This window comes from Solanum stenotomum, chromosome 11 (assembly GCF_019186545.1).
Source record: "Solanum stenotomum isolate F172 chromosome 11, ASM1918654v1, whole genome shotgun sequence".
Lineage (NCBI taxonomy): Eukaryota > Viridiplantae > Streptophyta > Magnoliopsida > Solanales > Solanaceae > Solanum > Solanum stenotomum.
Genome location: NC_064292.1, coordinates 52061471 through 52205649, shown reverse-complemented (window position 1 = coordinate 52205649; position 144179 = coordinate 52061471). Strand labels below are relative to the sequence as shown.

Here is a 144179-nt window from a genome sequence, read left to right as displayed (position 1 = left end):
GACAAGCCAAGAAGATTATGTTGGACCCGTGAATTATTTTTATTGCAATAGACTTGAATCACCTTAAAGAGAGCGAGATATTCACGTCTCAACCTGAAGAGATTTTATTTTCTTCCTTTTAGTTTGCAATTGTAATTTGTAATTTCACCAAGATAATAATTAAACAATTACACCAACACCGAATTAAAATTAATAAAGACTAGAAACCATTTTTTACCCCTTTTGCATTATTTCTTGCTCAGATACGTAGAATTTTGTCCTAATATGTTTTCTTCATCTCCTTCTAATTTTCAATTATCTTTTCTTTGCATTATTAGGACTATAATTTTATTTTGGATTTGACCAGTCACTTACTTAGTTATTAGTTTACTTATGATGATTTTCAATGTTTTATGTTGTTTTTCTATGTGAAAAACAGATTTTTATTGAAAAGTAATATAATGGAGCTAAGAAGGTAATGCTTTGTTAGTTGTGTATATTTTTTTCTTAGGATCAAGATTTACATTTTATTTTTTAAAAAAATTATCACACACGTTAAATTAAATGTTAACTTACTTATGACGATTATCAATGATTTATGTTGTTGATATTACATCTATTATTAGGAAGCGAATGTTTATTGAGAAGTGACATGGAGCTATGGAAGTAATGTTTGTTGATTTAATATGTTTTCGTCCATTAGTAGTTACAACTCTACACATAAATATGCATAATGCATTTGGGTGAGAATTCAAAGGTTTAAATTTTTAAATGTAAATTGAGTTATATTTTTTGAAATCAAGAGAATGTGAGCCCCAATTTTTTTTTAAAAATGCTAGACAATATTCCTCCACTATATATATTGAAGAGAATAAGATATATTTTGTTGCATGTGATGAAAGAAAATTGTCACTTAAGTGTGAAAGTTCAAGTTGGAAACAATATCTAAAATTTCTGATAATTTCTTTGTAGTGACTTTTACAAGTTTTTATTTTTATTTTTATAATAGTCTTTATTAGCATTTAAAACATTAAGTATGCTTAAATAAAGACATAGAATCATGATTTTTATTTTATCAAACATAGAATCATGATTTTTAATTTATCAAACGTTTTTTTATATTTAGGTATTAAAAAAAATTATGTATCTAATAAGATATTCGCGCGGTCTATTTCACTAATATTAAATAATGATGAGGTTATTTAATGGATAGATTTTTACGATTCATTAAACTAAAAATGAATGTATAAGTAATAAGAACTACACATTTGAATTAAACATAACAAAATTAGAATAAACTCTTATTTTTGAATGCTAGTAATATTATTCCCTAAAAACTTTAGGTAAAGAGAAAAAATATTTTTCTTATTCTTATCTCATACTTACTAATCTCTATATTATTATCCCACATGTAATACAATATAATATGTATTTTTTAGATATAGATTAATTTCAAATTAAAAATCTTAAGCTAAGTTTGCTGAAATGCAAATACAATAAATTCTTATTGTCCTTTCTCAAATTCAATCCATAATAAGAACTTAGTGCATCAAACCGTTATTCAATAAATTTTTATAGTTTGATTTTTTTTTCAAATTCAATCCATAACAATAACTTAGTATTGAATTGTGCATTAGAGACGGTATTTTGTAAATACGTAATTATCAAGTTTTTGTTGTTTTTTCAACAATTTCTGATCTTCTCTTAACTTAAGAATTAAGTAAAAACAATGAAATTGAACTACATATGGTAGAAAACCGTGTGAATCATCAATACAATATTTGATTCACACGGACTGCATGGGTTGTCACACAATAAATCTTTGCAGTTCGATTCTTTTTCAAATCCGCTCTATAACAAAACTTAGTCCATCGAGCTGTCATACAATAAACCTTTACAATTTGATTGTTTTTCAAATCCACCGCATATAACAAAAACCTAATACATCGAGCTGTCAGAGAACAAATCCTTGGCGTCCGATCCCTTTACAAACAAGAAATTAGTATATCGGACTGTCATTTTTTTTATCGCCAAATACAAAATAAAAATAATTCATAATTTATCAAAAAATTAACCCCTAATATAAAAGTGTTTTGGGAAATATTGGACGTGTCATTTCAGTGATTTCATCGTTTCACTTCTTTCTCACACTCTCTCTGTGATGCTGTAGAAGCAAAAATGGGGAGAAAATCGGTCTTACAAAAGGGTAAGGAAAAAGTCACCGACGGCAAAGCCTCGTCGTCGGCCGGAAAACGAAAGCGTAACTCCAGCGACGATTTCGATGACGATAAAACCGGTGGCCGGAAAAGAAAAGATCGCAGTGTTCTTCAGTTCGTCGACGACGTTGCTTACGAGGTCGACGACGACGACGACGATGACTCTGATTTTGATTTCAGTGACTCTGATTTCTTCGACGAAGGTATACGTTACAGCTGACACTCAACTCCTTTTCAGATTTTGAATGTTTAGCGGAAATGACTGAGAAATTAGGGATTTTCAGTAAATCGGTTGGTTTAAAGCTATACTGGTCTGCATTGCTGTAGATTTTTTTGACTATTTGTTTGCATGTTTGTGGTTAGATAAAGGTTTTAAGAGTCGAGGATTTTGAAGGATTAGCTGTAAAATATTGTTTGAAGGTATATGAGACGGCATAGCAGTGACCTAGTTCCTTTTTGCTTTGTTCTGTATATTCGCGTATTGGATAATTCAGACAACTGTCTGAGAAATTAGGGATTTTTGGTAAATCTGTTTGTGTAACCGGTCTGCATTGTCATAGATTTTTTTGACTGCTCATTTGCATGTTTGAGGTTTAAATAAAGGTTTTAAGACTTTAAGCTTTTGAAGGATTACCTGTAAAAAGTTGTTTGTAAGTATACGAGATAGCATAGCAGTGACCTTGTTCCTCTTTGATTTGTTCTATGTAATCGCGTTTTGGATAACTCAAAAATCTGATGAGAAATTAGGGATTTTGGTGAATCTATTTATGTAGTAGGCTTCGTATGCATGTTTACACACTTGTGGTTTTCTTATGCATGTTTGAGGTAAGACAAAGGTTTTAGGATTTGAGCATTTTGAAGGATTAGCTGTAAAAAGTTGTTTGAAGGTATACGAGACAGCATATCAGTAACCTAATTCCTTTTTTGCTTTGTTCTGTATGTTCGTGTTTTGGATAATTCAGAAAAATGACTGAGAAATTAGGGATTTTGGTGAATCTGTTTGTATAATAGGCTATGCTAGTATGTGTTTTCACGTACTTGTGTTTTTTTTGCATGTTTGAGGTTCTTATGAACTTTTTGAGAACTTAGGCTTTTAAAGCTAAAATTTGCTGTTGAAAAATTATTCTGAAATTGCACCCATTGGTGTAATATTTTTGTTCATTCTTTGTTTGGTTTCACCAATTAACTTAGCATGGAGGTCTTGTTTAAAATTTACTGATTTTGTTGCCTAGCAAATGAACAAAGAGAAAAGGAATACATGTAGGTTTCATTATGCTATCTTGGAAGTTATTTGTTTGAACGGGATTCACTTTTCTGTAGTAAACTTGGGTTCTAAAAGCCGATGTTAAGCAAAACCACAGTCTTGTACTGATTCTGGTTTTTTTCCTTTTTAATTTGTATTTTTGATTGTAAATCATTTTACGTTTCTCAGTGACTGTTGTTTAGACAGTACCCTACATAGTACGTACAAGGAAAAAAATTATATTTGACAAATCTATTTATATTTTACATTCCTTGAAGATGCACGGTCCAAGGCGTGGTTGATTATCTGTTTTCTTTTGATTGACATCTTTTGTGTGTATTATTTATATAAAAGGGAAACAGGAGCGTATTTTAAGCAACAGCTCCCCAATACCATAATTCTCTTGGCCTAGAACAATTAATATATTATTCTTTCTTATATTAAGCTTCATACTTATAAGCAGCTCATATTCATTGCTGCTAGCTTGATTTATCCCAATCTTCTCTGTACAGGTGCTTGTTGTGTATTACCTCTCTGATTATCCATTTTCAAATTGTACGCTGGTCAATGCTGCCTCTCGATTTTTACTTTTTTATTTTTTTATTATCTCTATAGATTCAACTCTTACTGATCAACAACAACAACAACGTGCCCGATGTAATCCCACAAGTAGGGTCTGGGAGAGTAGGATGTATGCAGACCTTACCCCTACCTTTGTGGATGTGGGGGTAGAGAGTCTTGTTTCCAATAGACCCTCTGCTCAAAAGAAGTGTAATCAAAACATGATAGAATCATGTGCTTCTTGTTCTAACAATAACAGCATTGCCTAAGTTGCAAAAAAGAAGAATAAGAGAGCTTATAAGCCAACGTACCTTCCTTCTAGATTAAACTATAAGCAGTTTAGGCCTAATAAATGCGGCAAGATAAGCACGGCACCTGAGCTTAACATTTTTTAATTTGCACAGGGTGATCAGGGAAGGGGGGAGTGAGTTACTATTATTTTTGGTAGGTACACTGTGCCAGAACTATTTTGAGTTTGTTTATCTTATCAATGTGGTTCTCCCTTTGGTGTAAAAAACAGATTTGCTTGAAGAAGAATTTGGAAGTAACGTTGAAATCAAGAATGAACCTGTGAGAACACCCCAACCCCCAGTGATCAAAGAGGAGGAGATGGATGGAGAAGAGCTAGAGCGGATGTTAAGGGAGCGTTATAAACCAGGTTCTAGTTTTGTTACCTATGCAGAAGATACTGGTGAGAGGAAGAGACAGTCTGAGCAGGAGACACTTGTGCCTTCTCTCAAGGATCCAACTATATGGAAAGTTAAATGCACGGTATAGTAATTGACATCGAAGTGAAAAGCCATTCATACATATTTGTCAGATTGTTGTCATTTAGTTCTTTCCTACTGTCATTCTAGTTTTACAGCTTATGTTGCTTTATTTTTTGTATTTGCGTTGTTCAATAGGTTGGAAGAGAGAGGCACTCAGCTTTCTGTCTTATGCAGAAGTATATAGACTTGCTTGCTTTAGGAACAAAGCTGCAGATAATATCCGCTTTTGCACTTGATCATGTGAAGGGATATATTTATATCGAGTCTGACAAACAATGTGACGTTTACGAGGTCCTACTTTTTTTTTCTTTATCATGACATTCTTAGGTCTTGAACTGGCCTTGATGCTTCTGTGGAAGTCTGATCATTCGTTACTGATTTTTTGTTCTTTTTGATAAAGTATTCTTTAATGACATTCTAAACTGACTAAACCGAGCTGCTTGTATAGGCATGTAAAGGCCTTTGTAGTATATATTCAACTAGAGTGGCACCTGTTCCACTGAATGAAGTTTCTCATTTGATTGCTGTCCGGAAGAAGTCTAGCGGGATTTCTGAGGGCATGTGGGCACGTGTCAAAAGTGGAATATACAAGGGTGATCTAGCACAGGTACTATTAATTTCATCAGCTGGCTGCTATTTAATCTCTCTTATTGTACATGTAAATGCAATATGACTTATGCTGCTTATTGGCCTCAGTTTACTTGTCTAAGAAGTTATGCAAGTGCAACAATAATGAATCACCTTCTTTTATGTGCTTGCTAACTGTTTCATCGTGGTCTGTAGGTTGTGACAGTGAATGATTCGCGGAAGAAAGTGACAGTGAAGCTGATTCCAAGAGTAGACTTACAAGCCATTGCTGACAAATTTGTAATAATTTATATTCGATTTTCAGAATTATTTTATGTTTTTGTTAATGTTAATAACTCTTTTCAATATGATGAATAACATGCTACTCCCTTCTTCTCTTCACTTCCCCATCCCAAAAAGAAACAGAAGTAAAAGGAAGAGAAAAAACCTGGGGAGGGAGGGACGGTGCTGCCCGTGTTTTCTGGGTAATTGTGCTTTGGTTATTTGACCTCAACTTTCTAAGAAATGCACATCTTCTTGGAGCTGTTAGTCTTGTGCATTTGTACTTAATTGGTGGTTCTGATTTGAGTATTTCCTGCACTGCACGATGTAGATACTTCTAATTTTTGTATTATATTACGATTTCAGATCAAAGTAATGTACTTCCTCTTCTCTTTGTTTTAATGTTTGCTCCTATGCTCTATCAGTATATATGCTTGATTTTGACTAAGCACTTATAAGTTTTTAGCTAATTATGCACTTAGCAATCCAGATTTACATCTTATTAATCTACTTTCATTTAGCTTAGGCTTATATATATCGTCTGCAGTCCGCTACATAAAAGCTGGTTATCATCCTCGCTGATAAAAAAATGCTGGTTATCATCAATACACCTATAAATTATAATTTGACTAGTCTTCTTAGAATACATTTTTAAGGGCTTTGGATTTCCTCTTTGCAAGAGCTGAACATCTTTTTGATGGAAGTAAGGTATTTCATTAGTCGCATCAAGGAGATGCAAAATTACAGAAGAAGCAGATGTTAGCTTCTGTACAGTGCGTTTCTAAGGACAGGGAGCTAAAGAAAAAAACCTAAAACATATGGGGTTGAGCTAAAGTTAGTAAACTGATAAAAATCTTAAGGTAGGAGCCAAGATTATGTACAGGGGTGAGATTTCTCCAACTAAAGAGGTATAGTATGCTTTTGACTTCAAAAAGTGGGTAAGGGTTGAAATGTCATCAAAACATTGTGATTCCTCTCTTGCCAAAGACACCGAAAGATGCATGCAGGCATATCATGCCCGCAACTACTGGGTAGTGAAGGACTGGTGATTGAATGGTTTTGAGCTGTGCTGGCACATGTAACATCTATACTAGCTGGAATTTCCTTGTAGAAAGGTTGTCTTGAGTTAGACAGGCTCTTCTGAGAGCTGTCCATGTGAAGGTCTCAAATGAGAGTGCAAAAATGCAGGGAATTATTGGTTGTTATCACTGTTGTTTTCTCTAACTGGGAATTCTTATAAGTACATTTTCACCTGGGTTTATGGTTTTTATTTGACTGGTGGAGATTTTAATTCCTAATTTTAAGTCACGGTTTAAGTTGATCGTAAAACATCTCTATACTTTAGTATTCATAGACTTCTAATATTGTACATTTGTTTCGTTTGAGACTGTTCAAAGTATGTAGCATATTTATGTTTCCATACCTTTTCATTTTTTACTTTCAGCTTACTCAGATAGCTGAGTTTTTAAAATTTATAGGGTGGAGGAGTTGCTGCCAAGAAGGGAGTTATTCCAGCACCAAGACTAATTAGCTCTACAGAGCTCGAGTAATACCATACTCCATTTGTTACTATTCCAATATAATAGGTTGCAAGTATGTGATGTTTTGCCGTAATTTAACTGCAGAGACTTTCGGCCTCTAATCCAGTACCGTAAAGATCGGGATACAAACCTAATGTTTGAAATTCTTGATGGAAAGATGCTGAAGGATGGTTATTTATACAAAAAAGTGGGGACTGATTCATTGAGCTATTGGGGTGTAATGCCTACTGAAGCTGAACTCCTGAAGTTTGAACCTTCTAGTAATGATGAACCCCAGGATGTAGACTGGCTTACCCAGCTTTATGGTGATCGGAAGAAAAAGAGAAATACAAATGATTTTAAGGTTGGTCAGAAAGGAGGTGAGAAAGGGGAGAGTTCTTCAAGCTCTAGTATGGAAAACAATTTTGAAGTAGATGATCTTGTATTTTTTGGGTAGGTTTCGTCTCTTACTGTTCACCAATTTGGAATCCCCCCCCTGTATTTGCCCTTTTTGCTTAAAAGTTCTTATGTGCTTTTACAGTAGGAATGATTTTGGCATTATTATTGGCAAGGAGAAAGATGATAGCTTTAAGGTATATTCGTATCTATCGGCTTTATTTTGCTTTGGGTGAATGATATCTTATTTTAAAGTGATTATTTCTCAGATCATGAAATATGGATCAGAGAGACCTGTGGTAGTGAGCATTCAACTGCGTGAATTGAAGCGTGCATCTTTTGATAAGAAGCTATTCACTGTGAAAGACCAGCTAACTAATGTCATTTCAATCGGTGATGTGGTTAGAGTTTTGGATGGTTCCTTGAAGGTTCGACCTTTTTTTTTTTTGGGGTGATTATGGATGTGTAGTCAACTTGTGCGCACACAACTTATCTAATCCACCAGTGACTTGCTATCTCCCACCACTGCCCACCAAAGGTTAGGTAGATGAGAATAATTCACTAATGCTTCTCCTGGCTTTGGAAACCTTGATTCCCAAGGTTGTTTCCCCACTAGGTTATCCCCTGGGAAGGTGGACTGTTATTCAGGGATGGAGTAACATCATTTTATTTTTCATTAGTCTTCTGAAATGATGTAATGGGGGATTAATAAATGCAGGATAAACAAGGAACTGTGAAGCAGATTTACAGAGGTGTCATCTTCCTATATGACCAAAGTGAACAGGATAATAATGGTTATCTCTGTGTCAAAGGTCAGATGTGTGAAAGAATTGCAAGCAGTGGTGGTGTATCGAACGGGAAGGTCTGTACTTTTGTTTTTTTTTAAACTAATCATATTTGTATGTTATCCATATTTGTTGCGCTAATATTTTTGTGCATATTTTATTTAACCAGGGAAGTGAACCTGGTCCCTCAGGTTTAGCAGATTTCTCATCATCACCTAAATCCCCTCTTTCGCCTGAGAAATCTTGGAGAGTGAAGGATGATAATAGCAGCTGTATGTTTTTTAGGAGTCTGCTCTTTTTCTAATTGATGCCTCGGATCAAGACACTGCGTACAATTAAAATATTGATTCCTTAAACTTCTGTTTTTATTCTCTCCACAGTCAAGCGCGGGGATGACAATGAAATGTTTTCAGTTGGGCAGTCACTGAGAATCCGTGTGGGGCCTTTGAAGGGATATCTTTGTCGTGTAATAGCCATACGACGTTCTGATGTTACAGTAAAGCTTGATTCCCAGCAAAAAATTCTTACAGGTTCATACATTTCCTTGCTTTGACTTCTAATGTTATATGGGAAATTGTCACTAAAAAGAGTCTGTCTTTGTAGTCAAATCTGAACATCTTGCGGAAGTTCATGCAAAGAGTTCCGTCGTATCTCTTGGGTACAATTTCTTTACCTGAACAAATTCGAGGAGAAACTTTCAATTACTTTTTGACATTTTGATTTCTTTTAACACTCGTTACTTGTTACTATAGGGTTGATGGTGATTCATCAAAACCTTTTGACCTGCTTGGAACACAGGATGGTTCTGACGGTAAGAAGAGCATTTTGCTCCATTTCTTGAATGAGTAGTACTCCCTCCATCCCAATTTATGTGGCGCCGTTTGACCGGGCATGAAGTTTAAACAATAAGGGAAGACTTTGTTATATTTACCAGATTTCCCTTCGTAAAGTCACTTTAGTGCTTACTTTTAATTTTGACTTTTCTTCACAATTAAGTGTTAAGTGGGACCCAGTAAGGGCAAGGATGGTGCCATTAAATAATTGCCAAATAAAGAAAGGTGACATTTTTCCTGGGATGGACTAAAAAGGAAAGTGTGCCACATAAGTTGGGGCATAGAGAGTAGTACTTTTTATTTCAGAGTAAAAGCACCAAATAGGTGCAGTTACATACAAAAACAAAAGCCTAGTGAGCAGACGATTTCAAGTAAAGAGTTGGAACATCATACATCTGTCATCCTATACCAAAAGCCAAAAGATATAAGCATGACTAAGTTTGTGTGTTGAGTTAACTAAGCCTTCAAAGCATCTTCTGTTCCTTTTCCACCCAACTAGTCCAAAAAAATGCATGCAGGGATGGTCATCCATGTCTTCCTATTCTGTTATGCATTCTCTTCCTTCCTGCAACATAGCAGTTCGTCACATATCGATTGCATTGTCCATTTTAGGTTGTATAAGCTGAAAATTATGCACCACAGTTTTCTGGCAGTTTGCCTTTTCCTCACACATGGAACCTCTGCTGCACAACACCATTCCCACCCTTTGTAGTTCTGTTTGTGTCAAACACGCTTCATTTGCAGATATCCAACAAGAACTACTCACCTTAACTAGTGCTTTGGCTTCCAGAGTATCTTCCAAGGTCACTGTGTAACAGTACTCTGCATGTTGCACAAAGTTTTGTACCCATACTTGACAGTGTACTTCCTATCTTTTTTATGTTCTGTTCCCTCATGATTTTCCAGCAGCTTAGCGACTCCCCTAATTTCCCAGCCTTCACAGTTTCTCCTAAAAGATAATCCCTGTCATCTTTGTGACGTTGTGCCTTGCTTTAGTATTTACTTCCAAATTATATTGGGATGGGTATCTCCTGCCCAAATTTATCTGTGCATGCCACTACCCATTAAGAAGTGTATATTTTGAAGTAATCGTCTCCGAGTTTTCAGATGCTCTTCAACAAGTCCACTCCATGAGGTCCTGTGACAGGTTTACAGGACAAACTGTTCTACCCATGTCTGGCAATTATAACCTTCTTCTGCATGCAAAATTTATTTCTGCTTTTGAACATACCCTTCTACATGGATGTATCCGACTGCAGAGGCTTCTTTTGCCTTATATATTTTGTTTAGCTTTCAGTTTTCTTCTCTATTGTTAGTTAATGTCAAATTTTCTGTAGATCCGTACTTTTCCTTTGACAAGTATAGAGTCTGTACTTTTATCCTTTTCTTCACTTTGTTGCACTTACTCTGTATTTAGAAGACAGAGTACCTATCTACTGCACTATTGAATGGTTAGCGTCGAGTAGTGCAGTTGATGAGATTCAGCCTAGTTAACAAATTTATTGAGGTTTCTAACTTACTTGTGTATGAACTTACCAGCTATTTCTTTTATCTTTCTGGCAGATTGGATGGTTCAAGGGGCTACAGCCACCGAGGGTAACACTGGGAATGCATCATGGGGTGCATCTGGAGGTAGTGATAGAACTGTTGCTGACGCTGGCCAAGATGATGGTTGGGCGAAAGCTACTTCTGCTGTTGGTGCCACTAGTGGTGCGTCTGATGGCTGGGGCAAAAAGGTTGAATCACATCAAGAGAGCACTGAGAAGATTACAGATAATTCCTGGGGAAGTTCTGTGCAAAAACAAGGGAATAATGATGATTCTGGCAAAACCTCATGGGGGAAGCAGGACGGTGGATCTTCTTGGGGTAAGCAATCTGATGCAAATGCAGAGACTGACTGGAAAAAACAAGATGGTGGATTGGACAAGACAGATAGCAAAACCTCGTGGAGTCAGCAGGGTGCCGGATCTTCTTGGAATAAAAGTGATGGTGGATCGTCTTCAAGTAAGCAAGCGGGTGGATCTTCTTGGGGTCAGCAATCGGATGCAAATGCTGAAACTGGATGGAAAAAGCAAGATGGTGGATCAAATAAGCCAGATAGCAAAACCTCGTGGAGCCAGCAGGATGCTGGATCTTCTTGGAAGAAGAGTGAAGGTGAAGGTGGATCCTCTTGGGGAGGTAAGCAATCTGATGCAAAGGCAGATAATGACTGGAAAAAGCAAGATGGTGGATCTAGCTGGAGTAAGCCAGACAGCAAAACCTCTTTTAACCAGCAGGGTTCTGGATCTTCTTGGAATAAAAGCAACGGTGGATCTTCTTGGGGTAAGCAATCTGATGCAAATGCAGAGACTGTCGGGGAAAAACAAGATGGTGGATCTAGTTGGAGCAAGGCTGATGACAGCAAAACCTCTTGGAGGAAGCAGGATGATGGTTCTTCTTGGAACAAAAAGGACGATGGATCTTTCTCCAAGCCAGCTGGAGGTACTTCTTGGGACAAAGGAAGTGGTGGATCTACTTGGAATAAGAAGGAAGCTGGATCTGGTGGGGGAGAAGATACCAGATCTACTTGGGGCAAACAGGATGGTGGATCTTCTTGGGGTAAAGAAGCTGCAGGGGGTTGGAAAGAAGGTGAGAGTGGGAATAGTGGTGGTACGGACCAAGAAGGAGGGAGCTGGGGAAGGCCAAGAGAATTTGATGGAGGTCGTGGATCAGGTGGTAGGAGAGGACGAGGTGGTTGGCGAGGAGGTCGAGATCAAAGTGGTAGAGGAAGATCCTTTAATCAAGGACGGTCTAGTAGCTGGACTACTGATGGTGAAGATAATAATAATAATTCTAATACTGTAGCATTTAAGGATAATCAGTCTAGTTGGAGTAATTCACAGGAACATGGTAAAAATCTTAAAGAAGACACCAGTGGTCCTAATAATCAATCGTCTGATTTCCAGAGCACTGGTGGTTGGACTGCTTCCAAACCATCAAATGATGGATGGTCTTCTAGTTGGAATAAAAATTCAGCCACAACAGAGGTAGGAGGTTCTGGTGGAAACCAGTCTGATTGGGACAAAAAATCTGGTGAAGTGGGTGGAGCCGCTGGTTGGGACAACAAGATTACCCAGAAAGCATCAGAAGGTAACAACTCTGCATGGAATAGCAAATCTGCAGTCGAACAAGATGGAAATGGAAAAAATCAAAATGATCCATGGAAGAAGACTTCTGATGGAGGTTCATCTACCGGATGGGGTCAAAGTAATTCGTGGAAGAGTGGAACTAATGATGCGGGTGGAACTCAAGATTCTTGGAGCAGCAAAAGTAACTGGAATTCTGGAAGTGGCTTCGGTGGCAACAACCAGCAATCTGATTCTTACAGTGACAGGGGAAGAGGTGGTAGTTGGAGGGGAGGCCGTGGTAGATCAGATAGGGGTGGATATGGAGGTAAGGGTGGTTCAGATGGTGGTGGCTTTGGAGGTAGGGGTGATTCAGATGGTGGCGGCTTTGGAGGTCGGGGAGGTTTTCGAGGTAGAGGGGACAGAGGAGGTTTTAGAGGTAGAGGATCAGATGGGGGAGGATTTCGTGGTAGAGGGCGTGGAAGGAGGGATGATAGTGGTGAATGGCAGAATAGAAATGATTCACAGGAAGATAAACCCTACAGTTGGAGCAAAGGCTCTGGCAGTGATGCTGAGGGATGGAAATCTAATAAGGGCAGTTGGAGCCAAGATAACAATAACAAAGGCAGCTGGAAGAGTGCTGATAGTACAGGTAATGCTGATGATGGTGGATGGAAGAAAGGATTCGACTCTGAAAAGAATGCGAGTGGAAGTGGTGCTAGTACTACCAATTGGAATAGTCAAGGAAATAGTTGGAAAGCATCAACTACTACTACAGGAGGTAATGCTGATGATGGTGGATGGAAGAAAGGATTCGACTCCGAAAAGAATGCGAGTGGAAGTGGTGGCAGTTGGAAGACCGAAGGAAATAGTTGGAAAACATCTACTGCTACTACGGGAGGTACTTCGTCAGGGTGGGGTCAGCAGACAACTGTTGGCGAAAAGGAGGTTCAGAATGACAAGGGAACAAGTTGGAACCAGGGAACTGGTTCAGGAAACGCGAGCACAGCTTGGACTGCAAACAAATCCAACACCGACGATGTGAACAAACCAAAAGAAACAAGCGACGGACCAAGTGATGCATGGGGTAAATCAACCAGCTCTTGGGGCAAAGGAAACAGCTCTGGCGGTCAGGGAGGCTGGTGACAACTTTGGACGGTAATTATATGTACATAAACTTGGTTTATATTCTTCTTATTTAGGTTTTTATAATCTAAATCTTTGTCCTATATGATGCACAGATTCTACTTGCAGATATTTGGGATGACAATCTCAACGTTTCTTTTTACATTAAAAGATGAACTTATTTGAAACTTCATTAGCTGTCGCTATACAATGCTTAATATACTTGCTCGGTTGAGATTGTTATGTTAGATATTTTGATGCTCTTCCAAATTGATCTGTTTAATTTGGAACTGGCTAAAATGTTTGATGTACAGGTCATTTTGTATTTGCCAGTTTCCTTGTTGAACATTGTAGTAATAATTTTGTCCTTAATTTATGCAGGTTATTTTGCTATGGAGGGTCGATTGGGCCGTCCATGTAATTATGGTTTGTAAAAAGCACAAATGACGGACTAGGTCTTGGGGGCAGCATGGATTGGGACTTTAGATGCTTTAGATGTATCGTAAGTTATTACTCTTGAATTGCCGGACATAAAACTTTTGGAATGTTGGATGTTTGATAAGACTCTTCATTTTCAATTTCGAGACTGATAATTGTCGCGGTGCTTGCTTTCGCGATGACTTTAACATGTAGCCTTTGGCATGGATTCTGTTTGGCCAAATTACTTTCTCCTCCAGTTGTGGTATTTACTTCTATTTGATACTTATTCTTCGGGTGTCTTCATGCATGGGAGTTCCTTGGATGTGATATGTCTACGTAAATTTGGAGTCTTTAGATGAGACGTCGTGTTGATGTTTTGAGGTGGTTTACTTATTGGTAAGGGAAGTATTACCTCTTGTAGTTATGTCACTGTGTTCTTATAAATGAAGAATAACTGTGTCTTGGAATCTAAAGTTCACGAAGAAAACTCGCAAGATAATAATAATGGTCAGTGAATTGTAGTTTGATGGTAGTATTAGTTGGTTCTAGTACTGCTATGCTACTTACTATCTGCTGCTTTGTTTACTATCTATCGTCTCTTGTACTTTCATTACTTCTTTTTTAATCTGTTTGTGTCTTGAGTTGAGGATTTTTCGGAAATAGTCTCGTTACCTCACCTCTGACAGGTAAGGTTTGTGTACATTCTATCTTTTCCAGTTGCATTATATGGGAATACATTGAGTATGTTGTTGATCGTGAAGCCACTAGTAAAATGCTATTTTGCATTATTAAACTTGAAATGTTGAATTATTATTATTAAGTGAAAAGGATGTTTAGAATTCCTCAAATCACTCGCACATGGAGATTATTATGCGTAGAAAACAAAAGAACACATTGTATCAAAGTGTTTGGTTTAATTGAAAAAGGCTAAAAAGTCATAATAGGCTCTGAAATTGATGTATGATCCGAAAAAGGAACCTTGGCCAACCATACTCTTATCTTTCTAAAATTTAATTAATTATACAGTTTTCAACACTTTAATTCATCATCATTTAACACAAAAAGTCAAAAAATTCCATTAGCCACCAATTCTAAGTCATACTCAAGCACCCCACAAGAAGAAAATGTTTCTTAAAAAAATAAGTGAAAACAAAGTGGTGACGTCCAATAGTTAACAACCCATAAATACCTCTTTGACATTCTTATCAATCAATTATGCATTTCTCAAACAATTTTAGATGTTTATGTAATTCTTGTGAAATAGATTTTGTATTCAATCAAGTCTTTGATAAAAAAAAGAGAGGAGAATTTCCATGAATGTAAGCACGGTGACAACAGACTTCTCAAAAAGCCAGCGTTTTTTGGTGGATATTTCTCGTTCTTATTTAGACTACTTCATTTCGTAAGCAGATTCTATTTCTACTTTACTTTCTTTACTATCCACCATGTCTCTATTTTTAAAGCTTCTTTTAAGTTTTTAAGTAAGAATAGGTGACAATAATATGTCTATATCATATTGTTGAGTGATGGATTGAGATTTAAATTTTAAACTATTTTTAAAAATAGAACAGCATTATTCTTTTTAAATAAATTGGAACAAGACATAAAAAAAAAGTGAAACCTAAGAGTGTGACACAATATCTAACAACCCATAAATTCCTCTCTTTGACATTCCTATCAATCAATTATTATATACAAAGAAAAATTGGGACCCTTGAGATTATCAAGTTGCAATATATTTTCTTATATCTTTTGATTCTTTCTTGAATAAATATAACAATATAAGTAAATGCTATAGTAAGATTAAAAATAATTGGTTGGTGTACAAAAATAAAATAATTAAAAGAGATAATAAGATAGTATAATAAGTGGTTGATGATAATTTTTGTGGTGCGCCGCTCCCAAACATCATTCCAAAAAAATCACCATCATCTCCGGCGCCGGTGGACCCGCCACCACCGCTCCCGCTAGCTCCGGTGGTGGTCCCTCCTCCATATGATATACTAATACTTTTATCCCTGTTTTTTTTTTTAATAATAAAATATATTATTAGAGATTGAATCCTAATATTTTCGATATGAAATATATATAGATGTGAAAGAATGAGTTACTAATGATATAAAATATATACATATAAATGAATTGAAGATTGGAGCATTTTGTATCTATTAATAAAAATTATTATAACAAATACATCGTTTGAAAACTTTGTATATGTGCGTGTGTTATTGCTAAAATTTGTCTGGCCAATCCTAAGGATCAAATGCACCCTTCAAAATCCACAGATAATAACTTTGTCTCTTCATTTTTCATGAGTTTCTCGTATATGTATTTCTAGTCCTTTTTTACAATTATTTAGATTTTTTAATCAAATTTTCCAATCTCTTCTGAGGTCGAATCATTATTTCTTCTCCACCTAAATACCGTGCTTAATTTGCATGATGCAAGATTCAAATATGTGACCTAAATCACGAGTCTCTCGATCATTGCCACTTGAACTAAGCTCCACCAATTTAAGAATAAATTCATAATTTCAAAAGCACAGTATCTTTCGTATTAAATATTGAATAAATTTAAATTTTCAATTTCCCAACCCCTTTACTTTTTCACCGTTCAATAATTTTGTTATACAAAGAGACTAAGAGAGACATATACCTAAAATGATGGCTTTTTTTTTTAAAAAAAAATTGCAATAAAAACTATAATAGTTTGTTGGAGAAAAACATGTGGGCAAATAGTAGATGTCCCATTATGGGTCTAATTTTTCTTGATAATGACAGATTTAAAATTTATTTCAAGAAATATGAGAGGGTGAGTAATTTTTTGTTTTTTTTTTTAAAATTTTTTTTTTTGGTTTTTGTTTATTCAAATATATTAATTAAACGATTCTAATAGGTTAGAGAATGGAAAAGGTCTTTTTGACATGCCATTTTCTAAGAGTCTAATACATCCAAAAAAAGAAGGGGAAATTGTTTATTTACAAAAGAACATATTTATTTATATTGGTGCAAGTTCAACAGCAACATTCCTAACTTAATTTCATAAGTGAGGTCCGGAAAAAAAAACGTACACAGATTTTATTAGCATTTGACTATAGATTTTGAATCAAATTTTAAAAAATTGTCTTCAAAAATATGTTTTCGCATAGATTTTGCATGATACTATAAAAAGTTGTCTTTAAAAAAAGTTCAAGTTTCAAAAACTGGTCCAAATCAACTTTTGGGACTTCCACAAATAAAATTTCACAATCAACACAACTTTAAATTTTAAAAATTATAACTTCAAAAATTAATGTTTATAGTTTTAAACATTAAAATCTATCACTAAACGAGAATTTTATCCCTTTCTTTATGAGGTAAAGAGACTGTTTTCGACGTACACAACGCAAGAGGTGTGAGTCTAACATGTACTAGTACTTGCATTTTTCCCACTAAATCTTTAATACCAAATTGAGCAACTAGGCCATATGGGCCCTACCTTTATCTTTAGTCCAATAGGCCCAATTAATATCAAGTGTGGGGTCCAAATCCTTTAATAAAAAAGTGCATTTTGGGCCCACTTTTTTGCATGGGCTGGAATGCATGAACCCAAAGAATCTAACTTCACATCTCTCACACACTCTTATTAAATAACCTCACCTGACCTAATCTTCCCTTTTTGCCCTTCACTAAATTTAATTATAATTATTAGTACTATACTATATAGATAGATACATATATAAATTATAAAGATTCTAGACTTGACCTCTTTATGTTGTTAGAAATTTGTTAGTATAATAGTGATTAATGACGTGATTGAGAACTATGAGATTTTAAGTTGAAGTAAAAATACTAAATAATTTTCATATCATCTGTCTAAGTCAAGATAGACAAAGTTACCAATGGGACATACTAAACACCTATAAATTTAATTGAGTTGAATGAAAATTGATTCGAAAACCACAATTAAAACGAACAAAAGAAAAATACTAGATTCATAACACTTTATTTATGTAAGGTTTGGTGACGTTAAAAGTGACTAGGTCCACGAGTTGATCAAATACAAGAAAAAATGGACCCCTTTCTTGAGCAGTGACATCTCCATCACCTTTTAAATTCTCAAATATTATGCATAATATAATATTACTAAAGGTAACTTTACTTATCAATAAATTATAATAGAGAGATAAATATTATAATTCTTAATAAAAGGTTTTCATAAGTTCAAGTCTTTTGAATGGAGTTTTCTTTTTTTTAACTAGAGATCTCATTTAAATCTACTAAATAAAGATACTTAATATAAACTTCTTTATGTGATTTCAGATTTAATCAATTTCAATACGAGATAACTGAATACTAAATAGAAAAAACAAAGTAACATTACTTAAATCTATGTGGACTCGACTATAGAAAAAGACAATTCAAAGAGTACATAAGGCTCTATTAAGATTCTCAATGTACGTATTCTCACGTGGATCCACGTATCATATATATCTTTCTACTTATTCTAACCTTTCTACTAAACTAAAATAAATAAAATATACTTTCTCCGTTTCGATTTGTTTTTCAAAATTAATTTAACATGAATTTTTTTTTAAAAAAGAACTTTCAAAACTTTGTAAGTTAAACTAACATACGTAAAATGTATCAAAATATTTTAATCCTATGATCTAACATTGCATGTAAAAAGTTAAACCTAAAAATTTGTCAAAAGAAGAAACGCTTATTTTTTAAAAGGATGAAAGAAAAAAGTAAAGCAAAAAAATTGAAACGGAGAGAGTATATTCTTTAGCCTTTAACGAATCCACACTATCTTCTATTCGATCAACACCCTCACTGCGAAATAAGAAAGAAACAAGAAAATGTATTTTTCGAGATTTATAAAATATAGTAAACAAAAAATTAAAACAAGAAATAGTGGGTTCCTTAATTTTATTCTACTATCGTCACACAATCATATAATCTAGTGATATTATTCCCTTTGGTCTTAGGTTTGCACAACAATAAAATACGTTAAGTGTCTAAATTTTATTTTCTTAATACAAAATTTAAACACTTAAAAAATTTGTCGATGTTAGATTTGTTCAGAGAATCACGATAAGATATCAGACAACTTTATCCTCTTAACTTAAACAAATAAGAAAAAATCATCTAACGTATTTTTTAGTGTTTACTTATATTATTAAGTCATAATCTCCTCTAATTTTTTCATCTATTTCATTAACTGTTAGACCATTTAGTCTATTTTTTTCATGTAATTTCTAATTATCAAGTTTTTAAGTATCTTAAAATTAAGAAATTATTTAGACACTAGGGGTAAAAATGTCAATATATAAGAAATGTTGGGTTGTGTGTACCTTGGGGCACCAAAAACACCGGCATTAAGTGTAAGTTGATCAATAATAGCAGCGGATTTGGGCTCCACGCTCGAGGCTTTCGCGTATTGGTTGCCAAGTCCTTCTTCACCTGATGGCACAAAAAATGCTCCATTTACCATTACGTCTCCATCTGTTCTCCAGTTCCACCCACTCCACTCCCCCTCGTCTGTCTCCACGCGCTTTGTCACCTATTAAACAGACAAAACATTCTTGTTAACAATATTTAAATCAAGTACTTACAGCTAATTATGGTTAATTTTGCAATTTGCAAAACATTCTTGTTAAAATTAACTAAAAAGGAACTATATTATGTCTTGTGGTAACGATTCCTCTGACATTATGATTTTTATTGAAATAATGTTGTTCATGGATTGAATTTTGTTTGACTATTTACGATTTTATTGTATGTGCTCGAGGTAGAAATAGACAACCAAACATTAAGGGAGTGTTCGATAATGAATTTTTTATTTTTTTTACGTTTTTCAAAGTTGAACTTCAGAAAACACGTTTGTTGCCATGAAAGAAGATTTTATCACTCCTTTAGAGTCTAAATTACTCGCAAAAAGTCAAAAGCAATTTCAACTTGTATTCGTTGTCAACCACAACAACAATTTTCAAATATCATTATAAATTTGTTTAAAAAAATTTCATAATAAAACATGACCGAACGTCTCGGAATTTTTGAATGATGAGAGTATGAGGGTGTTTTTCTTATATAGGAATTTGAGAAATTGAAACTATGGTCCCTACAAACAATGTCAATATTTTCCCCAATAAACCATGCAGTAAAACAAAAAAGCATATGTTCTAGGGGAGGTCTTTTCTCAAGGTTGAAAAAAAAGATATGAATGTGACATTTAAGACTTATATAATTTTAAAAAAATAAAAAGATAAGCCATATATAATTTGCATGCATTTTAAATAATTTTATGAAATATTTATTATTTTTTATGAATATATATATCGAATAACCTTATCCAGTAAAAATTGAACAAACGAAAAAAAAAGGGAGTAAAAAATACCTCTTTTGCATTTGCATCGAGTGGGGCAGTATATCGATTGCCTTGACTATTAATAGTAGGATTAGCACTTCCTCCAATTGCATACATTTGCCATTCAGTAAAATCATTGTTGACAACATGTATATATCCTCTTCTACACCTTGGCATTCTTTGTACTAGCCCTACTCCAAAATGATTGAATGCTATTGTCACCTATTTTATCCACAAAATTAATTATACATCAAAAACAAAAAATTTAATATGAGGGAGAAAAAAAAAACTATATTATACAAAATATCTTAATTATATCTTTTTTGTTATATTTTAGCTCATTCATATCCTTGATGCTAGCAAAATGTCTTTGTAGTTATTCTAAGCTTTAGAGCTTCAACATGAACCCCGATCAAAGTATAACAAATGATAATTTAAACTATAGTCAAAAGCAGATGGATAAATAAATTCAAAATGTCATTTAATATTGTGATTTTAAAGATGTCATGTGAAAATTGAAATTAAAGTGTTGTACAAAAAAAATATCATCTTTTGTGAAAATGACAGAAAAAAGGAAGGTCGAACATTCTTTTTGAAAGTTTAGAACCAAAATAACTCAAAATTACTATAATTCAGCATGGTTACACTTCAAATTCTTAATTTGTCTTTAGATAAATCATAACCTTGTTTCAGAAGTGATTTTGACACGTGAAGTTCACTCATTTCATATTGAAATTTCATCAAGGTGAAAAACAATAACGAGACGACAAGGATATGAATAATTTCAAAGCATAATAAACAACTACTTCAACGTATCAAACCATTGATAAGTAGTGATTTTTAGAATAATGTAATAATATCTTTGAAAAGTTCGAACAACTTGAGCAAAGTAATAATGAAAATTCATACTAACCTGCATTCCAGCATCAGGCAAGTACTTATCATCATGTCCCAGCAGCATAACTTCATCATGGTGACTGAAATAGCTATTAGAGATCGTTATACCAGTGGACCCCATAATAGCATCAATTAAGCCATCAGTACAATGCGATAAAGCACAATGATCAATCCATATATTCCGTGACGCAAATATCGAGATCCCGTCGCCGTCCGATCTACCCCGGTGACCGACGTGCGTCGGCGTCGACCGGATATCAGTATTCCCCGACGGTAAACAATTGTAAATATGAATATTGTGTATAATCACATTGCTAATATACTGTAACGTTATACATCCGTTACCGGTGATGTGAACTTTCGCTCCACGGCCGTCGATTGTTTTGTAACTGTTAACGATGAGTTCGTGTTTCAATTTTATGAACATATCGCCGGAGAAGATGATCCAGAGTGGTTCTTCCTGGATTACGGCGTACCGGAGTGTTCCCGGAGTTGGATTTACAGTGTCGAGATCGGAGGAATCGGAAACGACGTAGTATTTGCCGTTCTTACCTCCTATTGCGTTCTGGCCGAAGCCGATGGCGCAATCGGCTAAGCGCTGCCGGTTTTTCGACCAATTTGGATCGCAGCGCCAGCAATCGTCTATTGGATTTCCGGTTTCACATTGGGTAGTTATGGCATTCATGGTGGTGTTCCATAGTTGCCTTCTCGAAATCGATTCGTTCACCTTCCTGTAAACAAAGAAAAAATATATATTTAGCATATAATTGTACTAGCACTAACGCATCGGATTTCATCAGAACAATCAAATTTAGTACTAGAATCGATATGAATATGTGACAATTTTGAGCTCAACCAACATATGCCGTGTGGGGAGCAAGATGAGTGATACATTTGGCAAGCGCTGGTGAAGAATGCAAGCAAAATTGGAGCTCGGGTATAGAGAAGCTGATATTTGTGGTGAAATTTAACTACTTGAAGACATTGTAGCAGGGAAGAATCAAAACTCAAGATGGAGTTATCGTCAATGTGGTAAGTACTCTTTCATTCTTAATCAGAAATTTCGAATTCAAGTTCTGATTGTTGAGCTAACTTTGGTACACTATGTTTTACCTTCAATGTGAGACTTCCTGATACAAAGTCGGATTAGTTTGTCCTAAAACGGACATCGAACACCTCAAGAGAAACCAAAAGAAAAGCTCAAATTGGATTTTGTGGATTTTCTTGTAGAAAAACAGAGATAGTCAAACAACAATAATATATTCAGTGTAATTCAACCGTGAGGTCAATAAGATGTACTTAGACCTTATTTCTACCTATGTGGAGTAGAAAAGTTATTTCTGATAGACTCTCGATTCAAGTAAAGACACAGAGATGCTTATATGAGCAAAAAATACTAAGAATATGAAGTAATGTTAAGCATAAAGTTAGAATCACCTTTGTACTTCTTGAACCACAGCTTCAGGGTAAGGATGTTGATGAGGAAGTGTGAGATTAAAGGAAACTATAATTTGTGGGAAAAAAGAGATTAACAAACAAAACAAGAGAATGCATATAACAGAAAACATCTTTGTAAGTATCACAAAAATTGATTGAATGAGTTTATATATTCTTTGTATTTGTTGTTCTGTTTCTTGTGTAAAAGGAACTCTCTCAATGGAGGGAAGAGATTTCTTGCTCTTGAAATATTTTGGAAAACATAAATGTTTTATATATAACAATATAGTTGAGCACTAGTAACAAAAAAAATTATAATAATAGTGTTTTTGGACTTTGTAGTAGTATATTTTTGTGTGTATATGCAAAGCCAAAACCCAATACCCACACAAGGAAAGTTTAGTTTTTTTGTGTGTGAGAAAAGAGAGGAAGAAGCCTCTTGTTGTTTTTCTCTCTTTTTGCCGCCTTCTTTTGCCACTTCCATAAATATGTCCTTTTTAATCGGCTCAGTGTATGAGTAAACATTTAAATTTGTATGAAATTGAACAAGTAGGCATATATGTTTTGCGTGACATAATACATAGGATGTCGCGTAGGTCACAAAATTATCATATAGGATGTTACGTAGGATGAATGAATCTATTTGTTTAGTTTTATACAAGTTTAAGTGTCTACTTGTGGACATTCAATATTAGATGGTATAAATGTAAGTCGAGGTCAAGTTAAATGAAATGTTTATGTACTATGTCTAATTATTTTATATTATATAATATTCATATACTCTGTTCTTCTGTCTTAATTTAAGTGTCTTATTTTATATTTTAATCAATTTTAAAAAGATAGTGTTTTTTATATTTAGTAAAGTATTTTAATTTCTATATTTTAAGTAACTAGTTTATATGAGAACTATACATATTTTTTATTTAAGAAATTTAAGACCATTAGATTAAATGTTTTTATTTTTTACTTAAATTTTATGTTTAGTTAAATTAAGATGAAAATAATTCATACTTGCACTGTCCTAATTCATATTGACATGATTCTTTGATAGTTGTAATTTGACTCTTGATATTTAAACTATGTCATATAAATTGAGACCGAAAATTTTCAGAAAGTGGCTTATCCAAAAATGTATCAGCAGCTTCCTGTGGGGACAGAAGAGTTGGGATTTTTCTACTTAAGGGGCTGGAGATTCTTTTATTGAAAGGGAGAAAGATATTTATTTTTTTCTCTTTTATTTTTTCATAATATTATATGTTAATTTATGGTATTATTATTATATTCTGCAAAAATCTTTTTACTTTCCAGATCTGGACAAGTGGTAAAACCTTTTTTAAAACACGTAATTATGGTTAAAAAGGTTGTGATTTGTGAATGTTAAGATTTGTCCTAAACTAAATTAACTATATAACCTTTTTAAGATCATAATGCCCTACCAAAAATAAAAACAAACCATAATTGCAATAATAAGATAGTAGGTCTCTTCCATTATTTTTTTTAAAGAAAATTATTTTCTATTAATTATATTACCAAAAATGAAAACAAGCCTTAATGTTTGTGCATATATTTCTCAACCTTACACATAAATCGTTAGACGGTATTTAATATTTGTAATTACTTTAAAATATTTAGATCATAATCTAATATTTTCTCATAATTTCTCAGTTAGTCAAAAAAATTCAATCAGTATGATCAAAATTTAATCGGTAAAATTTACACCAATAAAAATTCAATCGGTAAAAATTAAACCTGATAAAATCCATCTTAGCAACATGCTTGTTAGAAAAAATCATTAAAATTAACATCTGAAAAACATGAATAATGATTTTAAAATTGTGCACTATTTATTTCCAACAAACACTACAATTATCAATGTTTCCATTATGAATAAGCAAAACATGTCAAGTTCCCAAACAAAGCAAACATCATGAAATTAAAAACCTTTGAATTCTTACAAATACTTTAATTGCAAATATACTATATGATGTTATTGAATTAGATAAGTTTTATATAAATATTTTTTGTTTGGCTAAATCAATCTAAAAAATACTCTTAACATGATGTGATATTAATTATTTTAGGCTATACTCATACCATTTTTTCAAATGACCTATATTAGTCCCTACTGACGAGTGACAACTTTCCGAATATGTTTTGAAAAATAACCTCTTCCAAATTTCACAATTAAAGCTCCATAATAATGTTATGAAATTTCAGATGTAGAATTTTTAATTGCAAATATATGATGTTATTGAATTAGAAAAATATAATTAATTAAAAAAACTAGTTCCCAAAAATATTTATATCCTCAAAATATCCAAATATGTTTGTTTTTTTCATGTATAAACATAATGATTTTTAGATAGGATTTCCTATGACATTTTTCACAAGATTAGTTGACTGAATGTGGTAGGTGCAATGTCATAATTTTTTGGGTATCAAATTTTTAAAATCAATCATGTTAATTATAATATAATATAAAAATCATCCCACCAATCTAATTATTGAGCAAAATATAATAGATCGAAGTAGTTATTATGTTAATTATATAATTATCATATAGTGAATTCCATGTCATTTATTTATCCCTTCCAAAATGGTTCATGTCATATTAGTACTTAGATTCTGGATGCCACATTAAAAATAAAAAAGTATTAAGTTGCATAAGCTCCAAATATTACTAGGTTAATAGCTGAGGAAAGCACACCAAACTAAAAAATATATTTTATAGAAATTAAGTTAAGTTAAATAATTTGACAAAGATATAAGATTTTAGTGTGTGAGAGAGAGAGCATATTTCTTTTTTTAAAAAAAAATATTCCTCCCGGTGTTCGGAGACTGTACTGGAGTCTTGGCTAAATTCAGATTGCACACTGCAGGATCCATTTGAGATGGCGCTTGCAACAAGATTTTCTTCATACTCAGGATCCGAACCTAAGATTTCTGGTTAAGAATAAAGCAGTTCTATCGCTGCACCACGGTATATGTTAGTAGAGGTAGCATATTTCTATATATAGCATGACTTTAAACATTGCATCATCAAAATGGCATGTCTGCTCATTTACTATTACAAGAGATTTAATATATATATATATATATAATTTATGTTGATCACTATGGATATTGATGAAAGAAGAAGGATTGATGTGGTAATCGACATGTCATTTTGATTAAAATGAAGAGGGAAAATTCGCGATACTTTTATAACATCAAGGGGTTGTCACGTATGATTAATAGTTGGTTAGGAGGTACATTAAAAATAAATATAGCATCTAATTTATAATTTGAAATTTGCATAACTAATATGTGTATAAGTTAAATTATATATTATTTTATGGAATAAAAGGTGGAATAATTGACATATAAATTCTCACACAACTAAAAAGGAGAAGAACAATTAGGAAAAAAAAGATTAAAAAATTGTAAATAAAGTTCAAATAATACAAACAAAATATTATAATAGTTAGATTTAGGAATCAGGAGTGGGGTAATAGGAAAATGAGTACACTAATTGTCCATGGACTTTAATTAGGTAAGTGGATCTATATCATTGCATTTTGAAACATCAAAAACTAGTTTTAGGCTTAATTATTGGAATGCAAAATCTATTAATATGTTTCTTTTTAAAGATTACCCACAACCAATTTAATTTGTTGGTCCAATAGTATACTATAAAAAAAACGAACAAATCTTGTAGGATTTTCGAAAAAAATATATTCTTTCAAAAAATAAATCGATAATTAATCATTTACTTCTCACTTCGTGAATAGCCAGGACATTGTGAAATATCTAAAAGAAGGGATCTTGTAATTGAAATATTTTCTCAAAGTTATTATATTCCATTAATTAAGTAATTAACTTCTCATGGAGTAGTGTAATGATGCTTTCTTCAAAAATAAGTTAAAGAAAATACTATAAAAAAATAATTATAGTGAAGGGAAATATTGCAAATAAAATAAAATAAACTTTAATTGAGTCAAAAACACATCAATGTCATGAAGTTGAAACAAAGAATATAAACATTCATGATGAGTCAGTATTGTGTAATTCTCCACCGCCCTATTTTTGTCTCTATCGGAGTTATTACTTTTTCTAAAAGAAAATATATTTAAATATGAATTCTAAATTTTATATATTTATATAAATTTTGAGTAATTTTCATACACATTTCATATGAAAATATTGAATTCAGTTAAATTTATTAAATATAAGATACAATAGCCTATTTGGCTAAATGTATAAATTAATTAAACTAATTAGCTTATAATCATTTTTTGGTTTTATTCGTCAAATGCTTGTAAATCAAAATCAGTCATAAGTTGATTACTCCAACTCATGATTTTATAGTTACAATTTTAATCCTATTATCTTTTGTAATCTTCAAAATACTCTTCATATAATATACTAACATTTAATATCTCTTTATTTTATTTCCATCCTTTGTTTTTCTTAATGTAAAATTATATGATTAAATTTATATGTTTAGTAAATATCTTTAAAGATATTATTACAATAGAATAAGTATTTATTAAAATACTTTTACGTCACGATCCAAAAATGAACGTGATGACACTCGTCTTATCCCACCAAGACAAATCAGCCTAAAACTCAGCCATTACAATAAAATGCGGAAATTTTTATAATCAACTCAAAAATACCCCCAAAATCTGGTTGTCACGTGTACAAACCTCTAATGTGTTATAACAAAATTGAAAGAAAATATAAGTTTCAAATGATATTGTTTCTAGAATAGAATAAGATCATAATTAAGAAAAAAGAAGGTCCACTGAAATGAAAAGCAGCTACCTCACAAACCTCCACAAGAAGCCTCAGACAAGGAGAAGAGAAAATATCACAAAGGTCCGGGGTAAAAACCTACAAAAAAATGTAGTAGCAAGGAGTGAGTACCAAACCACACGGTACTCAACAAGTAAACCTCTAGACACAATCTAAGGGGATAGAATACGGGTACTCCTTACACCCCAACTGAACCTCCACAACTACAACCTGCATAAAACCAACCCAACCTAACAATTCACAATTTACAAGCGCATATCTCAACAACAACATTCTAACAATCACATATTCTTAACAACAAGCTCAATATTCATCAATTACAACTTTCACAAAAAAGGCACTCACAAATATCAGCAACACACAAGATCAAGTTCATCAAATAGAGGTAATCAAATATCCAGTACTTTCCAACCAGCAATAAAACACATAATCATCAAGAATGAAGAATGTCATGGGATGCAATGCAATATGACACCATGAAATGATATGCCTCAGAATACCAAGTACTCTCTTAACCGTATATACATGATACTCCTCGAAAATACATCGAGAGTTCATGACCCATGGGGGACTTGCGAGGTCCATATACCGACACGGGCGATCTCCACGTATCTGTGCGGACGATCTCAACGCACTATCATAAATCAAACAAATTTCGCACGGACGATCTCCACGTGCTCAAAATATAATTTTAACATCTCACCATCTCCAGCACAGACGATCTCCATGTGCCCAACTTATACTCAATCTCATGTCAATGCATGTGCACAATATGATTTCAATAAAAGGGATGATGTATCTTAATCAAATATCAATATGATATGTAATTACCTCAACTATCACCAGTATACGGGTTAATAAAGAACACAATCACACATAATAAATCAAGTCAATAATATATCAGCTAATGCCCATATGCTTTGACATTCTCGGATTACAATCTGCATTCTATAGTAATAAACTTTCCCTTTATAACACCGGTACTCATACCAATGCCTGTCACAAACAATTCTCAACACATCACACACAAACAACTAATCACATTGCCTTTTATTACCTCTTTTTCATCATTAGAATTAATCAATGTGGACAAGTTAACCCATCACCCGTCTCATTACCCCCAAATACATATTACAAGGAAATACACGAATCCCATACACTTAACAAGGGTTTAGAAATCCACTTGCCTCAATTAATCAACAATTCACTCCGGGACTTGAGCCTTCCCTTTTCGTTGAGCTTCCAAACGAATGCAATCTATCCAAATACATAATCATGATAAGATTTCGAAACTAACAACATCCATATTACTATATATAGGTTTAGTCTAGACCCAAAAACTCACCCAATTCTATAATCAAGTTCTTAGTCTTGATCCCAACAAATATGTCAAGTTCATATTCTCAAATTCCAAGCCTAGGGTTAAGTTTTGATTTCCTCAAATGGCATAATTTAATGATATCCATATACTACAATACACCTAATATTTAATTAAGTATCTCAATATATTAAAACCCGGATCACAATATGCTAACCAAAAATAAAAATAGAAATCAACTTGTTACGGATGATACTAAGCAGAACCTAAGCTATCTAAAAAATTTCTTTCCACTCATTACTATCGCATCATTAATTTCCTCATCATGAAACATCACTCCACTGCCATAAATAAATACACCCAAAATCAAAGATAGTTTACATGACTATATCTCCAACATTCTGTAAATATTCGACTCTTCCAACCTATCAATTTAATAATTAATTAAACTCTTACTCCTAAAACTAGTACATACGAATTAGAGATGAAGATTAGGCGAATTCTTGTTTTACCTGGAGCGACCCCTTGTTCAATTAAATTAAAAGAATTATTTAATAAATATCTGTCAATTAAATAATCGAAGTTATCGAGTAATTCAAAATTCCCACACCAACTTCATCGACTAATAAAAATTACTCGGAGCATCTATCAAGATAGGTAACACGGTAATTTTATAAAATTATCTAAAAATAACTTTCCGGATCATTACATTTTATCAAACACACGAGTCATGACTAACTTATTATAAAGTTTAACAATTTCATGTAATTATATAATTATTTATTTATAAAATTATTTTAACCTCTTAAATATTTATCAATTATTTTTAATCAGCTAACTTGAACGGTCATTTAACAAGTCGTAGTCAAAAGACATTTTAGTTAATTGTAGCTATCAAGAAAATGAAAAACATGTGTAATGTTGGATTGTGAAAAATTATTAAAAGAGACTTTGACCATGACGTGGTGATTAATGCTATCCCAATATTTTGGCATTAAAATTAATTTATTCAGGGGGGGGGAGGGGGGAATGAAATAAACATCTTTATGCATGTATGAAAGAAAAAAAAAAATAATCAAAGATTAAGTGCTTTACGTGATTTGCATTAAGTGGATTATTAGGACTTTTCGTGAAAGGAAAAGTATAATTTTGCTTCTAAAATCAAACAAGATGATTAATCTTTCATTATCTTCTTATTAATAATATATAAGTTCAATGGTGGCTTGACTTGTTTTTGCTTGTTTTTCTTTTTTCCTTTCTTTTATGTTTCACGCACATAATTAATATTTTCTTTGTCTCAAATTATTTGTTGTGATCTCTAAAAATAGTTATCTTAAATTATTTTATCGTATTATAAGTTACAAAACTAAGTAATTGTTTTCTTTCCATATTACCCTTAGTAATAATTGTTCCTGATCAAGACTGGTAATAATTGTTCCTGGAGACTACAAACACCTTAATTATGAAGAGAGGAGACATAGGTCGTGTAAATATTTAACGAAAAGAGAAAGGGTAAAATAGTTTAAAATCAATCCCAATTATAAAGATAGTTTAAAAGAGAAATATGATAAATAATTTAAGACAAAGGGTAGTAGCTTACTTAAGTTTTATTTTTGGTTTCGGAATGCTTTTTTCGCTAAGTTGCAAAAGACATGCACTTTGTTATGTATACAAGTGTATCTTTTGGCACAGATATAAATTATTTTAGAATATATATAGAGAGATAAAATATATATAATGTGTAGTATATGTATTATATAAAATAGATAGATACTGTTTGAAAATAATGCAAACAAATACAAATAGACACACCAAAGAAGAAAATACTCATAATTTCTATAGCTTCCATATCCAAATTCACTTACAATAAAAATATGGATCATATCCAAATTCATATACAATAAAAATATGGATATGTAATATGAAAGGTGGATTTAATTAAGATCTCAAAAGATAGATGCGATAAGTGAAATTAACAGTCAAATTTGACGGATTCAATCTTTATATTAATTCTTATTATTAAATCCTCCTCCACCCTACCAGTGGCGTAGGCACATCACATGTATACCCTTCGTCGGAAAAAAATATCGCATATACAAGTAAAATGACACACGAAGTGATTAAAGAACATATTTTGGACACCCTTGACATAATAGGTTGTTATAGCCTAATGGTTTAAGATGTCTTGAATGTGTGTTTAGACATCTTTAATGAGTCAATGCTTGTGTGTTCAAATCTCACTTGGAACAATTTTTTTTCCTTTTTAAAAAGAACTTTTGTTATTTAATTTTTGGACCCTCTTCGTGAAATTTCTGGCTCCGCCACAGCACCCTACCCCATCCCAACACATAAATCAGTATATTTTAAAAGGTGTTTGTTTATAGGGCGAGTCATGAAACGCGTAGTATGTTGAATTACTTTGTAAAACAAACTTTTTGTTGTTATATAGCCAATTAAGGGTATGGGATCCATGTCAGCTATGGATTTTTTTTGTTTATAGAAAAAACATATATACATGTTACCACATGACTAAAGGAAAAAGTAAAATGTTTATTTTTGCAGCTTTTGTTATAAAGGAAGTACTATTGAAGAAAAATGCATAGTAAATCTTTAAAAAGTTTATATTCGATTCAATATTTATCCTCAAAACAACTCATGTTATGTCGAATTAAAGTTTAAATGTCTTTGCTATAATATGCTAAGGTGAAATTGCATGTGATGAATAAAGTTGTGCCTCTCTAATCTTAATTAGGGTCGGGGTTGTTTGATCATCAGGAATAATAAAATTATTTTAAGTATTTAATTGATCGTAAATACTAATTAGGAAAATTATGTGTTTTATTTGTGCAAAGTGAATCTACAGTATCTGGTTACCGAGAGTCTTTACGAAGTGAATGAATTATCTTTGCCTTTATAATAAAGTGCAACTCTAATCGACTAACCGTCTAGCTGCCATATTATATGATTTAAAATATAATATTTATGTTTTTCAACACTCATAATGATGTATTTAAACGTTATACGTAGAATTAGAGAGCAGGACAATTAATTAGCACCCTTATACTCCATCCAATAGCTATTTTCAAAATTATAGCTTATACCATATTGAGTTTTATCATGTAACAGGGATTTGTGTCATGTCTATACAATTTTGTTTTTCTATTTCTCTGTGATGATATTCGTCGAAGCTGTGATATGCACGATCATCCTTAGAAACCTGTCAACCTAGAATTCGATTGATTCCAGATCAAGAAAAACCCAAAATTTTAAAATGATAACTTAAAATATTTAGATTCTTAGCATTAGAGCCATTATATATATATTTTTTTAAAAATTGGTTCATGTATACTACTATTTGTTGTAATTTTCATAAAAAAAAATTACGTATAAATTAAATTTATGATTCACTATTGAGAAAAAAATGATTCACTACTGAAAGTATTAAATTCAAATAAATCTGATAACACAAAAAATTATCCACTTCTAACTAGTTCAGCTTAATTTGTCCTCATCAATCCGCCCTTCGGGAAGACACCACAATATATTCCATTCCGTGTTAACGAAAATTATCAGTAAATAAAAGAATCTGGACATGCAGTGCATGAAAATAAAGTATATTATAGTATTATAGTATGTAGTATATTAAAATTTCATCTTTTAACATAATATATAATAGAGATTCTTTTTGTCATTGTGTTGCTTATAGGTCTAAGTTTGCAAATGATCCACGGTCATCCTTTTTGTCTGGCCAACTAGTTTTTTTTCATTATTTCATTATTAATAATTTAATTCTTTTTTTAAAAGAAAAAATTAAGTAAAGGGCGCTCTTTAAAAAAAAAACAATTTGTTCACTCGTTTTTGTCTTTTGGGTGACGGTGGGGGTTGGGGTGAGTAGTGAATAATATTAGTCTGTAAAATTCCTATTTTTTGTGGGTAATATGTTCGATATATTTTACATTGTACGTATTAATGACTTAACTAATTTGAATTTCTAAATAAGGTTAATGCGCTTCTTATAATGAATTTCTTTGTTTATAAAATTCAAATATAAAAACTTTGATTAAGAATCGTGCGATCACAATTTATCACTATCCCATTACCTTCATTAATGGTGATTAGTCCATAATCTCTAAATATGAGATGTTTAATATATCTAGACCTCAATAGAATATGATATGAGATCAGATTTATTTGAAATTAAATTTTATTTGTATATTTAATTTATATTTCTTATATTGTATTTTTTTTTTCTTCTTCTCATAAACATGAAAATTCCAAAAGTTGTAAAAATTATTAAAATTTCTTCAATTCTTATACGATCTTATCAAATGAGCATATCATATATAATTTATAAACAAGATATTAAAATATTCAAATACACCGTATGTCCATATTGATCAAAACGCAAGAGTGGTTGAATGAAATGGTAGGTACAATGATTCATATTTTTTGGAATGTGATAATTAAATATTAGCAATATATAATCGAGAACTATCGTCATATAGAATAAAGAAGGAAATATGATATTTCATTGTAACCAATTTAATTATTTATATGGTATTAGGCAATTTCCATTATTAACTTAAAGTTTATACAATTTGTTTAGTCGTACCTAATTGATTTGCCATTTTAAAATAATTAGAGGTTGGTTTATAATCGAGCCCCTGACCTAAATTTTGATTAATTAAAACTAAATAAACCAACAAGCTAGAGCTACTTCCATGATAACTAAAGTGAATTAATCGAAAACGATTTATTTCAGAATAATATATTACTACTCATGTTATTTGCCAAGACTCGAAATATATCGGAATTGAGAATATTAACATGAGTAATTTTTTTTATATGAAATACACAATTATCTATCCGTGAAAGGTTTTCTACATTCAGTCAATCTACGCAGAGTGAATTGGTATCTAAGGAATGCCCGGAAAGATTAACGTCTAATGGGTGCACAAGTGTTAGTTGAAGGGAATCTCAATGGTCCAATGACATGTAATCAAATCTAGTGGAATGTCGTAAAGCACAAATAGTACTTCTTCTCTCCAAACCTCAGTTATAGAATTTTCTTGCTAATTAGAGCTAGGTATGGGTCTTTCACACAAAGATGTAACGCCTAATTAGTCTATTTCAAATTGACTGAAAAATCTGAAGTAAAAGGCTTGATGGCAAGTGATAAGGTGAAGAAAAGTGAAGTCAAGCCAATTTATAGGCATGGTAGTGTTGCTCTTTCATCTTTTCATACACGACACTAATGATGGGCAATAATTAATTTAACTATTTATTCACTTCTTAAATGTCAACATTGCTAGTCAAAATATAATGAATAATGGGCTCGTTCCTTTATGATTCTCCGCTTAAATCGAATTTGAGATCTCTGATTAAGAATGAAAGATTACTTACCACTCAACTACGACTGGTTGGTTGTATTGCAGTCATACCATTAAATCAAAATGACTAGGCAACATATAATCAACAAATTGTAGCTCCACGTTGATAAAACTGGCTAAAAGTTAAATACTTCCCCTAAAACTTGCCAGCCCATGCCATTTCTACATATTCCAAATATATGGGCCTGAAATTGAGCAAAATGCACAAATAATCATTTAAGAAGTTTTTAATCTGGGGAAACAATACAAAAAGAGCAACTTTCACATATAACCAAATATAAAAATTATATTTGTATGTTATAGTCATAGATTGTATAATTACGATTCATAGTAAATTTTATGTTTGCTATGGAGTTTTTGATTTGTATAATTCGCTAGATACATCCAATTTATATACAAATTATTTAGTTTTGTATAAATTCATTTATACAATTGGATAATTTGTATATAAAACGTTTCAGTTTTTTCTATATGTATATACAGTCATGTTCATCTTTAATTATGATAATTGTGTTTGTATATTAGATGTTATTTGTATATGTATACGTGTTTTTTGTTAGACTTGTCCCTTGTATATGTACATATAGCTATAATTTGTATATGTATGTGTTCTTTGTATAAGTATATATGTGAAATCCATATGCAAATCTCTCTATCTCTCGCTTCATACAACACAAATTATACATTGTAATTTGTATAATATGTGTTTGTATAAAGCGATAAAGAGAGAAAGACAAAAGAGAACTGGGTATGGAAAGATCCGTATTTGTATGATTATAAGTGTATAGGATGAAAATATATGTATTTGTATTTGTATATACATTTTTCTCTCGATTTATACAAACACAAACACATTTTATACATTTGTATATCGAATGAGTAATTGTATACCGCTAATGACTAATTGTATACCGAACCAGATGACAAAAAAAAGGGATGTTTGCTACGAATTACAAATAAAATAAACTATGGTTATAACCTTTAATTTGAATTCATAATTTGTTGTTTCATACAATTTTCCCATAAAAAAACACATTATTATTGGTGTTTATTACCCGTTGAAAAAAATATTTTTCCTGATCACATTTTCTGCTAGAAAAACATTATTTCGGATATATGTATCTGACAGACCAAATATATGTATCTCAAATACATGTGAGTCAAATTAGGTGTAATTTGTTTCAAATATATTTTATTCACAGCGTGATTCACATGGAATACACCGACAGTCTAACTCGCCTCTCTTCCTTACTCATCGACCACTCTATCTCTCGCTTTTCTCCGTATATATCTATATTTTATAATGTATATGTGTTTCACAAATTTTATATATATGTGTATCCAATATCAATTGCATGTATTTGTGTATCTGATATTAATTTTATCTCGTGTATTGGATATTAATTTTATTAGTGTATTTGGTGTCAAATATTTAGTGTATTCATACATAAATACATGTATCTAGTATTAAAAAAATATGTGTATCAAGTATCAAAATTTACACTGATATATTCATCAATGTATATAGTGAAAAAAGACAAATATACCCCCAAACTAGCGTAAATGGTATGCAGATACCCTCCATCATACTTTTGGGATATTGGTGCCCCTGCCGTCCAAAAACTAGAGCATATATGCCCTTCACTCTAACGAAAGACTAAATAGGGATACTTGGCGCAATCTTATCCGTCGATATGATATTTAATAAATGTCGGGTCGGTGGATAAGATTATGACACGTGTATGTCCGTTAGTATATATGGTATATATGCTCTAGTTTTTTGGATGACAGGCGTACCAATGTCCCAAAAGTATGACGGAAGGTATATGCATACTATTTACGATAGTTCAGAGATATATTTATCATTTTTCCCATGTATATATATGTCTAGTGTCAAAATATAAACTATACATTTATCAATTGCGTCTAAGTATCATCGAGAGAAAAAAAAAAAAGAAAAAAAGGGAGAGAGGGAGCGGGGAGCAAAAAGAGGGGGTTGGGGGGTTATTTTTAAAAATCAAATATGTAGCCAGCCAAATGGATCGTGAATAAGGACTCAAAGTTCGACTGACATTCGGCCCCAAATTTCAAATTGCATTTCGGCGGCGAAGTTTACAGCCAATCGACGGTGACGTTTACAGCCCTCGGCGGCGAGGTTCCGGCGAAAGCGAGTTGTAAGTTCCTTCATTCTCTTCTCAATTTGACGAAAGCCCTAATTTGCATTCCTATTTTGTGCATTTTTTGTTTGAATTTTTATTGCTGATTATCTGAAACCTCTTAGGGTATGACGGAAAGATTGAGTAGAGAATATTAAGATTATAAGCAATGAAGTGACTATCATATGTTGTGAATTTCAGTACAGATTCCGTTTTTAGTTATAATTATTGATTTAATCTTAGTTGTTATATTGTCTGTTGCTAAAGAGTTGAATTTTACCGTCTACTGCATTCTCACCTCTTGGCTAGGTATTGGGTGGTCTCTATTGCTCGTATTTATTCGTTAGCTGATGGTTTAGCCAATTTGGCCTTTAGTCAGGAGTCCCGCATTGAATGACATTTTCACGTGCCTTTTAGCATTTCTTCGCGTGTTGCAGGAGATGTTGTTGGTGTCTCATTCCCTAGCTTAGTTTAGGACTAGTTACTTGATGTTTTAGTTCTCTTTTACGAAAAAAATAGTTGAATTTTATTTGTTAAACTAAAGGAAAATTTGTTTCGTGCCAAGAAATCTAGGTCTAGAGAAGGGGAAAATCTGGTGAATGAAACAAAAGTAGGGAAAGCAATGGAGGCTAATACCAGGAATAGTCCAAGGAAAAAGCTTGCTGATATCAGTAACTTACCGTTGCGAAAGAGATTGTCTAGACAAGATAAGATTCCAGAACATATCCCAGCTGCTTCGAAAGAGTATCTAGAAAGGATCCAGAAGGTACACTTTGTGTTTGTTTAGTGGTTTATTGTGTTAAATATATGAACTTAGCTTTAGTTTAGCTTAATTTGCTTTATTGGAAATTTTGATCCAGGAAAATATGGCGTTGATGAAGATGTTAGCAGAAAGGAAGTATCCTTTAATTGCAGATGAATGACACTTACTTTCCAGTTGTCAAATAGTTTTGGGTCACTTTTGTACTTTATAATGGTACTGGTGCCTCTTTTCTTGCGATTTGTTGTCCGGTTCCTTGATTCTTTCTCTATAGCAAGATCATTGAAATAACTGGGGTAGAGATGCAGAAACTGAGAATTAATGTGCGGAAAATGCAACAACAAAATCAGCTGCTTGCTCAAGCAAACACTAAAATGCTTGCGGTTTGTTATCTCTTCCATTTCTGAGCCCGTCAAAGTTTTCATTTGTTATCTGAACATTTGATCTCCTTTCATGGTGCTAAAACTATTTTTTTTTCCCTTTTGTTTCCCGCCAGGAATTAAATTCAAATAAAGATAGGGTAAGCATCGGATGCTTTTATTTGATATTCTTTTGATGTTAGATTTCCCCATAAGCTTATCTAAATGGTATTTTGGCTGATATTAGACCAAAACATTACAACATGAGCTTGGATGCATAAAGGGCGTACTTAATGTTAGAAAGTCTGAAGCAGAAGTGAGTACAGTTTAGAGATAGCCAAATTAGTTCTGCATAATTGTCTAATTATTGATTGTTGGCATCTCTAATATGTTAATCACACTATTTTGTTGTAGTTATTGTTTCTCTTGTCAGAATGCTTTGTCATACTTTCTATTAGTATTTTGCCATGATGTCTTCACTTCCCTTTTATTTTTTTCAATCTGCTTTGATATGTTTTTCCTTGAGCCTAGGGTCTATTGGAAACAGTCTCTCTATCTCTCAAGGTAGAGGTAAGGTCTGCGTACACTCTACTATCCCCAGACTCCACTTGTGGGAATACACTGGGTATACTGTTGTTGTAGAAAACTGTCAATTCTTTCTGTTTGTCTGAGGAAGTTTTCTTGTTCAATTAGGAGCAACTGAGAACAAATATGTGCCAAGATCTGAATGATGAGGTACATAAGCCGATTTTGGTAATCTCATAATGTCGTAGAGTTGGTTTTAATATACTCTTTTGCTGTCAATATTCAAAGGTGAAACCCATGAAGTGTGAGGAGGCAGGAGATCTATCATTAAGAAAAGGAGACACCGAGAAAGCCAGAAATCTCAAAAAGAGACCCCAGTCAAAGAGTGAGTGTAACCTCTTGGTGTGATATGGTATTTATTGTCAATAAGTACTTAGGGACTATTGTTTTTATATTGTTCCCTATCTCTGATGCATAGGCATGGGCTCTTCTGAGCAAGTTCAATGTGAGGATAAGACGGCAAATAAAAGGTTAGGCTGTGCATGTTAACTTAGAGAGTATAGTTGTGGTTTATCTAAAGTTCTGATTCTAAACATTGATAAGAGAATTTTCCTAACAAATTTGTTGTCTTTACAGATCCTGCGTAAGGAGGCAGTCTGCTAGGTTTAAACCTGAGGCGTTGAAACTCAGTGAAGATTCTTTCGAGGTACAAGATAATTGTGCTGTGCATTCATCAACAAGTGATCCAGTGCAAGAAAATGGTTCGACATCCATATGCATGTCATCCGATGATGTACACCCTTCTTCGAGGTTTGAACCTATATCCTTCGGAAGAGCATCTCTAGGCAGGCCATCAAGGGAGGCAGCTAAGAGAGTTCAGTCGTACAAGGAAATTCCTGTGAATATAAAAATGCGAAGACCGCAATGAACAACCTGCACTTTATGTATACCTTTTTGATATTGGAGCAAGTGTTGAATGGTAAGATCCTCCGTTGTACTTTTTGTCAGGTTTAGGTTTATAATTTTTTGTTGAAATTTGTATGACTAATTCTATCTCTGCTCCTTCAAAGTTTTATTCCCCATCCACCAAAAATTGCATCGCCTATGTGTTTCCGGAGTAAATGTTTTTTTTTTTAAATTCTGCCTGTACAATCTTGATTAAATGTTTCTTTCATGGTGATTGATGATTTAATGCTTTTGGACTGATGACTGCATCCGGCGTACTTGCCACAGTAATCTAATGTCATTTATACTGTCCATATGTTGGTTCAATAGAGGGATTTGCTCTTCATTTTATTTGATTGTAGAGTACAGAAGATTTAGAATTCAACATAGGAAGGAAGTTGGAAGTTTCTTTGGTAATAGGTGATAATTTTGTTGAAGTTAAATGCATATAGAGTTGTGTTGACCATGTCTGCTATATATACTTAGAATTCAGGTAGATTTAATCATTAATGATGGCCTAAGTGTATGAATTGTAGGTGCATGCTGGCGGGGGGATGAGTTTGCAGATGTAAATGCAAATAAAAATCAAGCAGATATGTATTATATGAACGATTTAGTGTAATGATACCTTGACAAGAAGAATTTAAGAAAAATTATTACAAATATGTTCTTCCTTATTCCATTTCATGTTACAGGTTTCAGTATTTGATTTCGAATTTCATTATTTTTACCACTGAACTGTTGTTTTGCATATTCTGGACTATAATCAATCACTGAAGATATATTGTTTTATGTAATTTCTATGTTCTATCATCCTATTTTTTCTAAACTTCAATGCATTTGCCTTGTAAAATTAGTTTATTTGACTTTAAACTACCATGAAAATGATAAATCTTATCACATTTTTTTGTATGTGGTGAAAATAGATACTTAAATCAACACAAATTAAATGACATTTCATATTTTTCACCTTTCTGAAGTATCCAGACCCCATGCAGTCATTGATAAAAGTAGAAACAACAAAAGATGGTCGTACATGATATAGCATCGAGTTTTCATTAATATTCATCCTTGCTCCATGCTTCGCAAAGCCATCGGCCACTCCATTTGCATTCTCTGAATGTGTGCTTGGTGAATGGTGCCCCAGTTTATGCATCAAGTACCTGCTGTCGTCAATTAAATGAGAGTAGCAATCGTTTCCTTGCTGCAACGTGTTAATGATTTCCTTAGAATCTGTTTCTATTGCAAGTGGAACAGCATGTTGTGTTTGTATAATCAGTTACCATTGAAAGGCTCTTAGTTCGACAAGCATGTTGTGTTTGTATAATCAGTTACCATTGTTCCCAATTTATGTATCTGATTGAATTTTTGCTGTATCCATTCTGAAATTTACTGATTGTATTGATACAGAATCCCAGATATCTCGAGTATGTTCAGTCTGAATCCATTGGCATGATAGGAGTTTACCTCGTTGTCAAGGAGGACATGGTTAGTTACTTCACCATTGCTCAGAATTCTTTGGTAGGCTTACATCTCCACCTAGGGATTGTGTTTGCAACTTTGAAAGGAGCTAGCTCACTATCAGGACTGACGGATATAAGCAATTAGTGATATGTTATGTAGTTTTTCGAAAAACTAGAATTGTACCGCTTTGAACAGTCTCCCTCTTGACAAGAAGTTGGGTCTAGGAACACAAAATTCATCATTATAGTGCAGTTTTTCGTTTTAGTTGTGCAAGTGGTGTTTCGACTATTTTCTGAAAACGGTCTTTGGAGAAATTTTTGCATCAGGTAAGATGCTTACGTTACACCCAACCCTTTCGGAATGAGATTCTTAACTATGTGAACGCAGGATGTATCGTGCATTAGACTATCCTTTTTTTATGTGGTGAGCATTGTGATGCTATAGATCCACAAGTTCAAGTTGTTGGATGAGCCACTAATGTGTGCATCATAAGATTCTTACAATACACCTTTTTAGAATGAGGATGCAACCCCTTTTTGAACTTTATGAATGCGATGCGGTGAGTGATGTGATGCTATAAAATACATGTTCGAGTTGTGGGATCAACCATTAATGTTTGCATCAAAGTATGATGCTTACACTACACCCTTTTAGAAAGAGGATGCAACCCGTTTTTGAACTCTGAACATGGGATACATTGTGTACCAAATTGTCATTTTTTGTACGGTGAGTGTTTCGATGCTATAAAACATCACAGCTCCGAGTTGTGATAAGATGCTTACATTACACCCTTACAAGGATGCAACCCTTTTTTGAACTTTTTAAACGCGGAATATATTGTGCATCAAATTGTTGTCTTTGTGTGCGGTGAGTGTCGGTGCTAGACTAACCACACACAAATCTTCAAAAGTTTTATTTAAATTTAAAAAAAAAAAAAAAAACGAATCAAGACGAGTTTGTATCACACAATAAAATAATGCAAACCAATACCTTTTTCATTTCATTTTCAAAATCCTTAGATGTATAATTCTTCCTCTTGCTGACTTAAATAAATAAAAAATATTTTTGCTTTAACAATTGAAATATTTAGATAGAAAATTCATAATATTCAACATGTTATCAGAGTAGGCAAGTGTTTTTTATATTCATCGTAGATTTGAGTCTCACCGTTATTCATAAGTAAATATACTTAGATATGATTAGCTTAACAAAAAATATCGGATGAACTTTTAACTTAATCAAATTAAAAGTATTTTACTTTTTAAATAGTTTAAGTTCTTAGATGAAACGATATACATGATTCAAACTCTTTTCAATTCCAATTTTATGTTAATGTTGTTAGGATATACTATTAACCATGCGTTTTGATATAGTATTATTATTGAACAATTGTTTATTCATTTATTCAATTCAATAAAGTGTTGCATTAAATAGATCAATTGTCATATATGTGTCCTTAACTTATATAGTAGATGATTTGGTGTATAGAGTTTAAGCTTATACACAGAAGATTAAATCATTGGTTCTTATAAGTTAAAAGTTATAGTTCACAATCGTAGATGGAAATTTTGGACAAAACCATCAGAAAGATTGTAGCACGAGATTAAATGTAATTTATCTTGATTATGAGAATGGTATAGTTCTAACTTCTCGTGCTAGTGCATTTTGTATGTATTGAACGGGACCAAGCAGAGATNTGAACTTTTAACTTAATCAAATTAAAAGTATTTTACTTTTTAAATAGTTTAAGTTTTTAGATGAAACGATATACATGATTCAAACTCTTTTCAATTCCAATTTTATGCTAATGTATCACTAATCTTTCATCTACATGAGTTGATAGCGACAAATTAAAACAATTTAGCAAATTAATTAGAAGTCAGGGTCAGATAAAGACCACTAATTATGGCCAATATGGGAGTATTTAAAAACGGTGATATAGAACCTTCGAATTTTTTTTAAAAGATCACAAATCATAAGACAAAACTTATTCTACCTGCGTGGAAGGTCTTTCGGAAATAATTTCCCCATCTTCATAAGCAGGGACGAGAAAGTGTTCATCCAAACCTCACAACAAGAAATTACATTGTACTATAGAGTAATCTTTTTATGTTTTATGTGAATATATATATTTCAAATCTCCTAACACAAGATTATAGATTGACTCCGTTGTTTAGTTAATTCAAAATTCACCTATTTTTAGTTTTCGAACCTTCTTAATAAATTTTTTGACTCTGTTCATAAGATAAGAATAAAATCTGCGTACATCGTATTTTTCCAAGATATGATTTATGAGATTACACTAAATATAATATATTTCTTGTTGTTGTAAATCATAAGACAAAATTGACACGCAAAAAATAGGAAGAAAAAAAAAAAACTTCTACTATTATAGGAAAATAACAAAAATTTCACATGCAACTCACAAATGTGAAGTTGAAAAAGGAAGAAAAAGACTTTTTATTTCTTTTAATTTCCATGCCTTTATCATCCATCATTTTCTTATACAGTTCACTAAAACCGTGTTTTTGCACGAACTTTAAAAAAAATTATAATTAGTGAAAGGTGACTTTTTTATTTTCTTCCCATTTGTTCAATAAAAAAATGAAGATAAAATCTTTGTGATATGAAAAAAAAGTCTTATCCAAAAAACGGTGCATGGATTTGTTAATTTATAGTAACGTGAAAATAGACTGGATATCACTATGGATATTACGACCCAAAAAAAATAAAATGAATCGTAGTGGGTTTTGGACCAATGACATCGGTTGAAATACGTATGATTTAACGGATTTAAATTTAGAATTTAAAATTTATGAAGAATTATAAGAGATCTCAAGTTAATATATAATAATAATTTATTTATAAATATTTAATGAATTTGTATTCAGAATTGATCCTATGAGTTTCAATTAATCTTGATTCCGTCTTTGTGAACATTAATTATTTCAACTCGAGCTATTTATGCCAAAAAGTTAAAATATGAATGTATACATTGAATTCGAATTTACGTACAGACTTTAAATCCTAAATTCACTTTTATACGAAATTGTGATTAATACAAGCAAAGTATTTTATTGCAATTTTTTTGACATTATTATTGGAAATTCATATATTTCAACCAAAATTCAAAGTGGTGGAAAAGTTGTGGTTAATTAAGCTTCCCGCCATTAAAACGAGAAAATGAACATTAGTGAGTCAAGTGGTGTCTTGTCAAGAATTGACATTTAAAAGTATACGTGGTTTGATTATGGAATAATGATAACAATTTTGAAATAAAATGTGAGTTATTATAATCTACATTTGATTATAAATATTAAGTAGTTTTGAAGTGTTTTATCCAGTTATTTGTACTAAAATAATGAAATTAACTATATGATCTAAAACATAGGATAATTAATCACATGAAATATCTTTGTGTATTCCATCCCACCAACAGAGTGGAGGTGCACGTGCACCTGTTAACTTCGGAAAAATATAATAATAATATATATATATATATATATATATAACAATTCAAATTATCATGTTACATTAAAAATTTGTGTTTCTCTTAATAAAATTTGACTTCTCATTTGATTTATCGTCACGGGAATTACTTTTTTGAACTTCTCCGTGACACTTGATTATTCCGAATTTGATTCTAACAAAGCTCACAAACTTTCATTATATGACAATAAAATAATTTCATGACTTTTAAAGGATAAATTATAAAAGGACAGAAAAACAGAATAAGGAGAGACATCCATTATGACCCATCATTAACGATAGAGTAATAAGTATTCCTTCTATTTTTATCTGAGGTTTTGAATTCAAATCATAAGTATGGAGAAATACCTTTACTAAGGGGCAGTTTATTCTTAAAGTAAAACTTTTGACGTAAATTCAAATTAATCAAACTTTAAAAAAGATATAAACAGACATCGAAATGATACGAAAAACCAAAAAGAATAGTATTCATTATGACTCAACTGAAATGGCCGTTAGTGGTTAGAAAAGGCCATTGAAGTATTATTTTTTTAAGGTTGTCACACTTTGTGTAAATGGATTAGCTCTCATAAACACACTTACAATTTTAACATCATATGTTTTGTAATTATTTTGTCTCACCCACTAGTTTTTATCCCATCAATTATATATCCATTTATTTAATTGAAATTAAAATTAGTTCTACTATGGATAAAATGGATTTTAAAAATAGTAATTTATATTAAGTGGAGTTAGTTAGTATATGGTTAGTGGAAGGCAAAAAAATTGTTAATTATATGATTAGGTTTAAGTACTACATCATTTTCCCTCCATCCAATTAATTGAATTTTTTAGGGTTTTGTCTCATGTTTTGTAAAATATTCATTATTAGAAACAAAGGCAAATTCAGGACTATATAGTTTATGGTTTTTTACAACTATCATAAATTAATATACACAATAATTGAATTTCTAATCAAATTATGTATAAATATTTAACTTCCGCCATTTCAAATTATTTGTCATGATTTTTTTTTCACGATCCATGAAAAAACATTAATCGTTAGAAGGGGGATTAACTATTTAATTTTATCCTTCATTTGTATTTAATTTCAATAATCATAACATCACGATTGAAGCTGATCTTTTCCTCTTGTGCCAAGATCCTTGCGGAATCTTTCCATCATGATCGACTACATAAGTTTCATTCAATCAGTAAGAAAAGAAATATGAAATAAAGAGTTCAACTTTTCAGCCTCCTACAGGTCCCTTCACTCCCTCCGCCTTACACGGACTTAAAAGAGTATCTAAGATGGATTAGTGGTTTGTTTTCAAAAAGAATTTTATTTACCGTAGCTTTTAGATAGCTTACTTCATGTAGTGGTTAATCTGAAATCTCTTTTCTTGATCGGGTGGGCCTATGTCACTAGAATAGGTGCTTTGAAGTGGCGAAGGCCTAAGTAAGAAAAAAGCAGGCTAAGGTTACGAAGTCACTTAGTTGAACTAGAAAACTAAAGGAAAGACAGGCTAAAGTTACTCAGAATTGATACGTTTGTAGTCTTCAAGAACTTCAACTATTAAGACTTAAGGGTAAAATGCAAAAAGAATTAATTTTGTCTCGAACTTTTAAAACGACAAATAAATTGAGATATTTAATTTTATAAATAATTTGAGACAAAGGAAGTAACAAATTTCTTATTATATACCTAACATGCGTAAAATTATTGAATTCATGTGAATCCATAAATCGTACTTTACATTCATGAGTGATTAGGAGAAGGCCAGAGCCAATAGGAAGTTGACACGTATGAGGGGTTAATGCATAATATCAATTATTGTGCGTGAGAGATAATGTTGTATAATTGTGATACAATTTATGGAGGAAAAAGAAAAATTGTAAAAATCATGCTGGCTTAGTGTGCAACTTCACCTTCATGTGTTTTTTTTGGGTGCATTATATTTAATTATCTTCTGTAGATTCATGAGAAAATGAGTGAAATTTGACTTTCAAGACACTCCAAAATTACTTATTATTCCATTGAAAATGCATGCCATTTAAATAAACTGAATTTGAAGTGATCATTTCCTCCCTAAAGGTCAATTGATTATGTGATCCTTTACCAAATTATTTTTAGTTTTTATTTCCTTTTTATTTATGAGAATCGAAGAGATGTTCATTTTTATACATAAGATCAATTTAGGGAAGAGATAGTTTAATCTAGTTAAATTATTTTTGATTAATATTATTAAATGACTTCTTAATGGATGTAAAAAGAATTCTAGAAGGAGTATTCTTACCCAATTAGTAGGTGTTTACATCGAAATAAATAATTTAATATTAGTAGTTAATCATACTTTGAATGATAAATGTGTATATATTTATATATATTTTTTATATTTATTAATTTGACATAAATATTAAGTGCGACAAAAGATGAGTCTTATGTAATTACTTGTAACATCTGTAAAACAAAGGTGAATAATTAATAGATACAAAGACTATATAATGGAGTACATTTATGTGTAGATATAATTTTGAGACTTATGTAAATGTGTTGTGAAATGTCAAAACTCTATTATTGTTATTTTTTAGTAGGTTAAAAATATTTTTTAAAATATATATTTTGACAATTTTGATCTTTTAAATTTGTTAAAAGTGAACAATTTTGGTACGTTCATCATATATATTAATTGAACTCTAATTTGTCAAATCTAACAAAAACTATGGAGATATAAAAAAAAGATTTGTCGGTTACTCAAATTTGGAGGGTTGTGTAGTTTTTGTATTTTGTGCGATTTATTTTTTTTGTTGTCTAGTTTTGGCATTTTGTCTAGCTTTTTGGATTTCAAATATTTTTTAAAATATATAATTCTCGTCAAATCTAACCATTATAATGTGTTTATATATTTGACAAAGACCAAAAGTATTAATATTAGATTAAATTAAAGGATCAAAATTGCAAAAATGTATGTTTAAGTGAAAAATTTAAACCTAAAGGACCAACTTTGTTATTTGTATCAAATGTGCTAGTATTTTATTTGAAAGCGAAGCAAATATTTGAAATTTATTGATATCAAATTTATAACTTGAATAGTTATTGGGTTCATATAAAATCTATTAAATTCGTTCAAATTCGCTTATTATATGATAGCTACATGCCTCCACCTCTTATTTGTTCCAAGTCGTTGTGTAGTCTAAGAATTTATTTGGATGAACTTATAATTTCTGACTTATAAGTCAAAAGTCATAGATTAAATATTTTTAGGGCTTTTTTTTTTTTTGTCTTATTGACTTAAAAATAAGTGTTTAAAAATACTTTTAAATTTTACCCAAATACTATAAAAATAAATACTTAAAATAGATCAATCCAAACAAGTTAGTGAGCAACATATTTCACGTAATAGCTTATTAATAATTAATAGTAATAATAATAATAATATATAATTACACTTTATTCTCAATCTAGTTGCATAACAGCCTTTTCACTTATAATCATATTTTGAAAATACATATTTTATTTTATAAGTCAAGTGAATGTATATTATTTTTTACACAAAAAAATGGTTTAGTTGAATAGATAATCCAGCTGGAAGTCATAAATCCCAGGGCCTAATGTCTTTATTATTTCCATAATGTATTAATGTCTTTTTCCACACGAGGGGCATATAATCCGTGCAATATTGAGTTAGTATATAGTTTAATTTTCAAAAAAAAATTAAAAAAAATTGAAGAACCATTACATTTTTTATTTTGAATAAATAGTTCTCGTCATTAATGAATTTTAAGAAATAGAAAATTATAAAATTACATGGTAATTAAATATAATAAAAATGTTAAATAAATATTCAAAGGTGCATAAAGACATTAAAATCGTATTGATTACAATATTTAAAGTATTGTAAAGATGATTTCAACAAATTAATATAACGGACATAAACTATTAAAAAGATTATGTGCATATTCCCTTTTTTTAGAATTTAATAAAATAAACTTTATTTTTTCGATTATTTTTATTTCTAAAGTTCCACTTCTCCTTTTTCTAAAATCTCCTATGTTTACTTCAATCTTTTTCAGGTTTGGCAAGGATGATTACTACTAATACAATACCAATAAAGTTTACGACAACAAAGTGACACTCTTTCATTCTTAATCAGACGTTTTGAAATTGAGTTGGATATTAAAGTCATTTTATTAGGAAACACTTTATTTTCACTATGAGATTTTTCGGCTTGAAATCATATATAGTCACGTCCTAATGAAAATATCAAATATCGGATAATTAAAAAAAAACTGTCAAGGTCTTTCAATAAAAAAAGAAACAAAAAGGATTAGAAATATCGCTAACGTATTGAAAATGGTTTAAATATAACCTCGTTGCACTCATTGAATTACCATTAACATTGTTTGTGTTAAAATGTCCCTCCTTTCAGCTATTGACCCTAATTTTCCTTTACGGTTAAAAATGTTCATTGTATAAATGTGAGTTATCTTTAATCGTAAAGGATAATTATTGTCTAATAGATGAATGGATGAATATTTTTTAACTCAAAAATTAACATCTTATAAGAGAAAAGAGGACAAACTTAAGCCATTTTCACCTTCTCAAAAATAATAATAAATCCTATCATAAAGAAAAAAGACAAAAGTAGAACATAGGGGTCGGAAAATCTCAATTGGTTAACTATCTGAACTTTCACTTATTGGTGATGATTTGTTTCTCCACCTTATAATCTCCTTTCTTATTTCCCCTTTCTGTATCCCGACGAGAGAGAATTGCTTGGATGGTAACCCCCCTCCCGCCTCACTTCCACCTTTTTTGCTCTTTTGGTGACTCAAAATTACAACCTTTTAATGCGAATTTTTTATTTTATTATTATTTTTTAAAAAAAATGAACACATGGGCCCACTCAGTATTAGATAAGATGAGCCAATAAGAATACACATGAATGGGTCCCACAAAATGGACCCACACGCCAACGCGTGGTGGAACAGAACCCAAGAAAAAAAAACAAAATTGTGAAAGAAATTGAGTCAAAATAGAAGCCGTTATTTTTTTTTTCTCCAAATACCTACTTTGTTCTCTAAAAGGTTTTCATGTTGTCCCTACCATTAATCCCTCCTCCCTATAAATAATATATCTTCCCTCCAAAATCTTAAAAAATTTACTCGTATCGAGTGTTTATATCGATTTAAATTATATACATATTAGAGATTATTTAAGTTATATAGAGGATTTCATTATGTACTTATAAAAAAGAGAGTCAAATTTATTATTCTGTTATGCTTTTGATTAAATTTTTGATTTAATATTACTACTATCATTAGAAAAAGTCTCGTTTTGCTTGATTTCTTCAATTGGAGAGGTAAATATGAACGGTTCCTTCATGTTAGAGAATTTGGATAAGTGAATTAAGTTCATATCAATTTTAAGCTGAAGCTATGTTAATGATAAAATCGTATATAAAACGATTTGCTAGCGATGAGAGTATAACAAAGGTTAAAACAAGCAAATTTGGACTGTATAAGAAAAATATTTGGACTTTCTCTATATTTTATTACTTCACCTTAGTTTAAATATCAAATATGAGTAAGTATCTTTTATTAAATTTAATCCTGAATTTCACCAAGAAGAAAAAGATAATAAAAAAGCCTTATTGATTCCTTTTCTTTGTGAAAGGATTAAAGAATTAAAAAAAAGAAAATTTAAATTACTTGAGGAGATTAAGATTTTCCTAAGTTAAATTATTAATAATGTTATTAAGTTAATGAAATATTTCAATAAAAAATTATAACATTACAAATAATGTGTTTATGAGGCAATCTTAAGATAACTTTTCATAAAAATTGACACACATATTCTCAAAAATTAATTTAAATACAATAATATAACATATTTTGTATAATTTCGTAAGTGCAGTCTGAAGATGATAGAATGTAAATTTTACACCTATATTATGAGATAGATAAATTATTTTCGATAAACCATCGATTCATTTTAAACAGAATTCTTAAATTAAAAGCTCAGATTAATTTCTAAAAATCTAAACACAAATGCAAGGCACCACCTTTTAAGAATTTTTTGCTTACAACGAAAAAGAGAATACGAGGTCGCTTTCACAGTGCGGCAAAAAAAGAAAGTGAGAAAAATAATTCAAAATTAATAATTAGACATAACCTATGATTCCTAGTCCATACAATTTTATCTTTATTAGAGTCAAAAAGGTTAACCATAAGCATATACTATCAAAGCAAAAAATGAAAAAAAAAAAAAAAAAAAAACTTTAGATGGAATGTGTGTGTCATTCCCATCATTACTCACCTTTATCTTTTATTTTGACCAAATAGTTTATTACATTAAATATTCCACAACTTCCAATATTCATCATTATATATGGTACAAATCAGAATTTTTAATTTATGAATTTTAAATTATATATCTTTTTATTTATGATAATATATTATAATTATAAGATTTAAATTAAAACTATTAAATTTATAGCTAAAGAGGTGGCTCCGCAGTCCGTTATGTCTTCGTAGAAACACATAATTCGAACATTCAAAGATATGACTTAGTGGTCAAATAAAATGCATTAAAAATCATGAAGTTTCAAGCTCAAGTTCAAGTAGAAGCAAAAATAACAAACAAAAAAAATTAGGTAACTCATACTTTATACTTACATGTTCAAAGATTACTCAGTATCTATGCTGATAAAAGATAACACATATTCTGTTGAATTAATCGAGATATTCACAAGTTGATCCAGATACATCGATATCAAAAATATGATTCACATACTCATAACAAAGGCGTTTTATTTTTATATTTTTTTCTTGTTTTGTCCAAGTCCACTGTCCACATGCACAAGTCCTATAGTCCTAATTTATGGACCCCTTAAATTTCTTATAAAAAAGTGTGAACCTAGGGAAAAAAATTTATTGTGGATAAATCAACATTTTCAGACTAGCTTGGATCCATTATATATTATTATTCCACTTGTTTTGGTATAAGAGTCCAAAACAAATCTTTATTCAAGATTTGCAAGCTAAATCCTATATATATTTCTTTAATTTGTTAGGGAACTTTTTTGCTTGAATTTAAACTATATTATTTATATGTATTAATTACAAATTCTTAATCTATATTATAATTAAACAAGTCTTGATTATGCAAATGGTGTAATCTGGATCTTGTGAATGAGTTGTTATTCTAGATGATCTTGCCATGCTTTAAGTTGACATGTATATTTAATTAAATAATTGTGTATTAATTGTGCCGACTAGCTTGTGTAGCATTATATTTCAAACATTCCAAAAATTCACTAAAAAGCCAAAAAAAAGTTAAAATTACTACAATATATAAATAAAGTTCCATATTCAAATCCATCTAAGTTCAAACTTATCGATAATCTATCCAACGGATTTTTGGTCAGAAAATCCCTTACTAACGAGCCAGAGTCTGATGGAATGTCCTTTGGAAATTATTGATTTTCTAGTAGTAAAATTAATGGTTTATCATTTTATCAAAATATGTACTTAAAACACTAAATTACCATTTTTTTTCTTAAACAAGACTATGCAAAAAATAAAAATAAAACTTTTGAAACCCCATAAGATAGACAAAAATTTTTTTTGTCAAAAATGTGATACTGCTTTTAATTAATGTGTTCACTCATGTGTGTGTTTCTTTCTTCATTTATTTATTTTTTGCATAGGAAGGAGATTCATTGTAGCCCCCATTAGTCCCCAAATTGGATTCTTTAGTTCACATTCCCTCTTTACTTTTAAAAACAGTTTAAAAAAAATAAAATAAATGGCCCTCTTGTGTACTAAGAATCTTATAGTAACAAGTATAAGTAGCAAGATTATATTTGTGATTTATATCCACTATAACCCCTTTTTCCCTTCTCTTTTTCTTTTTTGGCCTTTTGTGTTTTTTCTCCACAAACATTTTGCCTCTCTTAGAGTGAGATAATAATAAAGATAAAGTAGCAATAGTACTATTACTACTATAGTAGCATTATAAAAAAGCAAACTAAACTTAGTTTATATAAGTAAGTCTCAAAAACCCTCAACTTCTTTTTTATGTACCCTCTTTTGTTTTAACCTCTTTCAAGCCAAACACATTTACAAGAAAGAGAAAGAAAAAAATGGAAGATCAATGTAGCCCTCTTAGCTGGCCTTATAACTACTACCTAGAAGAGGTAATTTTTTAACTAATTTTCTTGTTTCTTGATTCTTTTAACTAACATTCTTAGTTTCTTGATTTTGTCAATAACTAACATTCTTGTTCCTATTCATGTTCATTGTTCATTGTTCATTGTTCAATTCCACCTTGCTCAGACTCTCCAAAAGTGATGTCGCATCAGTATTGGATCCTACAAAATAATGTACTGTACTGTACTGCTTTTGAAGGATCTGAAATGCATCTGTCACTATTTTTGAAGAGTTTTGAGCAATATAGCTTAAAACCCCTTAAAACGACCGTTTTTTTTAATGTGGATTTGGAATTTTTGATAGGGGATAGAGGAATTGAAGCATTCATTGGTGTACACAACATTGGAATTGGAGAATACTGTGATTTCAGCCCATGAGGAACTTGCAAGAAAAGATGAGGAGATTTTGCAACTTAAGGATCTATTGACTAGAGTTATGAAAGAAAGAGATGAAGCACAAGGCAAATTTCAAAGGATTGGAATGGAGAAAATTGTACTACAACAACAATTGCTCCAACAACAACAAGTACAAGTACAATTTCAATTTCAAAAACATAACCAAAATAATGTTGTTATAGAAAGTACACCTATTTCTAGTGGCACAACAATTAGTCATGATAATCAAGAACATGACCAAATTTTAAAAGGGGTAGTTGACTCTAACCACAACAACAACATTTGTGTACTTTCTAATTCCTCAGATTGTGATGAAAACAATGTTGTTTCACCACCATTATTAGTCCAAGATTTAATCGAAAATGTTGTAATCAAGAAGCCATTGCCAGAGAAGGGGAAATTCTTGCAAGCTGTGATGGAAGCAGGGCCATTACTTCAAACACTTTTACTAGCAGGACCACTACCTCAATGGCAACATCCACCACCACAACTCAACTCAATCGACATTCCTCCGGTCACTATTACCTCCCCTACTCCGCGTTTACTACATCAGGACTCTGCCCTGAGTAGTAGCACCGGGGGAATCTCCCCCGGTGCTAGAACATGTTTTGGGCAAAAAAGGGATGTTGTTGGTGCTGGTTTTAACATTGTTGAAGGCATTGATACTCCTTCAAAGTATCAAAAAGTTGTTCACCAATCATCATTGACCAACATGTAGTGCTTTTCCTTCTTTTCCCACCTCTATAATTAGCTCACCTTAAGTAGTATAGTAATTTTTTTTTTCCCTCTCTTCTGAAATTTACTGGCTCGACTAATTTAGATTTGAGCTGTGTAGGGCCCGTTACATGGAAAAGTAAGTGCTCCCATCAGGAGTTAAGTTACCTGAAGGTGGAGGAATTTCATCCATCTCGCCACAACCCTGGTTTGGTTAAGTTTAGATAGTAGCATATGCATTATCCATCCTTTTCATATGAAAAAGGAGGTAAAAATTACTAAGCATGAAAATGGATGGATATCATATGCATGCCATTTAATTCCATCCAATTAGGATCTTTGTAAAATTAGTTGGTTTGCCTTAGAAACTAAGCAATCCTCTTAATTATTAGCTAACCAAGATTTAGAGGATTTTGACAAAAGGCCTAATTATGAATGGCCTTTTACTTAGTTACATATTTGGGTTTTTTTTCAAGATCAATGTCGCACTATAAAAGTGTTGTATTCTTGATCATGACTTGGTGCTTTGTTTTTTAAGCCCTTTGATTTGGATGGAGAGAGGAGTTTGATCTTTTATTTTAATTATTTCCCCATGTAATATGAGTTATTGGGGATTTTTTTTAATTTTTTTTTTACTATATGTATACTTTGCTATCTTTTTTCTCTTGGTCTAATTTTGCATAAAAATACTATGCAAGGTGTATCTTGAGAGATTATGATGTTGTAGACTTGTTTGTCATCATTGAGAAGATGATTTAGTTTAATGAAGGCTTTTGTTTTCCTTTTTTGCTTTTTTATGTCACATTCATTAATTTTCCAAGTTCTTTTGGATTATTATTATGATATACAATATTATAACTTAAAGAAGCAACAAGTAATTTAATTAAAAAGATTCCAAATGATTCTACTTTTCTATAAGGTGTACCTACCATACATGGTTTATGTCTGCCATTAAAATGGCATCTATAGTTGAAGTAACTTTACTTTCACTTTCATACAAATATATAAAAAGGAAATTGAATTACTTTTATCTCATTGGCAAATTAAAAGAATCCTAGGTAAAAATATAAGAAATATCCATTTAAATTTCCCTCTCTTTTTTTTCCCATTCATTTTGGAGGGAAACTAACAAATAATTTTGTTACCAACATGGGTTGTGGTGCATTGGTGGGAGTGTTTTACCCTTAACCAAAGGTCTCGGGTTCGAGCCCTAGGTATGGAGAAAATCTTGTTGGGAGCGCCACCCCCGAATGGGCCCTGCAAAGCGCAATCCGGATTTAGTTGGAGCTCCAATGTGGATTCCGGACACTGGGTGGAAACCAATAAAAATAAAATAAAATTGTTGCATGGACCAAAAAGTAGAGTTAGTTGAACTAGTTTGTGAATATGGTAACAAAACCTTGAAATTTTTAATTATTGTGATGGTTACAACTTACATAAAGGTCATGCTTAATTTAAACCACCCAATTCAATGAAATTAGTCAATGGATAATGAAAAATCAAAGTAAAATTTTGATGTTGCTTTCATTGAAGCTGTTCATTCTCATGCTTAGCACATGATAATCTTCAATTTTATTGGTGATTGAGAAAGTTTTTTTGTCCTTTTTCCTTTTTCTTGTTCGTGTTTTGGGCCAAAGTAGAAGAACGTCAACTCTGCACCAATTCGATAAATACATTATACATATTTCGTAATAGTTATTTATTGCATAACAAATTTGAGTTAAGAACAAAAGCTCAAATCAAACTAAGATAAACTAAGGAATTAGGGATAATTTTATTCATAAGCTTCAAATTGATTACAAAACTGAATACAAAGAGATTAGAACCTTAACTAATATACAAGGATTTGAGTGAAATCAGTACAATAATAATGGGGTAAATTAAATATATAGTTAAAAAAGACTAAATGAGATACTGAATTATCGAGTCACACCATGAAAGTTTTGCCGAGATGGTGGAGACAAAGGTGAGGAGAGATGTGTCCATTTTTGAGGATCGGATTCATGTCCATACGTTCAACTAAATGAAGTTAGCCTGATAAAGATATGGAATTTCTTGACATACTTAAGAGTGTAAAGGTATATTAGTGGATTATACTAGGATGATAAAATATAGGGAAAAGGGTCAAAATTACCCCTCAACTTTGTTTTATTGGTTGACTTTACCCTTACCGTTAAAAGCAAGTTATTTTTACCCCTGCCGTCAATAAACTTAACAAATATACCCCTCCTTGAACGGAAATCCCCAAATTAATTGAAATTACCCAATTTTAATTGAAATTATCCAATTTCTTTTTTAACCCAAACCAGAACCCACCCACTAAGCTAAACAAAATCCATAACAAATAAATAAATTATAAGCAAATACATTTAAAAAATTAAGAATGTAGAGGAGAAAATGGGTTAATTACTCGGATCTTAGCGACGACGCCTTTCTTCTCTTCGTGTAACGAGGGTTTTGAGGTCCATCATTTCTCTAGTGTAATCGTCCATTTCTTTAGATTCTTCTTCTGTTGTTGTTGTTGCTGCTTTGAGAGGGCTATGTACAGTTTGGTAGAAGTAGAAATGCTTGCTTTTTGCTTCTCTGCTTTATTCGAATGGCTTTTTCTCTTTTCTTCTCGGAGAAGACAAGTTTGTTTTTGCTCTATTTGTATTTGAGAGATTATTTGGTTTTGTTGTGTATAATGGTCATCTCAGTGTTCTTGGCTAAGTACCCTAAGAACACTCACAATCTTTATCATAACTAACACATAAATCCTACATTATCTAACAAAATCAATTGAAAAGACCTGATATTTATCTCCGAATTGTTCGTTTGCTGAATATATAACAAGTATATTATTTTTGCTGGACAGCATCCTGCCTCTCTCTGTTGTGGGGTTCAGTGAAGAATAGGCCACAGAGCAAGTAAATGGGTTCAGTTTGCACATCATCATTCAATCAAATGAAGAACACCATTTCTGAGATGAAGAAGATTGGAAATGGGTTAATTTGTTATGGGTTTTGTTTAATTTAGTGGGTTGGGTTCTGGTTCAGGTTAAAAAATAAATTGGATAATTTCAACTAAATCGAGTAATTTCAGTTGATTTGGGGGTTTCCGTCCAAGGAGGGGTATATTTGTTAAGTTTATTGACGGCAGGAGTAAAAATAACTTGTTTTTAACGGTAAGAGTAAAATCAACCAATAAAACAAAGTTAAGAGGTAATTTTGACCTTTTTCCCTAAAATATATGCACAATAGAATCAAAACTCAAATATGAATAGTGAAAAGATAGTTGAACCTTTTTTCAATGAGTGCATTATGGGTATCACTAGTCCATTTCTCTCACATTGGTGATTTACAATACCTTACTATCTACTCCCTCCGTCCCTATTTACTTGTCCATATTTCCTTTTTTAGTTGTCCCTATTTAGTTGTCAATTTTGACAAATCAAGAAAGGACAACAAATTTTTTCCTATTATATCCTTATTTACACTTCTTGAAAATTGTAAAAATGTATGTTGTTTCCCTCCAATTTATTTCACTTGAATTCAAATAAGTGGTTGTAATTTTGAAGTGAAAAGTTGTCATAAGGATAAAATTGTAACTTCACTGTGCTAATCATTGTTGCCTTAATTTGTGTGTCATTTCTAAAGTGGACAACTAAAAAGGGACGGAGGGAGTAATTAATTGCCAAAAAGATTTNTCCATCATTTCTCTAGTGTAATCGTCCATTTCTTCAGATTCTTCTTCTGTTGTTGTTGCAGCTGCTTTGAGAGGGCTCTGTACAGTTTGGTAGAAGTAGAAATGCTTGCTTTTTGCTTCTCTGCTTTATTCGAATGGCTTTTTCTCTTTTCTTCTCGGAGAAGACAAGTTTGTTTTTGCTCTATTTGTATTTGAGAGATTATTTGGTTTTGTTGTGTATAATGGTCATCTCAGTGTTCTTGGCTAAGTACCCTAAGAACACTTACAATTTTTATCATAGCTAACACATAAATCCTACATTATCTAACAAAATCAATCCAAAAGACCTGATATTTATCTTCGAATTGTTCGTTTGTTGAATATATAACAAATATATTATTTTTGCTGGACAACATCCTGACTCTCTCTGTTGTGGGGTTCAGTGAAGAATAGGCCACAGAGCAAGTAAATGGGTTCAGTTTGCACATCATCATTCAATCAAATGAAGAACACCATTTCTGAGATGAAGAAGATTGGAAATGGGTTAATTTGTTATGGGTTTTGTTTAATTTAGTGGGTTGGATTCTGGTTCGGGTTAAAAAATAAATTGGATAATTTCAACTAAATCGGGTAATTTCAGTTGATTTGGGGGTTTCCATCCAAGGAAGGGTATATTTGTTAAGTTTATTGACGGCAAGGATAAAAATAACTTGCTTTTAACGGTAAGGGTAAAATCAACCAATAAAACAAAGTTAAGGGGCAATTTTGACCCTTTTCCCTAAAATATATGCACAATAGAATCAAATATGAATAGTGAAAAGATAGTTGGACCTTTTTTCAATGAGTGCATTATGGGTATCATTAGTCCATTTCTCTCACGTTGGTGATTTACAATACCTTACTATCTAATTAATTTCCAAAAAGATTTTTTTTTTCTTTTTTCTTTTCCAATTAGGAATCTATTTTACTTTCCTAATTAAAAATATTTTCATACTTGGTAACTAGCAAAAAATACTAAAGAAGATACAATTCTTGATCTATTAGGTTAAATAAAATATTGCAAATAACTTATTCCCATATTTATTTCTTTTTGTTTCCATGTAAGTTTTTGTAGTCAAAATTCAGACTAATTTCACAATAGTCAATAACACCGTAGGTGTATTATTATCACACATAAAATTTTATTTTCGGTCATTGAAAACCTTAAATATACGCATATACACACTAAAATTATAATTTCAAGTTGACTTCTTTTTTTTACATACTTAGTTTTAATAGTGCAATATTTTTAAAAGACATAAAATAGTCTAACTTCACATAGTAATATTGTAATTTAAATAATAAGGATTTAAGTTAGATGGCAGTTATATATTTACAATATATTACCTTTGATTATATTGTAAGAACTTTATTTATTAGTATGAAGATTTGAATAATTTAATTCAGAATTTCAAAATATTAATAAATATTTAACAAAGTAGAGTACTAGTATTTTAGGCTTGGATAATTAACAATTCACTCCTTGGTACTTCAAACCTTGCCCCTCCACTGTTTCTTTTTCTTGGGCTTCCTTATGTTTGGACCTTCAAATCTTATATGAACTACATATACATATATACACATTTAATTACATAATTTTCCCTTTAATTAATGAGCTGATCTTTATTTTTAACTTTAAAAATAAAATGTGAAGTATAATTTTTGAAATATTATGATGCAAAATTATAAACTTATGTCTTGCAAAAAAAATTACTTGACTTAAAAGGCAAAAATTTAAAATTTAACACAACATAGGGGCGGAAATGCAAGTGACTCATATACACCTCATAGATACATATATCACCATAGCATACTGAATATTTTGGGTGTGTTCCCCATGAAAAGAAAATGTTTTTCAGAAAAATAAATAAACTTCTTACTCTCTTTTTTTGCGTTTCATATGTACGTAAATTATATTATATAAAATTGTTTGTGTATAATCTAAGACAAATCGTATAGGAGGTAGGGCCATACAGTGGCGGATCCAGGAATTAAGCTCAAGGGTTCGAAATTTAAAGAAGAAGCTCATGTGGTAATGTAAGTGCATGGTGAGCGTAGTAACTCCGACATGTTTTTTGTATAGGGTATCTCATTGGTTGATAAAAGTTAACACCAAACTAATCGAAGATATTGAGAACAAAGCTACGTTGATAAAAAAAATTAGTGGATCAGTTGTATTACATAAGTTAATTCCTAAAACACGTGAAAATTAAAGGATGAAAAAGGAAGTGAGACGGAGAAGAAAAATATTTACCTTAGCCCGCTAAATTTATATTACCTTATCGTACCGCATTAAGCATTTATTCCTACTTTTACCCTGCTCCATTGAATATTCTTAAAATTTCTTGTACTTTTTATACTTTTATTTTGTAATGTTTTACTTTATTTTGCATTTTAAATTTTTTTAAATTAGTATCCATTCAAACACATATTACTAGGAAAATTATCAAGATTCTCTAAAATGTGTAAGTATAGATGTACTAATATTATAATGCATATTCAGAAGATAAATAAATGGCATCGTCAATTTTTTAGTTCAAGTAGTTTAATTTACTAGATTAGTTATCACTTGTTGAAAAAAAAATGACGAGTAAATCAAATAAGTATAGTTTCCATCTCTCTAAAATAGAATTGAAAAAATAGAAAAGAAGTTCCATGAATTCTATTAAATATATATTATTAAAAGGATATTGACGATTTTTAGTTTCTTCATTCAACTACATCTAATTTATCTTTATATATACAATTCATCATTTTTAAAGAGTTGTACATAAAATTATGTTGAAATAAAATGACAAATAGATATAAGAAGAATAAAACAAAATGTGTCTAATAAATTTAAACAAAAACAAATTAGAAAAAAAATGACATAAAAGAGAAAAAATAATGAAAAAGAGAAGATGATCCAAGCCCAAAAGTTGAGCCCAATTCCATGCATTAAAAAGAATAAAAAATAAGAGAAGATGAATTGTTGCGCATGAGATTCAAATCCATGACGTAAAAGTCACTGTTGAACCCCTTATCCATTGAGCCAAAGCTTCTCACTTGTTATCAAAGGGTTCATTTTAATATATGTACACATAAAATCAGAATTTGATCCTATATATATAAATAACGTAATTTTTCGATCGAGGGGGTTCGGCCGAACCCCCTCGACACAGCCTAGGTCTGCCCTTGGGGCCATAAGAATGTGAGGTGGATATAAAGTGTGTTGAAAGATAGAGAGAATACAATTAATATGAAATGCTCCTTGCATGTTTAGCTCCAATTTTTATTTGTTTTCTTGTTTTCGTAATGTAAGAAAAAGATCATCCTTAAAGTAAGTATATATAATCTCGATAAATATTATGAGAGATGGAGATAAAAGATGAGGGGCAGAGATAAGGTGTATTAAAGATTAGGAGGACACAATCCTACAGTCTTTTTGATCCAAACACATAATCCTAAATAGATGTATATGGAACTCGAGACATAAAATTAGTAGATAATCAANTTTCTTCATTCAACTACATCTAATTTATCTTTATATATATAATTCATCATTTTTACAGGGTTGTACATAAAATTATGGTGAAATAAAATGACAAATAGATATAAGTAGAATAAAAAAAAATGTGTCTGATAAATTTAAACAAAAACAAATTAGAAAAAAAATGACGTACAAGAGAAAAAATAATAAAAAAGAGAAGATGATCCAAGCCCAAAAGTTGAGCCCAATTCCATGCATTAAAAAGGATAAAAAATAAGAGAAGATGAATTGTTGCGCATGAAATTCAAACCCATGACGTAAAAGCCACTGTTGAACCCCTTATCCATTGAGCCAAAGCTTCTCACTTGTTATCAAAGGGTTCATTTTAATATGTGTACACATAAAATCAGAATTTGGTCCTATATATATAGCGTAATTTTTCAATAGAGGGGGTTCGGGCGAACCCCCTAGACACAACCTAGGTCCGGTCCTGGGGCCATAAGAATGTGGGGTGGTAGGAATGAGAGCTAGAGGATAAATATAAAGTGTGTTGAAAGATAGAGAGAATACAATTAATATGAAATGCTCCTTGCATCCAATTTTTATTTGTTTTCTTGTTTTCGTAATGTAAGAAAAAGATCATCCTTAAAGTAAGTATATATTATCTCGATAAATATTATGAGAGATGGAGATAAAAGATGAGGGGCAGAGATAAGGTGTATTAAAGACTAGGAGGACACAATCCTACAGTCTTTTTGATCCAAACACATAATCCTAAATAGATGTATATGGAACTCGAGACATAAAATTAGTAGATAATCAAACGTTGATTAATTTTCCTTACTTATATTCTTGTTATTATTATTGTATTATCATATTTTTCAATTTCATTGCAACTATCTCTTTTTCATTATGTCAACATGATTGTTTTACTACGATATTTTCCTTCCATACTTAATTTTATTATGATCTATCTAATTACTACATTCCCTTTAATTTCTAAACAAACTAATGCATTAAGATCCACTTTTCATTCCTTAATTTTCTCCAAACTACAAAAAAAATCCCTTAATCTCCATAATTACCTTCAATAATCAATTTCCCTCTAATCAACATTTTCCCCTTCCAATACAATATCAATGTCCGACGAAACCTCCACCACAGCCACCGCTCCCTCCGCCGTCACCACGGCTGCCGGCGACCAAGATACCGACTCCTCCACCACCCTAAACAAACCACACATCCGATGGTCCGATTCCTACACAAAAGCTCACGACGCAATCCAATCATTATCTTCCATTCTCCCTTCCGTCCCTCCTTCACTTTCTTACTCCGAAACTCCGGCAGCCTGCCTCCTCCGTGACACCGAAACCGCCGCACAAATCTCTAAACTCCTCCGTCAACCCGATTCCGGCGCCGGCGACGACAATCTCTGCCGATGGCTTTACGATACATTCCAATCCAACGAACCCGAACTCCACCTCGTCGTCCTCCGATTCCTACCCGTAATCGCCGGTGTTTATCTCTCTAAAGTCAATCTCCATAAACCATTAGCCGGATTCGAAGCTGTTTTACTAGCATTATACGCACACGAAACCTCCAGTCGAAACTCCCAATCCATTACCGTCAACATCCCAGATCTATCACATTCCAGTATTTACCACGAAACAAACAAAGCAGCTAAAAACTCCGCAACAGAACTCAATCTCGCCGTAATTTCCCCAACCTTAGAACCATACGGAACCGTCAGATCAATGAAACGAGGTCGTATCGTTGGGGTAGCATTGGAGTTATATTACGCTAAAATCCCCCAAATTCCAGTTGAATCGAAACTAGAATTCTGCGAATTTTGCAGAATTTGGTCGTCGGGGCAATTGGGGGAAGATAATGGTGATTTGAAAAGGAGGATCCATCTGCCATGGGAGCTGTTGCAGCCAATTTTGAGGATTTTAGGGCATTGTTTAATGGGGCATAAAAAAGATGAGAAATTGTATGAAAGTGCAATTAGTGCAATTGGGTGTTTGTATGAAAGAGCTTTACATGATTTGAATACGAAAGCCATGTTAGCTACTGGTAGTCTTCTTCAGCTAGTGAAATTGGCGACGGAATGTGAAGATGTTGATTATACAGAGATTACAGAGACGAATACTATTACGCTTTGAATGGTGTATTTTGTTCATATTTTGCATGCAGCCAATGTGTGTGTACGTGTTTTTTTTTTTTTTTTTGAAATCTTTTATTTGTAGTGGGAAAATTACGCGAAATGACAAACATCTGGAGTATATTTTTAATTTATAGCTATGGTTTTTCAAAATTTTGTTATTCTATTTCCCAATTGTATAAATACAGAATTTGTATAATTCAATTATTGATGGTATAAATCTAGAATTTGTATATGTTTACCCTATCTATTTGTATACGATTTATGAAAAAATCATATATACAAACGGAGTACTGAAAAATTCTTAAATGCATGAATGTAAAATTTGTATATATTTATCTTGTTTGTGTATCCGCAAGCAAAATATACAAACATACAAATGAAATATACAAATTGTAACCTCCAATTGTATATACTTACAAGCAAACAAAATATACAAACCGTAGCCTTCAATTGTATATACTTACCCTGTTTGTATATTTGCAAGTGAGATATTTAAATCACAACCTCCATAGCAAACAAAATTATAGTTATGGAGCGCAATTAACGAAACTATAACTATCGAGTCTTGTTATGTCTATTATCTTTGCTATTTCTAAAATCCTCAATAGATTGTATTGTTCTATGTCGTTACACAATGTCACGTATTCATAGTTTGAATGATAAACCTACAAAAAAAGTAAGATACGAGGTAGAGCTACTATGAAAAGGTAAGACAAAATGAGAAGAAAATATTAAGGTAACAACACGATCGAGTTTTTGGCCAAAAACATCATTAAACTATACTTCAAACTTAAAATATATCCTTAAAGTATCATTCTTAACAGAAAACATTCTTCAAGTATTTAAAAGTGAACAATTTTCATCCTTCTATTAGATTTCGTCAAAAAATGAATGGATCCTACAAAAACATGTGCAGCTCACGTGACTATCAACAAAAGTTTTCCTGCATAATTTCATTACATGCTATAAGAAGTTCCTAAAAAAAAATATTAAAAATGTTAGACACTATTGCTTACTGAAACAAAAAAATGTTTGGAAGGTGTGAGGATACATGATCTGCTCTTTTTCCCATTTAGTAACGGAAAGAAGCTAAAGCTTAATTATCTTTACATTTTTCATAGCCAAATTGTATTTAAATCAATAAATATTTGGGCCAATCTGATATAGAAGTGATCAAAATATTGATTGTGTCTCGCATTTGAGTTTCATTCTACATTATTAGAAGAGGAAGTCTCCAACAAATGCCGCTTCCAGCATATTCAATTGAGAAGAAACATATTTCAACTAATAATATTTTAATATCAAATTACATGAAAAATAAATGGAAAAAAACTATCAATTTTAAAGATTTTGCATAATGCTAAATTCAATTATCGAAAAAGTTCACGATAGTATTTTTGGCGTATCTAAGAATAATAATTACGAAGAGATGACTTAATTTTTGTGGGATTTGTTAACTTTCTAATAAAATAAAGTAGAAGGATGAAAATTGTTCACTTTTAAATACTTGAAGAATGTTTTCTGATAAGAATGATACTTTAAGTTTGGGGGTATAGTACTTGAAGGATGATTTTGGCCAAAAACTCCGACACGATCACACCAAATAAGTTATTACTGAGCTTTTCATTGTTATCTAACGATAAATTTAAACGATATGATACAATATAATTTACATAACAATCAAAATAAACATTTATTTATAAGTGTCGTTTGAAAAGGAAATAAAGTTATAAAACAAAATTCTCGCGAGGAAAATATTGAAAAAAAAATATATATATTAATCAATTTATTTGACAAAATTCAAATCCAAAGTTGAGTTTCTTAATTTTTTATGAGCTAAAAGAATGTTCTTCTATATATAAGCACAAAAAATATCTTATGTTTTTATCAAATGAGGGATAGATAAACTTGATTCCAATTCCATTTTTATTTAATAATCGAAGATTATCGCAATATTAAAATATTATTTTGCACACCGTTANTTAATATCAAATTACATGAAAATAAATGGAAAAAAACTATCAATTTAAAAGATTTTGCATAATGCTAAATTCAATTACCAAAAAAGTTCACGATAGTATTTTTGGCGTATCTAAGAATAATAATTACGAAGGGATGACTTAATTTTTATGGGATTTGTTAACTTTCTAATAAATTCAAGTAGAAGAATGAAAATTGTTTACTTTTAAATCCTTGAAGAATGTCTTCTGATAAGAATAATACTTTAAAGATGTACTTTAAGTTTTGGGGTATAGTACTTGAAGGATGATTTTGGTCAAAAACTCCGACACGATCACACCAAATAAGTTATTACTGAGCTTTTCATCGTTACCTAACGATAAATTTAAACGATATGATACAATATAATTTACATAACAATCAAAACAAACATTTATTTAAACAAGGTGTAACTTGTAAGTGTCGTTTGAAAAGGAAATAAAGTTATAAAACAAAATTCTCGCGAGGAAAATATTGAAAAAAAAATATATATATTAATCAATTTATTTGACAAAATTCAAATCCAAAGTTGAGTTTCTTAATTTTTTATGAGCTAAAAGAATGTTCTTCTATATATAAGCACAAAAAATATCTTATGTTTTTATCAAATGAGGGATAGATAAACTTGATTCCAATTCCATTTTTATTTAATAATCGAAGATTATCGCAATATTAAAATATTATTTTGCACACCGTTATCTAAGAGGCAAAATTGACGCAAAAGTCTATATATAGTTCGACAAACAATATTTTATAGTATTGGATTTTTCCCTAATAACTTGTCAGAAATTAACGGCCCAAATTAATTTGTGAAGATGCCCAAATTGATGTGAAAAGGCCACCCAGCTAGCCAAGTAAAATTTAGCCGTCGTTTAAAATATAATTAAGAAAGATGTATACCTTAATATTCCAATAAATAAATAAATATACAAAAATATTTTTAGCTAAAATATGAAAAACTCAAACACAATGTATTAGATTTTGAAATTTATACGAACGAAATTCAAGGACATAATCATTGAGTTTTTAGTTATAAAATCACAAATTCGATGATGTTGTCTTGAATTTTTAATTATAGAATTCTAAGCACACATTAGTCCTTACAAGAAGTTTGCTTATTAAGCATTTGATTTAGAAATAGCTAATATAAAAGATTAAAACTATTCAGTAATATATAACTAGATAGTTTGGTTCGCGAACTAAGTTATCTCACGTTTATATTTTATAAACTGATTTATTTCATTTAAGATGTAGGATAAAATAATATTACCGAGTTAGATATAAAATGAGAATTGAGATATATCGATATTAAGTTCAAGATAAATTTATATTTTATTTGATTAAAATTTAAAAATATAAATTTATACCTTGAATCAAAATTTAGACTTACCCCAAACATAAATAATCCCTTTTTGGGGACCAAAATGGAACTATTTCCATAGTATTGGGTTGATAAAACCCCCAAAAATAACACAAAAAAAATCCCAATCTGAAAAGGGAGCGAACTCAACTACTACTGAGAACTGAACGGAGTCAGAAAATTTGAGTAACTGTTATTTAAATGTCTGCTTTACTTTCATCCACTCCATTTTCCGCCATTTTCGCACCTTCCGAGCTCACTCGCTTCCTTCTTCCAGCTCAATCGAGGCTTCAACTGAGTTCCTTGACTCGGTATCAATCCGGTTACAAATCGGCAACTTCTCGTTCCTTAAATCTCCGGTACTGCTCAACAATGCCGCTTCAGGACCAATCTGAAAATCCTTCGTGTTCTCAGGTTTTGCGACTTTTGGACATATTTTATTCTGTGTAAAATAATAGATGAGTGTTTTATTAGCTATGTTGAATTGTATTAGCAATATAAAGTTTTAAACTTGAATCGAAAGGATATAATAGGGGAGTTAATAAACGAAATTGAGTGAGTTTCTGAGTTATAAAGCAAAGTTGAGATAATTGTTACTAATGGAGTGATTTTTGTGTTACAAAATAAAGTTGTGCGTTTCTGAGTTATAAAGCAAAATTGAGATAATTGTTACTGATTGAGTGATTTTTGTGTTACAAAATAAAGTTGAGTGGTTTCTGAGTTATAAAACAAAATTGAGATAATTGTCATTAATTGAGTGATTTTTGTGTTACAAAATAAAGTTGACTGACTTTCTGATATAAATTGTTAGCTGCGTGATCGACTCTGAGAAATTAAATCTATAATAGTGATGATGAGTTTTGTGTGGGGACTATTATCATTACTCCCGTTCCCAATTTACGTGATAGTGTTTGACTGGGCACATAGTTTAAGCATGACATGAAGGCTTTTGAAATTCGTGGTTTAAAACAAGATATAGATATTTGTGTGGCTATAAATAATCTCATTAAGGTAAAATTATAAGTTTTGAGTTAACTAAAATATAGAAATGTGTCATTCTTTTTGGAATTGAATAAAAAGAAAAGATTGTCGCATGAGTTGGGACGGAGGGAGTATTTTTTTTATATCTGAAACCACAAGCGTCCTTAGTGCTTAGTTTTTCATGGTTGCAGGATAGTCTTTTCTACAGCCGAGCATTTTGGGTTACCAAATCAATAATTGCTTGGAATGTGGGTGCTGGAGAGGGTGAATGTTACTTATATGCTAGTAGAAAGGCTGGATTATGTGTTGCTGATGATGGAATTCAAGGTGTGTACTCTAGGTGCATCTCGGGTACTCCGTTTGATGATGATAATCAGATCTGATCCTAAGCTTTTTCTAAACATAACAGGCCATGATGTGAAAATCAAACTTGAACGGACAAATTATGGACTTCCACAGCAGGTGAGTCACTGAATCCGTGATGGGATCTTTTAGTTGTTCGAAGGATTTCTTTTTCTGATTGATACAAAGATGGAGCAAATTTAGGTGTGTTCTTTTGTTTCCTTACATATTTTCCTGATTTAGGTAATTGAAAAATTTCCTCATATTCGAGATTATGCAGCATTTGAAGTCCCTGCAACTCTGGACTTCCAAAGTTTAGTCAAGTGCCAATTAGCTGTTGGCATCTTCAATTGTAAGTAGTTCCCCTGTTTTTGCCTTTCTATCACTTGAGGAAGTCTAAGATGGCACTTAGTAGGAACCACACCTCCACATTTCTCTTTACTTGAAAATGATACTTTTCCATCTAATGCATTATAGTGTATAGCTCTCCGTGCACCCTAGAGGTTCAGATTTTATTTGTAAAAGCATTTCTCAATCATGTACTTAAGAAAATGAATCATTCACATCTTTTGGTAGAACTCATAGTTGATGAACTTGAGTTTCAGTTTCTGTAGTATGCTCATAATTCAGGGAAATCTAATTCATCTGGTGGTGATTATTGAAATATACTGCTATTCTATATTGTCAGTAGCAAACATAAACATTCGAGCAGTCCTTTGCTGCGTCAACACTTCGACGTTGTTCCTTCATTTGTTTGTCTTGATTTGAGACTTCAATACCTTTTTATTCTCTAGCTTATCTGATTCAACAGCCTCACTTTCTGTATTACACACTATGTGTAAGCATGTCTAATGTCTGGCAAAAATGGGTTTATGTTTTTTGTAGCTTATGGAAAATGTGCAAGTGCTACTGGATTGCAGTTACCTGGTATTCTCGATGAGTTATTCTCCTATACTGGGCCCCTTGGTGCTGTTTTTGCTACTGAAGCTGTCTCTCTCTACCTTTGGGCACCAACTGCTCAAGTGTGTTCTGTTCTTTTGTCTCATAGCTTTTCCTTCCAAGATAACGCTTTTGTTTGTAATGAATATTTTTTACTGACTAAAATTGAGGGATCAATGTGTTATTTCACTAATCTGCTGTTTCTGATTACGCCTACCAAACCAGGCAGTGCAAGCTCTCATTTATAAGAGTCCGTCAGAGGCTGACCCAGTAGAAATAGTTCAGCTCAAGGAGTTAGACGGTGTTTGGAGGGCTAAGGGGCCAAGGCATTGGGAGGGTTGCTACTATGTTTATGAAGTGTCTGTTTACCATCCTAGCACCTTGCAGATCGAGAAATGTGTGAGCAATGATCCATATGCGAGAGGGTATGTCGCTCTGTTTTCATCACTTGCTCTTAAAGAAATTGATTTTACTGATTGTAACTTGCTGCCTTCCGTAGTGCAATTATTACTGTGTCTAATATCTGTTCTCTACATTCATCTTGTTGCTTTTGCATGGGCAGTCTCTCTGCTGATGGCAAGCGGACATTATTAGTTAATCTTAATTCTGATGATGTAAAACCTGAAGGCTGGGATAATCTACAAGACGAGAAGCCAAATCTTCTTTCCTTTTCTGATGTCAGCATCTATGAGCTGCATGTTAGAGATTTCAGGTGATAAGTGATCTTGCTATGTTGAATTCTTATTGGAAACATCTTACTGAATATTTGTTAACAATTGTTCCTTGATGATACTAATGAGTTGTAACTGTATAATTATTGCCTTATTGGTCAATATTCATTGAGATCCAGAAGCCCTGTGCATTGTATGTTCAAATTTTACTGCATCCCACCAGCATTACTTTTCTTTTTGCTCCTACAACATGGGTTTGACTATTTACTCATTTCCTTAGATTACATGTTTCAAGCAGTTCACTTTACAAGAGAAGAAGCTTGTACTGCATATATAATCAAGATGCATTTTTAGCACTACTGTAAAACACTTATCTTTTCCTATGATTTTCACTTTTCCAGCGCCAATGACCCTACTGTGCCTCATGAATTTCAGGGTGGTTATCTCGCCTTCACGTCGCAGGTAGCTTTACTTTTCTATTTGATTTGTTTTATATGGGTGTATAGTTTTTGGGGCCAGAGTTCAAGCTTTTAATCAGTAGGTGTATTGAGCAATGGTATTTCATGTCTTCATTTGCTTCGTATCCTACTTAGTTTTGAGCTTTGTAGAAGGTAAACTTACACTGGACGACAACTAATAGGTGTACTAAGTGTGTTTATGGTATAAAATGCAATATGAAGTGACTGGAAAAAGACTGCTATGGTATTCTACCTGATAACTTTGTAGTGTGTGATGGGTGATGCAACTAATGATGGACGGTGGCTGGAGAGGAATGTGATTTAGATTGGTACACCGATCTCATGGTGTGTTTGAGGTTTGAAGTGAGGATGCACACACACGCACAGAAGCGCGCCCACGCACAGAGATACATTTCTCCAAAAGAAACTAATTCTCTCATTCTTGTTAATAACTTTCCTGTCGAATTTCCATGAGAAATGATTAAGTCCTCACTTTCATGGGAAAGCATATTAGCTTTCTCATTCTTTTATTGATCCCGAAGGTCTTAGTGAACGGGGTTCCCTAATATTATTATGAAGTTATCAGTAAGAAGTATTCAGAACTATTACTGTCTAATGTACTATTTGTGATAAGCCATTAATGACAATGTTACCCAATTCTAGCAAGAATTACAACAAAGGCTACTCCTTCACCAGAGACAACTAAATCTAAGGCGAAACCTGAAGAATCTGAACCTTGCAACCTGGGCTTGGTCATAAGTTGTTGTCAACACTTTTTAGGAAAGAAAACTTGGGGAGTTCTTTAAACCAACAGTACATATAAGTGTCTCATTTTAGGCTTTGTTACCTAGCTCATCACAAAAGTTCGGCCCAATTTGGTAGCCCATTGGTGCATTTTTTGAATTTTGACAACTAGTCTGGCATCAGTTTGCAAGTCAAACAAGTGTCATTCCTTCATTCTGTTCATTTATTTGTGCATTATGCTTTATAGCAGCACTTTTTTATCCCGTGTTGTTAGAGAGTATCCACCACCAGGTTTTAAGTGCTGTATTAGCTATCTGATTTTGTGTTAGTTATACAAGCTTTTGAATAATGGGTAATGGAAACATCTAAGCCAGCACCCACAGTTGACACAATGCATTAGAAAATTTTGTTGCACATAAGCGCTGAACTTAGGTGGCATTGAATATGCCCCATAAGCATGTGGCCCTGATCTCATTATGCTTGAAGGACTCAGCTGGTGTCCAACATTTGAAAAGATTATCAAGTGCTGGTATCACTCATGTCCATCTGCTGCCAACCTATCAATTTGCTGGTGTCGAAGATGAGAAACATAAATGGAAGTATACAGGTAAAGCTCTTTTACTTTTTTTTTTCAGTTTGGAGAGGGGGTTCCCCATTAAAGATTTTAGTATTTCCTTTGTTCTCCTTTCTTTTCAGCACAAACTATAAATGAAGCTGAAGTTGGTATTTTGAAAATAACGCAATAAAAGACCAAAATGAGGGATTTACTTCTCTCAAACCAGATTTGCTGTTTGTCACATGCTACCATGACAGAGTGGATAATTAACTAAACATAGAAACATTTAGATTACTTTAGTGCCACGTCTGTTCTAGATTTTATGATGAGGTTGTTAATTGCCTTTTTGGGGTTTCCCTTGGAATCTCATCTCATTCATTTTTGTTTCCTGGTCTCTCATGTTATGTCTTTATCAGATATCGAGAAACTCAACTCTTTTCCACCAGATTCTGAGGAGCAGCAAGCTCTTATCACAGCCATCCAAGATGAAGATGGCTATAATTGGGGGTGAGATACTGTGCTTAGAGTTTCAACTTGTGTCTAAGCTGATTGTAGTTTCCTGGCCAGTGTGTGAAAATTGAATTGTTGGCTGCCTAAGAAAAGGTATAATCCTGTTCTCTGGGGAGTTCCAAAGGGAAGCTACGCTAGTAATGCAAATGGTCCTTGTCGTATCGTTGAGTTTCGGAAAATGGTGCAGGTAGATCTTCTTTTATCTAAAGATCCAACTTTGTTGTGCATTCTTTTGTTTATACTAAATAAACCATCAATCTTTCTATTTATACTGAATAGACCATCGACCTATATTGTTCAATTCCTTGGTGCCACTCTAAGGCTTAATTGGTTTACAGGCACTTAATCGTATTGGTCTACGTGTTGTATTGGATGTTGTTTACAATCATTTACATGCAAGTGGTCCCTGTAGTGACTTCTCTGCTTTAGACAAGGTGACAAATTATTGTGTTCCACCTCATTAAACTTTATGGTTATAGCCTTATAATAAAATTGATCTCCTTATACGTATTTTGTATTGGGTTTGGTTTCAATAGATCGTTCCAGGTTACTTTCTAAGGAGAAATGCTGATGGTGGCATTGAAAATAGCACATGCGTAAACAATACCGCCAGTGAGCATTTCATGGTTGAGCGCTTAATTCTTGATGACCTCAAGTGCTGGGCAGTTCATTATAAGGTATGCTTCCCTCCACCCTCGAACGAAATTGCTATGATATGGGAATTGTAGAGCCTAAATTCTTTCTTCTGTTTTATGGTTTCTTCTTGTTTTATTTGGCTGAATATTCTGTTTAACGCTATGGCCTGCGTACTCATATTTTTGGACATATTGAATGTATGTAGTTTATTAATAACCTCTACTTTGATGTTTTAGTATTTTAATTTTTATAAGATCCATAATTGTTATGTTATCTTTCGAGATTGGCTTTTTAAAGATAAAGGAGATTGTCAAATGTAATTGTTATCAAGGCTTTTTGAAATTAAAAGAGGACGGGATATGAATGTGGATTGATAGACCATAAGTTAGACAGCTTGATCTTCCAGCAAATGAAACCTCTGTAAGCTCCAGATCAATTTTATTTGTGGGAAGTCCGAAGCTAGGAACTCTTACATTGAATATCGTAATCCAACTGTAATGTTAAAAACTCTGAACTTCTTCGCCATTACAAGCATGAGAAATAGGAGCACCTTCAGATTTGTTTCTATAGGAGTTTATAATGATGAGAAGCTTTAGTTTTGAAGTCTAGCATTGAAATATTATACTGGATAGATGTCACGACTGATGGACTGAGTCTCCAAACCTGGTAACTCAACTTAGAGAATGTCTGACATGTGACTTCAGTTACTAATCTGGAGCATGCAAAAGTACTTGAAATGGAATTAAATTCAGAAACCGTGGAACCATAATCCCAGTAGAAACTGATACTTTTTATGCTACCTATGAGTTCATGTACGACAGGAGGCTCTTAAAATGATATATTTTTCTGTGAAATGAAATGGGCTTCTGATAATGGATTGACTAAAGTATCTTATCTAGTCATTAATTAGCACAAGAAAACACTTCTTAGTGCTAAATGGAATAATGGTTCCTTGATTTTCTTGTGGTTGACTTAACTGCCTGTTGAGCAATTTTTGTGTCATTTCCACTTTAATTGTTTAAACTATCAGAAACAACATGTATACCACCCCAAAGGCTCTGTTGAAGACCTAAACAAATAAAAAGTGTCTCCATCTAACAGTTCAAACTTTTCAAAATGGCATTAGAGTGGAAAGAGCCTCAAAGGTCTTGAGTTCGAGTCTTAACGCTACCTAACAATAAACTATTTCACGCGGACATATGGAAGACCTAAAGTAAATCAATAAAAGTGTCCCCTCTCTAACAGTTTGATCTTTTAGATGGGGCAGTTCATAGATTTACCTAGATTTAACAGTCCCATAAACAGTTCTTATTGCTCAAATATCGCACCGAAACCATGCTTTATGTTCTTGATGTTGATGACTGAACATGGCAAATGCCTAAAACAGTTACTAAGTGATTTTCTCAAGAAACACAGAAATTAATATTTACTCAAACCAACTCATAACTATTAAAATCAGTTAACTTTTATCTTACTTAATTCCAGTGTTATCCAAGGCGAAAAGCGCAAAAAAGGTCTAAGGTCCGTGGGGATTTAAGCGCAAAACGTAAATAAAGCGTGGGCTTTAATAAAAAAGGTGCAAAGGGAGAACAAAATACAAATGTATATTTTTAGTCCAAGACTACTAATTATAAACATGAATGACTAATATATGACCAAAGAAATTGAAAAAAATCTATGTAAAGTGAAATATCAATTGTTTAGTGTCACTTCTTCATAAGAGGCTCGTTGGCAAGGAAAAGTTTGTCTTAGAACCTTGATGACAACACTAAAGCACACATAAAGCGAGGCGAAGCGAAGCGCTCAACATGTTTTGAGCCTCGCTTTAGGGCTTAAGCGCGCCTTTGATACACTGCTTAATTCACACAATTGATGTCACATATCCCATTTCGTGTTCTCTATGTGTGTACACACTTATGCTTTTGTCCTTGAGTAAGAATTCCTATTCTTCTCTGAAAGAGAATATATGTGTTAACCTTGTTCGTCTTCTGCAGATTGATGGATTTCGGTTTGACCTGATGGGTCACATAATGAAGCGTACAATGGTAAGTATTTAAAGCTTTTCCTTTTGTGGGTTAGAGAAAATTTGTCTTCATTTCGTCCGTTTAGGAAGTCAAAATGCTATGCAGTAGTTATTTCTTATTAGTTTTCCAGTTGTAGATGAAATTTTACAAGATAATGCTTCCTGTGGTTTTTGGTACAACTTATATGCATGAGATTGAAAGATAAGTGAAGGCTAAAAAGTTGAGAAGCCAGTTCTCTATATTTTAGGCTGTTGCAAGTATCATACAGTCCTAGTAGTTACCAATGGATCTTCCTCTGAGAATTGGGATATCTCGTGTTAGCATACAGCTCATGGAGAAAAAGATCAAGATAAAATAAGCAGAGATTATTATCCCGTGGGGACCTAATATTTGAGTCCCAGTTCTAATTACTCCCTCTGTCCCAATTTGATAGGCCCATCTGACTTGACATGGAGATTTAGAAAACATTAAAATGATGAGTCCTGGCATATTTGCTTAGACACACGTTGGCCGTATATAACCCTTGGTGTTTTGGAAGAATAGCATAGAGGAAAAGATTGTGTTTCAAAGAGTAACAGTGGGTCCTATGAAAATGCAGTAAAATTTTATATTAACGACATGGATAATATATATATGTGTGTGTGTGTGTGTTTGTGGGATTACAGTGAGTATGTTGATGTTGATGACGTTAAATAACTAATGTTGTAAGTAATTTTCTAGGTCACTGTCTTGCATCTTTCAGGCGATCTGTGGTTTTATAGGCGGGAGATTATTGTTTTGCAGTGATCTTGTCTAACATAAGTAAGACAACCTGAGTGTATTGGGTTTAATTTTAGACAGGATTACAAGAGACTGTTTTCTTTAAAACTAAAAGAGGATATTCTTTTTTACTTGTTGTTTATGGTTTGATTTTTTAACCAAAATGTTTTACTTTATGCAGTTTTATGACTAACCAATTTCCAATTGACATCTTTATACGAAAATTATGATGTCGCATAACAATGTTGACATGCACAGGCTAACATGATTACTCAGGTTGTAGGCATGTCTACTTGCTGCCGATCGTCTGAGTAGGACAACACTTATTTGTGCATTTCAGTAGTTAGTAAAGCTATAAACAAGAGGATAGTAAATTATGCTCCTTGTGTATTCAAATTCTCGATTAATTGGTTCTTTAAAATTATTGGTGCTAAAAGCTATGTGTGCTAACATTATGATCGCCGTGTCTTTGAATGTAGTTGAAGGCAAAGTCATTGCTGAATAGCTTGTCAACAGAAAAAAATGGTGTGGATGGATCAAGTATTTATATGTAAGGATTATTACCATCGATGATCAATCCTTATTACTAGATATGTAATGTTTTATAGTAGTCTTTTAGAGTCTTTTAAATCTAAAAAAAGATATCCTTATTACATCTTCTATGCCTATGACTATTTAGGTACTTTTAGTTGTTCTTGAACATTACATTGATTCTCTGTTTCCTTTTTATCAGTTGATTCTCAATGATATTTTCATTTCAGATATGGTGAAGGATGGGATTTCGGTGAAGTGGCAAACAACGGACGTGGAATAAATGCATCACAATTCAACCTTTTTGGAGCTGGAATTGGGAGGTGCTAATTCTGAGTTTATTCCGATTTGTCTGTCTAACAAAGATGATTTCCTATTCCTTGTGTGTCTGCATGTGAATTTCTCTTCTTATGAGTCAATAATAAATTGCAAAGTGAAGCTCTAACAATAAAGAAGATGACATAATTCCAGCTACTGTGGGATACTGCTTTCAAGAGCTCTTAGGCTTAAATGGGAATATTTCCTTGTCCTCATTGTCTGTTCTTGATTCATTACTAGCTTCAATGATCGTATTCGGGATGCTTTACTGGGTGGATCACCTTTTGGTCATCCTCTACATCAAGGGTTTGTAACTGGCCTTTATTTGGAGGTAATGATAAACTTTTAGGCATTTGGAAATATAAAGTTTGTGATAAATTCCTTCCATTTGTCTACATAATATGAATAATCATTGTATATACACATGAAGCACCGTCTCAATAACTTGTACATGCTGCTCTTCAGGCTAACGGTCATGAGCTTGGTGATAAAGCCAATGTAGAACGTATGCTTACTGTGTCGAAGGATCACATTCAGGTACTCAGCCCTACTCCAGTTTCATGGCAAAAATATTTCTTAAGTTCTTCTTTCTTCTCAAAGAGCATGTTTACTTTCAGGTTGGCATGGCTGCAAACTTAAAGGATTTTGTGCTAACGAACTGTGATGGTCAAGAGGTATCCATAGATTCGATTGCTATTTACTTTGCATCATGTTCACATCACAATGACATTGCAACTGATTACAATTCAAGGCCGATTGCTACTTTCTTGCCTTGGGGCATCACATTCTGGATAACGTAATAAAAAGTCTTTCTCTATTGTCTTCAGTCTGGTTTGCTTTAGAAGTAAGCAAGCAAAGATAAGTTTTCCCACGTCTGTTAGACTTTCTTTCAAAAACCTTGACTAATAAAACAGTGAAATTAGAATAGGCTGAGAAAAGGGCTAAGAGAGAAGCTTAGGATATTACTTAAGTAAAGGTTATAAGATACTAATTATTACTGTTCATTTCTGATGATAGTTACGATTGAAGTTATAAGATAATTATTACTATTCATTTCTAATCACCAAGGCAATTAAGAAAGTCGATACTCTTGTACCTATTGTTCCTTTGATAGGTTCATTAGCCAATAAGCCAAAGAAAACTTTTATAATGTATTAGGGCGTACTATTAAATAAGTAGGTTTGGTCCAATTTATCAAAATCTAATATTGTTGACCGATTTAATCATTTTTTTCATCTTATTAGCTTGATCTGCTATCCTTTTTGTCACATCCTTTTGATACCACAAAAACATATTAGAACTGATTTGGTTTGTTTGTGAGTCATACCAAGGGTTATATTTGTAGTTCTGTCAAAGCTGCATGCTTTTTGGTTTATGTTGACAGGCAGGGGCATAGAGTTTTTTTTTTCCATGTCCCAGATGCATTTTTCCCAGCCTTGATTCTACATTTGACTGTAAAGTTCATGAAATAATTTTGTCAATGACAACTTTACCGTAAAGTGTGGTAAGTTTGCCCAGCTAAATAAATGCATGTATTAACTACCTCCTATGCCCCAAATAGATAATCATTTTTATCTTCCTAAGGGTCGATCTGACCATAAATCCAGGTGGAATTGCATTTGCATGCATCTTCTTTTGGAAATAAAACTTCAGAGTCCTAGAAAGTAGAAACTATGAAAAATACTACTAGCTGCAAAATGTTTTCAAGTGAAATATTCAAAAGATGCATTTATATTAAGACCGCCTTAACAGTTGATCCTAAACTCACCCTCACAGGCCTCCCTTTCTGATGTCGGATTTGCCTAAGGCAAGTTTCACAGAGGACCACATTTCTGAATGTACACATAACTTGACACTGGAGATATGTTGAATACTGTATACTCTTCTTACCCAGGTGAAAGGATCTGAAGTGCTAATGCATGATGGGAAGCCAGTTGGATATGCTTCTTCTCCCGTTGAAACAGTAAGGAACTATGTGTCTGTTGAATTTTATGATTGAACAACTTCATTTCAGTGAGAGCTATATTTACTGCATCATTAATGCTATCACAATCTTGTCAGACATTTTTCCCTGTTAGTTCTACATGGAAATACAGTCCAAAACAATGTAATAGCTTTTGTTATATGCAGGTTAACTATGTGTCTGCTCATGACAATGAGACACTGTTCGACATCATTAGTCTTAAGGTTATTTTTTCTCTTGCAATATGCCACTTTTTTTTTCTTTTTTGATAACCAAGAAATACTTGAAGACCAATGTCACACAGTCTGTAACTCGGTAATATGCAAGTATGCAACCTATACATCCATTGTTTCCGTTCCTGTATAATTTAGGTGCTTCACTTTGATAGACTCCAAAGGACATTTCTGTGGAGGAGAGATGCAGGATGAACCACTTAGCGACAAGTGTAATAGCCCTTTCTCAGGTCAGATTCAGTTTGTTCCTTGGAAGAATTAACGTGCCTTATACTTAAACTTTTACCTACTTTCTATATGTTAATGTATATTTACGGGTATGCTGTTGCAAGTAAAATCTTGTTAAAGCTTCTTTGTTCTACGTTTACTTTTGGGTCATGTTGATAGGAAGATACTTGCTGAAGTAAAAAAGACAAGTTCTATAGAACAGTTTGAGACTAGCAAGATTATATGGGTGAGTGTTGGGCCTCCAAGGCCTTACATGTCCACACAATGAGTGTCGTAGAAATACATATAACTAACTAGTATTTTTACCTATAATAAGATTAATCTGTTATATAAAATTAGAAATGATCACATATGACAGAATATACAAGTATCACAAATAGAGGATATGATGAGACATGGTCACCTGAGATGGTTTGGTCATGTCCCATGTAGACCTTCAAATGCACTAGCCTATTGGTGTGGCATTATGACAATTGAAAGTGTTAAAGAGGATTAGGTAGATCTAAAATCACATAGAACGGAAGTTGTACCATGACATCTACAATCTCTAGAAATCTATACAAACTTACGAAGAATTGAACATAATGGAAACTAATAGATCCAAATGTAGATATCAATTAGTTGGAATTAAAGTCTTAGTTGTATTGTTACATTTGCATTAAGTCTGGTGTTGAGCAGGATCTTTTTTAGTTTGCTTAGAGATATGCATGCCAGTGCAAGGACGCTACTGAGATAGAGGATCTCTAGTGTAAAAGAACCTAAATTGTCTTAAATACTAATTATTGAGCATTGTAATGGAAAGGATCCAAATGGAGCTGAATGGATATAGAAGATTTATATAGCTGTTTTTATTAGTTTGGGATTAAGCCATTAGAGATAATAGACTTGAACACATAATGTGGTCCAATCTTTTTCATGAAAATGGACCACAAGTAGGCTAGAATCTAAACTGACTCTTCTGCTTGATCAGTTGTTAGGAATATCATAGCTAATGATATTATCTTAATGGCATAAATAATGTTGCTGTAACCCCTAAGCTGTAGATTCTATTTGTTTTGCCTTGTGTTGAGCCTCGGAAAGAGAATGTTATAGGTTTCCACAAAAAGAAAAAAGAAGTGAAGTTTTATTGTTTTTGAGTCATCTTTCAATTTGCTATAGAAAGATATGCAGGTATGATATGGTTGATGATAGGGTAACTAGACAGATTGAACTCAATGTTACTATTTTGATTTGCATGATAAATTTAGTAAAACACATACTTATCGTGCCAACTTTAAGTTAGTTTGATTGTGATATTTTTTCTTCATCTTGCAGTACTGATCTTGCTAACCTTTCACAGGGAATACCGTTTTTCCACGCTGGAGATGAAATGCTGCGCTCAAAATCGATAGACCGTGACTCCTACAACTCTGGTGATTGGTTCAACAGGTCCACCACCTCTCCCTGTTGCAAGTTACTTTCTTCAGTGACTGTGTTCTGATAATTTTGAATCTTAGATGACTTGTTTTTACTGTTCATTTTCTGTTTTAGATAATGACGTCTTTTCTGGTCCTAAATCTTACTTTTCTTCTTTTACTTCTAGTTAATGCTTTCCTTTATAAAGTGGATGTTTGTATACTGTGATTTTTCAGGCTGGACTTTAGCTACAACTCTAACAACTGGGGTGTTGGCCTCCCTCCGAAAGAAAAGAATGAAAGAAACTGGCCACTGTTAGTGATTTCATTACTACCCTTTACCTTTATATTTCCTCCATGAGAAAAAGAGAGTAGGGACTTTTCTCTTTGGGGCAGTAGGGTGGTTGGGTGGGGTGAGGTGCACGTGTTCTCTGGTTCTTTGGTGAAGTTCTGATACATACAATCAAGATGGTTTTCCTATTTGTAACCCGTCTAAAGTACTTCCATCTTTGAATTTTTTATTTTCAGAATCAAACCAAGATTAGCAGATCCATCCTACAAGCCTCAGAAGAGTCATATCCTTGCAGCTGTGGAAAACTTTTTGAATCTAATGCAAATACGATACTCCTCACCACTCTTCCGGTTAAAGACGGCCAATGCTATCCAGGTTAGAATTTAAATACATATCGATGAAGTCTAATGAAAATATTTTGACTACTTTTTCTTCAGTATTGTGCCGAGGGTCTACTCAAAACAGTCTCTCTATCTTCACAAGGTAGGGGTAAGGCTGCCTACACACCACCCTCCCCAGACCCTCATTTGTGGGATTACACTGGGTATGTTGTTGTTGTTGTTTCTTTAGTATTGTGCAATTACTTCTGTGTTTCAACGTCACAAATTGACATCTTTCACCAGGAAAGAGTACGATTTCATAATACTGGTCCTTCATGGATTCCTGGACTTATAGTAATGAGCATTGAAGATGGCCACCAGGGAGTTCCAGGGCACTCTCAATTGGATCCAATGTGGGTAAATCTAATCCATCGTTAGGCTTCTGAACTGCTCCTTTTTTTCTGTTGATATATACCTGAACCATTAATTGAATGACGATATTTTTTTCTCATTTTACCAGTTATTCCTATATAGTTGTCATTATCAATCCTTGCCCAACTGATGTCTCATTTGCCAATCTTGCACTTAGAGCAAGATCTCTTCAGTTGCATCCAGTACAGGTATTTATTTGTTTTATGTTGCAATTCTTACATGCATATCCGAATATGACAGACTATTTAATCTACTTCCGTAAAACACATGTTACAACTTACAAGCCTCTCTGCGGAGTTTATAAAGAGGGGATTGTGTATGGAACTTAAACATCTTGGACATTGTTAGGTCGGATTTGGACCTTTACTGCAGTCTGCAAGTGTCTTAAGTATTAACACAATCTCATCTTCATGCATGACTAGTTACTGATCATATGATGTTCATTGTTCACTTTTGCATCTCCAGATGAACTCAACTGACGTTGTTAAGAACTCAACATATGATGCATCCTCGGGTTGCTTTAACGTGCCTGCCCGAACAACTTCTGTGTTTGTTGAGCCTCGGTAAAATTCCATTTGCTCTTCATGAAAATGGAAACCTGGACCGGTGAGTTATGCTTGTGCATTATCACGTTCACAGTTCAGCAACATTTACGCAAGGTACATGAACTGTAACTTGCTATGTTCAGTTCTAGAAAAATGACCCTGGAGAATCAATAAATAAATATACCACAAAAATAATCCCAGTTCTCTGTTTATTCAACAGGGAAGTTGCCAGAAAAATTATTTATGTTTTATTATTAAGTTGATAATAATCAGAGAGAATTAATAAGTTAAATATTTGTGTAATACTAGTGTCTTAAAATCAAATATTTGTTATTCTAGTTGTTTAAGTTCTTATTTTGTGTCAAATTTTAAGAGTCAACTTGTCAGATTTCCATGTCGGTCATTTTAGATAAGAGACTTTGGGTGTCGTTTGGAAGAGTGTAGAAGAATAGTACCTAGTAGATGATAATATATTCAGGTCTAATAAATTTTTCTTAGACGAAACATTTTAATTTTAATTTTTTTTGCCAATGATGACGGTGAGACGTGAATCTAGTATCTCTATTTGTTTTAATACTATATCAAATTGTGTGATTATTCATGTGTTATCAAATTAATGAAAGGATAAAAAAGGGGTAGGTTTAGGACATGAAGTGAACTTTGCCTGTCTCTTGCATCATCTTTCCTTACGTGCAATACACAAACCTAAATAATTCTTTCATGCAAGTTACTTGTCTTCCACAACCAAATCTCCACTTGGAATATGATATGCATGCCTTTTCACAAATTGCTTATTCCAATATTTTGAATCAAGAAAGGAAACTAAAAAGGGAGACTTGGCGTAATTGATAAAGTTGTTGCCATGTGATTAGAGATTATGGGTTCGAGTTGTGTGAACAGCTTCTTGCAGAAATACATGGTAAGCTTAATACTTGATATTTGTGCTGGTGGGAGATAGTTGTTGGTATCTGGTGGAATAATCAAGGTATGCACAAGCTGACTCAAACACCATCGTACGTCATAAAAAGAACTAAATTGATAATGGCTATAAATAATTAAATTGAATTACACATGCATGCATCTAAAAGGTCACTTGTTAAACAAAAGCTTCATTAGAAAGAAAATGGGAGGATCCTTTCTTTTTGTGTGTGTTGTCAATCTTGTGATAAGTGTATATAAGAAATTGCATGTGAGGATCCAAGATTTATAATAGAACTGTGAATACCACTAGGTGTTAATTTTATTTTAATAACATGACTTGTTAGGACTTTGCCTCCACTAAAAGACATTTGAAATTCTCATCACTATATTTATAAAAGAATATTGGTACGTTATATTATATTGCATATGTGGCTTACATGTCACACGTCTTCTTTAATTCATCATATTCAATCAAATATTTTCACATAAAATGTAATGACGAGAATAAGAAAAAGGTGATGTACAATTCAAACTAAAGACCTAACATAATTAAAAGGTCAATGCTAGCTAATCAACCAACTCTAATGGACCGTAGATCCTCAAAAGGATACGTATGCATGTTAATTAACAGTAATAATATAGTCAGTGTAATTTTACAAATATGGAAAGGATAAGATATGCACAAACGTTATCTCTATCTTTGTGGGGTAGAAATAATATTTCCGATAGACCCTCGGCATGAATGTTGATTCATGTGACAAATTCATGTAGCATGAGAATTAACATGAAGCAAATAAAGCTGGCACCATAAAAAAAAAATACTAAGTGACTTTTACTATAATACCCACTCAATTGATGTTAAAGAATAAAAACAATTTGTATTTAACAATGAGAGAAATATTTACTATATAGTTGTATGGTTAAAAAGTAAAAAAAATAAACCTGCATTATTGTCAATAATGACAATCAACAAGTTGCCTTTGTGTTTGCTCTTGATCTTGTTGTTTTAAGGATACAACAGGATCATCTTGATGAACTGGAAGATTATTAAGGTCTAAAGACAACTCATGATCTCTTTGTTTCTTCATAATATTATTATTGTTACCAAATTCTTGATCTATAGAAGTTGCTGGACTTAAATTGCTCAAATGATAAGGTGAATTTACGTTAGTGCCCCCACGATGGCGTCTCATGTGACCACCTAATGCTTGTCCTGAGGCAAATTCTGCACCACAATATGAACATTCATGAATTCTAGGAGAAGAAGAAGAGTACTTATTGTTGGAAGAATTTGGCAAGTTTTTGTTGATGTTGTTAGTATTCTTGTTTTTGTTGTACAATGTTGATGGTGAGTGTTGTAAATGATAATCATCTTCATCTGAGAAATCAAAATATGATTTCTTGTTAAACTCGGTGTTTAATGTCTTTGGTTTCTTATGACTTGCTCTGTGTCCACCTAGTGCTTGAAAAGACGAGAATGTACGATTGCATGTCTTGCATTCGTACACGTAAATTCCTGCTTTTGTACCATCTATGGAGTTGGTGGATGTCTCAATGTACCTTTTACTATTGAATTTCGTTGGGTACAACCTTAAATCCTCGTTGAAAAAATCGACTTTATTATTATTGATCAACCTACGAGGAGGGGGATGGTCATTGCGCCCTTTAGACAATAGGACAAGACACTTGGCGGTTTCCTCCTCCTCCTCGGTAAACGTGTTGATAAACACCTCAGACGAGGCGGCTGAAGACAGAGCTTCATTATTATTGTTGTTGTTGTTGTTGATGTTGTTGTCGTTACATGCAATGCCTTCATCATTGCAAGCAACATCATCTCCATTATTGTTATCAATATTGTTGATAATATTGTTATTGTTGTTGTTACTGCTATTTTCTATTGCGATATCACATGCGTTTAATGAATCATGTGATGTTGTGATTGAGAAAGGGATATTTGGAGATTGAAGTCTAAGACGTTTGGTTCTTTTGCCCTTAACGATGTGGAAGAGGTCCTTAGAAGGACAAACTACCACTTCCTCAAGAGCCTCCATAACTTCCCTTTAACCAACATCAAATGTTTTACACATTACTTAACCCTAAAAACAAAAAGAAATATATGTGAAATGAAAGCAAGTTTTTTTTTTTTTTGAAGGAATGAGAGAAAAGAAGGGAGAAAAAACACAAAAAGAGGAAGGTTTGATGGTAGAAGAGTTGATAATATGTAAATATAGTGAATGTGAGAAAAGTAGTCAATGGAGTGAGAAAAATTGCACCACTAGAAATTGATGTATATAGCAAGTGAGGTTAATTAGTATTTTATCTATCAATTATAGGGAGGTTTAAAAGAGTAGATGATTAATGATTAATGATTAATGAGAGATAAATGGGGAGAATTGGATGGAGAGAACTCAAGGTAGGACAATGACCGTTGTAATTCAAGATGTGTCCACAACTAAATTTCTTGATCACTTACAAAATGAACATAAGATAATGATCCTTTAGAAATTTACTAATTTTTGACAAATATTTTTATATTCAAATAAGATTTTCCTATCAGAAAATAAAGTGTTGGAATTAATGACAAAAAATTGTCAGAATATTATTCCATCTGAAGTAAAAGGTAATTTCGAGTAGTGGATGATACAGATTTAGCCTTTCAATATCAAGTTCGATTTCATCAAAGTTTAACTGTTGAGCATATAAATTCATGTCTAGAAATTTTAAAATAATAATCATTTTAATGTTAAAAATCTTAAATATCAAACTTTCAAACTTTAAATTTTGAATTTGCTGGTCTGTTATAAAAATTCCATTATTAGAAATTTTCATATATAAAACTGAAAATCCATCTGTCACCCACAAAGGTTGGAGACTAATAAAAATTAATCGTCACGTAGCTTTGCTGGCTCATTTTTATATATAATTTTATAATAAGATAAGCAATAGTTGGATAATGAGTGTCAAATAATTAACATGAATTAGATGTGTAGTGAAGTATGGAAAGTCTTATATGTGTAACCACGTTTGTATTGCACATGACATATTGATATTACTCTAAATTCTATAATATTCATCCTTTTTTCTTTTTTAAGGAAAATAATTATAATTAATTAAGGTGAAAACTAAGTCCTAAGACAAGTTCTAATCATGACTTTATTATATTATTTGCATGTCTTACCATGATGGGTTGTGGTTTATGTGTTTGTATGTATGTATAGTTAGTGACTTAAAAATTAGGTGATATGTGATTAAAAAGTAATTGGATATATTTTTTCTGAGTTGAATGATTTTTTTGAGTGAAGTTGCAAAAATACATGAACAAGAATTAGAAAAGTAATTCTGTTTAGATATTTCCAATAGTTCAGTGATCATTTAAGTAATGAAATAGGAATACTAAAGCACAATTTTTCCATTTTAACTTCAAATTTCTAAAATATTCTTAAAGCAATAGAATAATAGCATTAAAATATTTGTACTATGATGCAAAACAAAACAAACAAAAAAATAGAAAAAAAATCCGGTTGGAACGAAATTATGATTCATGTTATGTTTATTAAATTCGTATAAATTGACAACACTCGAATGGACTACTTCCTCTTTAACCAGACGATACTCAGATCGATTAAACTAATATCCCAAAGATATAAGGAAGCAGATTTGGTAACCTAAGGAAGAAACTTTATAATCAAATATGACATATGAATGTAAAGTGTGTATACAAAAATCTTGGTTAAAATTGTAGTATTTGCTCAACCAATATAAATTCTTATGGTTTTTAAACCCCAATTCTAATTAAATGGTACAACAATATAGATAACAACTTAGTATGTAAAGTATTTAATAAGGATAATAAAAGGCAAAACAAAACATAAAATTAGAAGAAGAAAAAAAACAAGAAAATAAACTGATTTGCATGTCATTATAAGCACCAAAACTTGAGCTCCCATCTCATATGATTAAAATCACAAAAATAGCCACAATAATATGAAACCTGTCAAAATAATTTTAAAAAACAACTCAAATTAAAGGAAATAAAAAATAAATGTGACAAATTAAATTAGAATAATAATTTTTAAAATTGTAAATATTTTTCAATAAATAAATAAATGAATCACCATTTTATTTTCGTAGTAGTTGTAGATGATGGTGCTGGAGGAGGCGGAGGTACTGGAGCAACGGGGCTTGGTACTGGCTCTGGCTTTGGACTTGGTGCTGGTGGTGGTGCTGGTGGAGGTGCCTGCACAATTCCTATAATTTTCGAAAGTCAAATAAAATGACATTATATCTTCTGTACCAAATTTTTTTTTAAAAAAAATCTCTTTTTTTTTTACATAAATAAATTTATTTAAAGAAGAAAAAAAAGTAACTAACCACAATAGAGTAGATTTTTAGGGGGAATGAGTTCTTTGGCTGGATTAGGATCAGAGTCATAAACTCTAATATAAAGTTCTTGTCCTAAGAACCAATTTTTCAATTTTTGTGACCTTAAATTCCACATCCCTGGATTGTCTAGATATACATATACAGCTGTCCATCCTTTTGGGTAAACCTATAAATATATAATTAAAAAAAAATCATACAATTTTAGCATATACTATAAAGTTTTAGGAATTTGACTACAGGGTTTATCGAAAGAGAGAAATCAATAATATAGTTAGTTAGTCACCTGAACAGTAGAACGAACAACTGGATCATGAAGATTATATGTAGATCGCGATTCAGGTTTCCAATTTCCAAAACCATACCTAAGATTTCAACAATTGAAATAACAAAATTATGATTATAAAACTTTATCTACTATAATAATGAAATTAAAAAAATTATTTTTTGTCATAATAATAAAATGTTACCCAACAACGAAGAAGCTAAATCCATCCAAATGCCAAGAATCCATGACTTGTAACTCATTCTTAAAGACAATTTCTAGCCAACCTTTGTGTTCACCAGACACAACAAATGTTCCATAAACAACCTCCGGTAGGCTAACGTTAGCCGGAAATTTATCGAGCTCGTAAACTCCGGCGCCGTTAAGGTAATAATCAGCCAGTTTCAATGGTGTTTTTGGTGTTGCATAAGATACATTGTTGATGGCATAATTTATCATACCATTCTTATAGTTCAATGAATTTTGGAGAACAAAAGTTTGTGACAATGTCACATTTGATACATTAAATGTACCTTGTGGATTAGGCCTTGCTGCACCTGTTGTCAAATTCCACCTGAAAAATAAATAAATTAAAGTTTAGCCTATCATGCAAAAATGGGGAAAAAAAATTCTAATATACCAAAAAGAAAAATAAATTTAACTTCGGAATCAAGGGTAAAATTAAAAAATAGTCATTTTCAGAACGTGTAATTGATAAATAGCTACTTGATGAAAAATAGTCTTCGGTGAAACCATAGACTGTTATGGATTTCAAGTTTAAAAAGGCTAAACTATGACGTTGTATCAAGGACACTATCATAGAGTTTCACCTTTTTTAAGTTCACAATCAATGTAAATGTTGTGGATTTTAAAAATTGTGACAATATCATAGATTTTTTCACTTGTTTAAGTTTGAAATCCACTATTGTATCATGGTGTTTCCCATCAAAAGCGGCTACTTTTCAAAGAATTTTTTAAATATTGAGTATTTTTTAAAGTTGATCTTAAAAGTAGTTTTACCAAAGTGGATGGGATCATTTGCAATTTACCTCTGTTTTTGGTTGGTCTTTTATTTATGATCATCATAATCACAAGGTTATATTTTCGTATCATAATATCTCACAAGTTATATCTGAACATGACTTTAAGTTATGTCCACTAGAAATAAGTTCGATTCCAAAAAGGCAAAAATGAAAATCAGCTCATTTAAAGGACAAATTTTAAAGATCAACCCAAGGCAAAACGGGCAATTAATTGAATTGGATGTTGCAACTAAATGGGCCTACCTGATGGATCTAGCTTGACTGATAGAAAAGTTCACATCAAATGGATCAGGCCCATTTGGAATAGGCCCATTAGCAGGTTTGGTTGAGTTTTCATAGTGTAATACACCAATAACTTGAAGAGTTTTGAGTTGAGTTGAATTAGCCATTTTTGCAGTTGCAACTATGTAATAATCAGCAGCATCTTGATCAGCTGTGACAAGAACAGAATATGATTGGCCCACGTGGATGTCGAGAGAATTTAACGTGATTTGATTGGTGTACGAGCCTTCGGTTTCCACCAATAGCAAGGTATGGTTTTCGATTCGAAAATTGAAACTCCATTCGCTTCCCACGTTTAAAATCCTCAATCTATACGTTTTTCCTGAAAATCAATAATAAAAAATGTCAATATATATTTGTTTGTACAAAAATAAATTTGTGATTTCTTACTAGATGGTCATTGTGAGAAAACATTAGACCGCGATCTAAAAATTTATAGACGCCAGTCTAATGTTTTTTCAGTCCCAAGAGTTATATCTGCACAACTTTTAAAATAGGGACGACATTTCGAGAATCTTTAAAATAAAAATAAAAAAGGAGGGGGAGGGGGGGGGGGGGGNGTTTATTACCTTGATTTATTGTGAAGGATTCATTGGATTTTGCTTTTGGATCTAAATATGAACCTTTCCCATTCATAAGCATCATGCTTGGAGTTTTATTGTAGCCTTCATGTGCCAACTTGTCTCCAATAACCTATTCATTTTTTTCAAAAATCTAAAATAATTTAGTTAAAGGAAATTTTAACTTTATTTATGCAAGGAAAAAAATAAATGTGAACAAATATAACTTTTTTGTTAGAAAGATGAAGCATGAAAATTTAGTATAACATAAATTTTAGGATGACAACACTTTTGATCCCTAAGTTATTGATAAATTCAGCTTTGGTCCTTATGATATATGACTTGTCATAATTAACCGTCAATCTATTAAAATGTGTGTTTTAGATATCTTCATGTAGAAAATAAGTTATATTTGAATATTCGTAGAACTATATTATCATCAAATATGAAGTAACAATACAAAGGGATGGAACGTATGAATAAGATTATTTACCTTGAAGCTATTTTCATACCAATCACCGATGAGAAGATCGAAATCCCCTTCGGGCTCCGCGAATGGGGGTTGGATCGTGACCCGATTGTTAATTCGAATTGGGCCGAATGCTCCACCGGCCTTTTCGTAATGTAGGCTTGGGAAATAGAAGAAACTTCCAATTTGATCTTTTAATTGAAACTCGTAAGTCCAATTAGTATTGGGCCGGATCGCACAATTGGTACCCGAAACACCGTCTTGCCAGGAGTTATGCCTTTGTTGGATCCCATTCCTATAAGGCCCAATAAAGAAAAAGTTCCTTGTTATAGGGTGTATCTGGTACGAAGAAAAATATTTTCCATGAAAAAATATGTTGTAAAAGTAAGTTTACATAATTTAGGTGAACACTATGGTATGGAAGTGGAGTTGATGGGGCCGGGCAGGACGGGGAGGGGAAGGAGAAATTGGGGTGAGTTTGGAGGTAGGGTGGATTTGCAGGGCGAAGTGATCTTACACTATAACAAAAATAGCTTTTAGCAGCAATAAATGTGCACATTAACAAAGAGCGCTAAATTTTTTATCGATATCAGTTAATTGTCGTTGAATCTAATGTTGCTATATGCTTTAGGGACATTTACAAAAATGTTAATTGCCTCTAAACAATATATTTAACGATAAGTTAGCTCATAATGTTTTATTAAAAATATTCTTAGAATTTACCATGTAATAAGGACAGGATATTTGTCCATATCATTGAACACATTGACATGAATATTATCATTGGTGGTTGCGTTCAGTAGAGGACCAGGAAATTTACCATTGATAGTTATCACCTGGAAAAAAAAAAGTCGGTGAGTTCTGAATGAGTATTTTTATTTTTTTGGCATATCTATAAATAATTTGAGTGTAAAGTAACGAATTTGATTAACTTCGCCCTAGATCCACTTTTGCATTCACTAACATAAAAAACATAGGCGGATGAGACATGAATAACGAGTTCACCAAAACCTAGTGACTTTGATTCAAATCGTGCATATATTGTATCAAAAGAAAATATGTACTAAAGTTAATTGATGACCTCAATACCTAGCACTTGAAGTAAGTTACTCCTAAAATTATATCTATTGACTTCGCCCTAGATTCGTGTTTGCACTCACTAACATTAAAAAAAAATGTGGTGGATATAAAATTGAATAACGAGTTAAGCCAAACCTAGTGACTTGGATTCAGACATTGTATATTTGTCAAAAAATTCATGAATATATACAAAAGTTAAATTCATGATAATCTCAATTACTAGCACTTGAGACTATATCCTAGAATTCAAAAATTATAATCCCAACTGTCTCTAAATTTAGAATCATTTACTAGCACTTAAGACCATATCCTAATTAAAATTTAAAAACTATAATCCTGACTCCGACTCTAACTTCAGAACTCATTCAGTTACACTTGACACCGTGTCCTCAAATCCAAAAGCTATAGTCCTAACTTTGCCTTTAACTTTAGAATTCATTTACTATCATTTGAGGTCGTGTCCTAGAATTCAGAAACTATAATCCTAACTTCATCTCTAAATTCATAACTCATGAGATCGTATCCCAAACTTCAGAAACTATATATAGTCCCTCTAATTTTATAACTCATTTGCTAGCACTCGAGACCTTGTCCTAAAACCAAAAACTATAACCTTCCTCCGCTTCTTAATTCTGAACCCATAAATTTAAATTCTAAATACGCCTTCGATAGAAAACAACTCTAAATAATAATTAAAAAAAAAAAAACTTGGAAGAGTTTTGAGATCATACTGGTTGATCCACAGATACTGGTTTGATATTATAATCTTCATCAACATGCCACTCAAGAAATATTTCTTCTCCATTAATAATAATAACTTGCATAGAAAAAAAACAAAATAAAACCAAGAAAAGAACTAGCCATATTGGTAATTCCCTCATTAATTCTCTCCTTAATAACTTATTAATCTCACTATAATGATGATTAATGAAGTTATAAGCTATGTTTTAGATAAGAAATTAGGCAAAATATGAAAATAATTAGATTCTTATAGTTTGTTTGTTTTCATAGCATTGTTTTTGTCTAAGAAAAATACAACTATACATTTGCTGTAGCCTGCTAATTATTTTAATTAGAGAGAGTCTTAAATAAGGTTAATTTAACTTATTTGTTATCGACAGGATATTAACTTCTGTGAATATTTTATTTTCTTAAGAGATTATTTAATTTAAAAATATTTTAACAAAAAAGACAAACCAGTAAATTACAAATGTTATAATACCATCCAAATTTTTCTCATTGTAATTCTCTTTCTCGTAATCGTCTATTCCACGTCGATGTGTACTCTCTACGTCTTAAAATATTTATCACGTTTCTTTTTTGACAGACGAATTATTTTTTAAAAAAAAAGTCTATATTTTAAGATGTATTTTTTTCACGAAGAATTGCAATATACAATAATTTTCGTAGTTTTTCAATATCTGGATTTTAATTTTATAATATTGAATGGATTTAATTAAATTTATGTTCGAAAATTAATTAAATTGACTCTCAACAAGCGAAAATGTGAGTGAAGTTTCAAAAACATCAATTGAATTATTAAATGAAAATAAAATGAAGAGGTTAGAGTAGTTAATCTTCCACTGCCTTTTGGTACATCAATTTAGTTAAATTGGTAATGAATAAGCACTGTCACGTTAATCTACAAAATGTATTAAATTATATTTATCGATGTTACGTTAAAAGTATTTACGTATGACGTGTTAATTATTCAATTTATTACATCGTAAAATTAAGTTAGTAATTAAATAACTCAAATATGCCCATAGATCATTTCTAAATATTATCACGTGAATATTATGTAAAATGAATTGTTACTAATGTTACATCTTTTAGGGGAAAAAACTTGAGAAAAAACCCCAAAATATAGTAAAAGAGACATACTTTTGCTAGCTTTCCAAACCTAATTAACTATCCTTTTTGAACCGTCCATAATTCGTTTATTTATTAACTCAATTCTTTTCAACTCATTTGGTTAACGCGCTTTCCTATCGTGCATCTCTTCTATCACATACCATGAGTTAACGCGCTTTCCTATCGTGCATCTCTTCTATCACATACCATGTACGATCCGCTTAACTAAGTCGAATTTGGAGGAACTTTATTACCAATTTAGATCCTAACTAATTCAAATTCACATCAAAACACCCCACCAAAAGGTCCCACTTTGGAAAAGTACTCCACCAATGAGGATTTTATTCGTGAGCTCAAATCATAAACCTTTAATTAATCCTGAAGAATCACTTACTATTCCACCAAAAAGGATTTTATTCGAGAGATCAAATCTTAAACCTTTAATTATAATAATGAAAAAGTACTTACTACTCCATCAATAAAAAGAATTTTATTCCCGAGCTCAAATCATAAACCTGTAATTAATAATGGAGAAGTACTTACTACTCCGTACTTTTTTTCAATGTACAACTTTTTACAACCACCAACGCAAAAGGTGATGTGTACGTAGTCTTCCATCCGTACCTCTACCTTCACATCCTTATTTTCGAAAAACTTTCGACTTATGTCTAGCATATCAAAGCAGGTAAGAGAGAAATCCAATAGAGAAAATACAATAACCGAAACAAAGGAAACAACAGGCGTAATAACAAATCGAAGAATAAGAAAGTAGGAGAAATATTACTTATAACAAAAAAAAATATTGTTTTGATACAAAACTTGTACATCTCTCCACAAGATGATGATATATATATATATATATATTGTACATGTTTATATTGAACAACTTTCTTTAAGCCACAAAATTAATTTGGTACAAGTCCTGTTACATCTCCCCATGAGATAAACGAGGCTTTATGGCACCATTCTTGTAAAAGATTTTAACAAATGAAAAAAAAAATCTTTACATCTAAGTACACGAACGTAATCTAGCTACGGCAAGCGAAAAAAAGAACAGTACCTTCACTAGATTGAACGATGAGCTTGTCGTCTGACTGCACATCCTTGTAACGAGCATCACGCTCCGTTCATGAGTTTTCCTCTGAACTTCAGTATAGTTTAGCACAAGTATATATCAACTAGGAGCAACAGTTTCCGCTACGTTGAGACTTGTGCACTTCTTTCTGTTTCAAGATTGGTTTTTTCACTACTGCAGAACCTTTCTCCACTAGACTTGGTACATCTAGTATCTGTAAGGGAAATTTGAGCAGTTTTAGCAAACATCAAGTGTACGGAATCACACGCTGCAACAACTAGCTCGCGAATTTGATGAAGCAGCCAGAAGAGATCACGCAGAATAGTTCAAAGCTCGTCTCTCCTGGCCGCTTCATCAAGTCTTAAGATACTTTGAACTATATACTATCAGAGACGCATAATGCTTCGAAAGTGAAATATTTGGCATAAGAACCAAACTAACAAAAAGCATAGTATGGTGTTCGTAATATCTCATATTTCAAACTTTCAGCAATTAACATCAGCTCAGAAGGTATATAGCTGTACAAAGAGTTGTTTCCCTGCATGTCGAAATAACTAGATACAATTCTACATAATTGTAAGGGTTGGGAAAAGTTGAAAGGGTATTGTAGACGCGTGTATTTACGTCTGAAATCTTATTACAATATTATTGTGTTTTGTTGTCTACGAACAATTAGGGAAATAAATTTCACTAGCCCCTTTTTGTTTACCTCTTCCTGTGTATTGGCAATCCAAATATCTATACACACGGCAACAAGAAACTACGATCAACTATATCTTTAACCATAGTGGAGAAAAAGCGCCTTTGAGGAGTACCTTAAGTGTGAGATCTTTAAAACATAGCTGCACGTTTTCTCTTGTCCTAGCGCTACATTCGAGAAATAAACAATTGTGCTCCTTCGCAAATGCCAGGCCTTCTTCTCTAGTTACAGCTCTTTCACTATCCTGAAATAAGTTATGTCAGCAAAATGAGCAAATTCACCGTAATTGAGCTTGAGATGAGAATACTCAAGCATGATTGATGGGACGGAAATCATAAGACAATTAAAGTGGCTTTAGCAATGTTTTTCGTCAAAAGCAAAGTGTGAAACACTTCAACTTCAACAAAAAATTACTGATTTGTATAAGTGAACTAGTGAAGCTGTAACATGCATTGATCAGGTTCACAGACCGTGACTCGAGAATATAATATTTCACTCTTTTAGTAATTTTTTGCCAAGTCGTAAATAGGACATTTTTTTCAAATACAAATGAACCACCAATTTTCACATTTTGTTCCTCATCCTAGGTGAATTCAAACAATAAAATGAATGGATTAACCCAACATTTGACGTCATCATGATACAAGGATAAGCTACACTCACCCTATCAACTTTGTTCCCAACTAGCATCTTGATACACTCGGGATTCGTGGAGTAAGACTTTATATCCTTCGCCCAAGTTTCAGATAAGTTTGTAAAGGTCTCTCGCCTTGTTACATCATACACTAAGATTAGAAAAGATCAATATTAGACAACGTTAAAAATAGCAACTAGCAGTTCACTCCACAGCAATGACACAAATTAAGCACATATCTATCAATCATAAACTAATTCAGAAAGCAAGAGCAGTTATCTCTGATGTCTTACCTAGAATTATTCCGTGAGCCCCTCGATAATATGAGCTTGTTAATGCCCCAAACCTCTCTTGTCCAGCTGCATAGAGATAACGGATACTCAAAACCCTTACTTGAAATTGCATAAAAGGGGAAATTGACAACTTTTACGAAGAATAAGTTGAGTAACATGAAATTTATGTCGGTGCATTTTTCGGAAGAAGGCACACGCCTACCAATACTGAACAGATTGTACTGTATACAATTTCCTATATAAAATAGCATAACAGCAAAATTATGTTTTATTACCTGTATCCCAAATTGTTAATTTCAACCTCTTGCCACCAACAGTTAACATCCTGATTTTGAAGTCCACACCTATATTTGTATTAAGAAAATTCAACAAATAAGCAAAAAGAGTGGCGATTAGAACTCATAAACTTAACATCCTAAATCCGCTTCTGCCTTGATTCTTTCCACGGAAAAAAGCTAGTCTTACTAGTCTATACTTCCACTCATCATAATCCTAGTAAAGAAAGATATAAAAGGTAAAGAAATTAAGAGCATCACAAGTGCAGCAAATACATATAATACTTATTTGAATCTCAAAATCCAAAAAGTGTCACATAAAATGAGACGAAGTGAGTAATACAAGTCCCATTCCCCGATAAAGTAACTTGAAGAAAACCATAGTGGAAATCAGAAGCAGAGCTATAGCTAGCTCTGCCTATGGTTTGTATTTAAAAATTCCACTTAATAACATAGGTAACTTTATTAAGAACCAATGAACTACGTTTTTCTAAAATCTAGAATCCATTAACTCAAAATTCTAGCACCACCTATGATCCGAAATCCATCAACTCAAAATCCTAGCTCCGCTTATGATCCAGAATCCATCAACTCAAAATCCTAGCTCCACGCCTCCGCCTATAATCCAAAATCTATCCACTCAAAATCCTAGCTCCGCCTATAATCCAAAATCCATCAACTCAAAATCCTAGCTCCACCTATAATCCAAAATCCATCAACTCAAAATCCTAGTTCGACTTATAATCCAATATCCATCAACTCAAAATCCTAATTCTGCCTATGACACGAAAAATGATTAAACTTCAAACTCAACCAACCAAACAACAACAAACCCAGTATTATCCCACAAGTGGGGTCCACAGAGCACAGTTTGTACGCAGACCTTACCTCTACCCCTACCTTGTTATTCCAATCAAACTCAATCAAACAAAAAACACAAATACAACATATAGCTAACAAAGATCAAAACTTTAAGTGAAAACAACAACAAATTTATAAAAAGGGTGTTTGAATTTTTTACTTACCAACAGTTGGAGAAAGATCATGAAAAAGATGATGTGAAATAAAAGTGAGAAGAAGACTACTTTTTCCAACCCCAGAATCTCCAACAAGCAGAATCTTGAATGAATAATCATAACTACTACTAAATCCAACGTTGTGATTCTTCCTTGTACCCATCATCAAGAAAACCTTAAAAACACTAATTTTAAGTACACATACTTGAACACTTGATTAAAAAAAATCTCTTTTTTTCCTAAAAATCTCACAGTCAAAGTTCGGTGAAAACAAGAAAGAAAAAACCCAAATTAAAATAAAAATAAAAATGAACAGTGGGTATTGAAATTATTAAAAAAAAAATGAATTTTGAAAAAGAAAAAGTAGAATGAAACAAAAAAAAAAATTAGAGTTGGCGGGTGAAATAGTAGCAGCATATTTAGTAGGACAAATGTTGTCTATTCCTAGAGACATTTGTCAGAATATTTGTACACGCGCCAGCACAAGGAAGAAGTTGATCTTATTTATGGGACCGAACGATTGATATTCGATTCGATATTTTTAAATTTAATTTTAAGTAATTAAAAGTAGATTTTTTTTAATTTTAATTTGTTTGTTTTAATTTTATTGTAAAATTAATTAGTCCATTAAGAAAAGAATGCTTCTTTCGTTTTTTTTTTATAATTTTTAAATTTTAATTTTTCGTATGTCATATTTAAGAGTTAAGACAGTAAAATTAAATAATAATTTGATATAATTTACTTAACTTTAATTTGAAACTATAAAATTCAAAAGTCTTGTTATTTACTTTCTTAAATTTTTGTGTCAAATCAAAATCAGATAAATAAATTAAAATAACGAGAGTGCTAAATGGTACCAAACTTTTTAGATTTGATATAATATAATAAAATTTCGATCTAGATTCGATTTTATAATTCAATAAAATAAGTTGCGCCTCTATTTTTAAAATATATATACATTTTGTTGTTATTTCTTGTTTGTCTTCTTTTGTTTGAAAGTTTTCCACGTTTCCGTGCATTCATATGCAATATTTTACGTATTAAAAAATATTTCCGTAATGATTTGACTAATCATGAAATTTATAAATTTCCTTCTAGATAAATGTAAATAATATTAAAAGAATAGTTGAAATTTAGTGTGTCCATATGGAGTAATGTTGAATTTCTTGCGATATTTCGAAATCTAAGTTATAAAATATTCTTGTAAATAGTAAATTTATTATCGTTTGAAACGTAAAATAAAAATATAATGTATGGACAACTAATTCCGACAATAAGGGGTGATAAAGATGAAAAATATAATAAACTCTTTTGCTGAAATTTTATTTATTTTGAAGATTTTTTTTTAAAAAAAATAGTAATTTGTAATTGATTAATCAATTCAAATGTTTGATACGAAAATTTATCAAAAATAATAAATCTACTTTTAAAGTAAGGATAATATTTATATATATTCTATCCTCTTTCAAATTCAATTTTGTAAAACTACGTATTTATATTATTGACGTTGTCACCTCAAATAGTACTTTTTAAAAAATTATAGACAAATATAAAAGCACAAATAAAGTCAAAAAAATTGAGGATGTCGATACTATAGATATAGTTAGCACTCCCTCCCTCTCATAATATTTGTCGCATGCTTTAGAAAAATATCAATTCAAAGGAGTATTTAATTATTATTTTGTTGACTATTTTGCCATTATTTATATTTAAAGATATAATTTTTTTATTGAATATTTATTTTATTTATGTGTCAGAATCAAAATGTTTATAACTTTGAAAAACAATTATTGCATTAAGTGTAAAATGGCAATAGAATAAATAATTTTGGCTTAAGTTTTTTAAAATAGCAACTCATGTTTTAAAATAATTTTTTTAGCAAGGACCATAAATATTTCTACTATATTATAAAAGGCAGTTAACCTGCTCAAGCAAGCAGCTTGAGGGTGTTTTTGTAATTTTAATATTTCTAGCATTTTTCATTGGCTTGATTTGTACATCTATCAAAATTAATTTGCTATTTTTAATTGTAAAGACAATTTTATCCTTTGTAGGTCAAGTCTATTTTTGTGATGAATCACTTTGGTGTCCGCATACATGATTGCCAAGTGTTGCTAGAATTAGGGGTGCGCATCGGTCGGTTCGGTTCGGTTTTAGGTGTTATTGGTTCGGTTTATCGGTTTTCGGTTTGTAAATACTTCAAACCGATAACCAAACCAATAACATATTTCTTATCGGTTTTTGGTTAATCGGTTTATGGTACTTAACGGTTCGGTTTTCGGTTTAACCAATAAGAAAATACTCATATATATTATATACACGATAAGAANGAAAAAATTTCACTTATTTGTTTTAGTAAATTCAAATTAAAATCGCATTATATTATTTTGATGGTATTTTATTTGTCTTATTTTTAAAAAAAAAATGATCATAGACTTAAAATTATATTTAAATTATCATAAAATACAATAACTAATAACTTAATATATCCGCGTGTGTATTTAAATATATTATGTAAAAGTTACTATTTATCATAATAACTGACAATTTATAACATTTACAAAAATAAAAAATAAAAAATTGGTCGATTCTCAAAATTCTATCATTGTTACATAAATTGCAACATAGGTTAACTGCCTATTATAACATAATTTATCTATGTTGACATGCTGCTTGCTTGAGCAGGTTAATTGTCTTTTATAATATAGTAGAATAACATTTTATAATAACGTAAAAAGTAATATAAATTACAATAAATATTATTTAAAGTAGGGATATGGGTCTGAAAAATATCTCAACTTTGGTTGGATTTTCTGTTGCGATACTAAACTTTCATGAGGACTTATTACCTCCCTAGACTATTTAATACCATATTTTAAATATATATATTTGCCCACGTGGACATAAAAAATAATGCAAAATTATAAATAGTAATGTGTCCACGTGGGCACATATATACCTTTAAAATACACTATTAAATAGTTCAAGGGTAAAAAATACGCTATTAAATAGTTTAGGGAGCTAATAGGTCCTTATGAAAGTTTAGTATCGCAACAGCAAATTCGACCAAAGTTGGTCGCAACAGCAAATTCGACCAAAGTTGGGGTATTTTTCAAACCCTTATCCCTTTAAAGTACTTAATTATATTAAAAAAATTATTTAGCCTTTTAAATTACATATGTGTCACATAAATTGAGACAAAAAAAATAATATGTATTGGGCCCGTGCTTGCACGGACTCCTAATAGCTAGTTTTAAGATAAGAGGTACAAGATCTCATTATGTTATCTCAATTAGAAACTAAGCCTAAGATCAATTCATATTAGTTGCCAATTAAACCAACCCCAAGCTGTTTTTTATTCAGATGATCTCATTGAATATTTTTAGTTAACCAACAAAATCGTTAGTTGCCTCGTTGGTTGGGTGTGTGTGACTATATATTAGACTTGTACGATTAAACAATTAAGTTTCGAAAATTTACTTTATGAGAATTTCAAAATTTTGTAGGGACGAACACTTGTCATGTGTGGTAAAAAAATCAAATAAATGTCTTATTTTGTCACTCAATATGTCGAGTTACTTTAACATGGTTCTCTCACATGCCTTGGTATATTCCACTTGTTCATTTTTGTCGATTTAGGGTACATCTAGTTCATCAGAGAATTGCCTAACTCTCAATTTGAAGTTTTTTTCGAAAGTTTCAATCTTATTAACTATGATAACAATCATGATTATAAATAACCTCATAACTATATATAATAGGATAGTATACTCTGCTCTCTCGCGATTCCTACGTCATTTTTGGTTAAAAATTCAAACAAATGTCTTGTTTTGTCACAGTAATCAAAATAATGGGGTCAATCATTAAGATGTTACCATGATTATAATATGTTTAATGGAAAATGGAGAACATATTAATAAAATCCTCTCCATCATTATTAGTGGAAAATTTCAAATTTATTGAAAGTTTTGTTGGCAATCTAATCAATAATATAATTGGCTGATATATTTGCATGGTCCATTTGGGTGTCTCTATCAATTTGGATCCTAATAATAATAATAATTACACTTTAGCACTCCTGATTTAATTATCAACCTGTTTTTCTTAATTAAAAATATTAGGACTCTACTACTGCCACTTAAATGATAAATGATCTTAATTACAATGTTACCCTTTTGGTACTTGAGTTTTTAATAGTTTTTTAATTTAGTCCTTGTGAATTATTGTGATATATGATTAAACATATTTAACATTTAATTACACGAAACATGTACTTATAATTCCTTTGCTTATGAATATTCATAAATTTACCATGATAATCAATCGTTTCATAACTTGATTACATGTGTTGCATTAAGTTTGAATTTTACTTTGACAGTAATAAAGTTTTAAAATAGTCTAATTATAACATGCTTAATTAGACTTTACGAGAACTAAAATCAAAATGTACCAATACTAATGGACCAAATGTGCTATTAAAATGCATTCATTGTTAATCTAGCAATTATAATGTACTAATTCAAGGATTAAAATGTGTTTTATTTACTTTCTTTAAGAAAAAATTGTTTAATTCAAGAATCAAGAGTGTTCATTTTAGTTATTTCAGTCCATGTAAATTAATCCACAAATATATTTTATTTACCTTATATATCATGATAAAAATGTTATAAATACTGATCCCTTCATAATGCACGTATATATTTCTTCTGCAGACAACAACAATGACAATCAAACAATTGTATTGCGAACGGTGAATATACTTCCTTCGTCCCAAAATACTTTATCGCTTTAATATGTAAAAAAAAAAAAAGGGCAAATATAGTAAACTATTTCTAACTAAACTTTCATATTGAAGAACAACTTCTTTTTAGTAATGTTAAGTAATAAATTAGTGTAACTTCATAAATAATATCTTATATTTATTAATTTTTTTAATGGACGTGAAATGAGCTAAAGCGACACTTATTTTGAAACGAAAAAAGTATCTCAATATCAAAATACTAATCAAATATTATATTTTTAATGATGAATTTTATACTAATATTAATTTTAATACCTTATACTTCCGATCAAACGATTAACGATCAATTAATCATTTTCATTCCAATTGTTGATTCAAAGTTAAAAAGGTGGAATTTTACTTCAAATTTGAGGGTCCTATGTTCTTTTCTTTGACCAACTTTAATTTAAATTATCTTATTTGATTGATGTCACAATTGTTGTCCCTATATGACCAACTACCTCCAGCCATTTATTGCCAAATAAATCACTACATTGACACAAATTTTAGTATCTTTAATCCAAATTAATTATAACCAATTATGATTCAACAGATTTTATTAGTGTCGTTTAAGTAACGGAATATAATACATAATGATAATGCCAAGTTACAAGATTATGGCATCTATTAATGGTAGGGATAGTTTATGAAGTGAGTTAAGAATTACTCTCTCCGTCCCATTTTATATGTCATCCCTTTCTATAAATAGCTGGACCACAATACTTGTCATTTTATAAAATTTATGCATAAATTACCATATTTTGCCTATTATACCCTTGATAGAATAGTTCATTAATCTTGTCATTTATTAATAAAGTTGACTTAAGAAAACATTAAATAAGGGTAGAAGGGTAAAATTACATCATTTCTTAATGCAAGTGCAAAGTAAAAAAGTGACGTATAGAATGGGACGGAGGGAGTAAAAGATTTTGGATTTAAATTTTAGTTGATGATAAAAAAAATCAATGATTTTTAAATATCTATCCCTATTTTAATTTGATAACACAATTATTCGATATTTATATGAATCAAAGGTATAGACGTACACCTCGTAAAAGTTAGTTGGGTTGATAATTTGACACCTATAATACATATTTTAATAGGAGGTAGCAAATGCCTCATAAAATTAATAACTTCTATCACAATCAATTTTTTTTTGCAATAATATCACCAATCTCAAAGTCTACATTAACTAGCTTATTTGGATTGTTCAAATTAAACAAGATAGTTAGTTTGATTGAGAATTTCAACTTTATGAAACAAATAGCTATGAATTGATGGAGGGGTCCTAGTGAAAGGGTATGTGGAGGAAGATGAATTAGTCGTTAAAGCATTTGGAACATGGTTTACGATACAAAACGTTAGAACTAAAACTTTGATACCATGAAGAAGATTATAAAACAATATTGACTGTGAAATTATAACTCTTTATATTTTTCAGGCTCCACACTAGAGAAGGGTCATTTCATATCAGCAGTTATGATATCTCGAAAAGGACCGAAAGAACTTATATTCTCTTCTTACCTCTATATGTGAGGCAATGACTTTATTATATAATCATATTTTCTCTATTTAAATTGAGATTGAACTCTACAATTTCTATCTTAGCAATATAACTAATACTAGATTAATTAGGCTCTAAGTAAATGGAAGTAGTGAAATCAATTTGACATCAAGTTATCAACTTTTATAATCATGTATTTATGGCAAAATGAAACTGTAATCAATCAAAAGTGCAAGATTAATTGTCCACCTGGACACTAAGATAACAGTAAACATGTTACCAACACGGGTTGTGGTGCAGTGGTAGGACTGCTCCACCCTCAATCAAAGGTCTCGGGTTGGAACCCTGGGTATGGAGAAAAAATTTCTGGGAGCGTCATCCTCGAATGTAATCTATAGTGAGCGATCCAGATTTAGTCGATGCTCCAATATACTCTTGACACCCGATAGGAAATAAAAAATCATTGATCAACATATTTCAACTTAGCCGTAAGAAATTAAGAATTTATTTTTAATCTATGAGATTATATGTGACATTTGGAGGACATTTCTTTAATGATCATAACACTGAGATTTAATTAGAATCATTTTTTGCCTAGAGAAGTGAAAAATACTTCTACTGTAATGATGAAAAATGTTGAATTTTCACACTTTAGCAAACTTAAAAAGTCATCTTCAAATAATTAATTTGTCTAGCATTTAATGAAACTTTTTTAACATTGTAAAGTTTGTTTTAATCTTTAGGTAGTTTCATAGTAATATTTATCTATTCATGGTTAATGTTCCATCAAATGAACTTATTTAAATGTAACAATGCCAATTTTTTTGAATTTTGTAACAGAAAAGTCACTCAACCGGTGAAAATAATGTATCAAAGTCATCATTTTTTTTTTATCACACAAAATAAACTTTTAGCTCGAAAATGTACAAACGTAACATAAAATATTTAAACTTAAAAGATAATTTTTTAAAAAATAAAATTTAATTATTTTAATCAATATAAAACGATCCGACCCGATAAACTGCAACTAGCCCATTTACACACAATTGAATACTCACAGGCCCAGCCCACTTTCTGAGTCCATAAAGTTTGGGCCTAATGAGAGCTTTTCTCGGGTTAAGGGCAAGCTTAATGGGTTCTAGTAAAAAGGGTCATTTTCAATTTTATCCCTGTTTTGTGTTGATTTTAATTTATCATTCTCGTAATAAATAGAGTAAATTATTCGTGGGACATAAGATTATATTTTCATATCATAATATTCCATAAGTTATATTCAGGCATGACTTCAGTTTCTATTTAAAAGAAAAAATTTAAAGACTAACCNAGGGAGTAATAAATAGAGTAAATTATTCGTAGGACATAAGATTATATTTTCATATCATAATATTCCATAAGTTATATTCAGGCATGACTTCAGTTTCTATTTAAAAGAAAAAATTTAAAGACTAACCCATTTGAAGAAACAAACGTGTAATTTTATGTAGCTTAAGTGAGTTAGAAAAAAAGTTATAAGTTTTTCCTTTTTTAGATTATCTGATATTTGAAACCTATTAACCCGATTCTTTAGATTTGCATGGTATAGTATTCATTGCAGTGTTTCCTTAAGAATTTCATTCCATATTCAAAAATCAAATTCAAAATCTTTTAAGAAAAATCATAGTAATTTACTCTATAATATGACTCACTTTTGGCACATCTTATCTTTCCTAAACAAATTGTTTAAACCCTAATAAAAAAATCCTAGATAAGTGTATATAGGTTAGAGATCATTTGGTAGGACGTATAAAAATAGTACAAACTAAAATGCATCAGTTCTATTAAAATTATTTGATTTGTCATATATCCGAGTTAGTCAGGACCTTAATACGCACACCAATAATAATCAAATAAAGAATAAAATAAAATTATTTTCTTAGTCTATTTTAGGATGATGTTACTTGAGGGGCATGGCACCTCAATTTTGGACCAGTCAAAGGATGGCAGTGTGGTGTGATTATTTAATGTGGCTCCACTAATTAATTAATTAAACTCCACTTTGAGGGGCAAAATATTATTTTTATTTTAAATAATAACTTCTAAGATATTATATATATCTATTTGTTTGCTTGAGCAAGAAGAGAAGACGTGGACAAAAAAAAAGTTATTTATCTAATATGCTTTTTACTTTATTGTTGACTAAACTTGTTGCCTAAAAAGGACCTATATTTCTCTATTATATTCATTCAAACCCTTTTTTATTTTCAAACCTTTTTTCCTTTTCCTCAACTTTCTTCTTTTCTACTTTTTCCTCCATATTTTATGTAAATATTCATGACCAAAGTGCTAACTTGTCTTTTGGATGCAGTAGTAGAACTGCTTCATTTTTCATCAGAGGTCTCGAATTCAAACTTTGAGGAATGAAGAAAACTTTATTGAATGAAGAAAACTTTATTGAAAGCGTCGCTTCTAAATGAGTTCTGCAATGTGCAATTTTGTCGGAGTTAGGTGGAAAATCAAATAAAAAAGTCATGACAAAAGAAAATTAAAAAGATTGGAGTATATATGAACGTTTATTATGTTTAAATTTTTGAGATAATTCTCAATTTAGGGACATTTATTGCTAAAGTCAATGAAGATAATTATGTAATGTTTTTTATCTTATAGATTAAGGACGGATATTTTATTAGAGGTTTCTAGTCTATTTTTGTATGATTATTTTTTTGCACTAGCATTTGTTTACAACAATTAGTTATTATTTTTATCAGATTACTAATTATAAATTAATATTCATGAATAATTTGATTGTGTGATATTTTTTAAAATTAGATTTCTTTTCTTATAATGTTATACTTTTATTTATCAATAATATATATTTTGGAGTATCTAGAATATAACGTTAATTTAGGCTTTGTTTGGTTTTTATTCTTTTTTGATGCTTTTGATTTCTTCCTTTTTGTTGTTTTCCTTGTATTAGATTCTTTCTAACCTTTAAAAACTTGTTATTTTCATGGAAGATTTTAGCTAAGTGATGGGGATATTGTATTTTCGTGTTATCACCTTTCATTGAGAGCAATATTTTGGAAACTCGTCACACAAATTTTTTTTATAAAAAAAATGAATTAATATTTGCCACTTGAAATTAAATACGTCTAGAAATTGAATTTCCTTTTTGAGATTTTAAGGATTTGGAATTATATTTTGTGTTTGACAAGTAACTTTTGTTGCTAATAAAATATTGAGTCCCCTAGTTATTTGTAGGTAAATAAAAACAAAAAAAAAATTATTTATTAGTTTTAAATAGTGAAGTGATAAAAAGACATGGACTATAAGGGTCTACTGTAAGCAGTCTTACCCTACATTCTTGCAAGAAGCTATTTTCAAAGTTCGAAGACGTGACTTGGTGATCACATGACAGTAACTTTACCAATAATCGTTATATCAAGATTCCACTTTAAAATAGTGAAGTGAAAATGTAAAAAAACAAAAGTTTAATTACACTAATATTCCTATAATATCATTCAATTTTGGATCACTTCTTGTATTTTAATATCAAATACTTACGCCCTATTCCAAATACTATGGAAATCTTACCCTTACACCTAAACTATCTGTATTGAAATATAATTAACAAAAATAAATTAGAATTATGTATTATCTATTTATTTAATAGGGGTGCTTAGTGCAGTTAACTCCCTAAGATAAAAAGAATCTTTAGGTGTATAATTTGGAGAGTTTTGATATTTGGTTCTGGCCAAGAAAGATTTAAATGATTGATATAATTAAACATGCAAATAAAATTAAATTAACGTGTTAAATACAAAACAAGTCAACTAATTGCTAGTTACGTATTTGTATTTTCATTCTCCTCTTCTAAAATCAGCTCAATTATCTTCGTAGCTTCTTTATATAAAAATTGGCTTTCTTACCATTTGTACTGTTTAAATGATTACAATTTGAAAAAGAGTTTTAGATTGAAATTGTATTAAAATATGTCGTTATATTTGTATGGTCATATAACACTTTTGAAATTTGCATGCATCTTAACATAACACTTGCGTCACTAGTAAAACTTCTCATTAAAATAATAAAACGAGAAGTATATAGTGTTGAAGAATCCTACTTTGGGCTCTTACACGATGATTGATCTCTTTATATGATTTGGATAATTTTCACCTCTTAAACTAATATAGGGGTTGAATTAAGTTCAATGGCTAATTATGATCTTGTCCCCCTCTGCACCTCAGCCACTCTTAAATTACCCACGATCCATCTTTTCGTCCTTAGAGGTATAAATTTACGAAGATGGGTTACTGATTTCTTACAAGGTGAATATATATACGTATGTTCTATTTATATTATAGAAGCGATCCTTACATCTTAAATAGATTTTGTGATTTAGATAAATTTGGTATCCATTCTTTACCTAGAGTTAGATGTTTTCAAATGGGATAAGGGTCTGAAATATATTTGAATTTTGATCGAAATTGTTGTTATGATATCAAACTTTGGAAAAGACCTTTTACCCCCTTGTACTATTTAATAGTGTATTTTAAAGGCATATATGTGCCCACGTGGATATAAAAAATAATGCATAATTATAAATAGTAATGTGTCCACGCGGGCACATATACATCTTTAAAATACACTATTAAATAGTTCAGAGGGTAAAAAATACGGTATTAAATAGTCTGGGGGTAACAGGTCCTCATTAAAGTTTGGTATCGTAACAGCAATTTCGACTAAAATTAAGATATTTTTCAGATTTTTATCTCTTTTCAAATAAAATATTATATACTAATTAAAAAAAAATCGTTCCACATGAACCAAATAACGTCATATACAAGGAAATAACAAGGTTCTATACTAAAAAGGACGAAAGTAAAATGAAATGAATAATATTTTTTTAAATAATTAATAATTATAAATTTTATTCAACATGCAAGGCAAACGAAAAGTGGAAAAATATTTTTTCAACGTTCGATATATTCGTTTTAGGATTGATTTTTAAAAAGTACTATTAATCTTGTTTTAAGAAAAAATAATATTTTTGGGAGTTTGGGATGTGTAACAATTAATGGAAGAAACACGAGGCTAAAGAATGAGAGGTTTCTTAACGGATGGGCAAAAAGGGGTTTACTTTACTTGCACTTCTTTACTACTTGTATACTTTATTATTCTCTCTCACACACACCAATGTCCTTCATTTTATTCATATTCACACTTTACTATATTATTGGTGGCGTAAATGTGTTGATTCAAGAGTGATCACTCAAATATCTTACGTTAAAAATTATATTAAAGTTTTGAATGTTTTTAATATTATTTTTAATTTCGTCAGCTTATACTATTACTTTTTCTCATCTCAAATTATCTGTTGCAGTTTTTAAAAATAATGTCTGAATCATATGTAGTTTAGAAGCTTAAGGATAATATTATTTTTAATTTTATCTATAATTATTCTTAAAGATTACAAATACTTCAATAGAGTAAATATTTTATGAAGATAAATTTATCTTAATATATAATAAGGTCATATGTAGTTTAGAAGCTTAAGGAAAATATTATTTTTTAATTTTATTTTTAGTAGTAATTATTGTTAAAGATTATAAATACTTCAATAAATATTTTATGAAGATAAATTTATCTTAATGTATAATAAGGTCCTAATTAATATTTTTTTTATAAACGTATAAAAAGAAAAAAATGATAGATAATTTAACATCGAGGGAGTATCAATGATTGGGTTACATTGATTTTATTCCTATCACCAAACATTTTAAAATTCACATCTTCATTTATTTATTTATTTATTAAATAAAAATACTACTACTAAAGTTTTTGTATCTGTGGGTCCCTATGTATTCTTGCACAAGTCACTTTGACCAACAAATAAAAAACAATTGATCATGCAAATGTCACTTTCAGGAAAAATCCAAAAACTCTCTCTTAAATTATAAAGTTTATGTTTTGGTTATTTTTTAATTAAAAAAACTAATAAGGTATTGTTTGAGTGACAAGAAAATCATGAGTCCAATAATCAATAATTTAGCGCCTAAAACTAGTAATCTTAATAATCTTATATAGTATATATATTGATTTTATACAATCCATCAAAGATTGTAATAGAATGTATATGATTTATTCATTTTTAACAAGAAATTTTAGGTTTGAGTTTAAGTATAAGAAAAATCACTACTCTCTTTTATACAAGCAAGCTTTCATTCATTTTTTTAATTAGATAATGTGATTTTGATATTAGTGTTTTCATATAACGTTGATAATTAGTTATACAAACGCAAAAGGCTTACGCATGGTTGGTGGAAAACAATCATACGAAAGTCGGCTGTTATGCCTCACGTCGCCTTTCTTGAACATCTCAGGAAAGGCGAATCGCGTGCATGACAAGTCATATGTTACATGCACTTTTATGATTGATTTAGCTTGACCTAAGTATAACATACAAGAGAGAAATTTGCACAAGAATAGAATTTTTGAAAGAAACCATTAATTAAGCTTTAACTTAGTTAAATTTATTTATTTTGCGCAAATGGATTCATAACCAACATTAGGTAGTAAAATCTTGACAAACTATCAAAATCTCAAATTGATGGACACACCTTGTCTTGTAACATGAATCACTAGATATTTCTAACCAAATCTTAATAGATCATTATAATATGGCCACAAATCTTATTAGGTCTCAATTGATAGACAAAACTTGCCTTGCCATAAATCTTGGCTTCTTGAGGAATCACCATAATTTGTTTTTGTAGCCAAATTTTGATGAAGCTATAACGATAGACCTGATAAAGGACATACTAACATGAATGAATAATAAAGAATGACTAACATACTTCTAGATTATTATGCTTTCGAAAAAAAATGAAACAAATGATACTTAAAGCAAATTACACATTAAAAAGAAAATCTTGTCTTTGTATTGCAAAAATGGATTCGCAACCAACATTTGTAGCCACAAATCTTATTAGGTCTCAATTGATAGGCAAAACTTGTCTTACCACAAATCCTGACTTCTAGAGGGATCACCATAATTTATATTTGCAGCCAACTTCTAATGAAGGACATACTAATAAGGATGTATAAAGGAGAATAACTGACATATTTCTAGATTATCATGCTTTTGAAAAAGTATATAAATGATACTTAAATGCAGATCACATATCGAAAAGAGAAAAAGTACTTGATAGATTGAAACATACTTTCATATAATACATTAAAATAATCTCGTAGACAAATTCATGAGTTCTATGGGGCCATAAACTATTTTTTTTTTAAAGATTTTATCAATGTTAAATGTAAATTAAAAGTAGAAAAAAAAAAGTATAGTAGAAATGAATCATGATGCCAGCTGACTTAAAATGGACTATATGCACCAATTAATTATGGCCGTATTTCTCACATGATTATGAACTGAATTGGGCCCTCTAAACTATTTATTTTAAAATTTTTTATTTGAATTGTCTTCTTCTGGTAAATAATTTTATTTTTTTCTTTCTTTTTCTATTTGTTGAATAATACTTGGTTAACTTTTTAAAGCTTTAGAATAACTTGTCAAAATTGACAAAACATGTCATTCCTTCAAAAGAAAAAAAATAATTGTCATAATGAAAGCCTGTATATAGTACTCTGTGGAGTATTTATTAAATTAATGAAGGATAATATTAACCACAAAAAGAAAAAAAGTATAGTTGAAATGATTATTTTTATTATATACATTTTAATAACTTGCCATGCAAATCATATACAATCAATCAACTTTATCTAGGTGGGTAATGATTGTATTGTGTTGCTTCAAAAATCATACCTATAAAATTACAATAAATATCCTATGTAAATTTTATATGTAGGGTCTTGAAAAATAGAATATAAGAAGATTTTATCTTTATCTTTACTTTATCTTTTATGAGGTAGAAATTGACTTGAAAGAAAAGAGAAGAATTTGAAGCAACTTATAATTTTTTTGTTATATAGTATAATATTTTCTGTTTAATTCTAAATAATTTTAAAACTTTGTCCCATTGTGTACTTTTTTTTAAAAAAATTGATAGCCTAAACACCTCCCAATTTTCTACTTAATTTCTAGAGCAAAGTTTTTTTTTAGGGTTTAGTGACTAATGGTTGCAACGGGACTTCTTTAGAGAAAAAAGAACTGGCATAAGTTTGTTTTTCTGAAGGAGTTATTTTCTAGTAGTATGTTATTATCAATTTCGGTGTATTTCATATGTTTGAAGGTCCTATTGATGCAAAGTGATTTAGAAAGAGTCTTTTTTATCGATGATGATTGGTCATGATATCTATAGCTTTGATTTTTTTCAGCTAAATTTTGATTTTGTTTTGTTTATGCAGATCGTCACGCCTAATTGACTCGACCCTTTTTCCTACCTCGTAAACTTTAACTTTGTTTTGTTCTGTACCATCGCTTGAATGAAGATACTCAATCCACATAGCCATGCATTAAATGAATTAATATTTATGAAGTTATATAACTTTTATGTTCCAACTCTAATAAATCATTCCTAATAACATAACTTTTTGTTAGAAAAGGAATCCATGGAAAGGGAAAATAATAAGAGCTTGGTGCCATTCTCAAGAAACCTAGACAGTTCTAACACGCAAATACTTATACATAATTTTAATAATTAAAACAGGTGAAAATGCTTTTTAATTGTAATTATATATAAAATGATACATGTCTATAAAAGATATTCCAATGTATATGAAAGATATGTTGGAATTTATGGGCTTTATATATATTGTGTAATTATAATACATTAGGTATGTTATTGGTAATCATTGCTATCTTAAAAAGGTTGATTCAGAACAATAGTAAGGTTTAAAATTAAATGAATCTAAAGGACGACGTCTTTTATATATTAGTTTCTAATTTAAAGATAATTGTTAAATTAGAAATACAGAAACTATGTGCATATATGTATAAATAGGGTTATGATTTCGAAATCACGTAATGTTTTTTTAGTTTTCTATCCTTGAAAATAATAATACAATTTGCATCTTTACTTGAAAGATCATTAATCTGTTTTCAATGAATTTAGAACAATTCTACTTTCAGTATTACTTTCTTGATGATTTGATATGACATATAAATGTTTTTAAAAAAAAATGACGTATTTCATCTTTTTAAGTTCTGGTTCTCTATATCGTATTTATTATAATTGTGCAATGGTAGATAAACATTTTACTTCCAAACCACACACAATTAATCTTTAAAACCTAAAAATCCCCAACCAAACTCTTTTAACATATAGTAGGAAATAAAATAGCTTAAACTGTCCCTCTCCCAACTAAAAAGGCTTTTGAAAAATGTCATTTTGTGAAACCACCTAGAGCCTTCTTCCAAAAGTAAACAAAAAAAAAAACAAAAATAGAAGAAGAAAAACAGACACAAAACAAAATAAAAAGTGAAGTTAACGTGAAGAACTTCACTTCTTTTATTTATTTCATTTCTTCTCATATATTTTATATTTACTTAATTAGTCATTTTTATGATAAATAGAGTATGATAAGGTTAACATATTTATAGTTTAATAATTACTCGTATTTTATTTGTTTCAATTTATTTGACTTGATTCAGAATAAATTAATTAATATTTGATATAAATTCAAATATAATTTGTCTTCAATATGTTTCGATTATAAGTGTTAACTAAGTGAGATGTTCTTTTGATTTTTCACAAGATATTTTATACTTTCTTTAGCACTCAACTAATCAAAATTCGTGTTGAAAAATATCACTTTAAACACAACTACATTATATCTTTATTAGGAGAATGATAAGCAACAAAAATAGAATTCGGAGTGCTAGTTAAGAAATTTATTTTGAAAAAAGAGTATCTCAAGAACTACAAAAAAAGATTAAAAATGAAAATAAAAATACTTACAATCTAAATGATAATGGTTAACTAGACACGAAACTAAGTTATTTTTTTAAAAAAACTTATAATATAAAACAAGTCATAAATATTAATCATCTCATTAATAGAATCAATCTAAAAGTTAAATTATTAGTCAATATAAAAAATGTTACTTTTTAATTTATTTTTTTCTTAATTACTATTTAGACAGTCAAATGATATTTTCTTTGATCATAACTTTTTAAGTGTAACGTACATTTAAAACTTTAATTATTACTTAATATAGAAAAATTGTTACTCCCTCCATTTCAATTTGTTTTTTTAGTTACTATCTAGACAATTAAAAGCTACATGCTTTGATCATAATGGTTAACTAGACACGGAAAAGTTTTTTTTTTTAAAAAAAACTTATAATATAAAACAAAGTCATAAATATTAATAATCCCATTAATAGCATCAATCTAATCCTTCCGTTCCAATCTATATGATATATAATGGTTAACTAGACACAATTTTTTTTAAAAAAAATTTATAATATAAAACAAGTCATAAATATTAATCATCTCATTAATAGCATCAATCTAAAAAGTTAAATTATTAGTCAACCTAAAAAATATGACTCTCTTCATTTTAATTTGTTTTTTTTTTAATTACTATTTAGACAGTCAAATAATATTTTCTTTGATCATAACTTTTTAGTGTAACGTACATTTAAAACTTTAAATATCACTTAATATAGAAAAGTTATTACTCTGTCCATTTCAATTTGTTTTTTAATTACTATCTAGACAATCAAAAGCTACTTGCTTCGATCATAGCTTTTCAAATATTCTAAATTGTTAACTATTATGACTTATTATATATTTCAAGTATAACTTATAGTAATACTTTTTATATAGCTCCTAAATTTCTAATAATATTTTAAATTATTAACTATTATGACTTATATTACTTTTTATATAGTTTTAAAACATGTAAACTACATCCAAACTCACATCAAACATTAATTAATTCAATCTTTATACTCTAATCAAATAAAATAAATTCAAAAATAATCTTTTTTTTTGTTATTGATTATAAAAAAAGAATGGATTATTATTTATATATATATTTTAATTTTTCATTCAATATTTGATATTCATATTTAAGTCTGATTAAATTTAAATTTACACTAAATTTTTTATATTAAAAATAAAATATTTCTAACAAAGACGACTTCATAGTCCATATTCAGTTACAATCTCATTCATATATTAAAAAAAAAAGTAAAAAAAAAAAACAAAACAGCTAAGCATCTGGTCACACAATAAGTTGCCTATAAGTCATTTATCTTTGCTTTTTTGTGTTTAGCCCCCCCCCCCCCCCCCCCGCCCCCCGCCCCAAACTCCCCATTTCAATGGCTTTTTCTTGGATTTTCGATTTCCGTGTCAAGCAAGCATCCATTCCTATCTTCCCTTGCTTAACCGATGGGCAATAGCCCTTCTTAGCTTACTTCATTTCTTTTTCACTATTATCCAAGTTATCATCAACACCCCACCCCACCCCCCAACCCACATCCCCACCCCACTCCACCCCTTCTTCTCCTTTTTAAAGCTTTGCTTCACTTCTAATCTTCTCAAACCTAACACCCTTTTCCCCCTTTTATACTTCTCTCTGTTTGTTTTGTATGTATCTGTTGTTTCTCTGGTGGGTTTCTTGAAAGGAATCCTGATTTTCATTTTCTTGTTTTTTTGGTGAGCTTTGGTTGTTTTCTTTATTCTATATGTATGCTTTTTAGTTTTTTAAACAATAAACACTGTTTTTGGCTATGTTTTGATTTTTTTTGAAATTTTTTTAGGCCCCGGAAATGGAGCAAGAGGGTGCACTTGTTCTAGCACCGGCGCCGGTGGGGCCGGTGNTGTATGTATGATTTTTAGTTTTTTAAACAATTGACACTGTTTTGGTTATGTTTTGATTTTTTTTAAGGCCCCGGAAATGGAGCAAGAGGGTGCACTTGTTCTAGCACCGGCGCCGGTGGGGCCGGTGACGCCGAGGAGAGCAGTGGCAGCTCCGGCGACTTCTTTAGCACCGGGATTCAGGTTTCATCCGACAGATGAGGAATTAGTGAGGTACTATTTAAGGAGGAAGGCTTGTGGGAAACCGTTTCGGATTGAGGCTGTTTCTGAAATTGATGTTTACAAATCTGAGCCATGGGACCTTAGAGGTTTGTTAATCTTTGTGAATTTTTATCATTTTTTGTGTTATATATATATTTTTTTTTGGGCAGCTGATATGAATTTTCACTTTTTTTGTGATTATATCTGCAGGTTTGCATGTGGTTTTATTGTTTGATTTTTTTGTTCATGTTATATGTTTTTTGATTTTGTGGATTTTTGATGAATTGTTTAGTTTTGTAAATTTTACTACATTTTATGATTTTATCATTTATCTGTGTGTTTTTGAGGGATGAGTTAATTTCAATTGATTGCAAAGAAATGGAGCTCAAGAGTTTTAAAAGTTTTTTATTTTTTTGCAAAGTAAGAAAAATGTATCTTGTAGGTTGATTTATCATATAGATTTGTTTAAGGGATCAGTGAATTTTTTCAATTGATTGCAAAAAAGGAGCTTCGAGTTTTAAAGTTTTGTTTGGTGGCAAGTAAGAAAAATGTATCTTTTTAAGGTTGATTTACCAAAAAGATTGAATTTTTAGTATATGGTTACAATCTTTGGTGTTTTAATGGAATTTTTTTTGCTAGTAAGAAAAATGTATTTGATTTATCATGAAGATTTGTTTAAGGGATGAGTGAATTTCAATTGATTGCGAAAAAGGAGCTTCGAGTTTTAAAGTTTTTTTTGGTGTTAGTAAGAAAAATGTATCTTTTAAGGTTGATTTACCATAAAGATTGAATTTTTAGTACATGGTTACAAATATTTGGAGTTCTAATGGAATTTTTTTTGCAAGTAAGAAAAATGTATCTTTAAGGTTGATTTATCATAAAGATTTGTTTGAGGGATGTGTTGATTTCAATTGATTGGAAAAAATGGAGCTTGGAGTTCTAATGGATTTTTTTAATAAGAAAAATGCATCTTTAAGGTTGATTTACCATAAATATAGATTTTTTAGCAAATGGATACAAATCTTTTTTTGAGTTCTAATGGTATTCTTTTTTGCAAGTAAGAAAAATGTATCTTTAAGGTTGATTTATTATAAAGATTTGTTTGAGGGATGTGTTTAATTTCAATTGATTGCAAAGAAAAATGGAGCTTGGAGTTTTAATGGATTTTTTTAAATATGAAAATTGTATCTTTAAGGTTGATTTGCCTTAAAGATTGAGTTTTTAGTATATAGATACACGTCTTTCTTTTTCGTTGTTTTTAAAGAAGAAGGGTCAGAAGGAATTGGTGATACGTAATTTAAGGTCTTTTAGCACTCTAATAAGCTGATGTATGGACAAGGTTTATACTATTATCAGTTTAAAGACTTCAGAGAAAATTCCAATGTTCATGCAAAACCTGGTGTAACGCTGCTACATAAGAAATGCATTTTTTATTTGTAACTTTGTGCAGTTTTTGTTTGGATGTGTTATCAATTTCTTGTGTGATAAGACACATTCTTCTCTTGAACTTTGTAATCATTAGTTTTGATGAATTAACTTTTGGTCTTTCTTGTACAGATTATTCATCTCTGAAGACCAGAGATTTAGAGTGGTATTTTTTCAGCCCTGTAGATAGGAAGTATGGGAATGGATCTAGACTTAATAGAGCCACTGGACAGGGCTACTGGAAAGCTACTGGAAAGGATCGTCCTGTTCGCCACAAGTCTGAGACCATTGGAATGAAGAAAACGCTTGTTTTCCATAATGGTCGAGCTCCTGATGGAAAGAGAACTAACTGGGTAATGCATGAGTACAGACTTGCCGATGAAGAATTGGAGGCAGCTGGAGTTGTGCAGGTGCGAATTTGATATTGGAAAATGTATGGATTGTAAACCTACTTCCGATTGAAGTTTTGAATTAATGTGTTCTGTTTGTTTGCGAGGAAATAGGATGCTTTTGTACTCTGTCGAATCTTCCAAAAAAGTGGATTAGGGCCTCCTAATGGCGACAGATATGCACCATTTATCGAGGAGGAATGGAATGACGACACAACTCTCATGGTTCCTGGAGGAGAGACCGAGGATGACGTGGCCAATGGTGATGAAGCACGAGTTGAGGGAAATGAGTTTGACCAGGTTCGTATTCTTGTGATCTTCTATGTACTTGATTTGTTGCATTAAATCCAAATATTGCCTATTTCTGCTCTTTGCGCCGCTACTATTAATCCGGATAAATACAACTTCCGCCCTTTTTGCCGCTGGTATTAATGCGGATAGATACCACTTACTATTACAAGAAAATATGAATGCTATTGTCGTTACATGTAGATCGGTGTTTTAATTGCAAGAATATTTGTTGTTCTTTTAGGTTTTCTTCTTTCTCCTCGTGCGGTTGCTTTTTGGAAACTCAAACCCTTTTGGCTTTTAATTGTGAGTCGTTACATGTAGAGGCAGTTTTTTTTTTCTTTTTTTCATTTGTCGTTTTCTCCTAGTATGATTATTCTTTAGAAACCTAAAGCCTTTTAGTTTTTAATTGCAAGAACATCTGCCACGTTTTAATTTCTCTTGGTTCTCTTTGTATTACTGTTCTTCAGGAGCACCGGTTTCTGTTTGAACGCGGTTGGCTCTTCCTTGGAAACCTAAACCCTTTTAGCTTTTAATTGCAAGAACATCTCCCACGTTTTATTTTCTCTTGATTGTCCTTGTATTACTATTCTTCAGAAACCGTGGTTTCTGTTAGAACGCGATAGTTTCTCCATTAGATTATGTTCAGTATTGTGTCATAATTTTTTGTTGCTCCAAGTAGAGCGTGAAGAAAACTAGTGTTTCCGAGGTTTCATTTTAGCTCACTTTTGTCCGGTGAGAGGCACAAACTCAGTTTTCTATCTAATATCCTTTTGGATTGGCTCCCACATAATGGTGTGTCAGGGATATCTCATTGGATCAGATATCCTATATATGTCCTCAACTTTCTAGCAAGGGACTAATATTCAGTCTCTCCGCTTCTCTGTCTCCAAGTATAAGTTTGCCCTTTAAAGTCGAGCTTTCGTCAATCTACTGGCCTGCCCATTTCATGCATTAAGCTAGACACCAAACCTAGATAAAGGCTTGAAGTGTTGTGGCCCGAGGTGGAGCAAACTGTGTAGGCGTAGCTCTAATCAGTCTAGAATTAGATGGATTGATTTCTCATTTTGTCGCATGTCATATAGTCAAAACTTCTTAATAAGAATAACTGAAACTGCAGATTTATCTCTTTCAGATTATGTGACGATCACAATTAGTTTTTCCAGATTATTTTTTCACAGGCAAGTGCAGTTATCACATAGGTAATAATATGTGTACTTGCGGAGTAGAGCTAGCCAATTCCTAGTTTTCGATGCCCTACCTTAAGGAGAAGCTTTTACTGCCTCTTTGTCAAGGTTACACTAGATCTACCAATTGAGTCGTGAACGTGTGATACACTCGCTTACATTAGATTACTAGATAATAAATTATTTGTTGAGAACATGTGATACACTGCCTTTTTTATGCTTTGTTTACTTTTCTCCCCCTCTTATTAGAGAATAATTCTAGTAGATGAATACCTTATTTGAACCTCCCTTAGGTAGCATTCCCTTTCCAGATAATCGTACGGGAGACTTTGGAAAGCTTGCATCAATTTTAATGACCTCATTCATTTTTTTTGAGTAGGCCAGATGAATAGCTAGGCTTCTAATTACATTCATGATCCCTTATCTTTTAAATTGATCAAACGTTGCCACAAATCGTTTATATTTTCATCCTCAAGTGTTTTATCTGGACACTCATTACTAACCCCAGGAAACGAACTTCAACTTGCAAAACTATAATGCATTAGTTTCCTAATATGGATGGAATTGTGCTTTGTTATTGAATTTATTCGTTAGAGCTCGTGTTAATTGACATAACATGCAAAACCGTGTGCAAGCATGTTGAATATTGTGATCTTATGCGTAACTTGATGCTTGGGTATGCTTTAGTATGTTCTTGGTAATTCTTTCCTTGGCGCTAACGGTTGGATGTTCAAAGCAGGATGTGCATGGGAAGGCTCCTTGCCAAAGTGAGAACCTGCTTGAGCCTCGACCTCTTTCATTTGTTTGCAAGAGGGAAAGGTCTGAGGATCTCGAACTACTCTCTTTAGCTCAAAGCAAAAGATCGAAGCATGATGATCCTAGCTCTAGCCATGCAAATGGTTCTGAAGATTCAACCACTAGCCAACAGGATCCACCAACAAAGACGATGACGACAAATTACTCCCCTACTCTCTTAACATTCCCCTTATTAGATCCCCTTGAACCAAAAGAAGCTCAACCTTCTAACTCCCTTAATTTTGACTCTTCCAATCTTGAAAAATCTGTTCCTCCAGGTTACTTGAAGTTCATTAGCAATTTAGAGAATGAGATACTAAATGTCTCGATGGAAAGGGAGACTGCGAAGATTGAAGTGATGAGAGCTCAAGCTATGATCAACATTCTTCAATCACGTCTCGATCTCTTGAACAAGGAGAACGAGGACTTGAGGAGACTCGTTCGAGGAGGTTAGCTGGTAACAACAACTCCATGTAGTTCTAGTTTTGCAGCTGTTGGCCGAGCAGAGGGCTCCGTTGTATCGGAGTCCTCCATTCTTAAAACTGTTAGAGAAAAATGAAAATGGCTGGCTATGTAATAACTTTATTTACGTAGTTTTGCTATAAACTTGTACTTATGCACCCTTAGCTATCGACATAATGTTGTCTGTTTAACTAGTTTAAATAAAGTTGAGCGCCTTCAGTTGCAATATCTAGCTTAAATAGTATAGTATTTTCAGTTTCTAAATTTTTTTTTGAGTTTCTTCAGAAGAAATTTCACTTTCACTTTCACTCAAAGGTGTTTAGTTTATATGCACCTAAATTTTTTTCGAGTTTCTTCGAAAGAAATTTCACTTTCACTTTAGAAGTTTGAAAAACTATTTTCTTGAAAGGATTTTCCTATGTTTATTAACAAGCTAAGCAAAGTATTATGCACGGTCAGTAGTTTATTTCTGCAAGGTCACACAATCAGAGGTGTCAATAATCACATTGTTACGTGCATCGAGAAATTTGACTAAATATATATTATTATTATTATTATTATTATTATTATTATTATTATCAATTATGTTAAATATATATGCAAAATTCAATATATATTTATAATAATTAACATTTAATCTTAATACATGTTAGAACAAGATAATAGAGAGTGAGCAAAAACTGGAGAAGCTGCAAGTTGTTTTTATTATTTTTACCTTAACATAAAATACACAACAATCATGTATTTATAATTATTATAAGTAAAAATTAGGCAAATCACATAGTATAAGAAGGAAATTACTTCCTATCCCTACTCTTTCATTAATTACCAAAAATCCCTTTTTTAGTGTCTTTCGGATACATAATATAGCAGCGCGAATATTTTAATTAATAAAGGGCGGATACTTAAATTATTAAGTTGTTGGCACGGATACTTTAATTAATAACGGGCGGATACTTAAATTAACGGGCGGATGCATAATATAGCAGCGCGGATACTTAAACTAATAAAGTATCCGGTTAAGTTGAATTGGGGGAAAATAAGGGATTTTTGTATTTTAGTAAAAGAGTAGGGAAATATTGAGAATAGGTAAAATAATGTTGTGTACTTAAGTAATTTGTCCAAAAAAATTTGACAATGAAAAATACTAGAGTATTAAGAATAAACAAGTTTTATCTATAAAAAAGGGCAGAAACAATAAAATCAAAACAATACAAAAATTAATAAATTGCTTAAAAAATAACTATAATTAGTTAATAATTACACAATCATTATTCATCCCCTTGTGAAGACATAAGTTTCCAATATTTGTAAGGGGTGTGAGTCGATGGAGAAATCAATAGGAAGAGCAAATTCACAACAAGGGTCTCATGACTCAACTTCACTATTTGAAAAATATCATGACACTTTGTTCAATTTTTAGGTGGAGCACATGTAAATGGTTTTATTTAGCTGATAACAATATTTGAAGCAAAGACGGATTTAAAATTTTAAATTTCTGGGTATCACCCTGCTTTGAATAGTAACCTATGGCAAAATCGATTGTGAATTTTCGAGTGTTATACTGCTTTGAATAGTAACAATCTCTAGCGCAAAGCAAGATGATACACAATTTCGACTTATACTATTGATTTAGTTAAAATTTACTTGACTCGAACTTGTATCTAGGAGTGTGCAAAAATCAAATCGATCAATAAAACAAATCGAAAAAATGTTATTGGATCATTGTTATTAGGTTAACTGGTTTTTAATGATTTTATAAAAGAAAATTATTGGGTTATCGGTTTAGTATTGGTTTTTAGTATTGGGTTATTGGGTAAACCGATAACCCATTAAGACGATTAAAATTTACTACTACACCCTTCATAAATTTTAAATATTAATAATTTAATATAACTAGACACTATATCAGTACTCTACACTACGGTTTACACACTTCACACGTCACAGTACTTCTACTTCACATTAGAAATTTCATATTATGTTTTGGTTGTAACATGTAATTGCAACTTTAGTACTACATCTATTCTTATTGATGCAATTTCTCATTATATTTCTTGTTTAACTATATAAAAACATTTGCAGCTGATTTGTTTGTCTCACTGTATCGCGCCAAATTGTTATAGAAATGAGAAATCATATATTTATTTATGAACACTTTCTTATTGGGTAAATCAAAAAGCAAACCGTTAATGACCAAAATTGATAAATCGAAAACCGATAAAGAATATCTTATTGGTTTGTTACTGATTTAGCATATTTAAAAATCAAAAACCGATAAATTAAACCAATAATACATAAAATCGAACCAAACTGACCGATGCACACCCTTACTTGTAGCCTTAAAGTGGTAAACCTGAGCATTAACTACTTGCACCATTAGTAGGATCATTGTTTGTAAGGGTGTNTTGAATACCAACTTTTATACCATAATTTATATCATATAATGCACGTTTGTTAATAGTTTTATAAAAAAAAATTCAGCTAGTAATTTTATACCACAACGAACACCACCATAATTTCTATCAAATATTACCTTTCAGGTCCAACACTAGAATGAACAATACCACATTTGCGAAATATTATTTTTCAGAATTTCAAGAAAGACTAAGAATTAGGCACAACGAAATACCAAAAAATCATCAAAAAACAATAAAATTTTATTTAATTGTATGACAAAGTAATTTCTCAAAATAAGATAATGTGATGGAAGAAATTGTTCTAAGATGAACTTCTATATAAAATTACTATCATACGAGTACACCTTCGAATCAACAGTTGAAACCTCTTTCTTCTTACCTTTCTTTTTTGTCAAATTAGGAGTCATAGATAGACCTTTCACTACCGATAACAAGATTAGGGAGACAAAGTAAATGCATTCAACTCGAAATTTAATCTCGAACACACATCAAGATTGTTAATATTGCAATTCGGCTGTCAATACCCAAATTATTTCTACAAATCGAATTCATGAAATTTTCCTATTCATGATCGTATAAATCAAAGAAAACACACAATTTTATCTCAAAATATAGATAATTTCGAAGAAAAAAAACAAGTATGAAGAAGAACCAAAATTCTTAATGAGAAAAGATGTATCCAAAAACTAATATGTGAGAGAATAAAAAATTAAATGGTGTGATTTCATGATAAAAATTAAGAGAGAGAGAAAAGAAAGAGAAATTAAAAAGGTAAAATAGTAAATTATCAATTCCATAAAATAAGCACACTACCCCAAAAAATAGTAAATAAAATCGTATTCCACGTAAAAAAAGAAGAAGTGCATTTTATTATATTGTTATGTATATATTTGTAATTAAAATGTTAATGTTGTAAATAAAAAGATTAAAATAATATTATGTAAATAATGGTCTTACATAGTATATTCTTGTAATTTTTCCATTTATAATTACAATATTCTAATGTAGAGATACAGTTATAAAGGAGACTAAATATATTCTTGTGCCTAGCCTTTGTCTGTAGAACTCTTGTTAGAGTTGAACACTAATTGACGTGTCTCAATAATATATTATATAATTTTTCGATAAAAAATATGCATCGGACCAACCTTTGTCTAAGGCGGTTCCACCCATATTTCCTTGTGGACAAAGGAAGAGATACAAACTAAGTCGGGTTTGGCAATTGAAGCAAAGCAATTACGCAACACCAAGTATAAAGGTAGACATGAACTTAATTAAAAAAAATAAAAAAACGAAATATGGCTGACTTGGTCCAATATCCTACACTTTGGAATCAAATTTAAAGTCAACATAATTTTCAACTTCTCTCAAAATCTCATTTATTTCATCGATAAATAAAATGAATTTCACGATTTTTTATTCTTGTAAAATGAAAGAAGAGGGAGAATGGAATTAGCGAGATGTAGTGTTAGCTAGGTTAGTGTAGTGCTTCCCATAAAGAAGCTATCCAGAAAATAGATTAGATAGATGAACGATAATATCAACAAATCAAACACGATAGAGAGGTCATACACAACCTTTGGATTATCACAAGCGCAACTTTGATAAAGCAAAAATAAATAAATCATATTATCAATTTACCTTTCTAAGCCGATGAACCCCAAAATTGCTCTCAATCCAACTCTTATTTTAATATATTAAATATAAAGATAATAAATTGTTCAAATTGAACCGAGAGATTTTCAAAAATAATATTTCTACCTCGACAAAAATAAAATTTGCTTGATATTTAATTGAATATATTATTATTATAATATATTGTTTTAAAATATTTGTAAGATAAGTATTATTTTTATATACTTTTGTTGCCCTTCTCATTTTTTTTTCTCCACATCTAATTATATATATATATATTGTGTCTATACATCTTATCCTTACAAAATAAAAATATCTTATTTTATTTTCCTCAAAAACTTGTCAAAGGGGCAACCAAAATATTGACGTCATCAATATACTAATCGTCTTCCTTTAAATTAAAAAGTCATCAAAATTTTCGTTACAGTTCAAAAATGGCTTTTTTCCAAGTCCATTAAACCCTAAATCTCACATACCCCAAATTCCTAAATCCTAATCTCAATTTTCTTTTTCTCTGTGTTTAGTATAAGGTCTAGATAATTTTAATTATTTTTTGAATTTTTTTTTAGTGTGGTTGATGGAATCGAGAGGATCATCGAAATTGTTGGCGCCGGGGTTCAGATTTCATCCGACGGATGAAGAATTGGTTAGATACTATCTCCGCCGGAAAATCTATGGAAGGACGTTTAAGTCTGATCTTATATCGGAGATCGATATTTACAAGGTTGAACCATGGGATCTTCCTGGTTAGTCTCTTTTAATTGAAGTTTTTATAGCTCATGATTGATGGAAATTTTTGTTTTTTTAGTTGCTTTTTGGGTTAATTGATTGTTTATGTATAGATCTATGGATTTTGAGATTATGTAATGTTAATGGGTTGGTTAGTACAGGTAAGGATTAAGAATTTAGGTGTTTGGTTTTCCCCAAATTTGTTGGTTAGTTGCTAAGAATTTTGTAAGTTGTTTGATCTTCGAGCTTTGGTGAACAGAGTTAGCTGTGTCGGTGTGTATGTGAGGTATTCGGTGTAATTTGTTGAGTAAGGTGGCCTGTACACCACCACCACCGACATACCTGGTGAAATCCCACAAGTGGGGTCTGGGAGGTTTGAGGTTGCAGGTATCTGGTGTAATTTATCGAGTAAGGTGTCCCTGTACACCACCACCACCAACATACTTGTGTGATTCCACAAGTGAACTTTGGGGAGGATGGTTTGTATGAGATAGGGAGGCTGTTTTTGATGGACCTTCAGCTCAAAAGAAGGTCTAGAGAGTGGCCCGGATACCATGGTTGTATAAAGAAAGGATTTTTGTAAGTTGTTGTATCCTCCCTTTTTCTTTGGGATTAATTGAAATCATATTGGTGAACATGGTTTATTGTGTTGGAGGTAGCAGCAGGTACCCGTGGCCTGTACACCCGTACACCACCACCAACACCAACATACGTTGTATAATCCCACATGTGGGTATGTGGTGTGTGGTTTGTAGGAGATAAGAGAGTTTCTGATGGACCTTTGGCTCAAAAGAATGGCCCTTACACCATGTCTATATAAAAGAAAGAATTTTGTGAGTTGTTGTATCCTCCTTTTTTCTTTGAGGATTAATTGAAATCATATTGGAACTTGGACTAGATGTGTGGTGAACGTGGTTTGTTGTGATGGCTTGTTCTACTTGTTAATTGTAGTAACTTTTTTGCTTTCCTGATTAAAAAGAATGTATTTTTCCTTTTGTTCCATTTGGGTCACAGTATACTTCAATTCTTCATCCAGAACTGCATTGTGCAATCGTGTGTCTATATATATTCTGACTGCAGTAGCTATTTTATCATAGTTCTCTTATGTTACTTCCCTGAAAGTTTTAAAACCAAAGCTTAGAGCTTCTTTCCATTTAGTAAAAATTGTATTGGTTGAGTTGATTGTCAGATACCTGTGAGTTATATTGTAAGCTTAATGTAATGTTATGGTTCCTTAGGCATGTCAAGGCTGAAGACAAGAGATTTGGAGTGGTACTTCTTTAGTGTTCTTGATAAGAAGTACGGTAATGGAGCAAGGACCAACCGAGCGACAGAAAAAGGCTACTGGAAGACAACCGGAAAGGATAGGGCTGTCCATCGTAATAAGTCTCAGGTTGTTGGGATGAAGAAGACTCTAGTTTATCACAATGGTCGTGCTCCAAAGGGTCAGAGAACTAATTGGGTGATGCATGAATACAGACTGATTGATGAGGCGCTAGATAACGCTGGAATTCCTCAGGTACCTGATGGTTCTTATTTTTTTTCTATATTTTTATAAAGATTGTTTGTATATAATCATGTTTGTCTTTGGCGGATAGTGACTTTTTTTTCAATTTGTGTAAAATTTATAAGCATCTCACATCCTTATCCAGTTCCCTCAAAGCTGCTTCTGGAGGGAAATAGAAAAATGCTGAAGGTAAGTAGTCAGATGGACAGAGTGAATGCAAATTTTCTTTCTACTCCCTTGCCCTTGTTTGGGAGTGCTTGTGGGGTCGTTGCCGTTTTTCCTCTCTTGGGGGCATATTTCCTGTAATTTGTTTACATAGTTTCATTACCTTCTCTTATTTTCTTCTCTTTTTCCTTTTTTGGCGAAAAGGATGCATTTGTTTTATGCAGAGTCTTCCAGAAGAGTGGTGCAGGGCCGAAGAATGGGGAACAGTATGGGGCACCTTTTATAGAGGAGGAATGGGAAGATGATGAGTTACAAGTTCTTCCGAAGGATGAGACTGCTGAGGATTTTGTATTTGGTGATGATATTTATTTAGATGCAAATGAACTTGACCAGGTATTGTCACAGATGAATGTGTTATTTTTCCCTATGTTTTATGCATGTTTGGGTGATGCGGAAAGCCTGTTCTCTTTCTCTCTCCCCACTGTCTGTGTCTTTCTCATGAACTGCATAAACTGTTCTAGATTGACACTTTACATAGTCTTTGTAAGTATTATAATATGATAGAAGCTGACTCTCACTTTGCTGTATCGCTATATGTTAGTAATGGGTTGTAGCTTGTCATTGCGACCAACAGGTGACTGTTACTCTAAAAACGGACATTTTGGTCATGCCCAATTTAGTTGTATCTCTTATTTGACAAGGTGTACAGTCCTTGTTTGAAACTTAATCCCGGTGAAATTTTGTTGAATCCTACAATGAAGGTTTAACCTATATGTTCTGATTTCTGGTAATTCTTCTCTTGCACCCAGATTCTTGGGACGGACAAAGCTGTGGCTGGTGCTTCCCTTCCTTTGGATTATTCTTATGGTGAAAATGGAAGTACGGAGGAGACAAATAACTCCTCTGATACTCAAAATTGGCTGCAGCAACCTGACGAGCTTAAACCAATTGATCTAGCTGTGCAACAGAATTTTAATGCTGAGCAAGTCAATCATGAATATATTGGTGAATCAAGCAAGAACATGAACTCTGAAGATGGGGATTACTTGCTTAATGAACCAATTGTAAATGGGACTGATGATCTCCAATTTAACGATGAAGCTTTCCTCGAAGCTAATGATCTTTCAAATCCCGTTCAGGTTGACAGCTCTGGTTTCGACATGTTTGAGGAATACCTTACTTACTTTGATGCAAATGATGACTTCCAGAATATGAGTTTTGATCCTTCAGTTTTCTTTGGAAATGATGATCAAATTTCTGATCAAGCACTACTGCCTGAGAAGGTAACTTTATTTTCCAGCTTCACTCTCCTCTTAGCTGTCCTAGTGGTTATGCTGAGGCTTACATATTGTGTTTTCTATTATGTGGCAGGACGTTGGCGAGGTAACTCAGCAACCTATTGCGCCCAATGAAGGGTTTGGTGAAGATAAGAATGGTTTTGCAGCGTCCTCCAAATTGGTACCAACTAAATTTGGATTAGGTAATGATGAGACTATTTTGACTTTTTTACCCATTGATATTTTGTTATTTGGCTTTGCACCAGTATTAGTCTTAACTTTTCTGGAAATCGGGCTTCTTTTCCCTTAATATTTGTTATTTGCTTTTCAATATTGCAGATTATCAGCTTCCATTTATGAAGCAGGCAAGCCAGATGTTGGGCAATATTCATGCTCCTCCAGCATTTGCTTCAGAGTTCCCTACAAAAGATGCAATTCTCCGTCTGAACTCATTGTCTCGGTCAGCTAGTTCAGTTCAGGTCACTGCTGATCTAATTCAAATTAGAGACATGTCTACTGCTGGCAATGGGAAGAGATGGCCATTGGGCAAACATGTGTATTACAACATTATCCTATCTCTTGGCCTGTCACGGGGTAGTAGTGATGACTCTTCCATGGATTCATTTCATAGCATTCATCCAGCAAAGACTACTTCGACAATTTCCAGAGGCTGGTTCTGTTATCTATTTTTTTCGTTCCTAATGCTTTTGATGAGCCTCAGAATCGGAACCACAATCTGTGCCAGTTAAGGTTTCAGCACTATAGGAGACTTGATCACCAAAGCTCAAGGTGGATGTTATCATACATACTCTGGTCTATTATTGCATCTCAATTAAAACTTTGATACTGCATCTGTAGAAGATAGTCCCCCCCTCCTTTTTTAGCCTTTTTTGGGTAGTTAAGTTATATAAAAGTACAGTGTTGCAGTCTCTGATTGGATCATAATAAGTTTCCAGCCTTGAAAGCTTTGAACATATTATTTATAGCTGTTTTTGAGGTTTTATTTGGAAGCATGAAGGGAAAAGGCCTGCTACATTCTACCCTCCCTGGACCTCACTCGTGAGATTATATTGGGTATGTTGTGGTGTTGGACTAAGCTGAAATCATTGAGTCATTCGACTTTACGTTCACTACTATATTTTTGTCTTCTTCAAATTTCTAGTCTTAATTCTTCTATAAGTAGCCATAAGTGGCCCTGCTATATTTGATTGTACATAGGAGTCTGATGTATATAACCATATTCTGGACCACTCTAGTACGGAATGAACTTATAATCATGGAATCAACTCGATTAGAATAATACTGATACTTTTGTGTCTCATTTATTATCTCCCTTGTAAGACTGATTAATCAATGGTACACAAATTACAAACAACACTTGCATTATCCTTTATCTATGCAAGTTCTTCAACATAATCTGTAATAATACATTCTGCAAAATGGTTTGCTGGTTTCACATCTCTCCGGGAAGCATTGTATCTCCGGGCAAATCACAGAACGCGATACCCTAAAAAAACAGAGAAGAAAAAACCCGACTTTTAGTCCATTCCGAGACGAAGAAGAAACAATCTCATTGCTGTAAAAACACTCACCTCTCCTGTGAGATGGGCAACACATCTTTTCTCTGCGAGCAACTCATCTTCTGACTGAAAATTTTAGTAACGTTTAGTGTTATTATGTCTCAACACGCCCTTTCAACCATATGTTTAGTTATGTGATCATCTCATCTAAAATCTGAAACAAGAGAGAGAATGAGTACCTTTTTTATACGGTTCCAAAGGTAATCATCAAATATTACTTCTTTTACGAGTTCATAATCACCATCTCCCTGTAAACAAAAAGTATTTTTGAGCTCATGATGGTATATACTTAGTATTCCATCAGATAATACGATTTAGGGAGAAAAAAACTTACTTTTGATCTACAAGGCATACTGAAAACTATATCCTCTGCTATCCCATAAGGATTTCCATTTGTATATACCTACACATTTGTAGCAAAATTATACAACAAGAGATTCTGAAAACTAACATTGACATGTAAGTGGATATAAAAGACATTTAATTCCATGGTTCACGCTTCAAATGAGTTGGTCTATGAGTTCGATAGCAAATTCAGAACAGATAAACGTCAAATCATGGTTGTGCCTCTAATTAAGCTCATTTCTTATAGAACGAAGAGTTAGATGAAACTTACTCCAGTAGAAAACCAATCTCCTTCAGGTGTAGGAGTGACAAGAGACCTTATTGCATCGACTATCGACACAGCAGTTGATGCAGCTGAAGATCTTCCCCATTTCTGTATAAGTACACCACCTCTCTGCAAAATATAACTTACAAGTTACGACATTGTAATTGATGGTTGAGTTGGTGCAATAGGTGTGGTATCCAAAAGGGATGCCAGGTGGCGGGGGATATATACGCATCCTGGTACCTTCTCAGTTGAGCTCGTAGTACGTGTGCTTACCAAAACACAACAACATAGAAATTGATATTTTTACCTTTTGGACTTTTTCAGTGAACTCTTCCTCTAACCATTTAGTGTCTTTGATCACCTCTTTGACTGGCAATCCATTAATTTTAGCATTTAAAAAGTCTGGAACCTGATAGCAAATAGATTAACCATGAGGTTAGTAACGTAAAAGATACGACACTGGAGCCTAACTTAACTCTGAAAGCTAACTCATAAGGGAAGGATTTGCCCAAGTCCATATAAGCAGACCACACATCCATTCCCCAATCAATATGGGGCTCTAACTCAGCCTAACACCCCCTTCACGTTCGAGCATGGATCGGGAGCCCAAACAGGGAGAGACCTAGCTTTGATACCATGTAAGGATATGACGCTTGAGCCTAACTCAACTCCAAAAGCTAGCTCACGTGTGAAAGATTGCCCAAGTCCATATAAATAAACCAACAGTCCAATCTCCGGCCGATGAAACATAATTACCTGAGTGGTTGAGTGATTGCCCCAAATGGTAACATTAGATACTTTGTCATAAAAGACTCCAGCTTTTAGGGCTAGCTGCACAAAACCATGAGATATTGTCTTAATAACTTCTTTGTTCATCATGAAAAGAGGGGGGGAGGGTTTAATTTCACACATGGTCGCTGAAATTTACTACTTTATCTATATTGCTTGGACTCTTTAAAAATGTCGACCGGTGCATGTCAAATCCTAAAGTAGTGCATTTTCAAAGGATCCAAGATGTTCGCGACAACATTTTTGGAGAGTCCAAGCAACATAGCCTACCATAGCAAATTAGCAATGAAGTCATGATTTTTTATTTCGTGACTTCACTGTTACATTGGATAAAATTCAGTTACTTCAACGCGAGAAAAGATAGTTCTGTGATTTTACTGTAATAGTAGGCATAATTTAGTGTTTTTTCCTGTCATAGAGGTAACATTCAGATATTATCAAAAGTAGTTTTGCGACTTTACTGTTATGTTGGATAAGTTAAACGACTATACGGAAATGAATCATGGAACGAGAGATTAGACTGTTATATACCTGACATTTGGCTCTATTTTCATCTAACCTCGTCAAGGCGTGGAAGTTCTTTGCTGGTATATTTGGAGCATTTTTCAAACAAATCAATGCACTTGAAAAGGAACAGAAAAAAGATATATTAGCAAATTAACAGAATGAAAACAGGAGAAAACAGATGAGACAGTTCATTACTTGGTATTGCACGGGTTTCCCACAACTATCACTTTGACATTTCGCGATGCAACGGCATTGAGAGCTTTCCCCTGTAATCATTTAACAAACAACGCAAAATATTGATTCAAATTTTTATCCTTTTGGCCTTCAAAAACCATAGAGCTTTAGAAAATGATAAAAAATAGTCGCTTATGTTTGAGTCGAGAGTGTATTGAAAACGACTTCTATACCCCACAAAGGTAGGGGTAAGGTCTGCATACGTCATACCCTCCTTAGACTTCACTTGTGGAACTATACTAAGTATGCTGTCGTTGTTGTTATGTTTGAGATTTTAGTCATATGATGGTAGTTATATTTCACAGGATTGACTCGTGAGAAGCACGTGAGCTGTTTAAACTTTAAACTGAAGAAACAATCAGGACGGAGGTTTAGAACTCATTTCCTCGATTTGTACCTTAAGAAAAACCAGGCCAGCAGTAAAAATATACTAGACAGCACTGAAAGCAGACAACTAAAACAAAACCAAGTAAATTGTGGGAAATGAATCGGAAGAACTTCGTGTTGTTGTCTTTTAACAGTATAAACGATTCACGTGCTTCTCAGGAGCCAATTCGAATAAATGCAACGATCATCATGTGTTTCAAACCTAACGAAAGCCAACACTGCTCAGTTCTTTTCAAACATGAAGGACTAAAGCTGCTAATTTAGACCAACCTCTAACCATAAAGGACTAAATTTTGTCATTTTCCCGAAAACTCTATATCTTAGGAGAACAAGAAGAAGAAACCTGTTCAGCGAAGATTTGACCGTTTATATCCAATAAGCCAGCGCGTTCCATACCGGGGCCTCGAGGCTTTGCACCAATGAGAAGTGCCCATTCTGCATCCTGGAACACCTCATAGGGATCAATACCTATATTTACCTCCCTAAGCAAAGGATACAAAGAGTCCTCTAGTTCCATAGCAACTCCTGCATATAAACAGGTGATTATATATAATAGACCCTCGACTCAAGTAAATCAAATCAAAGCAGGGTTGAAAATAATCAAACGAGACTTGATAACGACTATGAATATAAGTGAAAGCAAGTCCAGAATCAGAACATTACAAAGGTCATTAACACCTAATGGCAGACCACAGACATGTGTATCCAAGGCTATGTTGCTCGGGTATAGGTGCAAATCTAGAGGTCGAATTTGATATCACATAAATTTTAGGATTGGGTAGTACGTATGAGTACATTTTTTTGTTGTTGAAAAAGAATTTATATTGTCAACAATGTAAATATGTAATCTAACTAGATTTCTATTTGATCAAGTTAAATGATCAATGAACTTTGTAGTAAAAAGTTTTTAGATTACTTGTTACAATTCAATTTCATTGACGGAAGCTGAGATAGCTGTAGATACAACACGGGTGTGATGACATTGTTTGGAAAATCCAAGCAACATAGCTCCTAGGTGACGAACAAGTAAAGTCACCAGTTAAAGAAGGATAAGTTTAATAAGGTCTTATTGACATGGACTAGAACCTTACATACATAGAGAGACAGAGATTCTGAAGAGAGACTAAGGTCGATAGAAAAAGGGGACATACCTTCAAGTGCTTGGATTGACCGCTCAGACCCCAATAACCTTAATGCAATAGGTTGATCTGGCCCAAAAACCTCACCAGATGCAAGCTGAGATATCAAAACAAATGATGTAAAGAACAAGCAAAACGCAAGAGTTAATGGTCAAAAACACACTTGAACTATCGTTTTTCGTGAGTATCATACCCAAACCATCATTGTACGTTCCCTTTTCTCCCCTGAACTATCACTATCTATGTATTAAAACATAACTCAACTATCACCAACGTTCAGGTAAGAAAAGGCAACGTTTGATCATTGAGGTGTGTTTTAATACTTAGATAGTAATAGTTCAGGTAGGAAAAAGGAACAACTGATACATGGGGTGGGAAGCTCGCAAAAAAAATGATACTTCAGGTGTGTGTTTGACCATAATGCTCGATAGCAATTGTCAAATAATTGGTTCATGCTATAATAATATCATTCAGTAGAAGCATTGTCTTTCGAGGGCCAAGCCATAACATACGTAATTCTTCAAGAGAGGAACCGAATAGAGCGGTCACATTTTGCAGATATGCTGGTGTATGGGGTAAGTTACAACATTATGATAGATCCTGTAGACTCTCATAATCAGGAAACATGACTTAATAACTGCTTACACAAATAGTACTACCATATTTTGTTTCCATGAATGTTTCTAAATTACGATAAAATTGTGAATGTCTTCTTACTTTGAAAAGAAGATGATTAGCAATCATCCCAGCAGCACCAGACACAGAAACAGTTATCATTTTCTTCCACGAAGACGTCTCTTCTTCCTGGTAACCGAAAGAAAAAAAAGAGTGATTAATGCCAAGTATAAATTGAAATGTACGACGAGAGGGAGTTGCTCGGATGGTAAGCACCCCTCACTTTCAACCCGAAGGTTGCGAGTTCGAGTCACCAAGGGAGAAAAGGGGTGGGATCTCCTAGGGGGTTAAAAAAAAAATAAAAAAAAATTGAAATGTACTCAAGAAATTTGTTACTATAACATTAATTTCAAACCGCATTGAACCATATGCTTTAGATTGATTACATGAGGGTATCTAAGTGAAAGTGATCAATAATTTATAATCCGTAACTCATAAATTCAAAATCCTAGCTCCGCCTTTCGACTTAACAATCTCCTATTATATCAAATTCAGAGTATCTATGGAAGAACTTACAGCCTTGAGATCATAAGTAAGACAGAAAACTCCATAGCACTCTGATTTCTTCTTTGGATCATCAGTCTGCACTACAGTCGGCGCTTGAGCTTCCCTGCAACATCAATCAAGATGAACATAAATTAGACCATTAAAATCGAAAAACACAATTGCAAATGAAATTTTACAATCCTTCATCCCAATTCATGTCGTGATTTGACTGGACACGAAGTTTAAGAAAGAAATACAATCAAATCATAGACATTTGTGCGTAAAACTAGAAGTTCAAAGTTTAGTTATGAAAACATGACATTCTTTTCGAGACATAGTAAAATGAAAAGTACGTCGTATAAATTGGGACAAAGGAAATAACATAAATCAAGAAAGTAACAACATACTTAGAAGTAACAGAGATCAATCAGATCATTAAAATCAAAAACACAATTGCAAGGCAAATATTATAATCCCTCACCCCAATTCATGTCGCGATTTTACTGGACACGAAGTTTAAGAAACAAAAAACAAACAAATCATAGACAATTGTGCGTAAAACAAGAAGTTCAAAGTTTAGTTATTTCTAATTGAGAAAAAACATGACATTCTTTTCAAGACATAGTAAAATGAAGAGTACAGTCATATAAATTGAGACAGAGAAAGTAAACAACATACTTAGAAGTAACAGAGCAACATATTTGAGAAGTTCTCGATAAAGGCTTAAAGCTTAATCGACGTTGATGAGAGATCTTAGTCGACACATAAGAAAGTTGTGATGAATAAAAACTGGCTTTTTTAGTCAATGAAGAAGAAGAAGAAGAAGAAGGAATAAACTCTGCTACAGCCATTGCAGCAGAGATTAAAAAAACAACTAGAAGTGTACAAATCACAAGTGAATTGAGCAAAAAAGGTGAGATTTTTTTCTTATTTTCAAGAAGAAAAAGAAAATGGAGTTTGTGGTTTTGGAGGGACAATATTTTGGATCAAAGTGTTGATTTTGAAATATTAGTATAAGGCCATAGTGTATGACACTTGTCAAATAATATCCTTATCCATTTACCTTGGCTTTATATTACTTGTCTATTAGTTCCTCTTATGTTCCGATTGAAATTTCGAGATTCAAGCTCATAAATTTTGATTGTGTAAAAAGTTTAAGTTTCTTTTTCCAAAAAGAAATTTGTATATTTTGAAATTATATAAAAAGTAGGGATAAGGCACAAGTATTCCCTAGACTATCATTGAAATCTCAGATACACACTTTAATTAAACTAAGATCCTGTTATCCTCAAATTCATTTTTTTTTTAATTCTGTACACCTTTTTGGCTTACGTGGCATCCAAATATCTCCCACGCGCCTCAACTGGAGTCACAGAGTGTGTCACGTAAGCCAAAAGGTGTATAAAATTACAAAAAAATGAGTTCGGGAGTAATAGGACCTTAGTTTAGTTAAAATATGTCTCTGAGATTTCGGTCATAGTCTAGGGGGTATTTGTGCTTTATCCCTAAAAAGTGTTATAGCCCACGACGATTAACAACCTAAAATATTTAAAAATGTATAGAAAGAAATTTCGATCAAAGAAAAACTTGATTGACTCTTAAAATTATAATTGTGTCACGTAAATTAGGACATAGGGAGAAAGATACATGATTTGAACTTTATGTGTTTGAAATATTACTATACTTCCTACAATTTGAGTTATTTGATTCGGAATTTAATATAGTCAAACTTCTTTATAATGACATTATTTGTTTGGATATTTTTTTTTAAATTGTCGTAGAGAACATATAATATAATGTCACATAGAAAATCAATTCCAAAACAAAAAACAAAAAACTGTTATAGTAAAGTGTTGGAAAAATTCTACTGTATTTAATAATTCAATTAGTATTGTATATAGTGTCTAAGCTAAATTTACACGATTCAATGGAACCCATATATAATACTATACATCCATTTCTGATTATGTACACTCCCTTTTGTAAGGTATAATTGTTTTGGTTACAATATTTATAAAATATAAATATATATATTATTTTCTATATAGAAAGTACGGTAACTTTAACAAATCTTTTTAGTAAAATGTGTGTCAAAATACTATATATCGTCATTCGAGATGACTCAGTTGGTTTGGAGGGTGGTTATCCATATGGATGATCCAGAATCGATCCCCCTCAATGTCTTTTGAGTTGAGCCTAACTCATACTCAGTGGCAGAGCCACATACACTTGAGAGGTGTCGACCGACACCCCTTCGTCGAAAATTACACTGTGTACCCAGATATGATATTTTTCGATGTACATATATTACATATTGACACTCCTTGGCTTCTATGCAATTTTACTTCTTTATATTTTGACACTCCTTGATCAAAATTTTGGTTCCGCCACTGCTCATACTCCTTGTGGTTTACATCCTCTTTGCAGTTTGCAGGTTATAACACAATAGAGATTTATCTAGTGCGCACAGAGTGCTCAGTCGAAGTACAAAGATTTTAGCGACTGCGAGTTATCCTGAGGTTCAAAAATAAAAATAAAAATACTACATATCTACATTAAAATGGGATCGAATTAAGTGAAGGACCACAAATTGTTGTTCTTTTATTCTGTTTTTGGAAGAAGCAGAATTGAAGAATGAAATGTCCTTAGACTAGAAGATAAAAATGTTTTAATTTGGAATAAAACCAGTGCATAAGACAGAAGGACAGAACTATTTAAAAGATTCTGGAAAAATTGACATCAAAATAGAGTACACTATATTAGAATTTTAATTAAAAGAAGATATGCATATATGTACTACAAAATTTAAATAATAATAAAATAAAATAATATATATATATATATATATATATATATGTACTCCAACTTTGAAAATGCGTATGTAAACACCTCAATCCATCCTCACCATGTCTCGTGGACATCTGACGATGACATATAGATTTTGGAGGTGTCTGGACGATCATTTTATAAGTTGAAGTGTTTAACTAATAGTGAAGACAGATTGAAGTGTTTAGACGTGGATCCTCAAAGTTAAAGTGCTTAATTATCTCTTGAATATCATATTAAAATGTTAATCTATCATTTTCGGTGTGAGGCATTATAAAACAACGAAAAATAATATAACCTATCCAAACATTATATTTATACATATAATATATTATGAAATTATACTTAACAATCATGTGGCTACTTGGTGTCATTTCTAGTTACAACAATGTGAACTTGGGGACTTACACTTCATGGTGGACTAGAACTATTTAGTCATGTTGGTATTGTATTTAGTCATCCTAAAGATTGATAGAGTTTCTTTTTCAAATATGATCCAACCAACACATTTAATTTGATCCGCTCGTTTATTAACTTAATCTATGTTTGTTGGAAAAAAAGAATATGCGATTTTGTTTCTTATTTATGATCTGATCTGAACAAATACATCCGATCTTTTGTTTTGATTCTTGTTTAAAAAGAATAAGCAAGAAGCACATTGAATTGTGTTTTGACAAAGATTTCTTTTAGAGTATACTAACATGTAATAACATCTAGTACATGTTTTAGTTAACATTGAGATACCATTTTTTTAATAAAATAAGTACTGTAATTGTTATTAAATGTGACAATTTCCTTTATCTTGATAATCAAAACATGTTACATGCCATAATTAAGTGAAACAAGGCATGTTAAATGTTTGGTAAAAAATAATTGGAGTAGTATTTTGTTATGTATATGGTAATGTTTCCTCAAATAGTACCACCAACAGACGTGGAGAAGCGGATGTGGTTGTTTAATCTGTTAATCAGAGGTCTCGGATTTGAGCCTTGGATATAGAAAAAGCCTTAGCAGGGAGTGATTCCCCCGCCCTACATGGCGCAAATTCGGAATAGTCAGAACTGCGGGTATTGAACACCGAGTGGAAAACCTGGATATAGAAAAATCCTTAGTAGGGAGTGATTCCCCCCGAATGGTGCCCTACGTGGCACGAATTCCGAATAGTCAAGCTCTAATGCAGGTACAAAACACCAGGAGGAAAACCAAAAAAAAAAAATGAAAAAGAAAACGCTAGAAGGAGGGCTTGAACCTCCGACCTTGTGGTTAACAGCCACACGCTCTAACCAACTGAGCTATTCCAGCTTCTTGTTTACAAACATTAAAGTTTTTTATTTGAATCATATGTCAAGTGAAATAATATTTTTTACCTGCATATCTTCATTTTTTTCCTCAAGTAAATTTAGCTTTCAAAAACTACTACTAAACTATTATTTTAAAGAAAAAAAATAAATTCAATCAGCTTCAACAATATCCAAGTATATATTATCCAAGGGTGTTGTTGACATCCAATTTTGACCCCCATTTCTTCTAATTTATTGTTTTCGAGCTTCTAAATTAATAATGTAGCAAATCATTTTTCTTCATATACTATTCTTACTACAACGACTATTCATTACTCCCTCCGTCCCATTTTATGTGGCAACATTTGACCGGGCATGGAGTTTAAGAAATAAATGAAGACTTTGAAATGTTTACCAAATTGCCCTTTAAAAAGTACACTCACTTTTCTCTCTCCTCATAAATGTATTGGAGTATTATTTTAAGATTAAGTGGGACCAACAAGGGTAAAAGAGGAATTGCATCTTTAAATACTTACCATATAAGAAAAGTGACATTCTTTTTGGGACTGACCAAAAAGGAAATGTTGCCACATAAAATGGGACGGAGGGAGTATTACTTTTGTTACCATTATGTCATAATTCTATAATTACTACTAAAATTGTATGTAAAATTATATTACCACTTTTTACACCCCTTTTGTTAAACATATCGATTGTCGTCATCCTATTTCAGTTTCTTACTTTTTAAATTAGTCACAAGTTAATATCTTCCTAATTCATTAGCAAAATTCATAATATTAGTATTTTTATTTTTTCTACATACTAATTATATGTTATATTAGTTATTAAATTAGAAGCTCGAAAGAATTGATTTAAAGAATGAATGACCCGAAAACTATTTCAGCTAATTGGGCCACAAAATTTGATTCATTTTGAGACCCAAAAATTATTCAGCCTTCCGGACTACTAAATTTATCCAAAAAAGACCCAAAAACGCAGCAGCCCAACTATCCTTATTTTTTAAATTTATCCAAGTCTCTTTATGTTTCAATCTCCTGTCTTTTCCGTTAGCAGCAGCACATGATCATGTCTCCTCTTTCATTTTTTTTTTGGAAAAGTAGCGTATTTTGTCAACAATAAGCAGAGGGTAGGTAATCTATCTTCACGCCAATGTCATCTCAATCACGTGGCTCTTGCAAATCTTATCCTAAGGGCTTCAAACGTTTGGATTTGAAGGTTTGTTTTTTTTGACAAATATAAAAATTCAAACTCCCGCTCATAAACTGCGTTTTTCTCCCTATAAATACTTGTACAAGAAGTTATCAGCTACTCGTCTACCCTAAAAGCTATCACACCTAGTTTTAAAGTTTTGTTCTTCATTTTGTTGCTGCGATTTTGAATTTGAACGGACTTAACCTCATCTTCGTATTGATCTTCGACCGAAAACTCCCCCAGTAAATAGGTCAGTAACGTTTATTCTCTTAAAAAAATTTCCATTCGACGAGATATGGATGAATTTGTATTTCAGTACTGTTGTGTTTTGGGATTATGATAAGTAAATAGACGTCATGACCTGAGTTGATCACTGATTCTAATCGTCGTGGTGTAATAATTGCTTTGTTAAAATCAAATGTTTGGGCTCTGTTTTATTTCAGAAATTATGTTTCCAAGGACTCATTTTTCTTGGTATTAAACTCTTTCTCCTTTGTTTTACGAAAAAGAAAAGAGAAAAAATTGTTTTGAGTTTAGACTAATGAATTTAATGTTATTAAAATTAAATCTTGTTAAGAGTAAGGGATATTGTTGTGAAGTTATCTTTTACAAGTATGTAGATGCCTGCAATTAAGATTGAGATTTAAATTGTTCCAAGTTTTACTTGTGATGAAACGGATTGAATTATGCATTAAACATCGCATTCACACCTCCTAGTTGGAGTCTGGCAGCTATGTTGGGTTCTTAGAAATGAATCCAACGCCACTCTCCCTTCTCTAATCTTGCATTTTTGTATATGTACTTCCCCTAAAAATGTACTTTCTATATATTCCTTTACGCTCATTTGAATCATAAAAAAAACAACTAGATTTCCTTTCAAAAAAAAAAAAAACTAATTTGGCACCCTTTTAAAAAGTTGGAATGAAATCTTTTTTTTTTGAATTTTATACTTTAAGTTTGTTTTTTTTCTAATCTTAGGCATTGTCATTCTATCTCAATGTTAATCTGCACTTAGTTCTAATTTATGATATACTTTTCTCTGAAAATTATTTAACTAACCTAAGTTTGACCGATAACCGTCTTTAACGGATCTTAAAGGATGCTTAATCCCTTTCCTTTAGGATAATTAGAACTCTTACATAGAATTTCATATTTAGTAGACTTTAAAATGAAGTTAACTTTAGATAATAACTTAATCATTCACCGTAATTAATTAGGTGACGATTTCTTAAGTTAGTTAATAATTTGAAAATCACTAATATGTTGTACACGTTTTGACCTTGAGTTAAAATGGGGTATAACATGTGTGACCTGATAAGTATCAACTGAGCTATCCCGACTATTTTCAATTCAGATTGGTACATGTGACACGAGGATTTATAGTTTTCTACTTTATCAACTCCATTCTCGAATGAAATCGCTATCATGAAGATTTTTTGTAACGATCTGTTTCCGTCGTTAAAGAAAAGCCAACAGGGGAAAATTTGGGGCCGAAAAACTTTTTTGTAGTATTTAGATTTTTTTAACCTTGTCTAGATTTGGATAAAATTAGAGTCATCGAGGTGTAGGGAAATCTGGTAACAATCGGGTGAAGTATTTATGATTTTGATTGCATGAGTGGTTAGATAACTCGTTAAGGAATTCATACGACTTTACAAAATTGAATTTGGGCGAGTAGAACTACCGGAATCGATCTTGACGTAAAAAGTTTTTTTCTGAGCGTCCTTGGTTAGAGGTGTGTTGTGAAATGGAGATTTTGGAATTCTTGAATTAGCTCTCTGTCTCGAGTATGCCGCCTTGGCGCTGGGTTTTGCTGTTGTGGAGGGGTGACGACCGTTGTGGCGGGCTCGACGCGAATTAAAGTTGTTAATAAACCCCTAATCTACCTCATTATGCACTTTTCGATTTTTTGAGCTAAGGAACGAGCCCCAAGGGACTACTACTCGTTTTTCACCATTCTTAAGGCTAAATGTAAGCTTTTCACTCTTTGAATCCGTTTTTCGATTTGTAAAACGTAATAGAATGAGTGAATATTGATGGGAGAGGGTTTTGTTATAGATTCTATGGTGGAAACAACCCTAATTTAGATAATTGGGATCATAAGTATGATCTAAGTTTCATAGATTTGTTAGTAATTTGGGTAATTAGTGATTGTTTATTGATTCCCGTATTATATTGATTGTTTGTAGACCAAGAACAAGCGGAACAAATTCGAAAAGGGAAGGATCAAGTTTCTTAGGGTTTCAAGCTTGTTTCGAGGTAGGTGATGGTTGTGATTTTATTATTGTGTGATATATGTTTGTTCTTGCTTCATTATGATACTTGTATATGCATGAATTTTGCAATGTTGATCACACTTGTTGTAGAAGAGATAGAGGAATGATGATTGCCATGAAATCATGACTTAAATGTATGATCTTGATGATATACTTGTGATTGTGATTGTGGTGTGTTGAATGGATCGGTTGCCACGTTTCGACATAACTAACTAGGATCGGTTGCCACGTTCCGATATAAAAATGGGATCGGTTGCCACGTTCCGACATAAATATGGGATCGATTGCCTCGTTCCGACATAACTATGAGATCGATTGCCACGTTCTGGCATGCTATTTGGGTTTGGGTTCAATGAGAGGACTAATGATTTGATATATAATGTGAAGTTGTTCGTTGTTCGTAAATGTTGATAATATTGTATATGTTGATATATATGCATGTGATTATAATGTTTTCTTGACTTGCTTATGTTGCACTAGTGGGATAGCCACATAATCCTACCAGTACACTGTGGTTGTGTACTGATACTGCACTTGCTCTTATTTTTGTTGAGTACAGGCATCTTCAAGCGGCTATTGACAAACCTTGCTTAGAAAATCAGTGATCGTCGCTTTGAATTCAAGGGTGAGCCAATCCTTCCGAGCTGCCATGAGATTCTCTTTCGTCTATGTCCACCATTTCCGGACTTAGACATTTGTTTTAGCTAGTTGATTAGTTCATTAGTTGGGGTTGTATCTCTTTCTTGTTTAGACTTGGTTCATTGTTAGAATGTTTTGGTACATTGACTTTCAGATTATAGGTTATTTCTTCCGCATTGTTTAGTTCGTTGTTAGACTTTTGTTGGAGTTTATGGGAACTCCCTATTTATTTCCTTAGTATTTAACTTGCTTCCATAACTTAAATGTCTTAGTTTTGGTTTAGTTGCTTGGTTTGGGTTGTAGTAGTGGTTCTTCCACCGAAGAGTTAGTGTGGGTGCCAATCACGACGATCTGGGTTGTGACATTTCCGATCCTAATTTTTTCCTCTTCTACAAGGCTATTGATTCTTTATTCAGAATTAATCTTTATTATTAGTCAATCATTGATTCTTTCTTATCAGTGCTTTTTAATAGTCCGACAGGAAAGAATGTCGATTTACCTTTCAAAACCTACTAGTACTAACTACTATATTTTAAAAAAATAATCAATCAACTTCAATATCCAAATTACGCCTAGTAGCATCAAGGGCATGACCTTATTAAGTATCAATTTTTTTCTCTTAATTCTTTATTAAGTATCAAAATTATTAATTCTTTATTCAAAATTAATCTTTATTAGTCAATCGTTGATTCTTCCTTCTCACTACCAGCTTCACATAGCCGGACATAAAAGAACGAAGAAAATAGGAGAAAAGAATAATGAATGTGTTCATGTCAATACTTCCTTTGTATTAATCAATGAATTTTTTTGAACTGACATAGGAAATAACTATTTTTGAATGATATATATATTTCGAATTATAATACTAAATTTTATATAACTAATTCATATATTATTAATCTTCTAGTGTGACTCCAGTCAACAACCAAACGACCCCTAATATTGAATGTGGTAATATTACTCTTGTAACATCTTATTTTCTTGATATTCATCAATTGAAGGAGATATTTTCTCAATTTTTGTCATAGTTATTGAAGACGCTATCTAAAACAGTCATGTACTGTTTTACTTGCTTATATTATTGACGTTACATATAAACACAATAACGATGACTACAGTTATCTCGAAAAAAAATCTTAAAATCTCACTATTTCCCTACTTGTGGACTCCATTGAATTACAAATTGCCAATTGTTCCTTATCTTGTTTTATTTGTTTGTTTATATGTTGTTTAAAGTTGCTATTGCGCAGAATATAGGGCCTCTTTTAAAACCTTGTAAGAAATAATATATTACAAGTTCTTTTTAATTTTATGTCATTTCTTATATATTGCTCATTTTAAATTGAAGGATTAGAAGAATTTCCTCGAAATCTGTTTTTTAGTTTAAGTTTTATGCATTGATACCATCAAATCTTATGTAGGTAATTGCATGTAATCCTTTGATAAATACTAATTCACAATCTGATAGAAATCGTAACTATCTAACATGTAATATATTTTAAATTCACGAGTAATAAAAAAGGAACAATTCTTAGTGAAATAATAAGAAACCATTTTAGGGGCAATATCATAAAAGTATTCATATATTATAATCTAAATATAAATATTGTGGGAGGTGGGTGTGAGGATAGGAAGTAATATCATAAAAGTATTCGTACATATATATAAACTAGTAAAAAAAGTCCGGGCGTTGTCCGGGCCCAACATTAATGAAGTTATATTGTTACTCTCTCCGTCTCATATTAGATGAGAATCTTACTAAAAATATTTTTTTCATATTATTTGAGCACTTATTAAATTAGGATAGAATTAATTAATTCTTTTCCATTTTACCCCTACAATTAATATGACCATTCCTATATTGTATGTGTATTTTTTGTAACTCATTTCAATGTGCATTGATATAAACAAAGGGCAAAATGGTGAGGTCTTCCAATTTATTAATGATTTCTTAATCACCGTGTAAAGTTGGAAGTACCCATCTAATATGGGACGGAGGGAGTATAGTTTATGTATTGTTATAAAATTAGTAAAGATTGTTATAATATATTTTGCTCATAAGTGAGCTAATATAGACGCTTATTTGTCATTTGTCTTTTTAATTTCAATTTTAAATAGCAAATAAATGTAGCGATAAGATTGAGGGTAGAAATGAAGCATATCTTTCTAAATTTATGTAAAAATAAACAGAGTAGAAGTAACATTAGAGTTATCGATAGGACGATACATTCGTTTATTTTTAAAAAAATTATATCATTCAATTTTTCGGCTATTTTATAATGTATAACCAAAATTAAAATTTTAAAATCATCCCAATCCTAATTTATGTGACACAAGCAGTACAAAAATTAGTCTTTTTTTTTTTGTCTTGTAGATATTTTATGCTATTATTTCTTGTAAATTATAGTACTTTTTATTAAAGTTTTTAATAACATATGTTACTTTTTATGTTTGAGAGTTAAACCAACTTTTTTTTATGTCTTTTAATTTTATATGTGTTTTGTCCTTTTCCATTTTGAAAAACCAATACTCTCTCCATTTTATTTTATATGTCATTTCTTTTTATAAATATATTTGGTTATTCCCTCTTCTTATTGGAACACATGTTGACTTGTGGTGAATACTTATTCCCTCTTCTTATATAGTAAAGTAATATTGTGGGAGGTGGGTGTGAGGATAGGAAGTAATATCATAAAAGTATTCGTACACATATATAAATATTGTGGGAGGTGGGTGTGTGGGGATAGGGAGTGTCAGGTGGTGAGGATGCATGGGGAGGGGGGTATTAAGTTGAGGTGAAGATGTACTGATGGTGGTGGTGGGGGGGGNGGGGGGGGGGGGGGGGTACTAAGTTGATGTGAAGATGTACTGATGTGTTGGAGGGTGAAAAGGAGACGTCAATCAATGTTTAATATAAGTTAAGAAACTTGTTTTGCCGACTCTGATCGCTGAAAAAGTCATTTTCCTCATTTTTAAAAAAACTTATCTTCTTAAAAAAATATTTTACGAAATATTTTTTTGATGAACCGACTAGAAAAATGAAAAAGTGATCCCTTATGTTTTTCATAAGTTCAAAATGATCTATTAAATGTAGTTTTCAAACAATTTTTGTTCTTTTAGATTGTCAAACCAATTCTTCTTGAAGCATGGTGCCAACAATTAATACTAAATAATTAGCAATATAAGTATATAGAATATCTAATTTATGAAGAGATCATGAGTTCACATATTTCATAAATCTTTTCAATAAATTCGCCCATACATATATACACACATCAATGTTTTTGTGTTTCTACCTTTATCGATGGGCACCACAGGACCAGTAAACTTATTCCACCAGATTTAACCACCTGGTGACGGAGGTAGAAGCCCGACTATTTGAGTTTGGTCAAATCGATTGACTTCTGCTCATGTAGTGCATCTGTGTTGAAAAAATCAACATTAATTTGTACACAATAACTTTAAAATCCAATTATTAGCACTTAAAAAAATAATCGTTCTAAAAGTTCAAAACCCATAAAATCGAGGTCACAAGTCAATTTTCCTTATTCTAGGTCAAAGTTTCAGAATCGATTTTTTAATTACTAATTTTCTTTTAAGA

The 144179-nt window shown here is 31.9% G+C and overlaps 12 protein-coding genes and 1 non-coding gene across 16 annotated transcripts; 7 read left to right on the top strand and 6 right to left on the bottom strand.

Annotated features, from left to right (window-relative positions):
* The first annotated feature begins 2093 nt into the window (after positions 1-2093).
* Positions 2094-14025, top strand: LOC125843995 (protein RNA-directed DNA methylation 3). 2 transcript variants are annotated; one of them, XM_049523212.1, is made up of 17 exons: positions 2094-2398; positions 4520-4770; positions 4905-5060; positions 5218-5376; positions 5553-5636; positions 7097-7164; positions 7244-7591; positions 7680-7731; positions 7804-7962; positions 8253-8396; positions 8489-8591; positions 8700-8849; positions 8923-8977; positions 9072-9130; positions 10716-12908; positions 13038-13414; positions 13763-14025. In XM_049523212.1, exons 1-16 carry the CDS (start codon positions 2158-2160, stop codon positions 13400-13402), a joined length of 4587 nt encoding a protein of 1528 aa, XP_049379169.1. In that variant the 5' UTR covers positions 2094-2157; the 3' UTR covers positions 13403-13414; positions 13763-14025. The 2 variants fall into 2 exon arrangements, with proteins under 2 accessions (XP_049379169.1, XP_049379168.1); XM_049523211.1 differs by having other exon boundaries at positions 10716-13414.
* A 1550-nt stretch (positions 14026-15575) lies between these two features.
* On the bottom strand, positions 15576-22930 carry LOC125844001 (probable pectate lyase 13). Its single transcript, XM_049523218.1, has 5 exons — positions 22484-22930; positions 21063-21777; positions 20180-20371; positions 19137-19345; positions 15576-15819 (listed from the first exon to the last, which is right to left on the bottom strand). Exons 1-5 carry the CDS (start codon positions 22612-22614, stop codon positions 15594-15596), a joined length of 1473 nt encoding a protein of 490 aa, XP_049379175.1. The 5' UTR covers positions 22615-22930; the 3' UTR covers positions 15576-15593.
* Positions 22931-36011: 13081 nt separating this feature from the next.
* LOC125844010 (SHUGOSHIN 2) lies at positions 36012-40432 on the top strand. Of its 3 annotated transcripts, none has more exons than XM_049523230.1 (11): positions 36012-36162; positions 36710-36910; positions 37005-37042; positions 37179-37287; positions 37401-37424; positions 37511-37579; positions 37957-37998; positions 38077-38173; positions 38267-38318; positions 38425-38767; positions 39714-39983. In XM_049523230.1, the coding sequence occupies exons 2-10, from the start codon at positions 36767-36769 to the stop codon at positions 38714-38716; spliced, it is 867 nt and encodes a 288-aa protein (XP_049379187.1). In that variant the 5' UTR covers positions 36012-36162; positions 36710-36766; the 3' UTR covers positions 38717-38767; positions 39714-39983. The 3 variants fall into 3 exon arrangements, with proteins under 3 accessions (XP_049379187.1, XP_049379186.1, XP_049379188.1); XM_049523229.1 differs by lacking the exon at positions 39714-39983 and adding an exon at positions 40144-40432 and having other exon boundaries at positions 36013-36162; XM_049523231.1 differs by lacking the exons at positions 37957-37998; positions 39714-39983 and adding an exon at positions 40144-40432 and having other exon boundaries at positions 36013-36162.
* An 11164-nt stretch (positions 40433-51596) lies between these two features.
* Positions 51597-53772, top strand: LOC125844011 (uncharacterized). Its single transcript, XM_049523232.1, has 2 exons — positions 51597-51866; positions 52183-53772. Exons 1-2 carry the CDS (start codon positions 51813-51815, stop codon positions 52990-52992), a joined length of 864 nt encoding a protein of 287 aa, XP_049379189.1. The 5' UTR covers positions 51597-51812; the 3' UTR covers positions 52993-53772.
* A 7524-nt stretch (positions 53773-61296) lies between these two features.
* LOC125844008 (uncharacterized) lies at positions 61297-62378 on the top strand. The gene has a single exon (XM_049523224.1). It carries the CDS (start codon positions 61299-61301, stop codon positions 62319-62321), a length of 1023 nt encoding a protein of 340 aa, XP_049379181.1. The 5' UTR covers positions 61297-61298; the 3' UTR covers positions 62322-62378.
* Positions 62379-65822: 3444 nt separating this feature from the next.
* On the top strand, positions 65823-80903 carry LOC125843996 (pullulanase 1, chloroplastic). The gene is made up of 28 exons (XM_049523213.1): positions 65823-66095; positions 66854-66989; positions 67072-67124; positions 67248-67356; positions 67890-68026; positions 68169-68368; positions 68506-68655; positions 69016-69076; positions 70303-70423; positions 70789-70879; positions 70976-71069; positions 71221-71316; positions 71419-71559; positions 73513-73563; positions 74781-74851; positions 75063-75155; positions 75391-75481; positions 75616-75687; positions 75768-75824; positions 77045-77113; positions 77281-77337; positions 77502-77576; positions 78914-79002; positions 79206-79283; positions 79497-79635; positions 79884-79993; positions 80101-80200; positions 80478-80903. Exons 1-28 carry the CDS (start codon positions 65883-65885, stop codon positions 80577-80579), a joined length of 2856 nt encoding a protein of 951 aa, XP_049379170.1. The 5' UTR covers positions 65823-65882; the 3' UTR covers positions 80580-80903.
* A 1523-nt stretch (positions 80904-82426) lies between these two features.
* LOC125844007 (zinc finger protein ZAT5-like) lies at positions 82427-83620 on the bottom strand. Its single transcript, XM_049523223.1, has one exon. The coding sequence runs from the start codon at positions 83527-83529 to the stop codon at positions 82432-82434; it is 1098 nt and encodes a 365-aa protein (XP_049379180.1). The 5' UTR covers positions 83530-83620; the 3' UTR covers positions 82427-82431.
* A 1806-nt stretch (positions 83621-85426) lies between these two features.
* Positions 85427-88093, bottom strand: LOC125844006 (monocopper oxidase-like protein SKU5). The gene is made up of 7 exons (XM_049523222.1): positions 88018-88093; positions 87410-87770; positions 86329-86697; positions 86145-86223; positions 85850-86027; positions 85594-85726; positions 85427-85469 (listed from the first exon to the last, which is right to left on the bottom strand). The coding sequence occupies exons 1-7, from the start codon at positions 88091-88093 to the stop codon at positions 85427-85429; spliced, it is 1239 nt and encodes a 412-aa protein (XP_049379179.1).
* Positions 88094-92239: 4146 nt separating this feature from the next.
* Positions 92240-95645, bottom strand: LOC125844012 (ras-related protein RABC2a-like). Its single transcript, XM_049523233.1, has 6 exons — positions 95414-95645; positions 94389-94457; positions 94114-94179; positions 93850-93971; positions 93302-93430; positions 92240-92700 (listed from the first exon to the last, which is right to left on the bottom strand). Exons 1-6 carry the CDS (start codon positions 95568-95570, stop codon positions 92590-92592), a joined length of 654 nt encoding a protein of 217 aa, XP_049379190.1. The 5' UTR covers positions 95571-95645; the 3' UTR covers positions 92240-92589.
* A 17295-nt stretch (positions 95646-112940) lies between these two features.
* LOC125844003 (NAC domain containing protein 52-like) lies at positions 112941-118428 on the top strand. Its single transcript, XM_049523220.1, has 5 exons — positions 112941-113293; positions 113526-113763; positions 115214-115491; positions 115585-115770; positions 117685-118428. The coding sequence occupies exons 2-5, from the start codon at positions 113535-113537 to the stop codon at positions 118192-118194; spliced, it is 1203 nt and encodes a 400-aa protein (XP_049379177.1). The 5' UTR covers positions 112941-113293; positions 113526-113534; the 3' UTR covers positions 118195-118428.
* A 4251-nt stretch (positions 118429-122679) lies between these two features.
* Positions 122680-126924, top strand: LOC125844000 (NAC domain-containing protein 53-like). Its single transcript, XM_049523217.1, has 6 exons — positions 122680-123003; positions 124225-124505; positions 124863-125051; positions 125468-125941; positions 126030-126138; positions 126275-126924. The coding sequence occupies exons 1-6, from the start codon at positions 122835-122837 to the stop codon at positions 126682-126684; spliced, it is 1632 nt and encodes a 543-aa protein (XP_049379174.1). The 5' UTR covers positions 122680-122834; the 3' UTR covers positions 126685-126924.
* Positions 126925-127188: 264 nt separating this feature from the next.
* LOC125844002 (malate dehydrogenase [NADP], chloroplastic-like) lies at positions 127189-133373 on the bottom strand. The gene is made up of 14 exons (XM_049523219.1): positions 133024-133373; positions 132376-132469; positions 131902-131988; positions 131197-131281; positions 130389-130570; positions 129620-129690; positions 129449-129539; positions 128885-128959; positions 128436-128537; positions 128132-128254; positions 127850-127918; positions 127695-127763; positions 127528-127581; positions 127189-127442 (listed from the first exon to the last, which is right to left on the bottom strand). Exons 1-14 carry the CDS (start codon positions 133194-133196, stop codon positions 127389-127391), a joined length of 1329 nt encoding a protein of 442 aa, XP_049379176.1. The 5' UTR covers positions 133197-133373; the 3' UTR covers positions 127189-127388.
* A 3026-nt stretch (positions 133374-136399) lies between these two features.
* TRNAN-GUU (transfer RNA asparagine (anticodon GUU)) lies at positions 136400-136473 on the bottom strand. Its single transcript has one exon. It is a non-coding gene; the product is annotated as a tRNA-Asn (tRNA).
* Between the last annotated feature and the right edge of the window lie 7706 nt (positions 136474-144179).

Coding starts and splice junctions, on each gene's coding strand:
- LOC125844010 (XM_049523229.1), top strand. CDS start 36,767: ATGGAGGCTAATACCAGGAATAGTCCAAGGAAAAAGCTTGCTGATATC. Junction 37,043..37,178: donor AAGATGTTAGCAGAAAGGAA/GTATCCTTTAAT, acceptor CTTTCTCTATAG/CAAGATCATTGAAATAACTG. Junction 37,580..37,956: donor TTAGAAAGTCTGAAGCAGAA/GTGAGTACAGTT, acceptor TTGTTCAATTAG/GAGCAACTGAGAACAAATAT.
- LOC125844008 (XM_049523224.1), top strand. CDS start 61,299: ATGTCCGACGAAACCTCCACCACAGCCACCGCTCCCTCCGCCGTCACC.
- LOC125843996 (XM_049523213.1), top strand. CDS start 65,883: ATGTCTGCTTTACTTTCATCCACTCCATTTTCCGCCATTTTCGCACCT. Junction 68,027..68,168: donor TTTGGGCACCAACTGCTCAA/GTGTGTTCTGTT, acceptor CTACCAAACCAG/GCAGTGCAAGCTCTCATTTA. Junction 79,636..79,883: donor AGACGGCCAATGCTATCCAG/GTTAGAATTTAA, acceptor ATCTTTCACCAG/GAAAGAGTACGATTTCATAA.
- LOC125843995 (XM_049523211.1), top strand. CDS start 2,158: ATGGGGAGAAAATCGGTCTTACAAAAGGGTAAGGAAAAAGTCACCGAC. Junction 7,165..7,243: donor ATTAGCTCTACAGAGCTCGA/GTAATACCATAC, acceptor ATTTAACTGCAG/AGACTTTCGGCCTCTAATCC. Junction 9,131..10,715: donor AACACAGGATGGTTCTGACG/GTAAGAAGAGCA, acceptor TCTTTCTGGCAG/ATTGGATGGTTCAAGGGGCT.
- LOC125844002 (XM_049523219.1), bottom strand. CDS start 133,196: ATGGCTGTAGCAGAGTTTATTCCTTCTTCTTCTTCTTCTTCTTCATTG. Junction 132,470..133,023: donor TGTTGCTCTGTTACTTCTAA/GTATGTTGTTTA, acceptor TTGATGTTGCAG/GGAAGCTCAAGCGCCGACTG. Junction 129,540..129,619: donor GGAAACCCGTGCAATACCAA/GTAATGAACTGT, acceptor TTCCTTTTCAAG/TGCATTGATTTGTTTGAAAA.
- LOC125844011 (XM_049523232.1), top strand. CDS start 51,813: ATGGAAGATCAATGTAGCCCTCTTAGCTGGCCTTATAACTACTACCTA. Junction 51,867..52,182: donor ATAACTACTACCTAGAAGAG/GTAATTTTTTAA, acceptor AATTTTTGATAG/GGGATAGAGGAATTGAAGCA.
- LOC125844000 (XM_049523217.1), top strand. CDS start 122,835: ATGGAATCGAGAGGATCATCGAAATTGTTGGCGCCGGGGTTCAGATTT. Junction 123,004..124,224: donor TGAACCATGGGATCTTCCTG/GTTAGTCTCTTT, acceptor ATGGTTCCTTAG/GCATGTCAAGGCTGAAGACA. Junction 125,942..126,029: donor AAGCACTACTGCCTGAGAAG/GTAACTTTATTT, acceptor ATTATGTGGCAG/GACGTTGGCGAGGTAACTCA.
- LOC125844003 (XM_049523220.1), top strand. CDS start 113,535: ATGGAGCAAGAGGGTGCACTTGTTCTAGCACCGGCGCCGGTGGGGCCG. Junction 115,492..115,584: donor AGGCAGCTGGAGTTGTGCAG/GTGCGAATTTGA, acceptor GCGAGGAAATAG/GATGCTTTTGTACTCTGTCG. Junction 115,771..117,684: donor AGGGAAATGAGTTTGACCAG/GTTCGTATTCTT, acceptor TGTTCAAAGCAG/GATGTGCATGGGAAGGCTCC.
- LOC125844012 (XM_049523233.1), bottom strand. CDS start 95,570: ATGATGGGTACAAGGAAGAATCACAACGTTGGATTTAGTAGTAGTTAT. Junction 94,180..94,388: donor ATTAACAATTTGGGATACAG/GTAATAAAACAT, acceptor ATCTCTATGCAG/CTGGACAAGAGAGGTTTGGG. Junction 93,972..94,113: donor GGCTCACGGAATAATTCTAG/GTAAGACATCAG, acceptor TTCTAATCTTAG/TGTATGATGTAACAAGGCGA.
- LOC125844001 (XM_049523218.1), bottom strand. CDS start 22,614: ATGTTTTCTGTTATATGCATTCTCTTGTTTTGTTTGTTAATCTCTTTT. Junction 21,778..22,483: donor GTGGTTCAAGAAGTACAAAG/GTGATTCTAACT, acceptor CTTTGTTTACAG/GAAGGTGAACGAATCGATTT. Junction 20,372..21,062: donor TGCCTGATGCTGGAATGCAG/GTTAGTATGAAT, acceptor TGGATAAAATAG/GTGACAATAGCATTCAATCA.
- LOC125844006 (XM_049523222.1), bottom strand. CDS start 88,093: ATGATGCTTATGAATGGGAAAGGTTCATATTTAGATCCAAAAGCAAAA. Junction 86,698..87,409: donor AGTCAAGCTAGATCCATCAG/GTAGGCCCATTT, acceptor TTTATTTTTCAG/GTGGAATTTGACAACAGGTG. Junction 85,470..85,593: donor ACTACTACGAAAATAAAATG/GTGATTCATTTA, acceptor TTATTTTGACAG/GTTTCATATTATTGTGGCTA.
- LOC125844007 (XM_049523223.1), bottom strand. CDS start 83,529: ATGGAGGCTCTTGAGGAAGTGGTAGTTTGTCCTTCTAAGGACCTCTTC.